At 48.1% G+C, this 144,179-nt stretch overlaps 1 protein-coding gene across 1 annotated transcript; it reads right to left on the bottom strand.

Moving 5' to 3' along the window:
• Positions 1-25,898: 25,898 nt before the first annotated feature.
• LOC149338298 (uncharacterized) lies at positions 25,899-104,528 on the bottom strand. Its single transcript, XM_089550728.1, is given in 3 exon segments — positions 25,899-26,065; positions 103,762-104,024; positions 104,026-104,528. Coding segments are annotated over 3 exon segments (933 nt in total).
• Positions 104,529-144,179: the final 39,651 nt, after the last annotated feature.

The following is a 144,179-nucleotide window of genomic DNA, read 5'->3' as shown; positions in this document are numbered from 1 at the left end:
CCCATGCCTACAAAAGACGTCCCTGCGAGAGGCTTCCGCACAGTTTGGCAACAGTGCGCAAACCGGTCGCACATTGCTTATTGCTCCTGCTTTCTTCGCAGGTAAGCGCTAATATACTATACTGCTGCTACCCTTTTAAGGCGGAAGCCTTTAATGTCTCATCGTTGTAAGCAGCAGTTGTCGACAGCAAATGTCACGCTTTTCAATTGGTGGAAACGGTTGTGACGTCACAGTGCGCAAATTTCAAACGAGGCCAATTGCACTTCGGCTAGTAACCATACAACCAATAGAAGGGATCGTATAGTGATGCTCCAAGTAAGTGGGACTGAGCTTAGTTAATTGCTTAATTACCCAATTAGCCTAATTAGTTTTACTAGTCAGGCCATATAAATAAATAAAAGCGATTAAGAAATCGGTCGAGCTCAGGAATCGAACCCCGGTCTTCGGCGTGAGAGACGAGCACGCTATCCACTCCGCCATGCCAGCTCGATGGTTTGGAATGAACAAAGGCGCGTCTAGTTAATACGGTGTCTTCACTCACTCTCATCCTCCTCCATTCCCTTCCGGCGAGGTTTAGGTGTCCACCGAGAAATGAGAGACAGATAATTTCCTTTCCTCAAAAACCAATTTACCGACGAGCGAGGCGTAGAACCGAATGGGCGATGGCGTTCTATGGACTCCTTGGCAGCGTTGCAAGACGCTGTCGCGTTCCACTCTTAGGGGCGAAGCTTAACATCTTAACCACACATCAGTGACCACGCTTTAGGTCAAAAAAGTGCACCCCCCCCCCCCCCCCTGAATTTTGACGGATGTCCACCGAGATATGTGAGACAGTTACTGCGTAATTTTCTTTCCTCAAATACAATTTTCATTTTCTTCATTACGGGCCATCTTCGTCTTTCTTCTTTCACTCCCACTTCCTCCATTCCTCTACGGTGCGGTTCAGGTGTCCACCGAGATGACAGAGATTTACTGCGCCATTTCCTTTCCTCAAAAACCGTTGCGTTGAAAGGGCAAGGCATCGCGCCGAACGGGTGGTGGCGTTCCGTGGACTCCCTGGCAGCGCTACAACACGCTGTCGCGTTCCACTCCTAAAGGCGAAGCTTAAGTTTAATTAGCAGTTAATTAGTATTCAGGCATTAATCAGTAATTAACCATTAATTAGTGATTAGTCATCACTTAGTAATTAGTACTCAATTACATGTGACGCCACCAGTGCCACAGAAGCACTGAAAGTGGTGCGGAAAACGCTTTCGCCTCTACGCACTTTAGACAGTCAAAGTGCCCCCTGAATTTTTTTATCCAGCCGTGCACTGCTTCCAAACTTTATTTGATTTGTAAATTTGCTGTATGTTGGTTGTTGAAGTTTCCTTACCATGACGAAGGATATTGCGAAGACCCTCGAAGATTTCAAGCGAGAAATGAGAGCGGAATTACGTTCCCTAAAAGATAGTACGCAGTTTTGCACTGACACATGTGACGAAGCAAAAAACATTAGCTCTGAGGTCAAAGCACTGAGGCAACAAATTAGTGAAGTGCTTAAGGTCAATGAAAGTCTGAGAGCAGAAAACAAACGCCTTACGCTCAAAGTGTAGGAGGTTGAGCAATACAGCCGCTCGAACAACTTAGAAATAAAAGGTGTGAATACCATTGATAATCCTGCTGCCATCGTTTAGAAAATCGACGATATAGTTGGTGAACCGATCACTGACTCAGCTATCGACATGTGCCACACTGTTAACACGCAAAAATCGGGTGACCAGAACATTGTAGTTCGTTTTGTCCGTCGTGATAAGCGGCATGCGCTACTGGCAAAAGCTAGGAAGAACAAGTTGACAAACAAAACGCTCGGATTTTCGGATGATGATGCAGTCTATGTGAATGAGCACTTGACTCCAGCAAACAAGAAGTCGCTCGGCGCGGCCGTTGCGCGAACAAAGCAAATGAAGTGGAAATTTGTGTGGACAAATGGTGCAAAAAGTTTTGCAAGATAGTCTGAAGGCATCGATATCCTCGGGACCCTCGAACCTGATGATTTAAACAAAATGACCTAAGTAAACTTTGCTTTGTACCGACTTTTATATCTGCTCCAATCTTATCATGCAGTCTCATTTAGGGTGCGATTACTACAGCTGTGACGATTTGAATTCTCGAATGAGATTAACTGAAACTGTTTTTTCGGCTATGCATGGAAATGTTCGGAGCATGCGAAACAAAGGCGACTCATCACCCTCCTACTCTCGTCACTGCACACTAAGTTTGATGCTGTTCTGTTCACTGAAACCTGGTTGTCCGCACAGGATGAACCTCTTTACCTTGATGGTTATCAGTACAATGGTTTGACAAGGCCTCATAGAAGAGGCGGTGGTCTTGCAATTTTTTTAAAAGACTGCTACACGCCTACTGTAATTGAAGAGTTTTCGATCATAACTCCCAATTATAAGTTCCTTTCTATATCTTTGTCACACACGTTATTATTGTTGCAATGTACCGACTACCCAAGGGTAACAAGCAGACTTTTTGTCATTTTTTGGAGTCCCTGCTCGACTATCTAGCTTCTGGTAAACTTCCTTTTATACTTATGGGCGATGTGAATATAAATCTAATGGCCACAGATCCCTATGCATGCGAATTTAAGAACATCTTTTCATCGTATGCTTGCTTCAACTACATACGGAAACAGCCACTCTGCTAGATGTATGCATAACCAATCAGATGTCCCCCGAGCCCCTATCGGGCGTACTAACTGCGGAAATTAGCGACCATCTGCCTGTATTCTGTTTTCTTCCCATTATTCTAAATAAGAGAACACTTAACAAAGCTGCATACAATTACAGAGACAAAAATGATTCTAGCCTTCTTAGATTTAAAACTGTAATTGATAGTACAACTTGGCATATCAACACAATTTATGATGTAAATAAGGCCTATGCCGCATTCCTCAAGCTCCTTCTGGTGTATTATAACGATGCCTTCCCTCTTCGTGCAAGAACGTTTAATCGGAAGAAGTATAAAAATCCCTGGATGACAAAATCACTGTACCAACGCATAGGGAAACGTAATAAAATGTACCATACGTTTATTCAGAGCCGTGACATAGCCTTACTAAAAGAATATAAGAAGTTTAGAAATGCACTATATACCGACCTTAAAGTCGCTAAGACTAACTACTACATCCAGCGGTTCTCGAAAGTCCAGAATGATCAGGGAAAAGTCTGGAAAGAAATAAACTATGTAATAAAAGCATAGTTCCCGAGTTGAATGAAATTATAACTTCATATGGTACATTCACTGGTTCCAGCTTGGCAAACGCAGTGAACGAGTTTTTCGTTACAGTAGGCACCCCAGCAAATGATAAATCCGAACTTAGCAGTGACTACTTGATTCCCATTACACTATTACCTAATTCTGTATTGTTTGCACCAACTCCCAATGAAGTGGAAGCGTTAATCAATAACATTAGGAATAACGTATCACCTGGGTATGACCAAGTAGCAGCTGTGCAGTTAAAGTATGTTTGTTCATCTATATCTGGCGCGTTGGCTCAAATTATCAATCTTATGTTTGAAACCGGAGTATTCCAGGCGACTTAAAGATTGCTCGCGTGTGTCCAATCTATAAAGGTGGTGACAGGAATGAAATCACCAACTATATGCCTATTTCAGTATTACCTGTATTATCTAAAGTATTCGAGGGTGCGATTAACTGCAGATTGCAAGACTTTTTTGACAAACATAGACTTATAGCTTCTACACGGTACGGATTCTTAAAAAACAGGTCCACCGAACAAGCACTGCTCAAGATCAAAGACAAAATTATCTACAATATGGAGGAGCAAAGGTACACCTTGGGTTTGTTTCTTGATTTTCGCAAGGCATTTGACTGCGTGCAGCATACAATGCTCCTCAGTAAGTTACGTGGCTACGGGGTGCACGGAATAACCCTGGATCTTCTGACTAGTTATTTAAAAAACTGCTTACAATATGTTCGAATAAATGAGAATTCTTCCGACAGGCTTGCCATAACCCGGGGTGTTCCGCAAGGTTCTATACTAGGACCTCTATTATTCTTAGTATACATTAATGATATATCACGAATATTAGACTCACCTGATCTTGTAATGTACGCAGATGACACGAACCTTTTATTCACTGCCCCTTCACTGCCTGCCCTGGAAAGTATGACTAATATTTACCTAACTCGATTACATATGTGGTTGCAGGCAAATAGTATGACCCTAAACTTGAAGAAAACTACCTACATTATATTTAGACCCATCAACATTGTCGGACGCTACGCAGTCAATATTCAGCACGAGAACACAGTAATAGATTGAGTCAGCAGTCTCAAATTCCTCGGTGTCTGATTTTCTGAAATTCTTTCTTGGAATATTCATGTTACTAATCTTACATCCGATCCGTCTAAAACAGTTGGTTGCCTTTATAGAATAACCCATCTGCTACCTAAATGGTGGAAGTTCTCTATGTACTATGCAATTTTCTATTCTAAATTGTCTTATTGCAACCTCGTCTGGGGCACTACGACTAAATGCAATTGCAACAAATTGATACTTGTCCAAAAGAAGGCGTTATGAGCAATCAAAGGGTATCACGGTCATCATCAATATTTGGCTACAGTAGTAAAATGGCAGTTTGGGCGAGTTGGTTAAGCATCTTGTAATAAAAACAGCGCAAGGACACAGGACGAGAACGGAGAGTAGACGCACACGGCGCTGAACACACGGCGCAAAGTGGGGGCAGCTGTTCAAAGGAAGAGGGATGGAATGGGAAAGAAAACAGGGTGTAAAATTAATCATGCAAACAGGTTCGTCTCGTGTAAGGTTGCTGTGGTCTACCAGATTCCTCTGTCCTGTGGCCGTACTTATATTGGCCAGACAGGTCGCTGCATTAATGTACGGCTTTTGGAGCACCAAACTTCTTTGGGTAAGAGTTCAACAAACTTGGCCAAGCATTGTCTCGAGTGTAAGTGCACCCCGTTTTTCGTTGACACCGAAATCTTGTTCATACATAACGATCGTAGCACGAGGGAAGTAGCAGAGGCATTTCATATCTTGAGGAAAGGAAACAGATGTGTCAGCCAGCCTTCAGTAGCATTGTCCTCTAAGGAAATGAAGTTGCTAAACAGTGGTTAGCACCGATAATCACACGTGCCTTTAGGAGACATTTTATTACCCGATAAGTGTATTTTTGACAAAGCGCATGCGCGCGCTTTCATGACGCCCTGCCTTGAAAAGCAGCGTGTTTTTCCAATAAACTTAGTTGCAAGTTCAGCGCCGTGTGTGTCTACTCTCCGTTCTCGTCCTGTGTCCTTGCGCTGTTTTTATTACAAGTTTGGCTACAGCACCTCTCTTTTTCAAACACAATTTGCTTAAAGCAGATCAGGTATATTTTTATCGTTTGTTCCAACATATCTACAAAACCAGGCTGTATAATACCATTCCAGACAATTCCTCATCACAGTATAGCCTCCCAGCACATAGGAAACTAGTCCCTAGGTCACGCACCAACTACGGGAAACAGACAAACTATCAAGCATCTACCGCCCTAAATAATTTCTCGGGTGACCTTGATTTTAGGGTTTCTCTCAAACAGTTTAATAAATTAATCAAATGCCACTTAATGCCAAATGATATGTCAAATCCTTCAGCAGCTAAGCACTGACCTTCTGACACAGTGTTAGTTTACCTAATAAATACAGCCCCTTTTTGTGTCCGAGCAGTAATATTGATGCGGGTAGACGACGACGACAAAGAGCGATGGCACGAGTGCGAAGAGTAGAAGACGACAACGAAGTTCGGACTGTGTTCTCGGTGCCGCTCGCAGCTGTTCTTGTCTATTTGTAAATATCTGTAAATATATTCTTTCCCGCAACATATTTGGTGGAGGTGCGGATTTCCCCTACGTCTACCGACGACGGAGCTCCGCAGCGGCCGCCAGTTGCCTGCACTCATCATGACCCAAGACGCCGCCCAGCAAACCTCAGCCCCGGCCATGACATCACTCGTTCTTTCTCCCCCTCGTGACCCTGGGACATTTTCTGGTACCGACAACACTGACGTCGACGACTGGATCAACATGTACGAGCGAGTGAGTACCTACAACCGCTGGGATCCGACCCTTATGCTCGCAAATGTAATATTCTATCTAAAACACACCGCCCGGGTCTGGTATGAGACGCACGAAGACAATCTGACCAGCTGGGACGTGTGCAAAGAGAAACTCCGCGAATTGTTTGGACGGCCGCTCGGCCGAACGCTTGCCGCTAAGAAGGACCTCGCCTCCCGAGCTCAAACATCTACGGAGTCCTATGTGTCGTACATTCAAGATGTGCTGGCCCTCTGTCACAAAGTTGACGCCAACATGCCCGAGTCTGACAAAGTCAGCCAGGTGTTGAAGGGAATCGCCGACGATGCCTTCAACTTGCTCATATACAAGAACTGCACTACAGTCGACGGAATTATTAAGGAATGTCGACGCTTCGAGGAAGCCAAAAGCAGGCGTGTTAGCCAGCCGTACACACGCCTCCCCAACACGGCTGCGACTTCTTCATGTGAAGACCTGCGACACCGGGAAACTCCAGCGCCCCCAGAAAATGTGACCCGCATCATCCGACGCGAGCTCGAAGCTATGTCCCCTGCCCCCCTGCATCTACATGATGGCGACAACCGCTTGCCTACCATCTTTCTGGTACAAGCTGTCGTCCGCCAAGAGCTTGCAAACCTTGGTTTCCAGCCCGTCAGCCCTGTACGGTCTTCACCACCACCCGAAATCACTGCGATTGCTCCTGTACGACCTTCGTACTTCTCTCCACGTCGCCGAAACCCTAACGATTGGCGGACAACCGACGACAGGCCCATTTGTTTCCATTGCCACCGCATTGGCCACATCTCTCGCCACTGTCGAAATTATTGGTCCCGTCGCAGCACATACCGTCCTCTCAGCTCCCACCGCGACGACGAACAGCCCAGCCACTACACGCCCCCTCCAGCCCAGCGCAGTGCTCCAGTCGACGGCCAGATTCCCCGCTCCAGCCGCTCCCCGTCCCCCCTGCGTCGACAGTCTCGTTCGCCCCAACGCCGTCGCTCCTCTCCTGGCCCCTACGGACGCTCGCAAGCGGAAAACTAGACGCTGCAGTGTCTGGAGGTGATGCTGCAGTACAGCCCCAGTCCCAAAATCCTCGATTAGCCCTTCGCGCACATCATAATTTGCTCGCCATTCATGTCGATGGAGTGCCTGTGCGAGCCCTGATCGATACAGGCGCGCACGTATCCGTCATGAGTTCAGCCCTACGACGCCGCCTCCGAAAAGTACTGACCCCTGCACCCAAAGCCGTTCTCCGCGTTGCCGACGGCGGAACGCCTCATGTTGTTGGACTATGCACAGCCCGTGTGACCATATCCGGCCGCCATACATCCGTTCTGTTCTCTGTTCTGGACCAGTGCCCTCATGAAGTCATTCTTGGCCTCGACTTCCTGTCTGAGCATTCAGCCCTCATTGACTGCGCCACTAATGTTGTTCAGCTTGACCTTCCTCTTTCTGCTGAGTCACCGTCCCCAGTTATACACCGTCTTTGTGCTGTCGACTTTGTCCGTCTACCGCCTCAAGCCGCAACTTACATTTCTTTCTCATCTGTTCCCCTGTACCTTATCGTCACTACGTAGTCACTCCGGAACTTGACGTCGCCCAGACGCGCAGCATTGCGCTTCCACACATTGTATTTACAATGTCGGCCAACCGAGCGTACCTTCCGGTCCTGAACTTTGGTTCATCCATCCAACCGCTCCCACAAGGCATCTCACTCGCCACGCTGTGCCCTGCTGCCGAATGTGTGATATCAGTGGTGGACAGCTGCTTACCTTCCACTCAACAATGCCGGCTGCCTGCGGCCCCATGAACAGTGAACCCAACGGACGACTACGCCGACTTGATTGCTTCTGGCCTACCGCAGATGCAAGCTCGCGATCTTAGGTGCCTCTTATCATCTTTCCGCGACATCTTCGACTTTGATAGCCGTGTTTTGGCTCGGACCTCTGTGGTGACCCATCACATAAACACCGGTGATTCCGCTCCTCTCCGCAGACGTCCGTACCGGGTGTCCAGCGCCGAACGCACCGTCATAAATCAAGAGGTGGACAAGATGCTCGCAAAAGACATCATCGAGCCCTCGTCAAATCCTTGGGCTTCACCAGTCGTTCTGGTGAAATAGAAGGACGGCAGCTGGCCCTTCTGCGTTGATTATCGGCACCTCAACCGCATCACAAAAAAAGACGTATATCCACTCCCAAGGATCGATGATGCATTAGATTGCCTCCACGGCGCCAAATATTTCTCTTCGATTGATCTTCGATCGGGGTACTGACAAATTGCTGTTGATGAAAAGGACCGCGAGAAGACCGCCTTCGTGACGCCTGATGGCTTATACCAGTTCAAAGTCATGCCGTTCGGCCTCTGTAACGCCCCGGCTACCTTCGAACGAATGATGGACTCCCTTCTTCGTGGCTTTAAATGGTCCACTTGCCTCTGTTACCTAGACGATGTCGTGGTTTTCTCGCCTACTTCTGCCACGCACCTCGAGCGCCTCTCCAATATTCTGACAGTGTTTCGTAACGCCGGACTTCAGCTGAACTCATCGAAATGCAAGTTCGGTCGTCGCCAACTCACTATTCTCGGACACCTCGTTGACGCTTCTGGTGTACGCCCAGATCCCATCAAAATTCAAGCTGTGAAGGACTTTCCTCTTCCAAGGTCGTCGAAAGATGTTCGCAGCTTTGTCGGCTTGTGCTCGTATCTTCGCCGTTTTATCAAAGATTTCGCCGGCATCGCTCGTCCCCTCACCGATCTTCTGAAGAACGACACCCCCTTTACCTGGGGCCCTGCTCAAGAGAACTCATTTTCATCCCTCGTCCATTTGCTGACCACTCCGCCCATCTTAGCACATTTTGACCCGTCGTCTCCTACAGAGGTTCGCACGGACGCCTCCGGATATGGCATCGGCGCCGTCCTAGCCCAACGTCAACAGGGTCAAGATCGAGTCATCGCTTATGCTAGCCGCCTACTTTCAGCCGCAGAGCAAAATTACACCATTACTGAGCGCGAGTGTCTTGCCCTTGTCTGGGCAGTAGCTAAATTCAGACCCTACCTGTTCGGCCGTTCATTCGCTGTTGTCACTGATCACCACGCTCTCTGTTGGCTGTCTTCACTAAAAGATCCCACCGGTCGCCTTGGTCGCTGGGCATTGTGCCTCCAATAATACTCATACTCCGTCGTGTACAAGTCAGGGTGCCATCACCAGGACGCTGACTGTTTATCCCGATACCCTGTGGAACCACCTGACCTAGAGGACGCTGAGACCCTGCCCTGCCTCTTAGCTATCTCCGATCTTGCCGATATTGCCAACGAACAGCGCCACGACTCATCTTTACGTCCTATCTTTGATGGCATCCGTTCTGCAAACCGATCTCCGTCTCTGAACCTTTATGTGCTCCAGAACGGCATTTTGTATCGCCGAAACCTACGCTCCGATGGCCCTCCGCTCCTGCTCGTGATACCCCAACGTCTACGCTCTTCTGGCCTTGAAGAACTGCACGATCTGCCGACAGCCGGTCACCTTGGCGTGTCCCGCACGTACGCTCGGGTGCGGCATCGCTTCTTTTGGCCTGGTCTCTATCGTTCCGTCAAGCGTTACATGGCCGCTTGCGACCTGTGTCAACGTCGGAAGAGGCCCTCCACTTTGCCTGCCGGTCTTCTGCAACCCATCGACAAACCTCCGGAACCTTTTCGCCGTGTTGGCCTCGACCTTCTTGGCCCTTTTCCGACGTCCCTCTCCGGCAACAAGTGGATCGCTGTCGCAACTGATTATACGACTCGGTACGCCATCACGCGTGCTTTGCCGTCCAGCTGCGCTACCGATGTTGCCGATTTTCTTCTGCAAGACGTCATCCTTCACCACGGCGCCCCTCGTCAACTGCTCACCGACCGCGGTCGTTATTTTCTATCCAGAGTAGTTCACGACATTCTTCGTTCGTGTGACACGCAGCACCAGCTCGCGACAGCTTACCACCCACAAACCAATGGGCTTACGGAAAGGTTCAACCGCACGCTCACCGACATGTTAGCCATGTACGTATCGCCAGACCACCGAGATTGGGACGCAGCCTTGCCTTATGTGACATTTGCATATAACTCTTCCCTTCATGAGAGAACAGGCTATTCTCCTTTCTACCTTTTGTTTGGTAGGCATCCCACCTTGCCTTTGGACACACTCTTGCCGCCTTCTTCAGCCCCCACCACTGCTTACGCTCGGGACGCCATCTCCCAGGTCACGCTGGCGCGCCAAATAGCACGTAGTAGGCTCCAAGCCTCTCAAGTTTCCCAGAAGTCAGCCTACGACCGCCGTCACCAGGCCGTCGAATTTACCCCAGGATCACTCGTCCTTCTCTGCACGCCCTCTCGCAGCGTCGGTCTCTCCGAGAAGCTCCTTTCGCACTACCGTGGCCCTTACCGTGTCGTGCGCCGTGTTACCGACGTGAACTATGAAATTGCTCACCTTGAAACCTCGCCATCGTCCTCTGGCGCCACCACCGACATCGTCCACGTCTGTCGCCTTAAACCTTATCACGACGCTCATACGTCGCCGCCCTAACGCCGAGACGGCGTTTCAGCAGCCGGGGGTCCTGATGCGGGTAGACGACGACGACAAAGAGCGATGACACGAGTGCGAAGAGTAGAAGACGACAACGAAGTTCGGACTGTGTTCTCGGTGCCGCTCGCAGCTGTTCTTGTCTATTTGTAAATATCTGTAAATATATTCTTTCCCGCAACAATATAAACGGTAAAAATTCTTGTATGTTTCATCTATATTTTCTGTGCGCAAGCGAAGTCAGCCTTTGCCATTTTTGTTGCTCGGCTAGGATCAGGTTTTATGGAACGTGTGAGCCCGCTTCTCTATTTTGCTCTGTAATGCATTGAATGTTTGTTTGATTTGTAACGTGTTCATTTTTTTGTCTCCCGTTGCACTGTACTGCAAACTGTGCATGGAAGCTGAGGCCTCGTCAGGCACTACAGCCTTTTGCCTCAGCTCCCTCTTTCTTGAAAAGGAAGAAATAAAGGAAATCTTGAATCTTGAAAAGAACTCAAGGTTCCTCTGTCTTCCGCTATCACTGGAAGCAGCGGTTTTTTTTGCGTTGTCCCCACTTCTTCTCGTCCATAAACCTGAAAGAGTTTTGTAGTAGACACCGCTTTCTTTTTGACCATCCATCGCAGCGTTCATTCAGTGAGTTAAGGTGCTTCACAAAAAGAAATTCAGTGCAATCCTTAAGCTTCATGATATTATCACCGTCAACCTGACTACTCCCACTGACTACTCCAGAATTGTGTCCAATTAACCTGGTTTCTTTTCATTAGCCTCCTCGTTTCTACTCCATAACGTAAGTCACGGCTGTTTTATGCTTTTCTCGTGAGGATAGCGGCAAATTGCTATCCATGATCTGAGAGAACCAGATAAAAGCGCTACATCTAATTCTTATTCTTCTACTTCACTCTCGTAGTCGCCTACATGGCTCAGTGGTTATGGTGCTCGGCTGCTGACCGAATGACATAGGTTAGATCCCAGCCACTTCGGTCGCATTTCGATGGAGGCGAAACGCTAGAGACCTGTGCCCTGTGCGACGCAAGTGCACATTGAATATCCTCAGGTGGTCAGAATTATCCGGAGCCCTCCACTGCTACGTCCCTCGTACCTTGAGTGGCTTTGACTTTAGTACTTTAAACCAGATCATAAACCAAACCATTTTCATTCAGTTTACTTTATTATATATTTTTGTGCCGTCCCTTTCAAAATTTCGTGGTTGTTTTGCCTTATTGTCTGTTATTTCTTTTATCACTTTCATGGCCTTTTGCACCATTTTACGTTGACTGCATCTGATTACCATTGCCATTGCTTTTTATATACTGTGTGCGTGCCGCGCAATAAAAAACCAGTTGTTAGTCAATGCGTATGCTTGCGTCTTTTTATCGTCTTCTCCGTGTTGCTGTAGTCTTAAAGGGCAACTGCTTAGGTTTTATAAACCGATCAGCTTAAAGGGATCTAATGTGAGAATCTTGCAGGGAAAGCATGCGTAGTCCTTTCGCGCTAACATTTGAAATGGTGACGTAATCTCCGATTGAAGTAGAGACGGTCAACACACGTCTCTGCAGCGCACCACTCCCAGTGGGGGTGCATCATGACGTCATCGAACGTACCAGTACATTTCCAACACTTACACGCTTGCTTTCAAGGAAGAAAACCAACGCCTCCGAAGGCAAAGGCCTCCGAGCGTTGTTTGGTAGCATCCAACAAGGCACAGCATGGTGTAGTTGGCGGCAGCGGAAGTTTGAAATCTTTAAGAACTCTAGTTTGGGCTAGTTGGTTCATGAATCAGGAGGAAAATGGCGCAAAAAAAAACGTGGACAAAAGAGACAAACACGACGGGACCAGGCGCTGATCCTGTCGTGTTTGTCTCTTTTGTCCACGTTTTTTTTTTGCGCCGTTTTCCTCCTGAATCTTGAAATCTTTTGTTCCGTGACATCACGCCAAGCTTCTGCGCACTCCTCTGGTGCTATGAGGACAATCTTCACATTTTATTCGTCGATCACGTCACTACTTTAAGTGCTAGCGGCAAGAAAATTGACATACTTTACCTGCGGCCTATATAGATTGTAATCCTTGAATAGTGGGGAATTCTGAAAAAGAGATGGAGTGCGTCCTTTAAATGGCCACTGAGGTGAAATTGAAGTTCGCTTATATTGACAGAAAACCAGTTACTGAACACGAAATGACCACTCTTTCTGAAAACAAAGCTCTAGTTAGGTAGAAAAGAACAAGAACTAAAGTACAGGTATAGGACCTCCAGGTGCCTAATTGCTCCTCGGACGAAGTTCCTGCAACGGCACGCAACAGCTACACGGAAAAAGAGCTGTGCATAGCTAATGTTCAACGCGCCTATATGTTAGCAAACGCACCGCCCAGCGCGTTCTCATCGTCAATGTACCAAGACGCTGTGCTGCGTGAACGGCCCTACGAGGACTGTTATTACAGCACTTAAATATGCCCGCACACAGCAGTCGCTACACATCATGCGTGAAGGTGGCTCGGCGGTGACAGCAACGCTGCCGACTCCTCTCCGCTAGAACTTTTTTGCCAGACCCGCTGCAGCTCTCAAAAGCATGGCTGCGTAGATTTGAGGTCGCTGAATGCAGGCCGCAGTTTGCGAGAACTTCTTTATCGGAATCAGGAACGGGAACCATCGTAAAGTTGGCGCAAACGTAAACGAAGCAACGACGGCTGATAGAGACCTTCAACGTCCGACCGGCAGTAGTTTTCATTGCGGCTGCTGCTTGGCGGCAGCGCAACGCTCGTCGCCAGCAATCACAGAGTCCTCGTTTCATTTTCCGCCGCTTTACGTCACTCTTGTCGCATTTTTTCATCAGCAGAGTTTGCATCATAGAGGCGGGAAAATGTTTTTCAAGTTTGTATCGAAGTCTCTTAGAAATACTTGCACCTTGCAGTGCCGGACAAGTGGCAACAAAGCCACAAAATGCCGAACTATCAGATTTTACTGAAAAAAAAAATTATAGCGTTGTCCTCAAAGTCCTTTTAAGTAAGCACAACCAAATAGCCAGCCAAAGGTATTAAAGACTGCAATGAAGACTCAACGCGATTTCCAGTGGGCAAGAGCTAGTTGGGTGCGCGAAAAGGAATTGCAAAACGTCGCTCATAGCCCTTGCATTTGTACTTTAGCTGTTTTGAGAGAGGTTTTACTCACTGTGAATGCAATAGTGATTTTTCTCAAGGATGACGAGCAAGCAGTACATACCACGGTAATTTTTCCGAATCCATGCAGGGTCAAATATGACATTTCAGCACCCAGGAAGGGGGACCCTCTTTTTTCTCCAAATAGTGAGAGATCGACCCTGCAGTAAGTAAGGCAATGTTTAAAAAATGTTCCCAAACATGATTGGCGCTTACAGTAAAATCCCAATGCCGAGCAAAAATAGCGACTTTGGCACGAGCAAATGTTTTCCATATTCCAGCACACAGCAGCGTTTCCGGCGGCCAAAAGTCCACACCCAAGAAACCAGTAAACCGGCTCACACTCGCCACGCACATGGTTCAGCACGCTGGCATATACGCGTGGACACGCAAGATTCCAAGATGACACACGAAACACACGACGCTTGATCACACTGAACAAGCCACAGCTGTTGCGCGGCAGAAAATCAGCAGTTACTACTCAATGAGTATTATTTCATTGTGATGTGTTGAACGAAAATTTTGGGGATTGGTTGTTGAGGAAACTGAAGGATTCCAAACATTTCATTAGAAAGTAATTGAGTCAAGTAAAGCGCAATAAAATACCAACGGACACTCAAGGTTTACCTATGTAAAGGTTAGCTATTTCGATCCGGTGTGCCCGGGACAGGTCGCTGGCAGCAGTTTAGCGACTGTATATGATAAAGCAAATTTGTAGTTTGATCTTCGAGCTTCTTCCAAGATTTTCCAGCACACTGGGAATGCAGAAAAATGTGAAGTTGTGCCTCCTCGACCCATCCTAAAGACCATTCAGTGTAACATTCAGCGGTTCGTTTTCTCTTTTTAGCGCATCGGTAGGGAATGTAAATGAGAATGTGTCATCCCGGCATGAGTGCAAGCTTGGTTGTATGCATGCAACTCAACCGAACCGAGTGGAAATGTTGGCAATTTTCATTCACCTCGTGCCTATTAGACTTAGCGCTATTAATGGAGTCAAGAATACGGGACTGGCCTTGCTCAGTTTTGGTTGAGCGGTCGTGTACATTGCGCTGCATAGTCAAAGTTGAAGCGCAGTCAACTTGATGCGACAGCCCGGTGTTGTGCGACAGGTCTCAGTTTCCATTATGATTATTAGGCCCAGGATGCAGTTCAATGCGCCCGAAAGCAACAAATTTATCACGCAGAAACACAGGTAAGGATAAGGACTTGTGGACAGGGGAGGTCAAGACAAACAACCACAGAACGTTTTGAGAGCCCATAACTAACCTGAAAAGATGCAAACAGAGCGTGTTTTTTGAAGGCATTGTTGCGTCACTCCCACGGTCTCCGATGAAGGGCAGCAGGCGTTTTTATGTAGCCAGGTGACCGTTGTCGATGTCGGTGTGACTGGTAGTTCGAGGTGTACCACAGGCCATCAGAGGGCATGAATTCGTGCCTCAGGACATCATAAAGCTTGAAAATGTTTCCCGCGCCCTCTAAAACTTACGTCCAAGAACCAGCATTACTTCCATCATTCGGCGAGTTAATCCGCTCAACCTGGAAAATAAAATATATATGCCATGCAAGCGAGAACCCAAGAGGGATATTTAGGGAGACTGCTCAGATATCTGCCGGCGGATATCCGCCAGTCATTCGATAACGAACGTCTCTCGGGTATGCACAGAACCTCCGATGCGGATATCCGAATATGGACATCCATAGGCATGCCCTAAGTACATCCCAGCTTGGCACCGGAGACTCAGACCTCACTCGGATCTACCATGGATATCTGTGGTTGACTGAGGAGGTACAGCAGTTAGTGGTGCCTAAAAGTTTGCGAGAAATCGTCTTCAGTTTCGGACACGACAGCGTCAAGGACGGACACCACAGTGCGCAAAAAAGAATGTCCAGAATCACAGAGGAGTTCTTCTGGCATGGCGTCCTGAGTAATCTAAAACGCTATGCAAGATCGTGCAACGTGTGCCATCGCACAATCACAAAGGGTAAATTTAGACCAATAAACTTTGTAAGATGCCAACCATCGAGCTCCCTCTTCTGAGTGGGTCAATGACATTGTGTGTCCAATCACTGAAGTGTCCACCAAAAGCAATAGGTACGTATTCACACTGGTCGACATGTACACCCGATACCCTGATGCAGTTCTCTTGAAAACTACTGACACCGTCCAAGCAGCCAAGAACTTGTGGAGGTATTTTCTCGCTATGGAATTCCGAAAGAAACCCTAAGTGACCGGGGTTCGAACCACAAGCCAGAATTAACGAGAGAGACAAATCGCCTCCGGTCGGTAAGATATCTCTTAGCAACGCCATACCATCCTAGTTCAACCTTGTTCAAGTGGAACGGTTCAACGGTACGCCAAGAATAATAATCAAGCAAATATGTGACGAAATACCGCCTGATTGGGACAGATATTTACCAGCCCTTTTGCTTGCTTACCGCGATGTACCACATGCAAGCTTAGGCTTCTCTTCGTTCTAGATGTATGACAGAGCCGTCAGGTGTCCGCTCACTATACGTGAGGACTTGTGGGCAAACAAGGAGATCGTGACGGATCTTAAGACGACGTACACAGCTGTCGTGTAGTTAAGAGACAAGCTGGAGTAAACGTGTAGGCTTCCACATCAAGTCTGGAATTTGAAAGGAAACGCTCTAATGCCGATTCCAGAAAGAAATCCATTCCTCGAAGTTTCAAGCCAGGAGACCGGGCTCTTATCCGACTACCGACAGACAACAAGCTGTTGATGCAATGAAAGGGGCCCTTTCTTTTGATCCAGAAGGAAAATTATATGGACAATTAATTAATTATGAGCAATGCAAGAAAGGCTTCCAGGCATGTATGATGAAAAAATATGAAAAAAGACTTCCAGGACAGTATGATCCCCAGATAGCATGCTCTGTGCTGACAGAAGAGACTGATGGCATTCCTAAATGCCCACATATAATGTGACGAAAAGGGTAAGTAGGAGACAGGTATTTAGAGACCCTGGTTTGAATGAGGAGAGAATTTAACAGATAAGGACTCCATTTCAAAGCGAGGCAGATGTGTTTTGGGATATATGAGTTTTGGGAAGGAATGATGTCATATGCCACAAACTAGAACTATCTACCGATAAACCAATCAGCGGGAAGCAATACTCACTACCGTTATTGGTACATCACTCAATTGAAAAGGGCCGTCGCGGTGGCTCAGTGGTTATGGCGCTCGGCTGCTGATCCGGAAGGCGTGGGTTCGATCATAGCCGCGGTGGTCGAATTTCGATGGAGACGAAATTCTTGAGGCCCGTGTACTGTGCGATGTCAGTACACGTTAAAGAACGCCTGGTGGTCGGAATTTCTGGAGCCTTTCCCTTCGGCGTCCCTCATAGCCTGAGTCGATTTGGGACGTTAAACCCCCATAAACCGTAAACCATCCATTGAAAAGAGCGTACAAGGGATGTTACAGCTTGGTATAATTGAGAGATCATGGTGGCCCTATAATTCCCCCTTCGTAGTCATCAATAAACCTGAAGGCACCACGAGATCATGCGTAGAGTTTGTTCGCCTCAACAAAATCTTTGTGCCAGGCGCTGAACCTGTTCTAAAAGCAGATGCGCTGTTTGCGAAGGCATCCCAGAAATTTTCTTAAACTTTATTTGGCCAAAGGATGTTGTCAAATACTGATGGAAGAATCACCGAAACAGAATGCAGTTTTATGTGCAATTAGTTATTTCATTTAAAGTTCATGGCTTTTAGATTGAAAATAGCGCTTGCAATATTCATGAAGCTGAACAGTAAAGTTTAGGATAAGCTTGAGAATGCTGAGCACTACACTGATGATTTCCTTGTAGCAACAGACACATGGGAAGTACATGCGCTGGAGAAGCTGTTTAACAAGATTCAGCAAGCCAAGTTCACCTTAAAACCCACGAAATGCAAGATAGGCTTTGACGCTATTTTATATCGCGGACCCAAGTTAAGGATGGGACGCATCGCTACGAAGGCACCAACGAAGCTCAAGCACCAACGAAAAAGAAAAGTTCAGTGGTATCTTGGATTGACTTACTGCCGCGAGTGTATTCCTGGTTACGCTCACTTAGCTGATCCGCTCGTCCGCCTCGCTTAAAAGGGCGCCAGCAATAAATTAAATTGGACGGCTCAACACGAGAACGCATTCGTGGCTCTGAAGCAACAGCTGGCAAAGCCACCCGTTCAGCTCGCTCTGGACCTGGAGAGAGAGTTAGTTCTCCGCACTTATCCCTTACAAATATTGCCCTGCACAGTCCATACATTGTCTATAGACTTTAGTCTATGACGTCTCTGTGCTATCTATAGATAACTCCTATACACTAGTAAATACACAGTCCATAGATTTATGACCATACACTTTTCGTAGAGTTTTGTCTATAGACAGCCTATAGACAAATGTCGACTGAACATCTAATGGACACAGGTCTATGGACAGTCCATAGACTTATGACCATAAACTTCCTAGAGATCTCTGTCTAGAGACAGTCTACAGAGAAATATCTACTTAAACTCTAATAATCCGTTCTATAGGCAGTATATAGACGATCTATGCACTTATGTCTATACATTTCCTGTTGATTTCGGTCCATAGACAGTCTATAGACAAAAGTCTCCTGGTCCAGTAAACAGGTCTATAGACTGTCTATAAACATTCCATATGTATATGGCCTGGCAACGCTATAGAACGCGGTCTACAGACAGTCTCTAAGTGATGATGATGACAACTTTTATTTCCGCATAGAATGGAGGCTCTGTACTGCTCCCCGCCCCGGCACGCAGGCCGAGAGGCCGGGGCCGGAGCCTCCGCCACTAAAGGCTTACAAAGAAATTTTGTCTCTTCGCAGACTCAGCCGCCAGGCGGATAGCTTGTTTCTGCCGAGCGAGAAAATCACTCCACAGCAGGACTTACCAGCTTTCTGGGCTATGAATATTTTCTTCGACTCCGAGGTAGCCGTCGCATTCCCATATTTTGTCTTCGAAGATGCCTCTCTCCCCGCATGCTGTAAAGAGATCGTTTTCGTGTTCCCCTGGTAGGACGAGAAAGGCCTATACTGAGTTAACGAAATAACCGGCTTGAAGGTGCCGCAATGAGGTCGCTTCTCTATTACTTTACTTATTGTCCAGTGGTGGCACCAGTTTTCTGTTTAGTCTTTAGTCTTTAGCACTAATCCGTTTGTCTTCCTTGTGCAGATGAGCAAAAAGTATGGAAAATGTTTCCGTTCTAATGACCTATTCCTGTTGGTGCTGCCGTGCCCTCGGCTTTGCTGCTTGCTACGGGTTTTCACATTTTGTCTGAGGAAATTATTATTGTTAGCAGGTGACATTGAATCGAACCCAGGCCCTGACATGACCCTAATTTTACAACGTCATGATATTGCAGTTGACATAAAAGATATGAAAGAGAACAGATTACTGAATATAGAGAACAAATTAGATGTCCTGTCCAGCCTTGAGAGCCGAGTAACGTCCTGCCAAGAACAGGTTAGTTGTATGATTACAACGATTGAAAGGCTTGAGGCAAGGCTTGAGCAGCTTGAAAATTATAGTAGGAGGTCAAATTTGATCACATATGGCATCCCAGAAACTGAAGAGGAAACTATTGAGCGGATACATAGGTTAGGTAAACCGGCAATTGACAAAACACGTCCTGTAATCCTAAAGCTTTTAGACAGTAGGCATAAAACTGTGATACTCGAGAACGGAAAGAAGCTAAAGGGAAAAGATTATTCAATAGGCGAGGACTTTTCAAAGAACGTTCGTGAACTAAGAAAGAAACTATGGGATAGCGCGAAGCCGAACCGAGATAAAAAAGAAAGGGTTTCCTTGGTGTTTGATAAGTTATATATCAATAATATTCCTTACGTTTGGGACTGCGAAAAAAATGATAAAGTGATTCTTCAAAAAAACGACGAGATCGCCGCAAATCGGCCCGTGACGCGAAGTTGTACGCAGTTGATTAGCGCGCGCTCGTCCACGTTTCGGCAGTCCGGCGGTTCCATGGTTACCCGGGAGTAGAGAGCTCAGGCTAACTGGCCACTTCGTTGCCGGGAACCGGCGCATGCGCTAAGGTCCATAATAAGCTGACTTTGCAGGTCAGCTCTCTGCCGACCGGAATCCTCGCCGCTTCCGCAGAGACTCTGCATTTCATGAAATTCCAGATGGCACTTTTACTATCGCTGACTACGAATTTGGCTTTCGTTCCAACGCAAGCAAGCGCTACGGCAACTTCTTCGGCCGTCTCTATGTTGTGGCTGCTAGTAATGGTTGCCTACGCGCAGGCGCCTAGTAAGTTGACTTCTGAGGCAACCGCCCCGCCTGACTTCCCTCCAGCCGCGTCCACGTAGACGACCTCTTCGGGCTTTATTTTTCCGAACCGTTTTGTAGGCGCCTGGGCTCTCTTATGCCTCCTTCTATTATGGTCCGGATGTATGTTCCTCGGGAGTGGGGTATTGCTATTTTCTACCTACATTTAAGATGGATGTCAGTTTTATAGTACAGCCGCGGTCGGTCTGCAAGCCCACCATCTGCAGGACAGCTCTGCCCGTGATGGTACTGCTAAGTCTCTCCAGCTGTGCCATGCGAACTGCCTATGTGTATTCTTCCTAGCTTTTGGGCACCCCCATGGCGAGGAGTTTCTCCTTAGAGGTGCACATCAGGAGTCCTAGAGCTCTTTTGATACATCTTTGGATGAGGGAGTCCATTTCCCTCTTTTCGTCCGTTCGTAGATAGGAAGGGTGTGACATAGCACAATCGACTAAAGACGTATGCCTGTATTAATTTTAGTAGGCTTTTCTCTTTAGGCCTCTACCCCTGACGAAGATTCTCCTAAAGATGCCTAGGACTTGCGAAGCATTGACGTCTAGCTTTTTTATTACGCCGTCGTTGTATCCATTTTCCTCTGTAAAGTATCCCAGAATTCTGATTTAGTCAAATTTAGGAACGGTTTTACCTTGAAATTTGATGTCAGATTTTGAGCCTTTGTTTCTGCTGAGGGACTTGCAATTATAGACGAAAAGTTCCGATTTTTGCGGTGAGCACGAGAGGCCCCTATTGGTGGCATAGGCCACTACCGTTTCTGCTGCCTCCTGCAAGCGCCGTTCAATGCTCGTGTCGCTTCCTTGGTTGATCCAGAGGTTGGCATCGTGGCGTACATGCTGAAATGCATGCCCTCGATTTTCTTGAGGGCCGTGGGGTGTCCTCTGATGGCCACGTTAAAGAGGAAAGGCGACAGGATTGAGCCTCGCGGCTCGCCCTTACTCCCTAGCTGCGCTGCGGGCGACTCGATATTTTGGAACTTTATGCAGGCGCTTCTGTCTGTCAGGAAGTATGTTATTCAATTGTAGGTTTTCTCTCCTACAGCTATGTCCATTAGGCACAGGAGTTTAGCCGCGTGTTTGACGTTGTGAAAGCTTTTGTCAAGTCTGGCCCTAAAATCACTTTAGGGTCTCTTGATTTTGCGTCCAAGATATTGTGTTTTAGTCGGAGCATCACGTCCTGTGTGCTCCGTCCAGGTCGGAAAGCGACCATTTCATGAGGCCACAAGTCATTTTGCTCCATGTGTTTTGTGAGCCTAGCCTGCACGACTCGCTCCACCAGTTTCCCTTCGCATGAGGTTAGGAAGATTAGCCCGAGATTTTCTCATTTTGGGGGCTTTCCCGGCTTTGGGATAAGGACCACGATGCCCTGCTCCCATTACTGGGGTAGTTTCCCGTTGCTCCAACCTTCCTTCATGCACTCTATGAGAGCGATGTTGGAGTCGTCATCTAAATTTCTACGGATCCTATTTCTGATCCCATCGGGTCCCGGGGCCGATTTAGTTTTAAGGCTGAATAGTTCTTTCTTTAGCTCTGTCTCCGTGATGGGGACGTCGAGTCTAGCGTTCACCGCTCCCGTGTACGCCGGGAGGGCGGAGGAGGTGGTGTCTCCTATATAAATTCATTTTAGTTTATCCATGAATTCGGTATCTCTGCCATCTGCGGTATTTGTGTCTAGCTTTGGCCAATCTGATGCTCGATTGCGTTTTGGAGTTTGTTGGGTCTAGAAGGTGGCGTAGCAGGCCCCATGTCTTGGAGAGGCTCGTGCTCCTTTCCATTTCGCCGCACCTGCCGCACCGATTTTGTTCACACATTTTGATCGCATAAGCTTCGATTTCTATGCTGTGTTTAGCTAGCCTTTTGCGAAGATTCCTGTTCCATCTTTACTTTTTGAGCTTACGTTCCATAATGTGCTCCGCCTCCCACTTGTGGAGCTGTTTGCTGTCTGCAATTTCTGGGGCGGGCGCCATTGCTTTCTAGCGTTTTCGTTGCCTCTCCAACGTGCCGCTTGAGGACTTCAGCCCTTTCTCCGATGACCGTATTTTTGCCTCTCGCCTTCTTTTTGTCTCTGATTGCTCGAAAGTCAGCCCATTCCGTAACTTTTGGTTCGCTTTTTCCGCGCGACTTCACGCCTTTTAGGGGGGTGGAGGCGAGGATAAAGTGATCGCTCCCGAAGTTCTGTTCCGGCTTTTGCCAATATAACCCTGCTGTGTTTTTGGTGAAGGTTAGGTCTGGGGAGGTGTCTACGCTGGCGCTATTCGCCGCCCTCGACGGACGTTCGGGGTCCGTGTGGAAGGTTAGTCCTAGCTCGTGCGCGTCTTAACTGCCTGCCTTTTGCGTCGTGATTAGCGTACCCCACCTCCGGGTGTGCCGCGTTGAAGACTCCTACTATTAGCAGCAGGTTCGTTCCGGCCGCTGTGATCACTTTGCGAAAGAGGGCTCTGCGACCTCTGTCCATTAAACCTTCAGTACACCATTGTCTACAGACTGCCTATACACCGTTTACAACTTTTGAAAAGGTCACCACACGGTCTTCACAAATGACATGACTGTATAAGTCGAGGGCTATCGAACAAATGCTCTTTATTGCTGAACGTACAGTGTTTTTATAGCCGAAGGGGTGTGGCAACCAAGGCGCATTTCTAATCTAGGCGAGCACGATGAATCGCCGCCCCAGGCATGGCACGTGCGTCATTCCCGATACATCTTCCCTCCTGTGGAGAATAGATGCGAAGTACTTGGTTGAAATTGTGGTCGTACCGCAGGCGCTGTGGTGATCTCCTATCTCTGGTCGATCGGCGCAATGTAAGAGCCTGCGGAGCCGTAGAGCTCACAGTCGGTCCAGTCCTAGTCACGGGTGGCGGCGCCAGCAGAATGTTCTCGGAGCTCACAGGCGACTCTCCAGTTGCAGCATGTGCCGTGGGTTGCAGTGCTTCACACGCTCGTGCGCTCTCCCGGGCTTCACATTCGGGGGCTTCTTGCTGAAACAGCTCACCAGTTGGAAGCAGATGCTGTATGTTGCGACGTAGCACTCTGTTGTCCTCGATAACTACTCGATAAGACCTCGGTGCAACTGCTCCAGTAACTTGAGCTTGGCGATTCCATGTCTTTTCCTGGGCTCTCACAACATCGCTGGTTTTGAGAGGTGGTAACGTTCTCCCCTGAGTGTCTGCCTGTGCTAGCATGAATACCGGTATGCTTTGCTGCTGCCTGAAGGCTGGAAGTAGAGTGCGAAGCCTCCTGCCCTGCAAGAGTTCACTAGAGGAGCGGCCAGCTTCGAGCGGAGTGGATCTGTATTTCAGCAACCCGAGCGAGAAGTCTGCTTTTGTTTCTTCCGTTTTCTTTAGGATTCTTTTCACAATATGATCCCCCTTCTCGGCGAGTCCATTCGATCGCGGGAACTCGGGGCTCGACGTGACGTGGCTGAAGTCGTACCTGGATGCAAAGACAGCAAATTCATAAGAAGAAAACTGCTGCGCATTGTCCGTGTAGACTTCCATTGGAATGCCGTAACTTCAAAAAATGGCGCTCAACTTCTCAATTACGGCACTGGATATTGTACAAGTCAGCTTCTCCACTTCCGGGAAGTTCGAATGGGCATCAAAAACCAACAGGTACGAGCTCCCTCCGTACTGAAAAATGTCGACGCCTACGCGGTAGCATGCATGGGCTGGTGTAGGTCTGATCATAAAAGGCTCACTTTGCTGTTTGTACGCATATTTGCGGCAAACAGCACAACTCTGCAACAGGTTTTTCATACCAGAGTTCAGCCCCGGCCAGAGCACTAGGCCCCTGGCTCTTGCTTGGCACTTATTCAAACTCATGTGTCCATCATGAATACGTACAAGAACTTCCTTTTGCATTGACTTCGGGACTACAACTTTGCTGCCTTTAAATACAATTCCTTTAATCAATATGACAGCTCGCACGCGAATGGCTTCGTTATTCCCACAATGTCACCTTGGCCATTAATGCAGCGTATCACTGACTGCAAGTCCTGATCATTCGCCGTTGCTTTGGCCAGACGGGCCAGTGTTCTAGCGCTTACCAAGGTTGACATGACTGCAACTGCGCGGACTACCACGTCTTCCGTGTCGTCGGAGTAGTCCTTAGTCGCTGTCCTTGGAGCCCTTGATAACATGTCTGCGAGAAAGAATTTCTTTCCTGGTACATACTGCAGTTCAAAATCATAAGCCATTAGCCTCAAGAAAAAACGTTGAAGCCTGGGTGGTATATCACTGATTCCTTTCGCTGCAACACCAATCAGTGGACGGTGGTCAGTCTCAATAACAGTTTCCGTCCATATACGAAGTAATGAAATTTTTCACAGCCGAACGTTATCCCCAGCGCTTCCTTTTCAGTCTGCGAGTACCTCTGCTCTGAGCTGCCATTACACGCCAGGCATAAGCGACTGGCCGCCAGTTTTCACCGTGGCGCTGTAAAAGTGCAGCCCCTAAACCATTCTGTGATGCATCTGTCACAATTTTAGTTTCTCTGGCTGGGTTGAAAATAGCTAGGAGAGGCGCACTTCAAAGCATATCGCAGATCATCCTCCAATCACTAGCGTGATTTTTGGTCCACTCGAAGACCGAGTCCTTTTTGACGAGGCTGCGAAGAAGCCTAGTACGTTCTGCTACATTGGGCAAGTACTTGCTGAAATAATTTGCTACTCCTAGCATTCTGTGGACCGCGGCTTTATCCGTTGGGCATGGAGTCTCCCTCAACAACTGCGTCAACGCTGGGTTAGGCTTTATTTCATCGTTGCTAATGACGTCGCCCAAGAATTTCATTTCAGTCACTCCAACCTTGCGCTTTTCGGCATTGAAAGTTAAGCCTGCTTTTTCTGTCACTTGCAGCAATTTCCGCAGGCGCGCATCGTGTTCCTCCTTAGACGAGACCCATATTAGAATGTCTCATCAATGCACACTCTCACACCTTGATAGCCGTCAAATATTTTGCTCAGGATTTTCTGGAAAACTTCCGAGGCTGATGAGATTCCGAACGGGAGCCTCAAAAACCGGTAACGCTCGAACGGAGTACCGAACGTGCATATATTTGCTGTGGAGTCATCCAAAGGTACCTGATGAAAACCCGCCCTTGCGTCGAGGAGCGTGAAGCACTTAGCGCCGGCCAGCTCAGCTTCTATGTCCTCGCGTCTCGGCATATGATAATGTTCTCGCTGTATGCACTCGTTGATACTTCTAGGGTCCATGCAAACCCGTATTTTTCCATCTTTTTTACGCGCGATAACCAAAGGGCTCACCCAGTCTGTCGGTTTCTGGACCCTTTCGATGATGCCACTTCGCTGCATGCGCTCCAGCTCCTCCCTCAGAGGTTCCCTCAGCGCCAAGGGCACCCGCCGAGCTGGCTGGACAACTGGCGTCGCATCCTTGCGTAGGACCATTTTATACTGGCGATTCACGGAGCCGGATCCCTGAAAAAGCTGGCGGAATTCGGTCAGAACGTCCTCACTGCCGCCGGCTGCGGTGCTTCCTTCTTTTACAGCATCCACTGCACGTGACACCAGACCAAGCGACTCGCATGCTAGTAGTCCCAGTATAGCTTGGTTGCCCTTTTTGACGATATATAAGTTGACGTCCTTCGACCGGCCGTTCACGGTCACTGGTAGCCTTGCCATACCGAAATGTCGAATGACACCACCGCTGTATGATCGAAGCACCGAAGAGCTCGGTTTCAAATCTGCTGCCGTCTTGCATCGTCGGTAGATAGAGTAGGGCAGCAAGTTAGCCTGAGATCCCGTGTCCACTTTCAAGTTAGCCGTCTGATGATGATGATGATGATGATCTGGTCAGCTACTTTCACATGCACTACCCAGTCCGCTCTCGCGTCGATGCTCGAGGCTGTTACATCGAGAATGTCGAAGCTGCCTTGCTCCTCGCCAACTTCTCGGATTTGCGGGCCCTTCTTGCAGCAGGCTGCGAAATGGTTAACACCTCGTCATATGAAACACGTTTTGCCGAACGTAGGGCATCATCTGCCGGGTATGGCGTGTAAACGATTGCATCTCGCGCATTTCCGAGATTGCTGCTTGTCTGGCATCACTTGCTTATCGGGCTTGGCCCACGGTTCTTTTTGCACCGCGTGCTCCGCTTTGCGAACCTGCTCAGATCGCTTCATCACTAGCGCCACGTGCTTATTGGGATGCACCCAGGCATCGTTTTGCAGCAATGCTGCTTCCTCCGCTTTGCAAATATATGCAAGGCTTATCCTTGCTATCCCAGTTTAGAAAGGTAATCTTGATCGTTTGGTTTACGTTTATGGGGCTCGAAGACCCATGGTGGCTCAGGCTAGGAGAGACGCTGTAGTGAGAGACTTCGGATAATTTCGACCATCCGTGGTTATTTACCGTGCTTTGACATCGCATAGTACACAGGCCCTAGAATTTCGTCTGTATCAAAATGAGACCGCCGAGGCCGAGATCGAACCTGCACCTTTCAGTCCACCAGACAAACACGATAACCACTGAGCAAACGCGCCTCGGCTTATTCATTTCGATCAGTAAATATGCATGACAAATTCTAAGTGGTTTTCATAAAACGTTGTACCTAAGACTCATAATCCATGGAGCACTCTACCTCCACACAAAATACCTATTTTGAATACTTATCTCGGTATGACATAATTTTTACATTACTTGCAACAGAAAACGTTTCCTTGAAGGTTTCCTAGAATGAGCAAATAAAGCTTCCTTTAATTCGATCTGAATAATTGTGCTACATATCAGCATTGACTTGTTAAGAGCTGTCGAGAATTGCACCCCCATAAAATAGACATTCGGTACTCCATACAAAGGGATAAGAACAGGGGAATATTGCAGCAGCTATTCTTATACCCGCAAATGAACGGGCGCCTCAAAGTAGCCCGCGTGAAGCCTGGTACGTAAGGCGATGCTCAAACGGGCACAAGCCAGGCCGACGCGAACCAGTTCACCACAGTTTTAGGCCCATAATATGAAACAGGAAAGCGGAGCAGCATACTCATACATCAGCGCGCACTCTTCGGAACACGCGGGATACACCGCTTCCATGCCACGCTTATTATGCAGAAAAACTGAAAACAGCACACAGTGGTTGCAACTGAGCCGTTCCAAAAAGCAGTCGCGAGAATGAGACAACATACGTATTACTCTCACGATAAAATACCGTCTGAAATTCACTTAGTTTTTCCTCCAAGTGCAGCTCGAATAGCGCAGTAAAGAGGTGGTCCTCTCATGCAGGTACCATAACCTAACGCTGCTAGAAAAACCACCGAAAGTAACGAACGCGCTCAAAGTAGGAACTATTTCAACGAAACAATTAACGTCCTCATCAACAGGCGCAGATATATAATAACACAGCGCGATCTGAATTGAATGTGGGGCGCAGATAAGCACCGAATTACATTGGCGTTTTCGTAATGTAGCAGTCTGAGATCACAAACGTATACTTTGCCTCGCGCACAAATGCTATTGGAGAAATATGTGCACGCGTGAGCGGCGTTCATGAAAGAGTCTCTTGGAACGAAATGTAAGCCATCTCTTATAGAGGCGACCCTTACCGAGCTTTCAAAATGAACTCCTCCCAGCTCGGATGATAGGGATGGACGAATCCATACGTGTGCAGCAAAAGGGAAGACGAGATGCAGCTCGTAAATACTTCGCGGTGTTTGTGCGCGCCGGCCATTCGGGCCGGCAACGACTTTTATTGAACCATCACACTATAAGCATTCCTCCAGCGCTGCTTCATTTCAACTTCTACTAGCGTCCCGTGCTGCAGCCTAGAGTGTTACAAAACACCTTTGCTGAAACGTCGCCGCCCACGACGCGCGCCCAGCGAGCGTCCACACATAACAAGCAATGCACACCTCTAAAAAAACAGCACTCCATGGTCCGGACAGGCGATAACACAAAGATTAAAAAGTAAATGTTAATCACGTCAGAACATGGGCGTGCGTTTTCGGCGGTGCCATGCATCGTTATCCAAGAAAGAATTCAGCTACCTAGACGATGAATCTAGATGCTAGCTATCTAGATGTAGACGCATGCCCATGTGCCTGTATAATGTGAAGTTTTGAGTTTGTTTTTTTCGGTATACCAACGTCACTTCGTATTCAAACGCCACACGGGTAATAAGGGATGTCGAAAACCGTGGGTGACAAAGTGCCTATTGAAGAAGATTGAAAAGAAAGAACGCCTGTTTAAAACATTTATGCGAACTCGTACAGCATCTGATCTCGCTACGTTCAAAAATTTCGTAATGACTTGACTAAGCAGCTAAGAAAAGCAAAAGAACTGTACCATCAGAACATGTTCGGTTCCAACGTAAAGCGGACTGACTTAATGTGGAATAACTTAAATGCACTGATGGGTCGGAGCTAGAAAAAACAGATAGTTGAAGAAATGTTTTACGAAGCACAGATATTAAAACGAGAAGAAATGGTAAATATTTTTAATGACTACTTTGTTAACAGAGATTTTACTAAAAACCCGGCAACATCATACAAAACTTCAGGGCAGAAAAACTCTAGCACAATATCTTTTGAACCAACAGATGCAAATGAAGTGTGTTCTCTCTTTTTGAGTTTAAATAATTCTCATAGTGTTGATGCCGATGGTATACAAATAAGACCCGTGAAGTATGTGATACGTATAATCAGCCCCATTCTAGCGCAAATTTTTAATCTCTGCATTTCTACCGCTGTTTTTCCAACAAAAATGCGAGTCGCCGGTGTGATAGCCTTATATAAGAAAGGTGATAAAAATGATGTATCTAACTACAGACCGGTGTCAATTCTTCCTGCCTTCTCGAAAGGTCTCGAGAAAATCATCCTAGATAGAATATCGCGCTTCTGCAGCAAGCATAATATAATAACTACTTCGCAATATGGTTTTAGAAGGGACAGGTCTACAGAGCTGGCGCTGTTGGACCATAAGGAATATATTCTAAAACAGTTTGAAGAGAAATGTATTGTTATAGGTATTTTTGTTGATTTTAGCCAAGCCTTCGATTATATTAGTCATACTATCCTTTTTGAAAAATTGCATCATTATGGTATACGGCGACATGTTTTGGCTCTGCTCACAAGTTACCTATCAAATAGAGTTCAATATGTCGACATAAACGGTTTCATTTCTCACAGCAAAAAAATAATTTCAGGAGTCCCACAGGGTAGCATTGTAGGCCCTGTCCTATTTAATTTGCACATTAATGATATTTTACACATCTCCTCAGATACCAAGTTCGTTTTATATGCCGACAATACGAGTGCTTTGGTGCCATCATGTTCTGAAGCTGAAGAAATTACTAAAGCAAATAATTTTCTGCGCAAATTGGACTCGTGGACTTCTAGCAATCATTTAAAACTTAACGCAAACAAAACAAAGGTGGTAATTTTTCGACCAAAAATAAACAAATTTTGTCACAAGGAACCGTAATGTTTAGATCCGCAGCCATTGATGTGGTAGATACTGTCAAGGTGTTAGGGGTATATTTTAATTCAACTTTACAATGGAATGATCATGTATATAGTATAATCAGCAAACTGAGCTGCATAACTGAAATTTTAAATCGCAACCGCTATACTCTTCCAATAAAAGTTAAACTAATGGTCTATAACGCTCTCTTTGTCTCCCACCTAAACTACTCTCATTTAGTCTGGGGAACAACAACAAAAACTAATCTGGTGAAGCTTGAAAGGCTACAGAAAAAAATTAGTACGAATAATTGAAAACGTTGAATACACAGCACCTTCTTCAAATATCTTTGCTTCGCTTAATTTATAAAAAGTAAGAAATATATACGAATACAAATTATGCAGGCAGTACCGTTTAAGCGTCCAACGAGAGAGTACAGTTTTTACTGAAATGGCAGACTTAAGACCCAATTATCCCACCTACAGCACCAGAACTCCAGAACGATGGAAAATTCCAAAATGTCGCACTGCCTATGGACAACAAGCACTCCGGTATAATCTTCCGCGATTATTGAATGCTGCAGAAAAAGAAGCCACTGATGTATCCAATATGTCTCTTCCAAATATGTACAAATATTTTGCTACTCATACTTTTTTTTTCTTGTGAATGAACGCACAGGTCTATCCTTATGTTCAATTTCATTGCATTGTTTACGTTTAAAAAACAAGGGAGAAAAGAAAATTTTTTTTCCCAGGCGTCCAAAAGCAGTGCTTTATTGAAACCCTTATTTAGGCTTATTTTATTTTGTAATGCGATATAGTGCTGTTTTGTTGTTTTTTTCTCTTTGAAACAAAAATGCGACTGTTTATTGCCCCACTCTGCTGCTGTATACACTGTAAGGGGGCGGAGGATTTTTCAAGCCGCAAATGTACGGCTTTTCCCTCCCCCTCCTTCCACTTGTTTGTGCAGAATAAAACTTGTATGTATGTATGTATGTATGTATGTATGTATGTATGTATGTATGTATGTATGTATGTATGTATGTATGTATGTATGTATGTATGTATGTATGTATGTATGTATGTATGTATGTATGTATGTATGTATGTATGTATGTATGTATGTATGTATGTATGTATGTATGTATGTATGTATGTATGTATGTATGTATGTATGTTGTCTGCTATCAGGTGGGATTACGAATCTTGTATAAATGTGGTTTTCCTTGTAGTAAACCTTAGTTGAAGTTCCGCGTCTTGTCCTGTGCTTTCTCTCTTCGTCCCTCGTCGTTTTGCGCGGTTGCAATATGCAGTCCATTGTCAACCACCAACTAGCCCGCCTTCACTGGTTACATGTGCACTAGATTATTTCATCTTCATCATTTATTGTACGCTTAATGATGCCATCCGGGGCATTACACAAGGGGGGGGGGAGGGTAGACAGTGGTGTAAAGTGGTCATACAAAAGCATGTGAACATAAAAAAAGCAGCCCAAGATTAACAAGAATAATAAGATTGACGTGAAATTAGCGTCAGGTAATCAAAATATTACAAAATATTATGTGACAAACAAAGTAGTAGCATATAAAATTAAGCATTAAAATGTGCGGTCAAAACAAGTTGCGGGATACATGCAAGGTGGCGTAACTTGGGAAAATAGTTGTAGGATATGACGCAATCACACAAGCAGATGAAATTGCAGGGAGAGCATCGCGTGGGAAGTAGCTTTAGTTGGTTCAAGTGGTCGGTTAATAGCAGCCTAAATCTGGGGGGATTAGATTCGATGACAAAGGATTCCGGAAGGTTGTTCCATTCTTCTATGGCAATGGGAAGGAACGATTTGTCGAAAGCGTTGGATCAGCCGTGCAACAGCTGAATGCTGAGGGAGTTGAATAATCGGCGAGATGAGCTTAAGGGAGTCTGCAGCCGACCAAACTTTCTTCAATTGCACAAGGCAGGCGTGATAAGTGAACTGATTTTTGAACACGAAATTGGCAGAATCTTTGCCGTACTTGAACAGAGCCATGCGGAGGAGAAGAATGAAATACGGCATTATACTCGAATAAAGAACACATACTGACAAAAATGCCAATTTAAATACGTAAAAAACCATCACAAGCCATTAAAACATTCTAGTTAGAAGGGCGGATGAGATTGAGAAATTTTCCGGAATACGGTGGCCACAACTGGCGAAGGACAGGGTTAATCGGAGAGACATGGGAGAGGCCTTTGCCCTGCAGTGGGCGTAGTCAGGCTGATGATGATGATCATGAGTTTGAGTCATGGCTGAGGTCATCGGTATCTCTGGGCTAAGCTCTTTCTTTATATCTAGTTCAAAATTATTTGATGGATTTTTTAGTCTGCATACCTGCGTCGCACACAAATTCCTCGGACTTTGTTTAATTGCAGTGGCTCTCCTGGAAGTTGATTCTTACTTTATCGAATGTAATCTTCGAGGTTTACAATGAAAAAAAAAGCCAATGTTTGCTGCTTATTTCATGAATGGAACTTGCCTATCAGTCGCAACAGGAGTTGCTTTCTTCGCTAACACTAATGGAATAGTAATGCACATTATTACACGTGGTACGATGAACGCTGCTGGAAAAGTACAGGGTTAACTGCAGGGACTTGGGAGAGGCCTTTGCCCTGAAGTGGGGGTAGTAAGGGTTATGATTATGATGAGGCGAAATATTAAACACGTACTGTTTACTATATCATCATCATCACCATCCTGACTGCGCCCACTGCAGGGCAAAGGCCTCTCCCATGTCTCTCCAATTAAACCTATCCTTCGTCAGTAGCGGCCACCGTATCCCCGCAAACTTCTCAATCTCATCCGCCCACCTAATTTTCTGCCTTTTCTTCTACGCTTGCCTTCTCTTGGGATCCACTCCATTACCCTCAAGGACCAGCGGTTATTTTACCGTCGCATAACATGCTCTACCCAAGCCCATTTCTTCCTCTTGATTTCGGCTAAGATGTCACTAACACGTGGTTGTTCCCTCACCCAATTTGACAGTTTCAGGTCTTCTATCGTTACACATATCATTTTTCCTTCCATATCTCGATGCGTTGTCCTTAACTTAAGCTGAACCCTTTCCGTTAGCCTCCACTTCTCTGCCCCATAGGTGAGTGCCGGTAAGATACAGCTGTTGTATACTTTTCTCTTGAACGAAATTGGTAAACTAGTATTCATGATCTGAAATAGCGTGCCATATGCGCTCTACCCCATTCTTATTATTCTAGTTGTTTCCCTCTGATGATCCGGATCAGCGGCCACTACTTGCTCTAAGTATACGTATTCCCGTACCACTTCCGGCACCTCGCTACTAGTTATGAGCTGCGGTTGCCTTGCGAGATATTACATTAGTTTGCTGCGTGTTAATTTTTAGAGCCACTGTTCTGCCCTACCTGTCTCGATCGTGCTCAGTTTATCTCCTGAATGACTTTTATCAGTCGAATGTACGTGTCATCCTTATGCACGCTTGCAGTGCTTGGGATACGTACACTCACTTAAACATAGCGAAGCGTGAACGCATAGAAGCATATGCTGCTCACCTTGTATCAGGTGGCCATGGGTTTTAAAAACGATTTCATCCTATTTCTAAACATTATGTCTGGCCGCTGTTTGTGATAAGAAGTAAATAACAACAATAATTGTTATTCGACAATCATGTCGTAAAGGATGGAAGGGGCCCTAGTTAAAGCTGCCCCTTCACCGGCTGACAAAGCCCTGGACCCAACACATTTTGGCTATAGCATACGAGGTCGAGATAAACAGCGTTAAAAAGGTCAAAAGGCAGCACAAGAAATCAGAGGTCACTGCGGCAACCTGCATTCTTGGTATGCGAATGCAATGACACCTCCTCGGCACTCGTCGCTTCTGTTTGCCTCTCTCGCCACCAAATCTTACTAGTTTGTTCAAACTTTCTCATTTGTTCCTTGATCCACTTAGACTGTTGAATAAGCATCGATGAGTTATCAATTATCACCTATCATTTCATTATCAATTATAAAATATATATATTTTTCAATTACTAATTCTTTATCAGTTATTGGTCAAATATCAGTCACTGATCACATAAATTATCGATCAATTATGCATTATCGGTCGCTTATCTGTTAGGGATCACGTATCAATTATTGATCAGTTATCTATTCTCAATCAATCATTTTAATTATCAATCGTCTATTTAATAGCTTGTGCGTTTTGTGATATCCACCTTTTAACTTGATTGGTTATCGATTGCATTGCTCTAATGATATTTATGCTCCCTTAATCACCCATTTTCAAATTTTCTGCCACGATTCGTTTTCAAATTTGGCGCCACGCTTCCGGTCCAATTATACATCGACGTAATGATTTCGCATTAATAACTATAAAATAGGTCTTCAAGGTGAACCTTACAATACCACAAGAAACTACAAAAAGGCATATAGACCAGCCAGTCACTGCCATCGTTTGGATGAGAGGACAGGTGAGAAAAGAGAAAACACAAAACCAATAGCACTCCTTTATAATTTTGCACTTGAGGTACAAATAGCGAAGCGAGCAAGAAAGGGTATGTGTGCGAGAGAAAGAGTTCCGCGAAGCTTTTGCGTGCAATATCCTCCACAATATTGATTTGTTCTTTAAGTCCCTTGAGATATGTGTCTAGGAAAACCAACATACCATACCCGAAAACTGTGTGAATAAGCCTGCTGGATTAGTACATCCAAGTGCTGCTTCTTTTCTAATAAAATGCACGAGTAGAATGATTTGGCAGAAGAAATTGTCTCCGACACTTACATCTTTTTACCTGAAATGTCGGAAACCTACTGTGAATAAGTTTGGCTTTTGTATTTCTCTTCTGCATGTTGTTCCAATTTCCTTGCTACAGTGTGATTGAACGGTGCAAACAGCATGCTAAGCAATTGTATATACGTATGCGTCTGTTTATATTTCTCCTCGTATTTCGCAACCACATTCACATTGTCATCTGTCCCTCCCTTCCGACACTAATGCCAGTAAGGGACCTCAAAGTACGTGCATAAATAAATAAACATATAAATACATAAGAAACACAAAACCATAAATAAAAACATAAAAAGAAACAACCTCTGGAAGACATACCAACGGAAACAGAACGCCTCTCGACAGCCGTAACGCAACTGAAAAAGTTTTATTTTGAAATCGAGATCACAGTACAAGGATGGCTGCGTTTGGGCGAGTTGGTTAGACATGTTAAACCTGGAAAGCGCATAAAAACAACGGACAACAGAAAGAGACAGACACACGAGCGCTTACTTCCAACTGAATTTTATTTTCATGCGAGAGCAGAATATATGTACACTTCAGATCACCTGCGCATGCGAAGAAAACTCAAACAAGATAAAATATTATCTGGCTGCACATGCAAAAGAAGAAAGATATGCAATCTCTTTCTCAGACAGCAAAATCGACGCACCACTTACACATTCATCGCCAGATCGTGCTATCTCACTTGCCTCAACAATTTCACGCGTTGTTTTACACTTACTTTTATACAGAACTTTACATTGATGAAAGAGAGGACGACAATTCCTGCTTTTGCACTTGAGGCGATGAATGCTCAAATGCCCACCTTTTCTGTTTTCGACAACGTAATTGTGTTCACCTAATCTCTCATTCAAGCATCTACCAGTTTGGCCTATGTAATATTTACCGCAAGTCAAAGGCAACTTGTACACAACCCCTTCTGTGCATTTTACAAATGGTTTTTGGTGCTTGATCATGCAACCTGACTTCAGCCTGTTTTTTGACGTGCTCTGTTTGCTTAGCGCACTCAGCTTACTTGGGGCAGAGAACAACACATTTACATTCACTCGGTTACCAATTTTTCTTAGGTTGTGTGACAACCTGTGCTTGTAGGGTATGACTGCAAACTTTCTTTTATCTTTTGTCTTATCCGGCTCTTGCTTTGAGTTAGCATTCCTTTTGTTTGTTTTTACAAGTCCTTCTGCAACAGACACCAGCATGTGCAATGGGTAGCCAGCATCTTGCAACTTTCTTGACTGTAAAAAGATGCTTTCTTCAACAGAATGTGGGCATGACTTTTTCAAACAGTTTATGAAACCTAAACGAGCTATGTTACGTTTAATGAGTTTAGAATGCGCGGAGCTAAAAGGTAAAGGCAATTTTCCATCTCTGGGATGATAAGTCCAGCAAGTATGATCTGCAAAAAATGTTAATATGATGTCAAGGAAGCGTATGCTATTGTTAACAGGGAGCTCATGTGTGACAACAAGTGGAGATAAACAATTCGAAAAACAATCTAAAACACTTCCAACGGCCTCATCGAGGGTGATTACAGTTGTGTCTAACAAAATTAAAAAGTCGTCAACGTAACGAAATACATTTACCACCCCTACGTCTTTCAGGCAGGCAAAGAGCCTTCTGTCACATTCGGATAAAAACATGTCGCTTAAAATGGGAGCCACACTGGACCCTATACAAATACCTTGCTTCTGTAAAAACAGGTCATCGCCCCACCTAACAAAAGTAGAATCAAGATATGTACCTAAAAGTTCTAGAAAAGCGCCAACACTCACACCCACTGAATTCTGAAAATCAATTACACCAGAATTCTCGATACATCTTTCAACGCACTGCAGCAAACCATTTTGGGGCAAAGAGTAGTAGAGGTCCTTTATATCTACCGAGAAAGCACTGAGACTTCTTCTTTCACTTTGCTTAAGAAAAGAAGTCACGCAATCGGAATTTTTTATTAAGAAGGGGTCGTCAACAACTAGCTTTTTTAGGCTCCTTTGCAGGAAGTCTGAGACTGATTTTTGCCACGTTCCCGCTTCTGAAACGATTATTCTTAAAGGACAATCCAATTTATGGGTTTTAGCAGAAAAAAACATGTCAAGACTTAGGCCTCTGGAATTTTCGATGGACTGAGCTAAACGGGTGAGATTGTGCGAAGTACACAACTTTTTTGCCTTCAGCCTAATTTTTGAAAGCTTAATGCCTTGCTGCTTGTGAAATACATTCTCAATCGCTTTGTCAACTTTTTCACCAAAAAGGCATCTTGGCATCACAGCAAAACCGCCTTCCTTATCAGATGGAAGAACACATAAGTTGTCTTCCTTGAGCACTTTCAAAACATTTGAAAGGGACACCATTGGCCTTGTCTTCGAACACTTCTTTAAAACGTCGATGCCCTGCGACACACAGCTCCCTTGCTCACTTGTTGGGGCATGCTTCGAAACCGAACGGACCATGGCCAAAAGTTCTGGTTTAGATTTCTTTTGTTCCACGGCGAACTTTGGTCCCAACTGAAGCGTACGGCGCACATCTTCGGGAAGCGTTACCTCCCCAAACGTATGGACATGGTTGTGCAACCTAGAATTCCGTTTTGGGACCAGTTGTCGAAGCCCAGGCAGGACAGTACTCCATAAGAACTCGGCGGACTGGTGAAGAACTCGTGCGAACTGCTGCCATTTTTTCTTTTCACTCGGCGGGCTCTCACCTGAGGAAAGCCTTGCTTGCAGACAGTCCTTGTACAGCCTTGCTTGTCTTCTCCATTCCGCGCGAAGTATCTTCAAAATCCTTTTTCCATGACTAGCCGATGGTTGAAGTGATCCAAACAAGGATAAGACAGCCGGGGGCACCACGTTGCATCGAATACAAAATGAAAGAGCACGAGCTTGGCAGATGGCGTTTGCGGTGAGGGAAACCAGAAAACACGGATCCACATTCACACATGAAAAAGAGCCCATTGTACAAGAAATATAGTTCAATAATGGCTGCGTTTGGGCGAGTTGGTTAGACATGTTAAACCTGGAAAGCGCATAAAAACAACGGACAACAGAAAGAGACAGACACACGAGCGCTTACTTCCAACTGAATTTTATTTTCATGCGAGAGCAGAATATATGTACACTTCAGATCACCTGCGCATGCGAAGAAAACTCAAACAAGATAAAATATTATCTGGCTGCACATGCAAAAGAAGAAAGATATGCAATCTCTTTCTCAGACAGCAAAATCGACGCACCACTTACACATTCATCGCCAGATCGTGCTATCTCACTTGCCTCAACAATTTCACGCGTTGTTTTACACTTACTTTTATACAGAACTTTACATTGATGAAAGAGAGGACGACAATTCCTGCTTTTGCACTTGAGGCAATGAATGCTCAAATGCCCACCTTTTCTGTTTTCGACAACGTAATTGTGTTCACCTAATCTCTCATTCAAGCATCTACCAGTTTGGCCTATGTAATATTTACCGCAAGTCAAAGGCAACTTGTACACAACCCCTTCTGTGCATTTTACAAATGGTTTTTGGTGCTTGATCATGCAACCTGACTTCAGCCTGTTTTTTGACGTGCTCTGTTTGCTTAGCGCACTCAGCTTACTTGGGGCAGAGAACAACACATTTACATTCACTCGGTTACCAATTTTTCTTAGGTTGTGTGACAACCTGTGCTTGTAGGGTATGACTGCAAACTTTCTTTTATCTTTTGTCTTATCCGGCTCTTGCTTTGAGTTAGCATTCCTTTTGTTTGTTTTTACAAGTCCTTCTGCAACAGACACCAGCATGTGCAATGGGTAGCCAGCATCTTGCAACTTTCTTGACTGTAAAAAGATGCTTTCTTCAACAGAATGTGGGCATGACTTTTTCAAACAGTTTATGAAACCTAAACGAGCTATGTTACGTTTAATGAGTTTAGAATGCGCGGAGCTAAAAGGTAAAGGCAATTTTCCATCTCTGGGATGATAAGTCCAGCAAGTATGATCTGCAAAAAATGTTAATATGATGTCAAGGAAGCGTATGCTATTGTTAACAGGGAGCTCATGTGTGACAACAAGTGGAGGAATTCTAGGTTGCACAACCATGTCCATACGTTTGGGGAGGTAACGCTTCCCGAAGATGTGCGCCGTACGCTTCAGTTGGGACCAAAGTTCGCCGTGGAACAAAAGAAATCTAAACCAGAACTTTTGGCCATGGTCCGTTCGGTTTCGAAGCATGCCCCAACAAGTGAGCAAGGGAGCTGTGTGTCGCAGGGCATCGACGTTTTAAAGAAGTGTTCGAAGACAAGGCCAATGGTGTCCCTTTCAAATGTTTTGAAAGTGCTCAAGGAAGACAACTTATGTGTTCTTCCATCTGATAAGGAAGGCGGTTTTGCTGTGATGCCAAGATGCCTTTTTGGTGAAAAAGTTGACAAAGCGATTGAGAATGTATTTCACAAGCAGCAAGGCATTAAGCTTTCAAAAATTAGGCTGAAGGCAAAAAAGTTGTGTACTTCGCACAATCTCACCCGTTTAGCTCAGTCCATCGAAAATTCCAGAGGCCTAAGTCTTGACATGTTTTTTTCTGCTAAAACCCATAAATTGGATTGTCCTTTAAGAATAATCGTTTCAGAAGCGGGAACGTGGCAAAAATCAGTCTCAGACTTCCTGCAAAGGAGCCTAAAAAAGCTAGTTGTTGACGACCCCTTCTTAATAAAAAATTCCGATTGCGTGACTTCTTTTCTTAAGCAAAGTGAAAGAAGAAGTCTCAGTGCTTTCTCGGTAGATATAAAGGACCTCTACTACTCTTTGCCCCAAAATGGTTTGCTGCAGTGCGTTGAAAGATGTATCGAGAATTCTGGTGTAATTGATTTTCAGAATTCAGTGGGTGTGAGTGTTGGCGCTTTTCTAGAACTTTTAGGTACATATCTTGATTCTACTTTTGTTAGGTGGGGCGATGACCTGTTTTTACAGAAGCAAGGTATTTGTATAGGGTCCAGTGTGGCTCCCATTTTAAGCGACATGTTTTTATCCGAATGTGACAGAAGGCTCTTTGCCTGCCTGAAAGACGTAGGGGTGGTAAATGTATTTCGTTACGTTGACGACTTTTTAATTTTGTTAGACACAACTGTAATCACCCTCGATGAGGCCGTTGGAAGTGTTTTAGATTGTTTTTCGAATTGTTTATCTCCACTTGTTGTCACACATGAGCTCCCTGTTAACAATAGCATACGCTTCCTTGACATCATATTAACATTTTTTGCAGATCATACTTGCTGGACTTATCATCCCAGAGATGGAAAATTGCCTTTACCTTTTAGCTCCGCGCATTCTAAACTCATTAAACGTAACATAGCTCGTTTAGGTTTCATAAACTGTTTGAAAAAGTCATGCCCACATTCTGTTGAAGAAAGCATCTTTTTACAGTCAAGAAAGTTGCAAGATGCTGGCTACCCATTGCACATGCTGGTGTCTGTTGCAGAAGGACTTGTAAAAACAAACAAAAGGAATGCTAACTCAAAGCAAGAGCCGGATAAGACAAAAGATAAAAGAAAGTTTGCAGTCATACCCTACAAGCACAGGTTGTCACACAACCTAAGAAAAATTGGTAACCGAGTGAATGTAAATGTGTTGTTCTCTGCCCCAAGTAAGCTGAGTGCGCTAAGCAAACAGAGCACGTCAAAAAACAGGCTGAAGTCAGGTTGCATGATCAAGCACCAAAAACCATTTGTAAAATGCACAGAAGGGGTTGTGTACAAGTTGCCTTTGACTTGCGGTAAATATTACATAGGCCAAACTGGTAGATGCTTGAATGAGAGATTAGGTGAACACAATTACGTTGTCGAAAACAGAAAAGGTGGGCATTTGAGCATTCATTGCCTCAAGTGCAAAAGCAGGAATTGTCGTCCTCTCTTTCATCAATGTAAAGTTCTGTATAAAAGTAAGTGTAAAACAACGCGTGAAATTGTTGAGGCAAGTGAGATAGCACGATCTGGCGATGAATGTGTAAGTGGTGCGTCGATTTTGCTGTCTGAGAAAGAGATTGCATATCTTTCTTCTTTTGCATGTGCAGCCAGATAATATTTTATCTTGTTTGAGTTTTCTTCGCATGCGCAGGTGATCTGAAGTGTACATATATTCTGCTCTCGCATGAAAATAAAATTCAGTTGGAAGTAAGCGCTCGTGTGTCTGTCTCTTTCTGTTGTCCGTTGTTTTTATGCGCTTTCCAGGTTTAACAGTACAAGGGATGACAGGTTTTCCTGCCCAGATGAGGATATAAACACGCACATCGAATCTGCTAACCAAAGTTAGACGCATATCCCTAGTCGCCGTGGCTCCTATCCTCCTTTGTTCTTTACGGTAGTTTGAAAAGCGCGCTGCCTCGGCGCGTAGTTGCGTTGTGCTTGCTCGATGGCAGATGGCGTTACCAGCGACAAAAATGTGCTAATTCGCGCCTCGACACACTGCGCTTGTGTACGGTCGTTGCTCTTACACTGCTTAGCTGACCACTCCTGAGTACTGATGCCCCTCCTCTATGCAGATGTAAAAATAACATGAAGTACCGCTCTGGAATTGGAGACCCGTAGAAGCATTTCATGTACATATGCAGGTAGGACAAGTTCTCGTCTACTTCCACCCTCTTACTATGATTGGCGTGTTACGTCTTACTAATTGACACACAACTATACCCTCCCAAGCATACGTTGCCAAGAAATGTTTTTTATTGGCAGCATGGCTGCCATGTTACAAGGGTACATGAACCGCTTTTTTGTCATATACCTATTATTAAACCCGTACGTAAAACACGTTCTTCAAAATTCTTTTTTGAAAACTTACATCCGAGTAATTTTTTCGGGAACAAATTTATGGGTGCCCAGTTTTTAGTCAATTGTAACAGTAAGAAACAGTGTTAATGCATAGCAGGTGGTTCAATAACATTGCTTCTCTTTATTTTTATTGACTAAAACTTTGAACCCATAGATTTGGTCCCGCAAAATTGCTTGGATGGTGCAGGCATGATTCAGCGCATGGTATCATTGAAGGCTCGTTCAGCTCTTGCTTAGAAAATACATCATCCATTTGGAAACAGAATTCTACGCATTATCTTCATGTGCATTCATGGCTTTTAGTCTCATTGGTAGAGATGAAACTAGGCAAGCTATGTCACGGTTACTTTACCGAGCGGTGCTCGCTTAGATTAATGATACGGGGCTCAAGTGGTGTGGTAGGTGCACACAGATTAGGCGTATACAGCTTAACACGTGAATGGCGAGAGAAGAATGCAGCGTGAACAAGGAACTGCGCTCGGAATGCGGTCCGCGCGCATGTGAATAAAATGTACCGCCGTGTACTAATACCTGGGGTTGAAATATCATAGTCCTGCTGAAGGTGTGCACTTTCTTCTCGTTGCCGGGTCTACCGACGACCGCTTCCTGAAGCGCTGCATTTTCCTGACAATAACAATGATTCCAAGCTCCACAAACATGAAATAACCTTCAAAGACGTGCCTGAAGAAAGATTGTAACTCAGTCAGCGCAGTATGTCTCCAAGCTTCTCAAGGTGAGGAAGGAACCACCTCGATCCGCAAAAATTCAGGGGGCACTTTGACTGTCTAAAGTGCGTAGAGGCGAAAGCGTTTTCCGCACCACTTTCAGTGCTCCTGGGGCACTGGTGGCGTCACATGTAATTGAGTACTCATCACTAAGTGATGACAAATTACTAATTAATGGTTAATTACTGATTAATGCCTGAATACTAATTAACTGCTAATTAAGTTTAAGCTTAAGCTTCGCCTTTAGGAGTGGAACGCGACAGCGTGTTGTAGCGCTGCCAGGGAGTCCACGGAACGCCACCACCCGTTCGGCGCGATGCCTTAGTCCGGTGCCCCATTTTCTGCTGCTGACTTCTTGGCGATGGTGAGCAGAGTGCCCGTCTCTGCCAGGGAGACACTGGCCAGCTTCACATCTCACTGCTACAAGGCCGAATCATGCGGCTGATGGTGGTTTTCTTTGTGCGGATATGTCCTTGTTATATGGGTGTAACTAAGGATGCCACCTAACCAAGGACATGGATCTACGTATAGTGCTGTGTAAAGGCTATGGAGGTGGAGCAGGTCAGGGTATGTGAAGGTCTGAACTTGCCGGAGGAACTAGAAGTATTGCTGAGTAAGTTGTTTCTGAGGTGGTCGGTATAGGCGCCTGTTGAGACGAAAGATTTCTAGTCACGTTACGCGCGTGTGATAGACAAGCATGGACAGAAGCCTGCAATCAGGTAAGCGTTGTTTTTTCTTGGCTATTGCACGCCTGACGTCCCTTGCTAATACGCAAGGCACAGCCCTGCTCTCTCAAAGGGGACTTTTCGGCGCCGGCTAAAAGATGCAGTTTCGGGCAGTATTGCCGCGACTATCGCGTTTCATCACCAATTCTTAGCATCATTTGAAGCAGACCGAACCTCGCTTTCTGAAACTGTCGCGGAGCAGTAAGATGATGAGGCGAGGCCATGTCACACACTTCCGGACAATTCTTCGCCTTCAGCTGGGCCTCGGTTGAGAACAATAACTATTGCCAGCCCGACATGCGAATATTGGTGCGTGGTAGCCAACAAAGGAGCGGAGCTGTGGCAGCAGTGAGCTGCGAAAGTTCCGAAGACCTTCACACCACCGATTTTAAAGAAAGATTGTGAGTGTGGGCAATTAAATATAATCTCTAGCATCGGTGCCTCACGGACCTCCTTAAGCACTTTCGGAAGTTAGTATAGTTAGTATGGGGGTTGGACCATGCTAACACTTTAGCCTTGTTGCTGGCCTGAGGCAGCTTTTCAGTGCGACACACGAAATTACTCAGGCGCTTGACTTAGTTGTGAATGTTGACGTTTTATGGCTCACAAAGTGCACCGAGCCACAGTCCTGGCCAAAAGTACGTCAGGCGAAATGCACTTAAAATAGCGTGCTCTTCCCCACAGGCAATCTACACTGGTTACTGGATACCTGCAGACAGTAGCCAGGTTCTAAAATTTATTAGTTGAGCTGAATTCAGAGCTTGAAGGCGGTGTGTACTTGCTAGGAAGCATTTTTGACGTACGAACCTTATCCTTGGTTTGCGTCAGTCCCGCGCGCGCATTTGTGCTGTCCGTAAAAGGACACAGCGGTCTCTAATCACTTACAGGCTCTATATAAGTCTGAGCTGGTATCTGTTGAAAGGACGTGCCGCTTATAATTCCCTGCAGAGCGTTAATAAAGAAAGAGTAAGCTATGCCACAAAAGCTAAATTAAATGAGTCTTAAAAAGGCATACAGACAGTGCGAGGGAGTCTGGGAACAGCATAACTATTTTGGCTCGCGGTGCGCTGTGGCCTGCGCTGGTTCAGCTCATGAGCAGCAATATGCTCACCTTTTCTTCCGAAATGAAATGTGAAGCATTGGGTGCCACTTATCCTAGCCTCAGTATTTAATGTGAACCAATAATTTTTGCGCTCTCAACATGGAGACGCTACATGGCGGTTCAAGCAAGCGGACGCGCGTCGCATCGGTTCCGCACATTTTGAGCAAATTCGACCGGACCAAATCATTCTCGCCACTGGATTTTATTCGGAACGGAAAGATATCAGGTGCTGGATCCCCAGGATAGAAACTTCAAGAGGTAGGACCAGTTTTCGGCTTTCTACCGGACTTGAAAGTTATAAAGCGGGCGCCGGCCCGCTAACCCTAACGGGCCACCCAGCTCGACATCGTGAGAGCATGGGCCGCTAACCTTGTCGACGACGCCGACGCCTAGCATCGACGCCGTTTCAAAGACGGACCATATGGCGGGGCCCAGCCAAGACAACGATGTGCCACCACAATCATAAGACGTCCTCTCAACGAATTCCAAGAGATGGGTGAACACGACTTCGGAGACGCCGACTTGGGAAGTGAGGACGAGATCCCGTCCGACTCCTCGTCGAAGCCAGCCGGGTACAACAACGATGCCAGCTGGGAGCTTGCACAATCCAAGCGCCAGAGAAAGCTTCAAAGGCGAAAGGAACGCAAAGGCACGGGAACCGGCCCGGCCGCCGATCCTCACGACGGAAAATTACCGGGTGATGCGACCGGCTGCAACAAGTATGGATCAATGGAGCAGAGCAGGCCTAGGCGAAGAATGCCGCCACTCCCCAGAAGCGAGTACAAGATCATTATTCGACCCAAGAAAGGACTCATGGTGAAGTCCCTCACCACCCACCAAGTAGCGCGCGCAATTGTCATGGCGTGCGGCCAGGACGAGGACCTACTTGTAAGGCTTCGCACCGGATCCAATATCATTATCGTTAGCACCCCTCACGAGCAAACGGCTCAGCTAGTGCGGCACATTACCCGTCTCAAAGTCAACGGAAAGACTTATGATGTAAACGCTTACGTGGCAGCACCGGAAGACGTCCTGCGCGGCGTGATCCACGGTGTAGAGCCAGGTACCCCTCCCGAAGAACTCAAAGCACACCTACGGGTCAGAACTCAAGGAGTGACCATACTTCAGGCAAGGATGCTCGGAAAATCCAAGACGGCAGTGCTCACGTTCGATGGCCCAGTCTTGCCGAAATTCGTCATTCATTACGGAGGTGAAGTACCATGCTACCAGTACCGCCCCACTAGGCAAGTGTGTTACGTCTGCTTCCAGCAAGGACACCGTTCCGACGTGTGCCCCACAACGAACATTATTGTGTGCGGACTGTGTGGAGTTTCAAACACGCCCGACGACCACGAGTGCACGCCCAAGTGCATAATCTGTGGCGAGGCACACCGGACCGGATCCAAGGAGTGCCGAGAGAGATTGAAAAAAGCCAGGCCAAAACCCACAGGAGAAAGAGGACGGAGCGACCAACGCGGGCGACCACCCAAGCGATGGCTATGCTCAGAGGGAGAGACATCGAGGAGCCGATCGAGGTCCAACTCCTTCCCGGCTCTACCACCAGCTGGCCCACAGGAGGGGGAGAAGCAAGAGAAAAAGAAAAAGAAGAAGGTTTCCCAGACAAGCGGCAGCAAGGTGAGCTGGGCTTATACCACTGCTTCGCACTCGGTAGGAAAGGGTAGTAACATCGACAACACAAACAACAAAGACAGTCGCGTCACAGAACCGAAGGACGCGAACAGCGATGTGCTCAGACGCGAGCTAGAACTCGCTCGAATCAAACAAAACGAGCTCGAACGCAAAGTTGAGGAACTCACAAAAACACTAAAGGAACAACAGCGGGAACTCGACACGACTAGAGCCCTTCCAAAACAACAACCACAGGCATCGAATGAAGGAGACCTTGAAACACGAATGCAACAGATGATGCAGCTGATGATGCAGGATATGATGCAGCAAATCCAATCGCGAATGCAACAGATGCAAGTGCAATTCCAAGGGCAGATCGCAGAGTTCAGAAGCGCTTTTCGAAAACAAAAACATACCGAAAACATTAGGAAAAGAGCGTACAACCGTCCAGCGCTAACAGCTTTCGCAAGCGAACAAGGCAACAGCAGTAACGCGTAAACATGATCAATACGTATCGGCAAGAACAAGAACACTTAGATATTTGGCAATGGAACTGCAGAGGCTACCGCAAAAAGCAGGCCCTTTTAAAACAATATATAAACACACAACTGACACCTCCTGATGTAATTGCGCTCCAAGAGACTGGAATCAAGCCGACCTTACAAGGGTGCGAGGTTTACGAGAGTCAAAACGAAGGTAAAGCGGCCATCCTAGTCAGAAAAACCATTACCGCCATCAGGCACGATACCATCGCCGACACCGACATCGAGCACGCACTTGTTGAAATTATCCCGCAAAAGCGAAAGGGAAGCAGCACGTTCTTACTTAACGTGTACAGCCCGCCGAGACAAAGAAAAGCCAAGCTCTTCGAACTGTTCTATGGAGCGCACAAGCTGGCCGAAAGAAATGCACTCATCATCGTAGGAGATTTCAACGCCATGGACAACAGTTGGGGATACCAGAAACAAGGCATCAAGGGAAGAGCATTAGTGGAAGTAGCGGAACACTTTGGCTGCGGTCTAATCACAGATCCTGCGACCCCCACGAGAATCGGAAATAGCGTGAGCACGGAGACATGCCCGGACCTCACCTTCGTAAGGAAGAGCAGGGAGTCACAGTGGGAAAATATGATGGAAAATCTAGGCAGCGATCACTTTATCCTCCGGACACGAATACCATCCGACACCATAAGACGCCAGATTGGACAGGCGAAAATCACTGACTGGAACGCGTTTCGCGGGGCTTGCAACAAATCTGAAGGCGGTATCCAATCACTGGAGGAATGGAGCGGCATGCTGAGAGAAACGCGACAACGATGCACAAAAAGTCTGAGGAGAACGACAGCAACGCCCGAAGTAGACGCGCACCTCCTTAGACTATGGGAAGCGAGACGCAGTCTCACCAAAAGATGGCGGAAGCAAAAACACAACAGGAAACTAAAACTAAAGATAGCAGAAATTACGGCAAAGGCGGAAGAATACGCGATGCCACTCGCGAAAGAAAATTGAGAACAACTCAGCTACTCGCTTAGAGAAACTCTAGGCACGGCCAGAACCTGGAATCTCTTAAGAGCACTAATCGATCCGACCAAAATAAAATCATAAAACAATAAAGCCATCCACAGGTTCATCCACTCCTTCGAAGGATCAGACATCGCCCTACTGGAGAAGGCAGGAGAAAAATGTTTCGGCGATTACAACCCCCCGCGATACCAAGGAACGTATCGAGGGGCCGAAAACGAGAAACTCGACCGCCCCATAATTGTGGAAGAGGTTTACGCGGCCATAAGAAACACCACCAGAAACACGGCAGCCGGAGCGGACAGAATCGTCAACGCCCTAATCCGCAACCTGAGCGACGGCCTCATACAAAAGCTCGTCAGCTTTCTTAACAAACATTAGGAGGCGGAGACGGTTCCCGAAGATTGGAAACACTCCAAAGTAATAATGATACCTAAACCTGATAAAAAGCTACAAATTGAAAACCTCAGGCCCATATCACTCACGTCGTGCCTTGGCAAGCTTTACGAACGGGTTGTAACTTTAAGACTTCAAAATTACATGGAAGATAACGACTGTGTACCACATACCATGTTCAGCTTCAGAGCGAAGCTCTCGACGCAGGACGTTCTCCTCCAAATACAAGAAGATATCCTGCGAAACGTACCTCGTACGGGAGAAAATGTCATAATGGCCCTGGACATCAAGGGGGCATTCGATAACGTCAGCCACGAAGCGATCCTTACGGGCCTAGACAACCTGGATTGCGGACGCAGAATCCACGGCTTCGTCAAAGCCTTCCTGTCCGATAGAACTGCCACCATCGGCATAGGAGACCTTCGATCGGACAAAATTCACACTCCAAACAAGGAAACACCCCAAGGGTCAGTTATCTCCCCCCTACTTTTCAACATAGCTATGATAGGCCTAGCTCGAAAACTAGAGAACATCGAAGGCATCAGGCATGCAATGTATGCTGACGATATAGCAGTCTGGACAAACACGGGCTGTCTCGGAGAGATGGAAGAAAGGCTACAGCAAGCCGCCTCTTGTGTAGAGCAATAAATACCTCGCAGAAAGAGGACTCGCATGCTCGACCGAGAAATCGGAACTGCTGAGAGTCTGGAGAGGCAAGCAAAACCGGACCGTCCCAACAAACGAGGACCTAAAACTCAACGTCTACCTAGACGGGACACCCATACCCGAAAAGACAATAAGAATTTTAGGCATGTGGCTTCAAGCCAACCAGCGCAGTACTCACACTTTTACCCTGCTCAAAGCAACAACACTACAAGTCGCACGCATGATCACCCGCATCAACAACAGGTGACATGGCATGCGTGATGATGATGAAAACTTTATTTATAACAAGGGAGTTTTGGACACGTCGGTCCTTGGGCCCCCGCACGGCCCCACTGCACTCAAACGTTCATGTCCCGGAGGGTCATGACGCTGGCAGCCCGGCCGGTGGCGATGGCTTGCTTGGCCGGGTCCTCGGAGCGCAGTAGGGTCTCCCAAGCCTCCCATGAGGTAAGGTGCTCCAGGCCCCGTGGGGGAGGATCCGCCGGGCAGAGGAAAAGAATATGGTCGAGGGTGGCTTTGGGGTGGTGGCAGAGGGTACAGGAAGGGTTCGTGTGGACTGGGTGATATCGCGAGCGTATATAAGGGGAGGGCAAAGTGCGTGTTTGGAGCCGCCTCCAAAGTGTCTGATGGTAATTGTCGAGGGAAGGATGAGGTGGGGGGTAGAGCCGACGCTCGGCTTTGTAGGCCTGCGTCATTTCACTGAATGAGTGCATGCGCTCCCGCGAGAACCCCAGGTCGGAGGCCGCCGGTGCCCGGTTGAGAGAAGCTCGGGCTAAAGCGTTGGCGGCCTCGTTTCCGGGATGCCCGGAGTGGGCAGGCACCCATATCAGCTCCACATGGCGGGGCGGGTGCGCGGCGAGGGAGTCCAGTATGCGAAATGCAGGGACGTGAACTCTCCCGCGAGCAAAATTTAGTATGGCAGTTTTGGAATCTGACAGTATATATCGCGCCTCCGTGCGGGTGATGGCCAGGGCAATGGCGGCCTCTTCGGCCTCCTCCGAAGTGGCAGTAGGGGTTATGTGAAGTGTGGCAATGGGTTGGAGGGAGGGGTTCGTGATGGCGACAACCGCGTCCTCGCCCGTGCATGCGGCATCCACCCAAACGGCATACGGTTCCGTGCCATAGTATTTGTGGAGTGCCCGTGCGCGAGCTCTGCGGCGGGGTTCGTGGTAGGTGGGATGCATGTTTTTGGGGGGAGGTTTAATAAATAAATGGCGGTGAATGAGGCGGGGTACCTGGAGCTGTGTGGGATCGGTAACTGGTAGGCGTATACCGAGGGTGTGTAGGATGTGTCTCCCGGTGGTGGGTCTCGCGAGACGTATGTATTGTGTCTGTCGGTGGGCCTCAATAAGCTCCCCTATCGTATTGTGCAGGCCTAGTTGAAAGAGTTTTTCGGTTGAGGTATTTTGGGGTAGGTGTAATGCTGTCTTAAATGCTGTTCGAATCATGGCATCCAGGGTGGAGATTTCCCTAGCCTGGAGTTTCAGGTAGGGGAGCGTGAAGATAAAGCGGCTGAGGACGAAGGCATGAATGAGACGACATAGGTCATGCTCCTTCATGCCCCGGTGGTGTGCAGAAACGCGGCGGATTAGGTGTGATATCGACACAGTTGTCTGCTTGAGTTTCCGTATGGTGAGTGTGTTTTTCCCGTTGTTCTGGATGTGGAGGCCAAGTACCCGGAGAGTGTTTACCTCCGGGATGGGCCGGTTTTCCAGTGTCACGGTGATGGGGGCTGTGGGACAGTTTCGTGTTGTGGGGCGGATTATGAGGAGCTCCGACTTCTCCGGTGAGCAGGAGAGTCCGATACTCCGCGCATGCGTTTGGGTGAGGATAGCCGCGGACTGTAGGGTGTTCTCTATGTCTCCATCACTGCCATGGGTGGTCCATAGCGTGATATCATCGGCATAGAGTGTATGCCGAAGGTGAGGGATGGTTTGTAGCTTGTGGGCAAGGGGAATGAGAGTGACATTGAAGAGGAAAGGGGAGAGGACGGACCCCTGGGGGGTTCCGACCCCACTAAGGGTGTATGGGGGGGAGATGTGGGGACCGAAGTGAATTTCGGCCGTGCGGTTAGTAAGGAATGTTTGAATATAGGTGTACATACGTTCACCTATGTTCAAGGGGGAGAGAGCCGCCATGATCGCTTGATGGTCCAGGCGATCAAAGGCCTTGGAGAGGTCCAAGGCTAAGACAGCTTTTGTGTGACCCGGAATGAGGGGGTCGAAAATGTCCTGCGTGAGTTGGAGCATGGCGTCCTGTGCTGACAGATGGGGACGGAAGCCCAACATGCTGTGCGGGTAGAGGTCTTGCTCCGCCATGTGTTGGGTGAGTCGAGCGATTGCGACGTGTTCGAAAAGCTTGCCTAGGCATGAGGTTAGTGAAATTGGACGGAGATTTGAGGGTGTAAGTGGTTTGTGGGGCTTTGGTATGAATATGATTTTGGCGTGACGCCATGATTGGGGAAGAGTGCCCTCCTGCCAGCATTTGTTGAAGTACTCCGTGAGCTGGGCGATCGATTGATCGTCCAAATTGCGGAGCATGGCATTAGAGATCCGGTCAACTCCTGGGGTGGAGTTAGAACGGAGAGTCAGGAGGGCCGCTCTGACTTCTGTCTCCGTGATCTCTGCGTCGAGGTTGGCATTCGGGGCGCCTGTATAGGGGGGCAGGGGGTTTGAGGTACCGGGAGTTGTATGTGTGTTTCTAAGTATATTAATGAGTGCGTCAGGAGAAAGGCCGGTCTTGTGTATAAGGCGTGTGACGTGGTGTTGTGTGGCTGTTTTGGATTGCGTGGTGTCAATTAGGTGACGGAGGAGTTGCCAGCTACGTTTGGAGGACAGATTGCCAGCCAAACTGTCGCAAATCTGACCCCAGTTTGATCGGCAGAGCTCCTCAGCGTGCTCAGTAATTTGTGTTTGCAGCGCGGCCAGCCGCTTTTTAAGGGTCCGATTGAGCTTTTGCCCCTTCCAGCGCTCTAGGATGCTATGGTGGGCCTCCCAAAGGTGGGCCAGGCGAGTGTCGAGGGTGGGCGTATCTGTTGTTGTGACAAGGGTTCGCGTGTGTGTGGAGACATCGTTCATGAGTGATGCCACCCACTGGTCGATGTCTATAATGGAAGCGTCAGGGAGGGCCGCCCGTGCGGAGCGTACAGCATCCCAGTTGGTGATTTTGTGTGTTAGGTGACGGGCCTGTCTTTGCTTGTACGGTACTGTAACGGAGAGGATGTAATGATCGCTTCCTAATGTATGACGCGTTGTGGCCCACGTAATACCAACAAGGTTGCGGCTCAGTGTCAAATCCGGGCTGGTGTCCGCGCTGACACTGTTACCAATCCTCGTGGGGGTGTTAAAGTTGTTGTGTATTGTGAGGCGGAGCTCTTGTACCAAGGACCAGAGACGCCGGCCTCGTCCAGTGGTGGTGCGGTAGCCCCAGTCAGTATGCTGACTGTTGAAGTCTCCTCCGATAATCAATGGATGCTTGCCTGCAAGACGGTGGAGATCTCGCAGTAGCGTTTCCAATGAAGCCATCGGGTGAGATGGTGGGTGGTATATATTGGCGACAAACATCGATGGTAGTGAGTGTGTATTTTGCATGATTTCTGTAATTACGCAGGGCGTCTCGGAGGTGATGTAATGGGTTTGGTGTGTAATGGAGCGATGTATGAGTGTGGACGCCCTGGGTGTATTCGTGGCGTCCGAGTGAACAGATGTGTAGCTAGGAATTGTGGCAGGGCTATGTGTGTCCTGAAGGAGAAGGATGTGGGGCGTGGGAAGTGTGGGGAGGAGGAGTTGGAGGGGTGCGCGCTTGCCCCGGAAGCGGCGGCAGTTCCACTGAAGAATTGATAAGGAATTAGGAGGGAGCCCCGCCATACTGGAGCTTTGGTGGGGTGAGGGCAAGTGGGTTGGTTGGGGAGTTCTGTGGGGTAGGTGGGCTGGATTGATGCGGCGGATTGAGGTGTAGCGAGGGAAGGGCCTGCTCTATTGTTTGGAGGCGGGCGTCGTACTGTGCAAGGCTCATCTCTAGGGTGTGCACCATGCGCGTAAATGCCGCTTCAATTTGTTGCTCGAACCGCTGGGAGAGGTGGTCGATGAGGTGATTGAATTTTGCCTCTAGACGCGCGTCCATCTCAGCGAGTTTAGCATCCAGGCGAGCCTCGAGGGATGTCAGGTCGGTCTGGGTAACCGGTGTGGGCTCTGTTGTTCGTTTTTTCTTGGGTGGGGGTGAGGGTGGGGATTGGGAGACGGACTCTTCCACGTTTTCTGTTGTTGTTTGAGGTAGTGGAGTGTGCTGGGCGGGAGGGACGGTTGGTGTAAGCTGTGGAAGGACGGAGGTGGGGGTCTGGATAAGAGAGGTAAGACGACTCACCTCGTCTCGCAGGGCCTGGAGCTCCCGGTCACGGGGATCCACCTGTGTGGGCGGAGGGGCCGGGGGCTTGCTGGCATTGTTGACTCTGCCGGCCACTCTGTCCGCCCAGGAAAGTTGACGAGCCTGTTGGTCTTGGCGGCGGCGAGATGATGAACGCGACTTGCTGGACCGACGCACGTCGGTGCGGTCCGCGTCTCGGTCCGGTGTGCGGGAGATGTGCTGTTGCAGTGAGGCAGGTGGTGAGCGGCGTCCCCTGCCTTTGCATCCTCTAGTGCCGGTCATGTGGGCGCCTCCACATAGTATGCAGGCTGGGGTGCATGTCGGAGTGTCCTCTCGTGGGTGGGGGACGCCACACCTTGGACAGTTGTGTGTGCGCTGAAGGGTGCACACGTCCGAACGGTGTCCAGGTTGACGGCAGTTTGTACATGCGTCGAGGTGTCCTCTGTAGGGGGTGCAGTTGTGGAGGCCGCCTCCGTAGGAGATGGTTCTGGGCACCGGGCCCCCCCCCCCCGGAAAGTAATGAGGATTGAACGGGTCTGTCCCATGCGGCGTGCATCAATGATGGGGGCCGTAGGGTTGCCCACGATGAGGTCTTCTAGAACCTGTGTCGGGGTTTCCTCCCAGTAGGCGTTGGTAATAACTCCCCTTACTGCACCATCCGGGGGGGCGATGTAGGCACTAACAGCGTAGGGTTGGTTTCGAATTTTGAGCTGTTGAATGGCGACCAGGCGAAGCGCGTCAGCTTGGTGAGGGGTGCTCATGGTGCATGTGTTGTTTATGGGGTGAATGCGCAACTGGGTGGCGTCTGGATCTTGGATGTCCTTGGCCGCAGCTATCAGGGCGAGGCGAAGCTGGCGCGGTTGAAGGTCGGTTAAAGAAAGGCCTCCGTTCGAGCGGAAGACAATCTTGTAATCGCCCGCAGGTAACGGTGGCTGGCGTTGCGACCTTTGCGCCGCGAGACACGCCGCTCGCAGCTGGGACGCTTGGTGTATGGAATGTGTCGGTCGTGAGCCGGCGCTGGCGTTCGCCTTGTCCTGGATCTTCGGGTCATCTTTTTGGCGGGTGGGTAGGTTCAGGATATGAGTCCAGTCCCTGGGATTGTAGTCCTTGGGGTTGATGGTCTCCCCGAGCACCTGGACCTCCATGCTCTCGCTGTGGGTGAGGTGGTAGGTGAACGCACGGTGGCGCGAGGCCTAGTACGGCAGCTGGTCGGTTAGGGGTGGTTTGCGGCCCGTGGGCCCACGTAGGAGAGACCGTCGGCCACCAAAGTAGAGCTGATCGTAGTGCTCACCGTTATGAACGGTGTAGTGAAGAGGTGGGCACTGCGGTGCTCGTACTTCGAAGAAATCACCGTGTTTGTACGGAGCCGATGCGTAGCGCGTTCGCACTCACCGGCCCCCTAGCGGTCAGTCGCATGCGTGAAGAGGACACACTTAAACTAGTCAGAAGCTTTGTAGTTAGTCGAATCACGTACAGCCTACCCTACAAGTGCCTCAACAAAAACGAAATACAACAAGAGGATGCCCTGCTACGCAAAGCGTATAAGACAGCGCTCCGACTTCTGCGCAACACGTCAACAGAAAAACTCATGGCCCTGGGATTACATAACACCTTTGAGGAGCTACGAGAGGCGCAGCTTGAGTGGCAAAAACTCAGGCTGTTCCAGACAACGACTGGAAGAGCGCTCCTGCAGAGGCTCATATACCGCGAGCAGATGCGAGAAATGACGAGGACGGCAACGATCCCCGACGAGCTTCGCAAGACCCTCAAGGTAGCGCCAATACCAAAAAACATGGATCCCAACCTCCATCGAGGCAGAAGAGAAGCGAGGGCCGAATTCATCGAAAAAACATACGCTCCTCAAGCCACCACCGTGTATGCAGACGCGTCTTGGAGAGGAGGAGACACCAAAATCGCTGTGGCGGCGGTGGTCGGTTCGTCTTTACGCGAAATGACCAGCGCGTCTCTCCGAGGCTGCACAGCTGCAGAGTCCGAGGAAGTAGCCGTTGCTCCAGTGGTGGCGGAGGGCTATAGAACCGGGCGGTCGCTAACAATACTCACGGACTCTCAAACAGCCTGCCGAAATTACATGAATGGCAGGATAGGTCGTCACGCGCTCCGTATACTCCTCGCAGCGAGCGACAGAATTAAAAACCAAGAAGAACAAAGCGACAAGATCCCACACAAAATTGTTTGGGTACCGGGGCACACGGGGGTGGCAGGGAACAAAGAGGCCGACAGGATAGCTCGAGGATACATTACTTTCCGAGCATCCGACGAGCCCGCGGAACTCGCGCCAGCACCCAGGGATTACTCGGCCATACTACAAAACTACAGAGGCAGAAGAATGCGATATCCCCCACCGCACAAATCTCAGCAGAGAGGAAGCTGTCACTTGGAGGCAATTACAAACAGGCTCTTTCCCAAACCTACATATACTAAACAAAATGTACCCTACCATATACGCGTACAAATGTCCCTGGTGCGACGAAAAACCTACTCTCTATCACATCACATGGGCCTGCCAAAACATAGACGTGGTCCACAAAATACAAAACCCGAGCGCGGAGCAGTGGGAGACTCTGCTGTCCAGCGACCGCTGTGAAGACCAAGGTCTGGTACAGCGAGCTGAACGGGCGGCAGTGGCCAGCGGAGCCCTGGACTGAGGGCAACCGACCACTGATCAGAGGCGGAGGACTTCGAGAGAGAAAACACCTGGGGATAGAATCAAGGAGAAAACGTCTCTGAAGATGCCCCCAAACCGCAGGAAAAAGGACTAGAGTAAAATAAAGTTTTTCCTTCCTTCCTTCCTTCCTTCCTTCCTTCCTTCCTTCCTTCCTTCCTTCCTTCCTTCCTTCCTTCCTTCCTTCCTTCCTCTCAACATAATAGCACAAGCAAGGTACAGAAGAGGAGTCCGGTTATCGTATTTAGCATGAAATACTTTTAGCTCCCGTTGTCGGCAGTGCGGGGACGTCACGCCGAGACAGCGAGCCAACATCCGGGCCCTTTACGAGATTTAACGGGACTCTCTATGCCCTCCTACAGGACTGGCATACAAGCGCCTGTAGCTTCGTGCCGAACGGGTGGTGGCGTTACTCCCTTCCTGTACGGTGCGGTTCGGGTGTCCACCGAGATGACAGAGAATTACTGCGTAATTTCCTTTCCTCAAAGAGCATCACGTTCAAAGGGCAAGGCATCGCGCCGAACGGGTGGTGGCGTTTCTCCCCTCCTGTACGGTACGGTTCGGGTGTCCACTTGCGAGAAAACGGTTTATGGTTTATGGGGATTAACGTCCCAAAGCGACTAAGGCTATGAGAGACGCCGTAGTGGAGGGCTCCGGAAATTTCGACCACCTGGGGTTCTTTAACGTTCACTGACATCGCACAGAACACGGGCCTCTAGAATTTCTCCTCCAAAGAAATTCAACCGCCGCGCTTGCGAGCAAATAGACAAGCTACCCATAATTGAAAACCCGAGTGCGGAAAAGTGGGAGAGGATGCTATCCAGCGACATCCTGAAAGTCCAACAAGGACTAGTAAGGCGTGCACGCAGGGCAGCTACCGTCAGCTGAGCTCTAGACTAGAGGAACCGACACTGATGATAAGATGGAAGACTCCATCTGAAGCCGCAAAAAAATATTGTAAAAATTGAGGGGGCACTTTGACTGTCTAAAGTGCGTAGAGGCGAAAGCGTTCTCTGCACCACTTTGCCTGCTTCTGTGGCACTGGTGGCGTCACATGTAATTCAGTACTAATTACTAAGTGATTACAAATCAATAATTAATGGTTAATTACTGATTAGTGCCTGCATACTAATTAAGTGCTAATTAATGATGCTTAAGCTTCGCCTTTAGGAGTGGAATGCGACAGCGTGTTGTAGCGCTGCCAGGGAGTCCACGGAACGCCACCAACCGTTCGGCGCGATGCCTTGCCGTTTGAACGCAGCGCTTTTGGAGGAAAGGAAATGGCGCAGTAATTCTCTGTCACCTCGGTGGACACCTGAACCGCACCGTAGAGGGAGGGAGGAAGTGGGAGTGAAAGAAGAAAGACAAAGATGGCCCGTAATGAAGAAAATGAAAATTATGTTTGAGGAAAGGAAATTACGCAGTAACTGTCTCACATATCTCGGTGGAAACCCGTCAAAATTCAGGGGGGGGGGGGTGAACTTCTTTTACCTAAAGTGCGGTTACTGATGTGTGGTGAAGATGTTAAGCTTCACCTCTAAGAGCGGAACGCGACAGCGTCTTCCAACGCTGCCAGGGAGTCCATAGAACGACATCGCCCATTCGGTTCTACGCCTCGCTCGTCGGTAAATTGGTTTTCGAGGTGGTGCTGGTGGAAAACATTTATGGGCAATTAAATTTTTTACCGAAAGGTGATTGGGGTAGAACCCTATTGGCCCTTTCCCCTCACAGTACTAGGTGGAGCCCCTATTCCGGGGCCCCATTGGCAAGCAACGCCGCCCGCGTCCGTTGAACCAAGGCCTTTTGGCTCTTTAGGTCTTGAGCCGCCTCTTGAGCAGGGCCGCCTCCCAGTCCTCTCTGGTGGGGTTGGGGTTGGGGGGGATAGATGGGTTAGATTGACACGCCCAAACCATGTGGAAGGTGTCAGACACCTCCCCACAGAACTGGCACGTGCCATCAAATGATGTATTGAAATGTTTAAGCACCGCCGGGCACAGTACAGTGTTAGTGAGGATTTTGATGAGGAGGCGCTCGTCAGCGCGATCCAGACCCTTACAAGGGGCCGGGTAGCGCCGATGCTCCTCCTTGTAGTAATCGGTGATTTGTTTGAATGTAATGGCCAGATTCTCTGATTGGGAGTACCCTTCCAAGGACAGGGAGATAGCCCGGGGAGAGAGTGCGCGGGCGGCCTGATCGGCCTGTTCGTTTCCCTGGAGTCCCTGGTGACCGGGGACCCAAATCAGGTTGGGTGGAGTTGGATCTTCAGATCGACAGCTATATTCCAATATGCGCCAGGCAAGCGGGGGAGCCCAGCCCAATTCGTAGTTCCGACAGGCCCCTCGCGAGTCAGTTATGATGTGTTTTGACTTGGGATTCGTGAGGGTGGTGGTGGTGAAAACATTTATTACGAATGAGCAGGAGGTATGTTTGGATCAGCCCGTAAGGGACCGATCCTTACAAACACTAGGTGGAGGTCCCTAGTATGGGACCCCAGTGGCGGTTGCCGCCGCCCGGGCGCGCCCGACTAAGGCTTGTTGGGCCTGTAAGTCGTGGCAGCCGAGCAGGATCGCCTCCCAGTCCTCCCGGGTTGGGTTGGGGATGGGGGGAATAGCGGGGTTGGAGGGGCAGGCCCACGGCATGTGATAAGTGTCAGAAGACACCGCACTACAGTGTGGGCAGCTGCCGCTAATGGAGGGGTCAAAATGTTTTAGCGCTGCCGGGCACAGCAATGTATTGGTGAGAAGGCGGAGAAGGAGCCGCTCATCCGCCTTCTTCAGGCCTTTACATGGGCTAGGGTAAAGGCGATGATAATTTTGATAATATGTTGTAATATCTTTGAATGTATAGACCGGATTAAAATCGGGTTCCTGATCGGATGGGGAGGAGAAAACAGCCCGGTGAGAGAGCGCGCGGGCGGCTGCGTCTGCTGCCTCGTTTCCTGCCAACCCCTGATGAGCAGGGGCCCATATGAGGTAACGGTGTGCGGGGTCCGTATCCCGTATGCAATTTTGGTATATTCGATAGGCTGGGAAGGGAGTGCAGCCTTGTTCGACGTTCCGACAGGCCCCTCGCGAGTCGGTGATTATGTATTTTGAATTGGAATGTGAGGCCGCGAGAGCAATCGCGACCTCCGCCCGCGTCGAGCGACGAGGCAGAAAACATAACAGACAGGGAGATCCCTCCTCATGTGGAGAGTCGCGCCGCTGCCATGGAGAACCGGGTGACCGCAATTGAAACACAATTGGCTGACCTCCCCAAAATTATCCATGATACCATCGCGCGTCAGGTGGAGAGTGTCATCGCACAGGTGACACAAGCCGTAACGCACATTATCCAAAAATGGATAAAAGACAATCCGCGCGTCCTTAAACGCGTAGGCCCCATCAGGGACGCTAACCGCCCCTCAAAATTGAATAGAGCTATTCCCGATGAGTTCGACTTTTCGGAAGACTCCTGCACGTCTGCGCCGGGCACTAGCGGACTGGGGAGTCTTAACAACGTGACCCCACCCTCCGCCTCCGACCATGGCCCCCAACCCTAAGTCGCGAGCAAGAACAACTCAGCCGCTTACACTAACGCAGTGGAACTGCCGGGTTCTCAAGAACCACAAGAAGCGGACTCATCTCCGCCTCTTTCTTGAGAACCTTGAGTTCCTCGTCGCCGTGGTTGCCCTTCAGGAACCCGGCGCCGGTACCAAACTCACAGACTACACTACATTTCAACACAACCCGCAGACATGTATACTTGTTCACAAGCGATACACTGCGCAGGAGGTTACACTTCCCACAACACCGTCTTTCCCATACACGATGGTTTCAGTGCTGCCCCTAAAGCGGTCTGACCCACCTGTACACATTCTAAATACTTACTGCCCACCGAAAATTAAGAACGTCACGTTCAATGAAATTTTCACTCAAGCTATGCAGGTGGCGGGTAGGGATCCCCTCCTAATCGTCGGCGATTTCAACGCCCCGAGCAGGCTATGGGGATACCCCCGGGAGGACAGGCGTGGGAGGAAGCTTGCGGAACTTCTTTCCACACTTGGACTCACCCTGCGCACTGACCCCGCCAACCCAACACGTGTCGGCAATTCCATTCAACGAGATACTTGCCCGGACCTCACATTTACACGCAACATACGCCATGCCGACTGGCTGAATACAGAGGACACTCTAGGTAGTGATCACTGTATAATCAACACAACCATTTACATGCGTCCCCTGAAACGCCCACTAAAACAAGCTCGTATCCCTGGCTGGACGACTTTCCGCACCTCTCTACCTATCGTAGACCCCCTCCAGTCGGGATACGACGCCTGGTCCAGATCGCTCACGTCTACACTCACACAACACGAAAAGCAGATACAGCTCACAGAAACACAAACAGACGTGGACAACCACCTTCTCCACCTTTGGGAGGCCCGTCGCAGCCTCACGAAGCGATGGAAGAAACAGAAACATAACAGACGCCTAAAGAACCGCATCCTCGAACTCACACAACAGGCAGCGGAATATGCTACTCAGCTAGCCGACACTAACTGGGTGGACCGGTGCAACGCGGCTGCTCGCCAGATGTCTGGCTGCAACACGTGGCGCCTGTTCCGCGCTCTCATCGATCCAATACAAACACGCACGGAAACCCAACGCCAATTACATAGGGCCTTGCACAACTTTACAGGAACGACAAAACAACTAGCGCACACGCTCAGGGATCGATACCTGTGCACTACTAAGGACCCCCGGTAGGCGGCGTTCTCGTATGCAGGCGAAGAGAACACGGAGCTGGACAAGCCTTTCCAACTCCACGACCTCCGGGCAGCCTTAAGCAAAATGAAGCGAGGCACTGCACCCGGGCGCGACAAGGTTACGGTCAAGCTCTTGGCCAACCTTCCCGACGCAGCCTACGCCGCGCTCCTGAAATACATCAATAGCATTTGGGACGGAGAGACTCCTCTCCCTCTCGATTGGAAATCGGCTCTCGTGACCTTTATTCCGAAGGCCGGAAAACCTATTGATGTGGAGAACCTTCGCCCCATCTCCCTCACGTCTTGTGTCGGCAAGCTGATGGAGACGATAGTGCGCGACAGACTCTCCGATTTTCTCGAAACACAGCGTACTTTCGCGGACACCATGTTCGGTTTTCGTCCTCACAAGTCAGCACAGGATATACTTCTGCAACTTCACCACGACATCTTAGATCCTGTCGAATGTCCCCACAACGACAAGGTGGTCCTGGCCTTGGACCTTAAAGGCGCATTCGACAACGTCAAACACGAAGTAATCCTGGACCACCTCAGTAACACCAACTGTGGCCACAAAACATTCAACTACATAAAACAATTTCTTACAGACCGTGAAGCCTACATACGCATACAAGATGCGGAACACGGGCCATACACAATCGGCTCGAGGGGAACACCTCAAGGCGCGGTCCTGTCTCCCCTACTCTTCAATTTGGCAATGCTTCATCTTCCCTCCAAATTGTCTTCTCTGCCCGGGATACATCACGCTCTTTATGCGGATGACATTACAATCTGGGCCACGCAAGGTAACCTGGGCCACATGGAGTCCTGCCTGCAAGCAGCGGCGACCCTAGTCGACGACTACGCGGCCTACTGCGGACTCCAGTGCGCCCCAGCTAAATCAGAATTTGTGCACTTACGTCCCTCCCCTCGGGACACAACACCGCTTCACATCAGTCTCCCCTCGGGACCGATTCGGGAGGCCAAGGAGATCCGCGTCCTTGGCCTCTTCATACACCACCAAAGCAGAGTCGACACCACCCTAGCCAAACTTCGCACGGTGGGAGACCAGGTGGGCCGAATGGTCCGCCGGGTCTCCAACAAGCGGGGCGGATTACGAAGCAAGGATGCACTGTGGCTCGCCCATTCTTTTGTAACGAGTAGAATCCGCTACTCAACTCCCTACTTGTACCTGCGCAAACACGATGATGACCAACTGGAGGTCATCCTGCGGAAAGTCATCAAGCGGGCTCTCGATCTCCCGGTCACCATGTCCAACCAGAGACTTCTGGCCTTGGGCGTGGTGAACACATTCCGGGAGCTTCGAGAAGCCCACTTAGTCAGCCAATACACGCGTCTTGCACAGACCACGTCCGGTCGCCGCGTCTTGGACCGGCTACACATTAAACACGACTGCCACATTCAGGAAAGGGAGAGAGTGCCAGAACCCTGGAGACGCGCCCTCCGGGTACGACCCCTTCCCCGCAACATGTCCAAAGAAGACCATAGCGGTCGTCGCCAGGCGCGCGCGGAAGCGTTGGCGCGATACTATGGTAACCAAGAACATGTGTATTACGTAGACGTTGCCGGCCCACACCACGGGGGGTGGTACACGGCCGCAGTCGTACACAACACAAACACAGTTAACGGGCTCACTTTCAAAGCCTACAGCGCAACACACGCGGAGGAGATTGCCATTTCTCTGGCTCTCACGAATCCCAATTCAAAACACATCATCACCGACTCGCGAGGGGCCTGTCGGAACTACGAGTTGGGCTGGGCTCCCCGCTTGCCTGGCGCATACTGGAATATAGCTGTCGATCTGAAGATCCAACTCCACGCAACCTGATTTGGTCCCCCGGTCACCAGGGACTCCAGGGAAACGAACAGGCCGATCAGGCCGCCCGCGCACTTTCCCCGGGCTATCTCCCTGTCCTTGGAAGGGTACTCCCAATCAGACAATCTGGCCCTTACATTCAAACAAATCACCGATTACTACAAGGAGGAGCACCGGCGCTACCCGGCCCCTTGTAAGGGTCTGGATCGCGCTGACGAGCGCCTCCTGATCAAAATTATCACTAACACTGCACTGTGCCCGGCGGTGCTTAAACATTTCAATACATCCTTTGATGGCACGTGCCAGTTCTGTGGGGAGGTGTCTGACACCTTCCACATGGTTTGGGCGTGTCAATCTAACCCATCTATCCCCCCCAACCCCAACCCCACCAGAGAGGACTGGGAGGCGGCCCTGCTCGGCTGTCAAGATCTAAAGAGCCAAAAGGCCTTGGTTCAACGGACGCGGGCGGCGTTGCTTGCCAATGGGGCCCCGGAATAGGGGCTCCACCTAGTACTGTGAGGGGAAAGGGCCAATAGGGCCTACCCCAATCACCTCTCTGTAAAATATTTAATTGCCCATAAATGTTTTTCACCACCACCTGATTGTGTTGCACTGCGGGCTGTGAAAGTTAGGCCGTTAACTGTGTTGCTGTTGTGAACTACCGCGGCCGTGTTCCATCCCCCGTGGTGAGGGCCGGAGGCGTCCACGTAGTATACACCTGTTTTGTTGCCATAATATCGGGCTAGCGCTTCCGCTCGTGCCAGGCGCCGACCATTATGGTCTTCATGTGACATGTTTGCTGGAAGAGGCCGCACGTGGAGTGCACGTCTCCACAGTTCCGGGATGCGAAACCGGGCTTCCATTGGAGGGGTGTGTTGGATATGGAGTCGAGCAAGAAGGCGGCGACCCGACTCCGTTAGCGACAAGCGCGTGTACTGGTTTGTAAGGTGCGGCTCCCAGAGCTCCCGGAAAGTATTCACCACCCCAAGAGCCATAAGCCGGCTGTTTGAAGTAGTGGTGGGGAGGTCAAGGGCACGTTTAACAATTTTGCGAAGGGTGACCTCAAGGGCGTCCTCCTCTTGTTGCCGTAGGTGGAGATAGGGAATCGAATAGAGAATTGGACGAGTTAGGAAGGCGTTTGCCAGTCGCAAGGCATCCTTACTTCGTAACCCTCCGCGTTTGTTGGAAACCCGGCGGACCATGCTGTCCACCTGGTCCCCCAGCTTACGGAATTTGGCCAATGTAGTGTCTGGCCGCCTGTGTTTGTGGATGCAGAGTCCGAGTAGGCTTTGAAAGTGAGCTCGTTAACTGTGTTTGTGTTGTGTACGACTGCGGCCGTGTACCTCCCCCCGTGGTGTGGGCCGGCAACGTCTACGTAATACACATGTTCTTGGTTACCATAGTATCACGCCAACGCTTCCGCGCGCGCCTCGCGACGACCGCTATGGTCTTCTGTGGACATGTTGCGGGGAAGGGGTCGGACCCGGGAGGGCGCGTCTCCAGGGTTCTGGCACTCTCTCCCTTTCCTCAATGTGGTAGTCGTGTTTGATGTGTAGCCGGTCCAAGAGGCGGCGACCGGACGTGGTCTGTGCAAGACGCGTGTATTGGTTGACTAAGTGGGTTTCTCGAAGCTCCCGGAATGTGTTCACCACGCCCAAGGCCAGAAGTCTCTGGTTGGACGTGGTGACCGGGAGATCGAGAGCCCGCTTGATGACTTTCCGCAGGATGACCTCCAGTTGGTCATTATCATGTTTGCGCAGGTGCAAGTAGGGAGTTGAGTAGAGGATTCTACTCGTTACGAAAGCATGGGCAAGCCGCAGTGCACCCTTGCTTCGTAATCCGCCCCGCTTGTTGGAGACCCGGCGGACCATTCGGCCCACCTGGTCTCCCACCGTGCGAAGCTTGGCTAGGGTGGTGTCGCCTCTGCGTTGGTGGTGTATGAAGAGGCCAAGGACGCGGATCTCCTTGGCCTCCCGGATCCGTCCCGAGGGGAGACTGATGCGAAGCGGTGTTGTGTGCCGAGGGGAGGGACGTAAGTGCACAAATTCTGATTTTGCTGGGGCGCACTGGAGTCCGCAGTAGGCCGCGTAGTCGTCGACTAGGGTCGCCGCTGCTTGCAGGCAGGACTCCATGTGGCCCAGGTTACCTTGCGTGGCCCAGATTGTAATGTCATCCGCATAAAGAGCGTGATGTAACCCGGGCAGAGAAGACAATTTGGAGGGAAGGCGAAGCATTGCCAAATTGAAGAGCAGGGGAGACAGGACCGCGCCTTGAGGTGTTCCCCTCGAGCCGATAGTGTACGGCCCGTGTTCCGCATCTTGTATGCGTATATAGGCTTGACGTTCTGTGAGAAATTGACTTATGTAATGGAATGTTTTGTGGCCACAGTTGGTGTTACTGAGGTGGTCCAGGATTACTTCATGTTTGACGTTGTCGAATGCGCCTTTAAGATCCAAGGCCAGGACCACCTTGTCTTTGTGGGGACATTCGACAGGATCTAAAATGTCGTGGTGAAGCTGAAGAAGTATATCCTGTGCTGACTTGTGAGGACGAAAACCGAATATGGTGTCCGCGAAAATGTGCTGTGTTTCGAGATAATCGGAGACTCTGTCGCGCACCATCGTCTCCATCAGCTTGCCGACACAAGACGTCAGAGAGATGGGGCGAAGGTTCTCCACATCGATAGGTTTTCCGGCCTTCGGAATAAAGGTCACGAGAGCCGATTTCCAATCGAGAGGGAGACGAGTCTCTCCGTCCCAAATGCTATTGGTGTATTTGAGGAGCGCGGCGTAGGCTGCGTCGGGAAGGTTGGCCAAAAGCTTGACCGTAACCTTGTCGCGCCCAGGGGGAGTGCCCCGCTTCATCTTGCTTAAGGCCGCCTGGAGGTCGTGGAGCTGGAACGGCTTGTCCAGATCCGTGTTCTCTTCGCGTGCATACGAGTACGCCGCCAGCCGGGGGTTCTTATTGGTGCAAAGGTATCGATCCCTGAGCGTGTGCGCTAGCTGTGTTGTCGTTCCTGTAAAGTTGTGCAATGCCCTATGTAAGTGGCGTTGGGTTTCCGTGCGTGTTTGTATTGGATCGATGAGAGCGCGGAATAGGCGCCACGTGTTGCGGCCAGACATCTGGCGCGCAGCCGTGTTGCACCGGTCCACCCAGTTAGTGTCGGCTATCTGAGTAGCATATTCCGCTGCCTGTTGTTTGAGTTGGAGGATGCGTTTCTTTAGGCGTCTCTTATGTTTCTGTTTCTTCCATCGTTTGGTGAGGCTGCGGCGGGCCTCCCAAAGGTGGAGCAAGTGGTTGTCCACGTCCGTTTGTGTTTCCGTGAGCTGTATCTGCTTTTCGTGTTGCGTGAGTGTAGACGTGAACGATTTGGACCATGCGTCGTATCCCGACTGGAGGGGATCTACGATAGGTAGAGATGTGCGGAAAGTCGTCCAGTCCGGGACACGAGCTTGTGTTAGTGGGCGTTTCAGGGGACGCATGTAAATGGTTGTGTTGATTATACAGTGATATCTACCCAGAATGTCCTCTGTATTCAGCCAGTCGGCATGGCCTATGTTGCGTGTAAATGTGAGGTCTGGGCAAGTATCTCGTTGAATCGAATTGCCGACACGTGTTGGGTTGGCGGGGTCAGTGTGTAAAGTAAGTCCAAGTGTGGAAAGAAGTTCCGCAAGCTTCCTCCCACGTCTGTCCTCCCGGGGGTACCCCCATAGCCTGCTCGGGGCGTTGAAGTCGCCGACGATCAGAAGGGGATCCCTTCCCGCCACCTGCATTGCTTGGGTGAAAATTTCATTGAACGTGACGTTCTTAAGTTTAGGTGGGCAGTAAATGTTTAGAATGTGTACAGGTGGGTCAGACCGTTTTAGGGGCAGCACTGACACCATCGTGTATGGGAAAGGCGGTGTTGTGGGGAGCGTGACCTCCTGCGCAGTATACTGCTTGTGAACAAGTATACATGTCTGCGGGTTGTGTTGAAATGTAGTGTAGTTTGTCAGTTTGGCACCGGCTCCGGGTTCCTGAAGGGCAACTATGGCGACGAGAAACTCAAAGGTCTCAAGACAGAGGCGGAGATGAGTCCGCTTCGAGCGGTGCTTGAGACCTCGGCAGTTCCACTGCGTTAGTGTAAGCGGCTGAGTTGTTCTTGCTCGCGACTTAGGGTTGGGGGCCATGGTCGGAGGCAGAGGGTGGGGTTACGTTGTTAAGACTCCCCAGTCCGCTAGTGCCCGGCGCAGACGTGGAGGAGTCTTCCGAGAAGTCAAACTCATCGGGAATAACTCTGTTGAATTTGGAGGGGCGGTTAGCGTCCCTGATAGGCCCTACGCGTTTAAGGACGCGCGGATTGTCTTTTATCCATTTTTGGATAATGTGAGTTACGGCTTGTGTCACCTGTGCGATGACACTCTCCACCTGACGCGCAGTGGTATCGTGGATAATTTTGGGGAGGTCAGCCAATTGTGTTTTAATTGCGGTCACCCGGCTCTCCAGGGCCGCGGCGCGACTCTCCACAGGAGAAGGAATCTCCGTGTCTGTGATGTTTTCTTCCTCGTCGCTCGACGCGGGCGGAGTAGGGAATTAGGCTTTGAGCGAGTTAAGCTCGCTGGCTAGTTTTTCGTCTTGAGCTCGCAAGAGGGCGAGCTCGCGCTTGAGTTCCTGCGTCTCGGCGGTGCTGGTGGGGGAGGAGGGGGGAGGGGAAGGAGAGGAGGCGACCCTCGCCCAGCTGCCTACCTTGGGTTGGTTGCAGGCGGCGCCGCCAGGTGAAGCGCTGAGAGGTGGAGGTGAAAACTTTTAATTTCTGAAATAGAGTTTGGGAGCCACAGAGTGGCCATGCTACATGGTCGGCGTCCCTAGTCCGGGACACCGCATGACAATGCCCCGTCTCTAGCCCGTTTCACCAGAGCCCTTTGGGACTCAAGCGAGGAGCAGTTGAGAAGGGCAGTCTCCCATGCCTCTCTGGAAGGGGTAGGGGAAGGGGGGAGGTGTTGATTTTGAGTACATGCCCACACCATGTGGAAGATATCACAGGTCTCCCCACAGTGTGGGCATCGCCCATCCGTGTTAGGATCGTAATGCTTTAAGATTGCAGGACAGAGTAGAGTACCTGTCTGCAGGCGCCTTAAAGTTCGCTCCTCCGTCTTACTAAGCGCTGAGAGCTGGGAACTCGGCTGCTCCGGGTGGTGGCGTTACCGTTGCTGTCTTGCCAGGGGGAGGCATCACGCCACGTCGTGGCGTCTTCTGGCTGTTTTGCTGCCGCCCTCCCCGTGTAGCGCCGGAATTGGCTCCCTTGGATGGCGTCCTGGGCCCTGGCTGCGGCAGCTTGATGAATTTGGCGGTGCATTCGCGGGAGCTGGTGAGGTGCGGGCCCCCGCAGATTAAGCACATAGGATTGCAGACGTGGGGGGCCATCCTCTCAGTACCAAGCCCCACGTTTTGACCACAAAGGCCGCATCTTTCTTTGACCGGGGTGGGACAGTTGTCCACCCGGTGCCCCAGTGTGCCGCAACGGTAGCCCGCTGGCACCGTTTTTTTATACTCCTTGAAGAGGAAAGGAAATGTATCTGTCTCTCATATCTCGGTGGACACCTGAACCTCGCTGGAAGGGAAGGGAGGAGGATGGCAGTGAGCGAAGACACCGTATTCACTAGACGCGCCTTTGTTCAATCCAAACCATCGAGCTGGCATGGCGGAGTTTTGATTCCGAAAAGCAAAGAGGAAGTCAAACTTCGCACGGTCACTGGATACAGACCAATCACACTAACAAACGTAGACTACAAGGTGCTGATGAAGGTGTTGGCGAGACGACTCCAGGCTGTAATCCAGGATTTAATCGGCCCCCATCAAACATTTGGTATTAAAAACAGGACGATACACATGAACATCCATGTGGCCAGGAGTGTTTTAGAACTTTGTGATAGCGAATTACTGCAGGTAGCCATGCTGCAGATCGATCTCGCTAAGGCATTTGACAGGGTGCCACATGACATCCTCTTTGATTTGTTGGACTATGTTGGTGTTGGTAAAGTTATACGCGATGGTGTAAAAATGGCTTACAGAAACTGCACCACAAATCTTGTCATAAATGGTGAACTGTCGCGCCGTATAGATGTACGCTCATCTGTACGCCAAGGTTGTCCATTGTCGCCGCTGTTGTTCTCACTGTTCCTTGAACCACTCTGCCAGAAAATTTTGCAGAATGAAGAAATACGCGGTTTTGGCTTCCACACGTGTGAAGTTCGTGTGCTTGCTTACGCGGATGACGTTGCCTTTTTTGCATCGGACAAGGAAAGCATTACGGCTGTACTGAAAACAACACAAGATTTTTGTGCCCAGAGTGGGAGCATGTTAAACATGGATAAGTGCATTGGTTTGTGGCATGGCGCATGGGACATGACTCCAGATGCATTTGAAAATGTTCACTGGTCCACTACACCGAGCAAATATCTTGGTGTGCCTCTTGATTGCTATCGTGAAAGCGATTCGGTCTGGAGCAAGAAGGCCGGTGAAATGAGAGGGATGACATCTAAATGGCGTGGGCGCGACCTTTCAGTGTTCGCGCGTGCCACGGTATGCAATGTTTTTCTAGCAGCAAAGGTAATGTATATCTTGCAGGTGTTGTACTGTACACGGGTGAATATACAGAAGTTCCATCGCATCTTTGCGACATTTATATGGCAGTCCAGTTGGGAGAGAACCTCCCGAACGAATCTTTTTCGGCGAGTCGCCGAGGGGGTCTCTCCCTCTCTCACTTGTTTTTAAGCCAATTGGTCATGCGCTTCATGTTTCTCCGCGAAAGAAGAAACCCTTTCCTCCAGTGTTTTGTTCAGTTTATGTTGCCAAATGCACTCCCAGACTTTGTAATCTCCTCTGCCGGAGGTGGTCGCTACAGTGTGTCCCGTTACCTCCGTGAGGTTGTCGCATCTTATCGATTCCTTGTCACCCGTTTTTCCAGAGAATATTTGACAACTGTGAAGAAAAGGCAACTTAAGAAAGACTTATTACACGTCCTTTTTCCCGCTCCCTTGTATCGGTCGGCCTTTGGGGCCTCACCGGTACAAAATGTGTTAAAGAGGGTAAGAAGAATGTGGGTAACGCCTTCAGCAAAAACTTTCTTCTTTCAGCTGCACACAGGTACCTTACCTGTTAAAAGCTGGTTACATGAAAGAGACATGTACATCCCGTGGGGCACCCATTGCCTTCTGTGTAGGAAGGAGGAAACAATGGACCATGTTTTTGTCGACTGTAATAATGCAATCTTCTTTTGGGACGTGTTGCAGCGAACCATAAAGAAAGATTTGCCGCTCACTCCTCACGGCATTAGGTTTCTGCCTGTCGAAGACAATGGAGCTCCATATGACACCATTTTTCTACTTGGCTTGCATGCTGTGTGGCGTAGTGCCATGGCATATCGCCATTGCGATCCTGGAGCCAGATCTGTGTATCAATATTTTGTTGAGAGTGTCCTGAAAATTTACGATGTGTTAAAAGACCGAGGTTTTGACGAAGAAATTGTATCCCTTTTCCAGAATCTATCCTAACTGAAGAAGTTGGAATGGTCGCTGGAAGCGAGGAGTGCTGTAGCCATGTAAATAGCCATGTAAATAGTCCCATATGTTGTAATGCACCGTATTCCCACGCCTTCGAAGGCAATAAAGAAAAAAAAAAGCTGGCATGGCGGAGTGGATAGCATGCTCGTCTCGCACTCCGAAGACCGGGGTTCGATTCCCGAGCTCGACCAATTTCCTGCTCGGTTTTATTTATTTATAGGGCCTGACTAGAAAATTTAATTAGGCTAATTGGGTAATTAAGCAATTAACTAAACTCAGTCCCACTTACTTGGAGCATCAGTATATGATCCCTTCAATTGGTGGCATGGTTAGTAGCCAAAGTATAATTGGCCCCGTTTGAAATTGGCGCACTGTGGAGTCATGATCGTTTCGACCAACTGAAAAGCGTGACATTTCTGTCGACAACTGCTGCTTACAACGATGAGACATTAAAGGCTTTCGCCTTAAAATAGAGCAAATAAACCTTTTCTAACACCACCACCACCGAGATGACAGAGAATTACTGCGTAATTTCCTTTCTTCAAAGAGCGTCGCGTTCAAAGGGCACGGCATAGCGCCGAACGGGTGGTGGCGTTCCGTGGATTGCGTGGCAGCGCTACAACACGCTGTCGCGTTCCACTCCTAAAGGCGAAGCTTAGGCGTCATTAATTAGCAGTTAATTAGTATTTAGTCATTAATCAGGAATAAGTCACTAATTAGCAATGTGTCATTACTTCGTCATCAATTATGTGTGACGTAATCCAGTGGTGACTTCACCAGTGTCACATAGGCAACGTGGTGCGGAAAACGCTTTGGCCTCTACGCACTTTTGACAGTTTCGAACGCGCTGCATATACATTCTTCTCAGGCCTGCGTCTTGTCGTGTCCGTGTAGGCTTCTGCATCGTCATGCATTTCAATGCAGCCACCGTCACAGCTGCTTAAGCCGAGCAATGGAGCCTGATGAGAGATAGGAAGCGTCTTGCGGAAACCGATCGCTTTGCGAGTAATACGCCACAGCAGAAGACTCCTCGCCCCTGCCGACCACGTCATGATTATCAATGTGTTATGCCAGTAAACATTTCATGCTTACTCTACTCTCGGTTACGGCAGAGGCAGAGATTTTAAGCATGAAATGCTTTTAGCTCCCATTGTCGGCAGTGTGGTGACGTCACGCCGAGGCCAAGAGCCAACATCCGGGAACTGAATTCCACTCATCCGGGCACCTTACGAGTGGTGCTAATATGTGTGCACGTGTTGTGCAGGTCCATCTTCCTGAATGATGGAGTGATGCTGCTTTATGAAACGTTGGTCCATCTGCTTGAATATCCCCAGCAGTGAAACCTGAAGCAGTGAGCAGCATAAAAATCCTCTGCAACAAAAGCTTCCTTCACCAAAATTGGAGCCTTACAGCATTTGAGAAAGGTGCACTGCCATTGATAAACCCGAAAGCACTAGCAGTATGTTGTTTCTTTTTGTGTAATGTGGTTACCTTCCCTTCGCCATATGCAAAATGCAGCCTTTCTGGGCAGGTGTCATATGCCACATGTTTCAGGGAAGCACGCCACTTAATTTTGAAGGCAGACTATTTAAGATAATAAAATTGCTACTGAAACATAGTAATACCAGTGTTGGCGGACATTATAAAATAGATAAATCATGTTAACTAGTAAGGTGCAAGATTCTAGCAGTTAACCAGTTAACTTATTGCCTATCTATTAAAGATAGGCATCTGATTGCAAGTAGTGATATGTAGCTTGCTGCAATAGCGATATGAGCGATATCGTGAGCGCTATGGCTAAACAGATTAAAACAATGTCACATGTGGTTCGAAAATTGCGCACCCGCATTCGCAAATAGCAACACGTACCTGTGCGCATCACTGCCTGGTACGTGTGCCACATTACCTTCTCAGCCCTGGCTCAGCCGGAGCAGCGAGAGGCGGTGAGCATTGTGGTGCAGGCTGCTTGCCGCTTCGGAAATGCTCAAGCAGGACGTACTTGCGATGGCTATTGAAATTCGCTCCGCACGGTCGTTTTACAGAGAATTTCACGAACAGACAGATCCTGTATGGTTACTTGAATCTTAGCTGTTTGGTAGATAGCTTGCTTTGTGTCAGCTCGGGAAAATAAAGAAACACCAAGTGACGGGACAGAGGACAACGCGTACACCAAAAACAGCTTTACCGACGATAACGAAAACACGTATAGGGGCTAAAAATCATTTTTTTCTTTTAACATCAATATGGTGGTATTTTGTTGTTTGATTAAATGAAGGCGTGTTGACACATGCCTGTCCACCATCATCGATTCCCATTGCTTTCTTAATCTCTCACACCGATTTTTGCCGTTTCAATTGCCGTGACCTGCCTGACTTACTTTGCCTTTGTGGTTTCGGTGATAAAGAGCATGGTTACTACTTGGGGCCCTTTGAATTATTTCACATGTTATCTGGTTCTGAATTAATATATCGGCCAGTTAGCGACGTTGTTGTGCCCAGACGAGAACGGTATATTGGTGTTTACGCCCTTTTGACATGCAAACAATAATTTCTGTTGTTTTTTCGTGCGAGTGCGACGAACGCTGCTCTCGTGAACATGGTGGCACACCTGCGGTCCATTATCTTGCCTTCGCGTTAAGTCACCTTCACAAGACCTCAACATGCATTAAATGCAATGAAATGGCGTTTCAACGCGATGCGTTGTCGTTACAAATTGGTCGGCAGCTAAAACGAGGACGTACTCTCATGACGCGGCAGCGTATAACAGTTTACTACACTGTTATACATATTCATCAACCGGTTCGAAAAAGAGGAAAGGATGGGAGGAGAGGAGAGCATATATAAGAAAGGAATCAACCTAAGGTAAGTGAAGTGTCCAGGACCACAGGCTTCTCCTAATATTAAAATACAATAAATTCGACCTCGTTATCTGTGGGGAGAAGGACAAAGATTTTTTTCTTCCGGCCCTCAGCTGACGGTTCTTTCACTGTTTGTCGGATATAGCTGGTGGAGGCAGAAGAAGATCAGCCCTTAGGGCTGCTTGTCGTTTCAAGTGATTGTTCAGTGCTTGTAAGATGGCGGTCCTGCACGGAGGCGCCAGCAGAGAGAGCCGATCCTGCCAAGAAGTGGCTTCAGACAGAGGGAATAAAAGATAGGGAATCAAAACCGTGCTAACGCACAATTCAAGACCCGAACTGTGCATTTCATGCGCCTAGAAGACCACTCTTTGTGTTCTTCCCTGCGCACTTCACACTATATGTGGACTTTCAAATTCAAGAGTTTAAACTCACTGTCTGGACCAGTGGCGTCCCGAGGGGTGTGCGGTCCGCACCGAGTGCATAGCTTAAGGGGTGCATCTGCAAAATCGAAGGTGGGCGGGGGGCGCGCATTGCCTTTCTTAACTATCATCATCATCAGCCTGACTGCGCCCACTGCAGGGCAAAGGCCTTTCCCATGTCTCTTCAATTAACCCTGTCCTTCGCCTGTTGCGGCCACTGTATCCCCGCAAACTTCTTAATCTCATTCGTCCATCTAACTTCCGCCGCCCCCTGCTACGTCTGCCTTCTCTTGGGATCCACTGCGCTTCCCTTAAAGGGACCCTGAAAAGCTCCTTGCCAAGGTTAGCAAAAGCCCCACGAGAGATCGGTATTCCATCACTTGTCGCCGCACCGCAAAAATTGTTAAGCGAACTCCATCAACACCGAAGATATCGCCGATTAAAAATGATGTTCCTCCTCTCCCCCACATACCACCCTCAACTCATACACGCGGGGCTCGCTCCGAAAAAAAAAGAAAAGACGGGCCGATGCTCCGCCCATGCATACGTCAAGCAAAGGCGCTCTGCTTGTTTACTTCCGGTGGTCGCAGACACATGTGCGAAAGTGAGTGCGATTCACTGCGGTGCGCTGTTGCGAACGACGTCGCAACGTCCGATCGCAGCTCGTCGCCTGCGTGCAACTTGCTAGATGTCAACGACGAGCCGCGCGCGGCAGACGCAACGACGGGAAGCGGCAGCCAAAGCGAGCACTGAGAGCGGCAGCGTCGTGATGACGTGCAGCGCGCTCCTCAGGGCGCTCGGGGCCGAGCCACGCCGGGCCGGCCTGCCAGCCTTGATGCCGGCCGCCGGCGAGTGAAAAACGCGCTAGTATTGTTTGTTCACGTTTATAGCAAGCCCTGGGATAGATGCATGTCAAAAATGCTTCACTTCTGACGGTCGTTGGCCAATACCGAGCTGATCGTACAAGTGATGAATGAGATACTAGCAAATTTCATCCCATAGCCGCTTTGGCGCTGCTGCGGCGCTTCGCCTGCCGCCTGCTAGCTCCGTTGCTGAAGGCGTCGTGGAAATCGAATATATATTCTATTATGGGACGAGTTCGCAGTAAAGCGATGTGAAGAGTAGGCCTTTTGATATAGCGCAAGCGACTTCCGAAGCGCCGTCAGCGATGCGAAACCATTAGGCCTAGCGACGACTAGGGCAGCCTGGGACCAGCGCGCAGTTCGTAGCCCGGCGTTGCCGCAGTCGGTGTGGTTGCCGAAAGATCCACTTTTTAACAGACATGTTGTCGTTGCTCGAATCTAGAAAGCATCATCTCTGGTAGAATGGCTGTTTTGCATTTCCTTGTGCGAATGTCAAGTACGCCGAGCATGCCGGCCGGCCGACCGGCCTGGATCAGGTCTGCCGGCGTCATAAAAAATGAGCTAAAGAGTGTTCTTGACGTAAATAATAAACCCTAGGCCAAGAAATGTGAAAAATGTGTCATTTTTGAGGATCGCTGACCAATACTGATCTGCTGGTAAAGGTAACAACTGTGATACGAGCAAATTTCTGGCCACAACCGCCTTGCAGCTGCCGCTGGCCTGACGTTGGGGTCCGGCTCGCCTGGCGCCCGCTCGCTTCGCGGCTGAAGGCGTCGCGGAAACTGACCATACTATTACTTTATTGTGAGATGATGCTGTTGACTGTAAAACGATGTGTAGAGTAAGCCTTTTATTACAGCTCAGGCGACTTCCGAAGCGCCGGCCGCTGCCTCTTCGACGCGAAACGAGCTATAGGCCTAGCGACGACCACGACAGCCAGGTAGCAGCAGAGCTCGTCGCTCGGAGAGCCCGCGAGCGGTGCCGTTGCCGAAAGCTCCCAACATAAGCAGGCATGCTTTGTCGCTGCTCGAGTATAGCTGGCAGTCTTTCTGATGACGATCGGTGCCGCGCCGTCCAAGTTTTCGCACATCTGTCTCCTGATTGCTGCTCGAACAGCATGGATCCGGAGCTCGAAGCGCGGCTGCGTGCAGCCACCGCTGAGATGGGCTTCGAGCCTTTCAGTACACGCCATACCGAGACCCACAGGGCGACGACAGCAGCGATATATATAATTCTAGTACACTATAGCAGCGACTTGTCGGCGCAGCTAGGAAACTCGCAAAGGCGGGCGCAAAGATTTGACGAAAACACATGCTTTTGTGAGCAGACGGATTTCCTTCTTTACCGGAAGTACCACATTAATTTCAAGAAATGCGCTGGATTCTTACCTCTGTATACGTATGTTTAAAAAAATAATAAGCAATCAATAAAAAAATATTTCAAGGAGCATCAGTGCTCAGTTTCAAATGAAATGTTTCAAAAATTGCGCGTGACGTCAATTGGCAGAGCCACTGATCTCCACTAGGTGGCTGGATGCCGCATTCCCGCTTTCCGATACGAGCGCGAGTGAAGCCACCGGAAGTTGGACCGCTTGTCCCGGAAGTCGGGTGTCTGCTGTGTATTTCAATGCAAAAAGTCGTGTCTTTCGCCCTTTCGTTCTCAGTTTTTTGCGTTGTTTTCGTGTGATATCTGCTGTTATATGAAACGAACAAGCAAGCTGAACGCGAGAAATGTGAGCATTGTGTGCAGAACCCTGTAATTTCTGCGAAAGTGAAGAAAACAGGCATGCAGGTCTCACCCTGCCTCGGCAAAGGGGTACGTGCATTAAACACCATGTTCTTGCCTGGTTCTTGTATTCCGAGCGTAAAGGAGAAGTAGTGGAATGACGATGAGGCTAGGTCACCTTAAAACCGAATTTTCGTGCAGCAAAGAAAAGGCACAGCGCGAGAGGAACGACTGACAAGAAAGGCGAATGGTGCAGTGCTCGTGAGAAGCGCTGTTAGAAGTCAACTGCACCAAGCACCACGAATTAAAGACCATTCAGGCTTAACTTGCTACAACACGAAACAGTACATGACACGCTCCGTCGAAAAAGCAGTACCATACCTTTTGGAGGCGCTAATGCGAACCAACCGAACACCGTCGACAACTCACAAGATAGTAGCCTAGCCCTCGCTCCGGTTCGGTCTAAATATAATTCGGTAAAATGGTCGTTGCAAAGTAAGCTGCCTGGTGAATGTTTCAACCTATTCTTTCTTATATTTATCCCCCATTGATAGCATAACTTGGGCTTGAGCGTGGGAACAAGCATCGCAGTAAAGAGCACAGTTGGCGAAGCTAGGCAAACGAGACGACACCGAGCCGAGTAGACGAGGCTCCATACTTGCTGTGCGTAGCGGCGTCCTGTCGTCTGCTAGTGTCGCCCCATTGAAATGCAATGGGCCCTTATTTTTGAAACGTCCTTCCCGAAGACTTCACTGGTCTCCTCGCTCAGTTGGCGGCGCAAAAGGTAGGCATTGTCATGGAAAAAGACGAGAACGGCGAAAAGACGAAATGCTAAGTGGGAAAACAAAACTGGAACTGAAAAACCGTGCTGAGCTCCGATTTCATGCACTGCCAAAGGCTGACTTCTGGGACAAGGCCTCTTACTTCCGGTGGCTTCACTTTCGGACGCCCGATGCGGCATCTAGCTCCCCTAGTGGAGATCAGTGGGCAGAGCCAATGAGAAGGGTCGCCCAGTCCATGGCCAAGGCTGCCCAGTTTACGTCATGTGGTAGGGGCGGGTAAAAACGCGCGGTGAGGTGTCGCCCTAATCGGCTGTGAGCGGCAAGTTTGAAAAATTGTTTGTAAATTATTGGTCACACGCGCAGCTTTCTGAATCAGACTAGAATACTCGCAGAGACCACCTCTACGGAGTTTTTGCAATAAAATATGATTGAAGAAACCATTTCAGGGTCCCTTTAAGGACCAGCGTTTTTCTTGCCTTCGCATTACATGCCCTGCACAAGCCCATTACTTCCTGTTGATTTCGACCGGGATGTCATTAACCAGCGTGTTATTCTCAACAGTGAATGAGTTAATTGTTTCAACTCCGAGGCTCACAGCCTTGTCTGATTATTTGCCTGAGAGCGCACTTGTGAACGGAGTGAGAGCGAAGTGAGAGTCAGAGTTGGAAACGTCCTGAGCTCACCAAGACCACTCAGCAATAGAGTACCCGAAGGCTCTGTCTTAAAGGTCAACTGAAGCCGTTTTAGAATTCGATGAGTTTAAGGTTGCCGAATGTGCGAAATGTGCTGGTGAAGCCTGCGAAATCGCATAGCTCTACCATTTGAAACGGATGGCATAATCACCGAATAAAGTCGTCGGCGGCGTTCAGCTTCTCTGAAGTGCACAGCGACGAACAGAGGCCTCGATAATGACGTCACGTATGACGGCACTACGTTTCCAGCGAAGAAACGGTTATTTCATGGAAGAAAACCGACGCCATCGAAGGTAAAGCTCACAATGCATTGTTCGGCGCCATCTGACGACGCACAGCAGCATGCAGGCGTAAGCAGGGGACATTGAAATTTTGGCAACAATGACGTCACTGCTGAATCTCCTCTCACTCCTCCAACGTAGTGAGGAGAAGCCTAAACATCGTCGTGGTTTTAATCGACGATTATGTCACCATTTTAAATGCTAGTGTAAAATACTTTACATGGTTTTATAGAAGCTTGATAGATTCGAATTCTAGGATAACCTCGAATAACCTCGAATTCTCAAAAAACTGTTTCAGCTTCGCTTTAAGTCGCTCTTTTTTGTAACCTCGCCCTGGCGGGACTCATAAGAATAATCCCAACTGATGCTCCTTTTCCAGTCCACTGCACAACCTATACAGACGACCTTGCCTTGTGGATTCATGCCCCTCCTAGACGCCTTGTCTACATCCGCAAAGCCCTCCAGAGGGTCGTCACCGCCATCGAGAACTACATTAACTCCTTGGACTCGACTTGTCTCCCCCCTCAAAATCAGAAGCTTTCCTGATACATCCAAGAGGCCTACTGACCAAGGTCAACACACTAATCCTTTCAGGAACTCCTCTGTCATGGAAGAAGGAGGTTAAATACCTTGGTTTAATCACTGACTATAAACTCAGCTGGACTCCTGCTGAACAAGCGCTCCTACCAAACGTAGCACGCGTAGGTGACACTGTCTACAAACTTCTCGCGCAAGGAAATGGCTGCAGCCCAAACCTTGTTGGGAAACTCTTCGAGGCAGCTGCGACCTCAGTTCTACTTTATGCCCTGCCATTGGTAAATTTTCGCCCCGTCAGACTACAAAGTCTTGAAACCACACGAAGGAATTTTATGAGAGAATACCTAGGACTGCCAAAGATCTCACAAATCCCCACCACAGTTGCAGAGGCTAGAGTATGGCCACACTCCCTCCTTTTCTTTCGACATGGCCTCCATATCATTGATCGCCTGCATCGTGCCTCTGACAGAATGTCTCTCCTCTCAAGGCTCAGATATAATTAGTCTTCAAGAGCAGGAAAGCTCTGCGAAGTATACAGTGATATCATCACTCATTTCACCTGCCCTACATCACTTCCCTCTTCGCCACCTACCCGGCCTACCTCGACCATCTACAAACACATCAAAGGGGTCACAAAATACTTTCTCCTATTGCACAAGCAGGCAACTCGTGTTGTGCTTGAAGAACTTGAGGATAAACTCCTTATCTTCACAGATGGTTCTGTCTTCCAACTAGTCGGGAAGCCACTGCAGCCTGCCTCCTCCCATCACTCGCCCTTTCGCGCACTTCTCGCCTGGACTTTCAAGCCTGCTCTACTGCAGCAGAAAGGCCAGGCCGTTCTCCTTGCAGCATACATACTTGAATCCTTACCCTCTACGACTCCCACTGCTATCCTCTGCGATTCCAAAGCAGCACTACAAAGCCTAACCAGTCCTAAGCCCCCCCCCCCCCCCCCCCAGTCACAGCTGCAGTTTTTGAACACAGGCTCCTATCTTTAGAGAATCAGGGCCTTTAACTCACTCTTCATTGGATCCCATCACCGTGGGCATCCCTGGTAATGAAGAAGTTGACGCTTTAGCAAAGACCGCTCACAACGAAGGCCCTCCCATATCACAACACGTGTTTCCCTGCGACTACTCTCGCCACATTATACAGGAAACCATCATCACACATCATCCAGATACCAGTATCTGCGCTGGCTCCTCACTTAAGCCACTTCCCACACATGGCCTCACCACGCGCAAACTATCGCTACTTCTAAGGCTAAGGGTCGGTAGCTGCTGGATGGCGTCTAGAAGATACTGCTGAGGTCTACCCCCGCCCCCCTAACTACTCATCCTGCGGTGACATAGAAACCATCGGACACCTTCTCATGGCCTGCCCTGCCTATCCCACAGACAGATGTCCTCTCCTGCACACATACCACAAATTAGCTCTCCCTACTGACACAGACACTGCAGTACTACACCCAAACAAGCAGCGACTTCAGGCCCTGCAGGGTCTTGTTGAATTCCCAAATACCACGGGCCTGTCCACACTGCTCTAGGCCGTATACAGTCTTCACTCTTTGCCCAGTGCAATAGCCACCAATTCCCATCCTTCCTCTCCACCCCTTCTCCAATCCCTCCCCCGGGTGCTGTGCAGTGTTCCCCTAGAGGGTAGCCAAATACCGCACCTGTAACCACAACTATCCAACCAAGTCACCAGACACTTGCAAACCGAATTACCTTGGCTACGGTTCGAAGAGGAGGGCACTGACCTTGATGAGGCCACTCATTGGCCAGCATTGCCCTTCACATTCTTCCCTCAGTTGGATTTTCTTGACCTTGCGAAAACCTTTTCACTAGATGTTAAAATATTCCCCAGGATACCCTTGCCTGGGGCTTCATGAGAAGGTCGGTGGCTGTGATTCGCAGCCTATCTAAAATTACTTGAGATCTACAATGGAAAAGTCTAGGTTCTCAAGCCTTGCAGTGTTATATGTTGGCATCAAGCTGGAGAAAACAACTAAGTTGAAGAAACAATCAGCACCTGTGCAACCCTCACGGTGAAAAAAAAATAATTATTGCCTTTTTTTTGTTCCATACAAGCCCTGAGTGAGAGAACTCGTTTAACAAGTGTCTGTGAGTTCTCTACCTGTATATGTAAAAAAGAAATTTCTGGATGAAATTGAAATACGACTTACCAGTGAACAACCCTTGCCATCAACACACTAATTCCATTTCATTGCCCTCACAACAGACTAGTTTTCTAGCAAAAACGCCCCTTGTACTCTAAAAGACGGTTGCCGCAATCTTTCCAGCTGAAATTTGCTCATTAAATTTAGATATAGTTGGGAACCATAATTCTTCTATTGCACGAAGTTCGAAAGTATTTGAGCTTTGTCTCGCCCACTCTTAACTAACCCCGTCCCTTCCAGTGCTTTAATCGGACTGAAGTGCTAGTGTGTAGCATGTGTCCTCAAGTGTTGCAACATACTGGCTTAAACTACTTATAGACGCTGTGAAGGTGTTTGTTTTTCAGCAATAAATAACGTTGCCTTGTCATTCCTGCGTCTTAATTTAGCTGTTTCCCAGTATCTGTGTAATCTCTCTTGAATGATTGCTGTTTTGTTCTTGCTTATTCCAACGGCAGCAAATTCTGTTGTTTTTGTGTGTCCGACTATGCCTTGTGCCATTCAACACTGCAGTTGTCCTTGATCATTCCTGCGTAATGAGTAGGCGCGTTTTCACATGCTTAAAAGGTGTTTGCACCTGCTGATTATTTGTTTCTTTCAAGTTATCCCTGAAGATTCAATTCAGTGGTTATGTACATCTTGAAATAGTGCTTGGCCGATTGGTGTTTTGACTTTTCCTAGCTTTTCCTACTCATATCCTTATAATCATTTCAAACACTCAGAACAAATTTGCACTTCTTTTCGCACTGTCAATCGCCACATTCCTCCATGTCTTGAAGAAAACGTTGTTCATATCTTCATTAGTCCGGCCTAGCTCAAGAAGCAAATTTCAAAGGTTTTGATTTTCTGGCCCTTCTAACATGAACATGCAAATATATTCATCGAGGGAGTTTTTCATGCAAATTAATTACAGAATTGTTTTGTTTAGTATGGAGCGAGCTGAACAGTGAAGCGGAGGGTGGCGGTAACGCCGTGCACAGGGGAAGGGGACGGGGGGGGGGGGGGGGGGGGTGACACAGTGGCCACTGCACCATGTGCAGCTGACCCTGGTGACACCACTGGTCTGGGGTATACAAGATGCGGCCAAATTAACCATTCATTTAGTTCGAACTAATTGCGCAAGTTTCTTTCAAGGGCAGCTTAAAAAAACGGGAAAAGAATCCCGCAAGCAGTCCTCACATCTACTGAAAGTATGAACAGCACACTCCGTAACCAAAATTCCCACAACGAAGAACCACGCGCTGACGACCAGAGCGACACCACCACCCTGTGCTCTGTTTAAAGTAATTGCATCGAGATGGCGCCAGCGTGCTCTCTGGTACTCACTATCGCAGTGGCCCAGCGAGGGCGCGACGGCGCGCAGCAACTGCCCTTCTCTTTGCAGGCAATCCCCTTCTCCTCCGGGGAAGCGATTCCTGCGAACGGAGCCGACGTCCCTGGTGAGTCCCCCGCGGCTTGCTTCGCTCCTTTTTGTTTCCTGGTTCCCTTTACTCTTTCGAAGGAAAGCCGCGGTGGAGAGGAGGCGCTTTCCGTTTTTGCTGCGCGCACCGAAGCTCTTCCTCGCGTTCCCTGCTCGCTGGCAGACCGCCTCCCCGAGCGACTGACGATGGGCTTCGGCTCAGCTTAAGCGCAACTCTTAATCATGACCTTCTCGTCAAGATGGCGCGCTTTCGCTTGCCGCTGGTCGAGTAAAGAGCGGAAGGCTCCCTTGCAGTCGCGCGCACGTCCTGCGTTCGCATGTATCTTTGCAAGCTTCGGTCGAGCCTTGGGTGAGGCGATGTTGACATTAGAAGAGGAGGAATAACCGCGAACTTTGACGAGACTTAAGAACGAGAAGAACGCTCGTCCTGCCTTCTTCTCGTTTTTAAGTATCGTCCAAGTTCGTGGTTATTCCTCCTCTTCAACATGTCGGAACAACTGGCCCAAAGCTTCCCCTTGTTGACATTAGCTTCCCCTTGTTCGTGGTTATTCCTTCTCTTCAACATGTCGGAACAACTGGCCCAAAGCTTCCCCTTGTTGACATTCCCCTTGTCGTCATGGAAGCATTTGCATTTTGATCTGTCCATACCCAATACGAATTTACACAGTAGCAGGAAGTATAACTCCAAAAGAAATAAATAAGAATACTGCGTAACGTGTTTTTAGTGATGAAGCTTCCAGCTCATATTGTGGCATGTTTTTTATGTTCACAATTTAAGCGATTTCTCGCCCTGTCGGATGCAAAGGGGCATGCACTTAGGCCTTTCGCCAGCGAATTGGACTGCCGCAACCATTGGTCATTCTCAAGACTAAATATAGATGGTGTTAGCCGGTACATCTGATCAAGTAGACCATGCTAGCTTTTTTTTTCTTCGTTGTCTACACCACGGTACTCTTTCATGCTGGAATGAATTTACTCATTTCTATTTCTTTTTGTCTAACACTATAAGCCCTTTCGGGTGCCGTCCGTCTGTCTAAATCACAAGAAAACTGGAGAGAAAGGAACACACATGGAATCCGCGCCTACGCGAGCAGACGGCGGTGAAGCTTTCACCTGGCATGCAGGCCATAAAAGACTACGCCGAGGGCACTTGCTCATGCAATACTTAGCTAGAAGTTTGTGCAACGCGGCCAACAACAACTCTGGAAGGAACTGGTGCTAATGTGGTCCGCAGCACCAGGAATAAATCAAATATTTACGTCAAATATTCCTTACGAAAGTTAGATTTCATCGGTTGATGATTGCACAGTATCATCACGAGGTGACGTAAGGCAGTTGTTGCACACTTTTCAGCTTTTCATTCTTTTGGAGCGTGTAGAAAGAGTGTCTTTGCTGCATTGGATCAAGCGTTCGTAGCCGTGCTTGCGCTTGCTTGTCTCCGCTCGCCTGTTGTTCTAGCATCAGCAGTTGTACTCCTCGTGCGTAGCATATTTTATGTGTATGGTTGGGTCGTCGCGTACATAACATGTCTCTAAATATGTTTGTCCTAACGTTAGTGTCCCAATTTTATGCATCCGGCAGGCCGACTTCACCTGGAACGCGTGACACTATTGAAAGGTAAATGGTATTAAAAAGAAATCCTTCCGCCGACACGCGGATAACTGGCGACAATTCTAATGAGACATTTATATATATATTTATTCATGTTGCCTCACAGGCTCCAAGCGTTGGATTATTGTGTGAGGGGGACTTCATAAATAGGGGTAATAACAAGAGCATGTATGAAATGATTATACAATGCTGACTGACTGTTCATCATCATCATCATCAGCAGCAGCAGCTTGACTACACCCACTGCAGGGCTGAGGCCTCCCCCATCTCTCACCAATTAACCCTGTCCTTTGCTAGTTGCGGCCACCGTATCCCCGCAAATTTCTTAATCTCATCCACCCACCTAACCTTCTGCCGCCCCCTGCTACGCTTGCCTTCTCTTGGAATCCACTCCGTTACCCTTAAGGACCAGCGGTTATCTTGCCTTCGCATTACATGCCCTGCCCAAGCCCATGTTAGCACTCGTTAAACATAAGAACATCATTACACAATGCTAACTGACTGCAGTACTCATCATAAAACAATAAAAACATTATTATACAGTAGTTATTGACGCGTCAGTAATTGGAAAAAAATTGCGCTTATTTCGGTCGTAAAAGAAGCTGCATCACGAATATGGACGATGTGTTCCATGAAGCGGATGAATTGAATGCAACTGAATACAATTGAATGCATATTGTACAGTCTGTGTAATTGCTGCTGCCACGTGGGAGTTTACAAGTGACGTAACGAAAAGAAGGCGTAATACTTTCTTTAGTGCAACCTTCCTTGTGTTCCGTGCGTATATATAAGATGAGAACGTTTAACAGCTTCCAAGCTTTCCTGCACCATGGATTAGACCGCAAATAAAGCTCGTTCCTCAGTTTCGAGCCATCGGCGCCCACAGCTTCACCTGCAACTGGCTCGGCTGGCAGTTGCAAAGCGAAGAGAGAGCGAGATACTCTCTGTGCTTACAGGTGGGAGGAATGAGAGAGGAAGGGCAGCGGCGGTGGCTCAGTGGCTTGGGCCTCCGCTTCGGCTGCGGTAGCTTGTTCCAAACCAATTGCAGACTATCCCTGCAGCCTTGGGCAAGTACGGATTCACCTCCGGCTGTGTTCGCGAGAAAAAAAAAGACACAGACAATGTATTAAGTATCCTTTCATCACATCACATCACTTTATTTTCCTTAAAGACCCCTTGCGGGGTGTTGCATAAGGGGTGGGTTTTTATGAAGTGCAGGTGTCCACTGCAGTCATGAATGTTCCTTTGGTGCCAAACTACAGCTTAGCCTTCGGGACGAACACTCTTAACGGTCCTGGTAGTTTTTTTTTTATTCCGTGTGTTTAAACGTCACGAATGAAGTGAGCGCAACCAATAAAATGCAAAAAACACCGCTACTAACCGCTAGACATTTCGCGTACATATTTCATATATATGAAGCATGGCGGAGCAAGTGCAGCCCTGAACCGATTTATCGAACTTGTCGCTCTTAGTGGGGAAGCACGAATCCAGATGTTGAGATCCCAGCAAAATGGTTTATTGCGGATGTATGTTCGCATAGAAAAAAGAGCCACGAAAAAGAAATCGTAGAAATATTCATGACTGGAAGTCGAACCCGCGGTGGCGCGAACAGATCAGCTTCAGAGGCCACTGCGCGTTACCACTAGGCTAACTTTTTATTCATTGCATTGAAATCAATTCCACTCAGCAACCAAATTATCTACATGTACTCATGCTATTTCGCAATGCACACACACGTTTTCATGTCTTCGTGCACTGCACTCCACCTGCACATTAGAATCGCGGGAGACATAACATGCGCCAAGAACCGGCAACCATTCAGGCGCCGGTCCTGCGCAGCACAAACCCCTGGCACCAAGGATTACTGTTCACTGAGCAGAGGCTTAGATGAACGAGGAGGTTCTGTGTTTCGATCCATCATGCTACTCTTCCACAGGCTAAAAAGCCCAATCAGCATTATCAGGTCGCACGCAATCCCGCAGTCTCTCAGGACAGGCAATAGCCTTATAGTGTAAGGGGATATCTCAATGTCCTTTCTTATTGTCCGCTGACGTATGTCGCCGGCAAACATTGCATAATTGCACAACAAAACGTAATGATCGATCGTCTCTGGTTGGCCACACAGGTGACAGTTCACCGAACATGGCACAAAAGTTTCCTTGGAGGGAAGCCAGGCCTTGACGGGTAGAGGCGAAGTGCGGAGTTTAAAAAAGAAGGTTTTCGCTGCTAACTGAATATACATTTGCTGAATTCACTCCAGTACACTAGCATCTATAAAATGAAGGTAAGGCTGCATTCTTGAGAGGTAATATAAATATTGCTACGAGAAGCGGAAGAGGAAATCAAAGGTATCAGCAACCTCCTTCAGGAGAGACCCCATGTGCTCCCTCTCGGCTATGACCAGTCGAAGAAAAGAGATAAGGCAGACGACAAATCAGTCGCCTTCTAACATAGAATTTCTTACTATTACCTAGAGGGAAAGCTGGCAACCCGTCTATGGGAGTTTGCATGGAGGCCCCTCGAGGCTACTTCAGCCACCATGGGCGCTCAAAGCATCATGGGCCGGTGAGCTACCGACTGCAGGACTACAACTTTTGGCCAAAAAATAATAAAAAATAAAGCTGTTCGATAACTACGAATGTTCTAACATTCAATATTCTGTCTGTAGATATGAACAAACGAGCAGAAATGCATGTAAACGCAAAGTTTCCCAAAAATAAGAGATGGCTAGCTTCCCTATTGGCCAAGTAACGAACACTACAAAAACTGATATTTCGTGCTTAACAGGCGCACTTTTAAAAGGAAATACGTTTTCAGAAAGATGTTGTTGCTTAGATATTTTAAGAATTTTTTAAAAGGCATTTCGGAAAAGTGAAACCTTTTATTGGAGTCGTGTGTCGTTGCGTTTTCACTACTATGGCTTTTGCACACTGCGTTCGCGCGAAAGTCGTCTGCGCACACACAAACAGCGTTTTCGGAATGACACATCTTAGTAGTACCACCTCGTGTTCCCGAAAAAATACGTCTGTCTCGCAACAAGTACCTCATCGTCCCATCATGCATCGGGCGTCCATGGTGTCTGAAGTGCAGCGCCGCCAGCTTTCCCTCTAAGAAGAGTAAGAAACTCTATGCCTTCTAGGCACCGCTAGCCTAAAGGGGTGGGCTGCAGTTTCGAAGAAAAACTGTGAAACAAGCTGGTGGGCAAACAAGTGAACGAGGCCAATTCCTCCACACTCGAGAGAAAGAAACAAATTGTCTCGACGCATAGGCTCCCATTAAGAGTGCCAAACAAAGTTCGCGAATAGCCTGTGCAGCCCTTGTACTTTTTTCGCACCACTTGCAACGGATAGACAAGACTTGCTAACTAAGAACTTGTTGGAAACTTGTGCGCTTTGAGTAGAAATCGGGAGCTGCCGACCCGTCTACTCCTGCAGTTGGCGCCTCACGGAGAAAATTTGTGACTCCGAATAAGAACCATTAATCCGGGCCGGATGAAAGGGAACCCCTAGATCCTGCATGGAATCAGAGTCCCAGCTTATGCCACCAAAACGATTAGGTTTCGTACCGCAGTAACCCAACCAGAATCCTTTATTTTTTTTCCAGATTTAGAGCGGCGCTCGAGACGTCGCAGACCTGCGCTGATAAATGCAATGCTTCAAGCAAACGCTTTTAATCAGAACAGAAAAGGGCGACGACATCACTATAGGCTAAAATCCTAATTTCTGACTGGTGAGTGATACCCTTTGATTACCTTGTGATCTCATGGTACTAAGGCACAAGGGTTCGAGATATAAAGCAAATAATAGACGTGATAGTGACCAACACTGCCGAACAGACGATATTAGTGGAATCTATTTGGCAAGTTCATTATTTACGATGAACCTTGTATGGGACTCTTTGTAGCATAGTCTAATGCCCGTAATCAATACCTCTCCAAGGTTTGCGCGTTTCAAGACTGCAGACAAAAAATCGTGATCCACATTATCAAAGGCCATCGCAAGATCAATCTCAATTAAAGCAACCTTGCAGGCCTCATGTGTTACTGACCCCAACACCAAACGTGCATATGCTATTATTTTGGATACTACGGCCTCGGATGGCACATGCTTGATGCCAGCCAATTAAATCCAGCGCCACAAGCTGCAAGTGGGAAGGAAAGAATTTTGCAAATATTTTGTGGTCTACAATACACAGTGACATAGGATGGTACCCTTCGATAGTCCACAACCGGCTCTCCTCTGTGCTTTGCGGAATGAGTAAGGTATCAAAGACATAAAAACATAAAAGTAGGAGGTAAAAAACCAACATCATTCATGCTGACTTCAGGGCGCGAAACAGGCAACGATGATAGATATAAAAAGAAAACTGCAGGGACGGGCATCTGCTATCATGTGATTTTATTGAAAGGTACGGACGGTGTTTTGCAGGCGGACTTCACCACGTGGCGACCAAGCAGCCATGAAATGGCAAGAGGCTAAACAACTTTTTTTTTTTTGTGAACGAGCTGAATTGTAACAACACATGAGATTCTATCCACTATCCGCACTACGTGTTGATAGCCAAGCCTGATAATAAACGGCGGGACAAAAGACCGGGTCAGAATCATCAGAAGGGCCCCCGTACAACTTCCCACGAGAAGGCCAGCATTAAAAACATTCGCGCTGAGCTGGGTTTTGTAAAAAATCTTGTGCGCTGCGAACGCCGGGCACAAAAACAGATCCTTGACCGAAAGAGATTTAGTTGGATAAAAGAAGGCAAAATGAGTTAAAAACTACGTTCAGGAAAACGAATAATCAGAGGACAAGAACGCTACGAAGCAGATCGGAGGCGTTGTAAGATGGAACCATCACAGGGATGGGGTGGAAAAATTCCCCAGGTAATAGTAATACTGTGGAGACATGAAATAAAAATGGTTAAAAGGCGTAACCCAAGATGGAGATGAATCCATCAGAAGGCTTAAGCTACAGGAGGAAACATAACAAATATACGCGGGTCGTTAAGAGCCCTCGGCTAAAAACTACACAGCGGAGTCTCTAAGCAAAATCAGGTGAGACCGAAAGAGCAGCATGAACATGAGCCAATAAAACATTAAAATGTATTTGAGTTTAAGCTACAAGTGGGCTTCTAGGTAAAGGTCGTTATCAATAACAAGAAGGGAAACGCGCCTGCTTTCTTTATGAAGAAAGCTTCAGTGATTACCCTTTCTATGCTGTCATAAGTGCGCGCCAAGAATCTAGTTCTCTGCAAAAACGGCTTGAATTTCTTCTTGTGGTAACACCGTTTGCGGTTCTCCGACGGACTGACACCTGCGTTGTTCCGGATTGTAAATGCGCGTTCTTTTATCCTTTCGTTGAAGCATCGGCGCGGTTGTCCGACGTAAACTCGGCCACAAGTCACAGTAATCCCGTAGACAGTCAGTTTCTTGCACTCGGTGTATCTGATGGCGTGTTTCTTCATGCATGTCGGCCTTTTCCTCTGATGCATTATCGGACACAATTTAGCATGCTTGGAGGGAGCAGAAAATATCTACCTAAGCATCGTATCTTCCAGCCCTCTTCTTAATATTGCGCGAAAACTTATGGATGTGTGGAATGGCCTGGACGGGTGACTTTCTCTATTTCAGTGTCCTGGAGCAGTTGCTTTTTTTCTGGTGTTCTTCAACTTTTGCAGTAGGCTTTCGGAAAGACCGTTCATGTGAACTCAGCCTGAACGGTCACTAGCTTGCACAAATGAGAGTTCTGTTCGAACGTCGTTAGCAATCCTGAAAACTTTCAACAACAGAAGCGGGATTCAAGGCGAAAGCTATAATTGGCTACTCAAGCCATCGGGTCAAGGAGATTTCTGCCCCTGCAGAGCGAAGATGGTGAATTTGACTTCGTCTTTTTTTTCCTCCTCCCTCGATTATACGTCGTTGCTCTTCGTCAAGTAGAGGAAACGCATCATAGCAGCGGCCGAAGTCTGACCACATGTCTCGCTACAACCGCCTCAAAACACACGCGTTTAACTGCCATAAAAAGCCGTGAGAATTCCCGGGGTGTCACTACAAGCGTTTGCATCATACTGAATCGGTGATACCTCATTTGCAAGAGGAGCCTGCCATTCATCACTTAATACCGGTCGAGATGGCTGTTGGTCAAGAACATACGCGTCCGAGAGAGTACGAGACGGCGGCGAACGGGCGTCCAAACTCAGATTCGGTCTCCTGGCATGTATTCCGCGTTTCGTCTTCGTAGGTAGTAGCGTCTGACGTCAGTCCGCTATTGGTCTTTGTTCCGTTATCGGGCAAGCCTTCGGACATCTTCTGCGCGCTTAAGGCAGGCGGCGACGTTCACGTTATCTTTTTTCGGTAGTGTTGGGCAGCATGACGCTTAGTGGGACGGTGGTCTCCCAGCCATGCACGAACCTGAAAGGCGTCTTCTGGGTTGTCTCCTGCACTGCGTGGTTGTAGGCGAATACTATGTAAGCCAGGCTAACGTCCCAGGTGTGTGTTCGGCATCGACATAAATTCAATGTCAATTCAATTCTTTTATTTCCTGTTTCACAGGAGAAGACAGGACGAAAGCCGCGGCAACGGCTTGACGCGGGTCCTGTCCCCTTACAAATTTGCATTCGTTGGCAAAGAAACTGGCAAATTGGCAAACTACTGCAAGGAATCATTAACATACACATTCCACTCTTTGGTAAATTGATTGGAGCATGAGTGGTTTGATCCGTTTTGTAATCCGAGTTTTAAGATTAAGTTAATTTTATCATCTTTACCTATGGGAAGTGTGGATGTTTTAGTCTTTCCCACACAATTTGTTTTCGGTGTCAACTGTTTATTCGTGTTCAATGACATTCATTTTCGATACATGATGTGTCTTCTGTAACTGCTTAAAATGTTGGCAATACTTCTGTCTTCTCTCTCTCTCTTCTTTGGACCTTTGAAATACTTGTGCCCCAGACGTGTCTGTACGAATGGAAAAGTGTTTCAAAGGTGAAAAAAAGAAAAAGAGCACAGAAGTATTACCAACATTTTAAGCAGTTACTGAAGACACAGCATGCATCGAAAATGAATGTCATTGAAAACGAATAAACAGTTTTCACGGAAAAGAAATTATGTGGGAGCGACTAAAACATACTACACACTTCACCTAGGTAAAGTCGACAAATCTTGGAATTCAAATTACAAAAGGGATGAAAGGGCCCTTGCTCCAACCGATTTAACAAATAGCGGCCGCCGTGGTGAGTGTTATGACACTCGGCTGCTGATCCGATAGACGCGGGTTCGATCCCGGCCGCGGCGGTCGAAATTCGATGAAGGCGAAATTCTAGAGGATCGTGTACTGTGCGATATCAATGCACGCTAAAGAACCCCTGATAGTCAAATTTCCGGAGCCCTTCACTACGGCGTCCTTCATAGCCTGAGTCGCTTCGGGATGGTAAACTCACATAAACAATAAACAAACAATTTGACAAAGAGGGGAGTCAGTATGATAATGATTCCTTGCAGTAGTTCGCTCGTGGCGTGGGCACATTCAACCTGTCACCATGATGTGTATGGTTACAAGGTTCGTTCTTTTCCAGCTACGCGATTTTCGCTAAGGCGTAACATGACGGTAATGTCCGTGATGGGGCTATTCCTGCGCTCCGTGATCCCGAATGCCTGCGGATGGATTTGCAGTAGTCCTCTGGTGGCTTGTTCCGCTATTGCGGGGAATGGCTGGCGTCAGTTTCGCCGTGAAAGCTGTTCCTATGTCCGTTATGGGCACACAGGGGGCGGCGTGTCACATAGGAATAGATTCAACGAAAAATTAGGCGACTTCTGCTGCCACTTCGTTAGGTAGGGCTTTTGCCTCAGCGTAGCGGGTCAGGTAATCTGTCGCTAAGGTGATCGATCTACTTATGTCCAGACATTGACTTCGGGAAAGGGCAAAGCAGGTCCATGCCGATCTGCTGGAAGAGCTTTTCGTCAAGAGGGTTAAGAAATCCTGCTTGTTGGTTAGGAGGGGTAATTTATTCATTTGTACAGAAATATACTGTAGGCCATTTTTTAGCCATAGCGGGATGGACAATAAAAAACGACTTTAACAACATCGGGGCAAATGTTTCATGAACAGAAAAAAACAAAAAACAGGCAACAAACTAATGTGCACAAAACACTGTATAAAAGAGCATCAAATACTAAGCAACCAAGAACAGATGCTCTAGTTCTGTCACAAAATTTCTTGACTCGAAAACAATAGGTGGTAGTGAATTCTACTCAGCCGCTGTGCTGGGAAAGAAACTGGTTGTCTGCACAAGCAAAAATAGGTGTTCAGGAGAATTTAGGACTGTGTTTTGTAGTCCTGCAACTGAGGGGCTTCACATGCTAAGGAAGAACAACTTTCAATTTACCAGTCAGAGTCAGAAAGTCTGCTAATCTTCCTGAGTCTAAACTCTATGGGGATATTAAGTTTCATCAGAGAGGTCGAAGAACCTTGACCGTTATATTTTGAAAACTAAATCTGACGGCATTCTTCTGAATATTTTCTTGTTGCTGCATATCTTTTTTCAGGTCAGGATACCGCACATGCGCCGCGTATTCCAGTTTCGACGTATACTTGGCTTCTACACCAGAAGCTGAGTAGTTACTGGGCATTTTTCTTTAATTTTCCCATTTAGAAAGGACAGCTTGCGTATGGAAGAACTTGATATATCAACTATGTGATCAGACCAAGTGAACTTGTTTCTATTGTGACACCTAAATATTTGTGATTGGCTGCTTGAGAAACATGTACACCATGTAGAAATTTGTAATCGTACTAGGACACTTCTTGCTAGTTACTCGTAGCACTGTTTCGTCAGGATTTAGAAACACGCACCAACGCGCTGCACTCTTTAAAATAACAAGATTTTTTTGGAAAGCAGCATGAGTATCCTCTGACAATATTTGTTTTAAAACAACAGAATCTTGTGCAAACAATCTAATAGGGACATTTTCGTGCACATCATCCACTAAATCAGTTACATAAATTACAGTTACAGTTACAGTGCCCTGGGGCATTCCAGAGGTCATTGGAAGCACACCTGGTGCGCATTTTTTTATTTCAACGAAATGTTTCCTGTTGCAGATTAGATCTTATCCATCGGACGGTGGCTGAGGGCTCCTTCTTTCTGACAAACTCTGAGGTTTTCAAATAACGTGCGACATCAGCAGACAGTCGGGGCGAGGAATGTTTGCCTTAACTGTGGCGGAGGGTGCGAGAAAACCCGAGATGCCCTTCTGTCGGATCATCGTGTGAAGCCTGCAGAACTTCTTCGCCGAGACTGGCAGGCATAATAAGGTGGTAGGCTGTTCTTTTCGCTGCTAAGCTTTCTTGATGATGATGGTGACCTTGAATATGGTGGCGCAAAGGCATATGTGGTCAAGAGAGCGCCATGGCAAAAGGTTTTTTCGTTTTTCTCAAGGTGAGGTCAAGAACCCATTTCCCAAGCATTTTAAGAAGACGAGCGCCAGGCAAGGGAAATCTTGTACTCGTGCATCAGCGGTTGCTGCCCAGTGGCAGTGAGGATCGAACTCCACACCTCCCACATGCGAGGTAGATGCTCTAACGACTAGGCCATCGCTGCGGTCGGTTCTTCTTCACGAGGACAACATTCTGAACACAGAACGAAAACAATACTCGCTTGAACTAGCCAGGGGGTGAACAAACTATTCTCTTTGTACTAAATGAGCTGTTTTAGGTAGGGGACTCAACTTAGCTGCTGTGCAAAAAAGCCGGAACTAATGGGTCTCTTACGGTGCGCCTATAGTGGTTCGTGACAGACAGTCGGCGTCAGAGTGCTTGCGTCCGGACTTGTAAACGACGGTGACGTCGAACTCCATCGAGCGAGGCGGCCGGACGGGTATTACAAGCTGGCAAGCCAGCATAGCTCGCGGTGATCGCTGACAACTTTGAACGGTCGTCCGCACAGGTAGGGGCGGAATTTTGACGTGGTCCAGATGATGACAAGACACTCCTTCTCAGTTGTCGAATAGTTAGCCTCGGCCTTGCACAGCGAACGGCTAGCGTTTGTGATTACCTTCTCCAGTCGTCGATTCGACGGTGCTTGCGTCGGCATGAATTTCAGTCTCAGTGTTTTCATCAAAATGCGCGAGGATAGGTGGGGACTGTAAACGACGCTGAAGTTCCTTGAAGGCTTCCACTTGCGGCGCTTCGCATTTTAAATGCATGTCTGCCTTTGTCAGTTTGGTGAGAGGCTCTGCGATGCTTGAAAAGTCGTTGACAAATCGTCGGTAATACGCGCACAGTCCCAGGAATCTCCGCACAGCTTCCTTATCGGCCGGCGGTGGAAACAGTGCGGTAGCAGCTGTTTTCTGTAGGTCTAGACGTACTCTCTTCTTTACGTACGTCTGTAGGTCTGTAGGTAAGTACGTCTGTAGGTCTAGACGTACTTTTTTGTAGCGATACTGCCAAAAAACAGTAGTCGCTCATAAGCGAAGTAGCACTTCTCTGCTTTCAAGGTTAGGAAGGAAGACTTGATTGCGTCTGGTACTGTTTGAAACCTTTTTAGTTGCTCTTCGAAGTTCAAGGCGAAGACAACGACGTCATCAAATATACCACAGACATCTGTAACTTAAGGCCTACCAGTAGTATATGAATCACTCACTCAAATGCCGCTGGTACGGAACATAAACCCTGTGGAATCGCCTTGAACTCAAAGAGGCCATCCGGGAGTCATAAATGCGTTCTTATGGCGATCCTTTCATCGATCTCAGTTTGCCAATAGCCATTACTGAGGGTCATCGATGAACTGAATTAAACTGAATAGAATTTATTCCACAGAAAAGGGATGTTGCGAGGAGGGCAAGTAAAAAGCTGTAAAAACAGCTTGAAGAGTCCGGACTTAGCGTACAAAGCGGCGCAGCGGCGCTTGGTAAATGCGATACAAATATTTGTACAAGCGTTGGCTCGGTTTCTATCACAAAACGCAAGCAAGAAGAGGCAGGGAGGAAAAAGAAAACCAACAGAGAACATTATTATAGAAACATGACACACTATTTCTTCAGTGAAATTGAGGATATTTCAGTATTAGTTTCGATAAAAAGATGATTTAAAACCGTCGGCAATGAATATTTTCACATCTGTTTCTCGCTGTTCGGCGTTTAGTGACGTTCTAGGGTTCCAAATACCGTACGTTGTAGATGGTGGACTTAATCTGCAAACATGCTAGTTTATTTAATGCATCGTTATTTTTTGATATTCCAAGTTTATAAAGGGGGCACAGTTTGTAATTGTTGAAAGTCGTAATAGCAACGATATTATGCTTTTTAAATAGGTGTGCAATATGGGACCGATTCGGAACGTTGCACAATATAGGCGTAAGAACAGTTTCTGCAATGTTAACAGTTTGCTGTTTATTGCTGTTTTTTAGGCCATACTAAAGAGCCATAGTTTAATGTAGAGGAAAATAAATGGTTACATAAATGTACTTACATTAACTGAAGTAGGAAAATAATAACAGTGACGGCGCATGATGCCAGTAGGTCTAGGCAATTTATTAACGATATACCTTACCTGTTCATCCTGTGTCATATTTTCTGGAGAGTATACACCTAGCGATTTAAAATTTGTGCTAAGTTAATATTGGTATTGTTTGAGACAGTTCGTGGAAAGTGGATCTGCATGTGTCGGGGGTGAAATAGAACATCTTTTGTTTTGTGATGGTTGAGCGCTGAGCAATTGCTTTGAGCCCAAGTATTTATTTTACACAGCGTGCTATTGGTTTTATTAGACATATTCTCACATGAGTTATCTGAAAAAAAATAACTGGTGTCATCTGCGTAGATTATATAGTGAGCAGTTTCTTCCAGGCGTACTATTTCATTTATATACAAGATAAACAGAAACGGACCCAGAATACTATCCTGCGGGACACTCATTTTTACTGACTGCACTGCCGACTTTTTTCCTCCGATTACTACAAACTGTGCTCTACGTTGGAGATAGGATGTGATCAATTTTTGTGCTTTCCCCCTAGCGCCATAGTGATCGTGTTTTTTAAGGAGAAGCCTGTTATTAATAAGATCAATAACTTTTAAAAAGTCAAGAACCAGTCCAAGCACCATGTTTTTGCGTTCGACATTTTCTATAACGAATTCTTTTTTAGCGAAAAGTGCCAACTCTGTCGACTTGTTCTTTCGAAACTTATAGTGGGCTAAACATATAAGGCTATGATGGTCAGTAAATGAGGATAGGCGCTTCAAAATTATTATCTCCTGGCGTTTCAAGAAAACAGGTTAAACCGATACAGGACGACAATTTGACATACCGTTTCTTTCGCCATGCTTGAATATAACTGTTACCTATGCTGTTTGCATGGCGCGCGGGAAATTTCCATTTAACAGCACATGTTGAAAATGTGGGTAAGGCAAGGGACTATTACATTTATTATGTATTTATAGGCTATATCTCAATGTCCCCGGCGTCAGTTGCTTTGCATTAATTAACTGCCAAAAATTTGGGTCATTCATAAGAGTTAAATTTGGGGCTTGTTCGCTAACGTTGTCTTGTGACAGAAAAAAGCTGTCAAAGGCGCTGGCTAGCCCAGCATTTCGGAACTCCATTTTATCTTTTGTGATTTTACTTACTGAATTTGTTGCAGTTCTAATTGTAACGTTAAGTTCTTTCCAAACATTCAATCTGCGCCGTTCTGTCGAGTTAAACAGGTTAGTATAATACTGACTTTTTCAGCATGAAGGTGAAATACACTTGGTGTTGCAGAGCCAGTCCACTGCGTCGTCGACATTGGGGAGGGACTAGACATCCTTCTTCCTTATGTTGTCCAAGAGGTGGGGCCCAAAGCAGGATCGAAGTGGCCCTTCTTTCTTCCTAACTAGAGCAACCAGTGCAGCCGAGCGGCTCTTTATTGACTGGATGGTGTCTTCGCGAAGAATTTCTTTCTACTGGCCCTGAATGGATTGTCGTTCTCGCGGCGACACACGGTAGGGGCTTTGGCGGAGGGGTCAGCTGTGCTGGTCGGTTAGAATGCGATGCTTGGCAGTCGGCGTTGGTTGGACCTTCAGCGATGACGAGAAGCAGTCGCTGCAGCTTCGAATCAGACTGGGTATCTGGTCTTGTTTCTTCTGAGTTAGAGCTGGACTTATGTCGAAGGTGTTCTGATGATCTTCATGGGGTGAATCTTGTGGGGCTCATTCGGAGACGGCGAAGATGTCGCGAACTTCAGATAGTTCATCGAAGAAAGCAAACGTGGTTCCTTTGTGACCGTGTCGGTACTCGTCGCTGAAGTTCTTCAGCATCACTTCAGCTTGGTCATTGTGGAAATGTGCAATGCCTTTTGTGATGCCGCTTCCACGCTCTAGAAGCAACTCCGTGTTCCCCTCGATAAGTGCTTTCATGTTCTTTGTATCCGTGGCACATACGGTGACCATTACGCCTGATCGTGGTGGAACGCTGACTTGTTCAACCAGGGCCAAAAGGAAAGCGTGCTGCTTCATGGTTGCCATGGAACGGATGATCTCGTGCGTCGAGAGTGTCATCAGCTTCCATCCCAGGTCTATGATCGCCTGATGCTCATTAAGAAAATCCATGCCCAAGATAACTACGCGGCAACATCGCTGTAGCACAAAGAAGGACGCAGGAAGGACGGTCATGCACGCTGCGCATCCTCTCGATGGTGTAATTGCGATGGCCTCCGGTAATGCGAGTTTGTGGGTGGTCTCAAGCGGTTGTGACCTTCTTCAGCTGCGCGGCAAATGTTCTCTTCATTGCCGAATAATCGGCACCTGTGTCCAATAGGGCAGTAACTGTGGCCCTCGAGAGCCACTTCCAAGTCACATGTGCTGCCTCTCGCGTTGTACGTCATCCTCGGGCGTCGGATCCTGGCTTCGTTGGTCACGCGAATTGTGAGTAGGACGCGTCGTCGGGGCTTTCCTTTGAGTTTCCTTTGAGGCGACGTCATTCCGAAGTCGGATCGTGTATGGCCGAGCTGGTGTATGTGTGCGGCGTAGCTGTTTCGAATCCTGCGTATTCGTACGGCGCGGGCGGTGAAGGGCCTTCGTAGTTTCAGTGGTGAGCAACCTCGGCGGCAAAGTTTGCTTTCTTTAGTTTACCCTGACGGGGCTGGGCAGCTTCCACGAAAATCTGCTGCGTACTACGGCGAGGCGACGCAAAACGCGAGGCTGACGTCGGTGGTGAGCGGGAATGGTGCTTAGGCACATGCTCCTCTCGACGTATCATCATCATCATCCTGCGCCTGACTACTCTCACTGAAGGGCAAAGGCCTCTCTCATGTTTTATCTAATAAACCCTGTACTCTACCAGCTGCGGCCATTCTATCCCCGCAAGCTTCTTAATGTCATCCGCCCACCTAACTTTCCGCCGTCCCTGCTATGCTTGCATTCTCTTGGAATCCACTCCGTTACCCTCAGGGAGCAACGTTTATCTTGTCTTCGCATTACATGTCCTGCCCAAGCACATTTATTCTTCTTGATTTTGGCAAGGATGTCCTTAACCCGCGTTTGTTCCCTCACCCACTCCGCCGGTTTCCGGCGGAGTGTTTCGAAAGCTCGCTGCGTTGTCCTGCGTTGTTTCATAGCTCGGTACGTTTCCATTTTTGTTTGCATAGCTAGCTGCGTTGTCCTTTAGGTGAACCTTTTCGTTAGCCTCCAAGTTTATGCTTCATAGGTGAGTACCGGTAAGATATTGCTATTGGATACTTTTCTGTTGAGGGATATTGGTAAACTGCCTTATAGCTTTTGAATACTTTTCTATTGAGGGATATTGTTAAACTGCCTTTCATGATCTAGGAAAACCTGCTATAAGCACTCCACCCCATTCTTATTCTGCTCTAAGTAGAGGTACTCCCTTACCACTTCCAGCCCCTCGCTACCGGTTTTGAACTGCTTTTCCCTTGGTAAACTGTTGAACGTTACTTTGGTTTTCTGCGTGTTAATTTTAAGGCCTACTCTTCTCCTCTGCCGGTCTAACTCATTGATTATGCTTTGCAGTTCATATCTTGAGTGACTTAGAAAGGCAATTTCATCAGCGAATTGCAAAGTACTTAGGTGTTCTTCATTAACTCTTATCCCCAACTGTCCCTAAATCAGGCCTCCGAATAGTCCTTGTAGACAGGCGGAATAGCATTGACGAGATCGCGTCTCCCTGCCTGAAACCCTTCTTTATTGGAATTTTATTGCTGACTTTATAGATGATTATGGTGCATGCGTAGTCGCTATAGATATCTTGTAGTATTTTGACGTAAGACTCTTCTACACCATGCACCCCTCTCGACGAAGGTAGTCGTAAATTTACTATTGGCGCTGGACGGAGCATAGGCGGAGTGCATTAGTGGCAAATGCACGAAGACCGATACGCCGGTACAGTAAGTGAAAAAGAATGTGTCCGGCTTCACCGCAATGAAAGCACAGCGGGCGGTTGTCGGAAGTCCCCCAGCAGCCGCATTTCCTGGGGCTTCAGCGTCGTTTGTAGTTAAAGAAGGGAATTGCGATAAAAAGACACGGACGAGAAAGGACATGGACGGGCGCAAACAAATGGTGGGCAGGGGAAGGGGGCGGCGTTCAAGAGCTGGTTCACGTCGTAGAGGAGGACTTAGGGTTTGCGATTGGGGCTGAATACTGCGTACTGTAGCGGCGCGGGTCATGGCTGGACCTTCAGCGGGAGGCGTCGATGACGGTATTCTAAGCGTATCCTGAACTTCTCCGCGGACAAGTTTACCGAGGGTAACTTCTTGAGGCTGCTTGGATGATGGTAACAGGCGTTGCAGCTCTTCCCGTGCAATTTCGTGGATCAGAGCCCTACGGTTGCCTCCGAAAGCTATGTCAACCGACTAGGTTGTCGCACTTGGAACTGTCCAAGGATGTGGCGCTCTATTGCTTCCAGCGTTTTTTCAATGGTGGTAGCTTCACTCGCCAATTCAGTGCGATCTTCAATAAATTGCGAACCAGGGTACCCAGAAGTGCCTCTTTAGCACCACGCATCAAAAGCTTCAACTTTTTCTCTTCTGTCGTGTCGATGGCGGCATGTCGAAAAAGCCGCTTCATGTCTTCTTTCTATGTTTCCGCTGTCTTATTCGACTGCTTGATGCATGGCTGTAGAAACAGCTGAGCTCTTCCTTTCCTGACGATAATTACGAATGCCTTGAGGCACTCACGCTTGAATAATTCCCACTTCTACAGGGAAGCTTCGTGGTTTTTGAACCAAATCATCTCTGGGCCTTCCAGGGCGAAGAAAATGTGGCTAACTTTAGTCTTGTCATCGCCACTGTTGAATACGGCCGCACGCTCACAATGTTCCAGCCATTCTTCAGGATCCTCGCCCAGTGAACTGTTGAACGTGGGCGGAAGTCGGGTTGGTGCAAACTAATCGGAGCTGGTGTCGTAGTCATGGTTGACGTCGGCGCTGAGGAATCCCTCCTTGCTCGCGTGCCGTCCGGTAGTAGTCCGTATTCAGGAGAACGCCTCTGGAGACCACAGCTGCTTCGCACTTCGTACTCGTTTGGGACCGCTTCTCTGGCTTTCTCGTGATCCACTTCTTCGGGGAGGTTCGGGATGATTTGGCGGCTCCCAGCGGTTGAAGGTGGCAAGGACATCAGTTAGCACCTCCACCAGATGTCGCGTAGTGGTGACGACAGTCCAGGCAATGAGCAAGACTGCCGAAATGGCTTCTAAACAAAACTCTTTATTTGGGCTTACTCGTGGCTGCATAGAACTGAATGAGTCGGCGCCGGCGTTGCCGCAAGCGTGCTCGATCGGCGGTCGTCGAATGAAATGCCCGCCGCTCTCGGCCATGCTAAATTAAAGTTGGTAGCGAACTTTCTAGGGAAAGTGTGAAAAGTTACTGGCATATTCTGGAACAACGTACAAATTTCTCCGCTTGGATACGATTGATCGAGATAAAACTAGTCGCGTCTTGTACCACAAACAAAGCGATAAAGCCACATTCCGACAGCTTTGAAGAGTAAACAAATAGTAAAAAGATTCACGGCCATATCTTGGCCACAGCGGCCGAATTTATACGGAGGCGAAATTCTAGCGGCCCGTGTGCTGTGCGATGTCAGTGCACGTTAAAAAAAACCCTGGTGGTCGAAATTTCCCGAGCCCTTCACTACGCCGTCCCTCATAGCCTTAATCACTTTAGGACATCAAACCCGCATAAACCCATCAAACGTTTTAAACAGGCACAGACGCGTTCAAGCCTTGTCTGCGCTCGTGACCTCTGTAATGATCTCGAATAAAATGAATCAATAATTCCAAGCGGCCTTTTGGCATTTTAATTCTCATTTAGTGCAGGTCACAATGCACTGTTGGGATAAGTGGTTACAGTGTTGCCGCAAAGTTTTGTAATGTTTGTTTCTGCTCAAGATCGCCGGCACATAGCTCTCTTTGGCACACGAGATGAGTCGAGATTTATCTGAACTGTTTGTAGCCATGCGCAACTGGTTCTATGTTGCTCGTGATTATCGCATGTGCTGTACGCGGAGTATCACGAAAGTTCTTCGCCAGCTTGTGACACAACTTGATTAATGCTCCTTTAATGCATGAAGAATGGCATGGCTAAGTCATGCATTAGAGCAGCATTTTTCAAGGGGTGACACTATTTAGTGCAGAAAAGTGTCGAAGCACAGGTCTTAATGCTGTCAACCGCTAGCTATCCACAGTATGTCATTTCCTGGGCGTCTGAGAAGATGGCAAAATTGTTAAAAAATGCCTGTGAACAATTCGAGCATTCCCCAGAGGATAGGCAACGGAGGAAATTTGCAGTCGTACCTTTTCCTCATCGCAAGGGTCATGGGCTTAAAAAGGTGGCCGCCCGTTACAACATTGATGTTCGGTTTTCTGCTGCTGCTGCTGCAAAAAAAAAAAGAAACTCAGGCGAATTGGCCTTGCAGTAGAACAAAAGTGGGCCGAAAAGGAGAGAACGCGACATAAAACATGTAAAGATGATAGTGACCTCCAAAAAAATTTTGTCTACACGATTCTTGTGTTATGCTGTGCGGTGCACTTGTTGATCGGCGCCCCGCCGCGGTGGCTCAGTGGTTACGGTGCTCGGATGCTGACCCGAACGACGCGGGTTCGGTTCCGGCCGCGGTGGCCGAATTTCAATGAAGGCGAAATTTTTGTATGCTGTGTACTGTCAGTGCACGTTAAAGAACCTCAGATGGTCGAAATTTCCGGAGCCCTTCACTACGGCGTCCCTCACAGCCTGAGTTGCTTCGGGAAGTTAAACACCAATAAACCAAACCGTTGAATGGTACGACAAAAAAGCGCTGACGGACGGGACCGAAGAAGAAGAGACAGACTCAGTGCATGTGTCCTACTCTTCTTCCGTCTCGTCCGTCAGCACTGTTTTGTCGTACCATGCTACATGAACCAACCAGTTCGACTAAGCCCTGTCCTTGGCGTACTCGTATATCGGCCAAACCGGCCGTTGCATGAATACGCGCCTTACTAAACACCGTAGAGATATAAAGAGTGGCACAGGCACTCACCTCGTATGTGCTAGAACACCGGGAAACTGATAAAACTTGTGAAGCCCTCTTGGACCAAACATCAGTAATCTTTACTAATTGGAATAATGAGACTCGGGATATTGCTGAAGCATACCACATTGCCAAGACAGATCACTGTATCAGTGAGCCATCCCTTGCGCTGACGGAGAAAGAAATTTCCTTTCTATAGTGTCATAGCTAATCTTTGGTCTGGTTTTGTTATTTTGTTTCTTTGCCTTGTTTTTATCCCCGTGTTTGTTCCGTGCGGTTTGAATAAACGGAGTTGTTGTTAGTAAGCGCTCGTCGTATGTTCCTTCAAGTGTCTCGTCGTTTTCTGCGCTGTCCTTCAATCAAGACAAAAAACACTAATCGGGTCCACGATCCAAACCCAAGGCGGCACTACCCCCCCCCCCCCCCCCCCCCGGCAATGCTCCTTCTTTCCCCGGAGATGGCCGCGAATAACCGCCGCACGCACTCTCTCGCCGCTTTGGTGACATCATCCTCCACTTCGGCCCCAACTGCGCGCCTTCCAATTCTTGGAAAAACTCCTCGTGTCGTCGCAGCTCTCATCAGCGCCGTGGGCCCGTCTGACGTCTCCACTAAGGTTGGCTACGCATCTTTGTGTATTGCACCCTCGAAGGACATCGGTGTTGTTGACTTCGCTGAACTCGCTGCCCGGTGCCATCCGGGAGAGGCACATCCGCCAAGGCACATCCGCCGCCTTCGCGAGTGAAGTTCTGATCCACGTCCCCGTCCGGCACACGGGGGGAGGGGTGACGAGGAGAGGTTTACGGAACTGCAGGGCTCAGGAACTAACCCCGTTTGTCCCCGTCGACGACCCGCCACTGTACACTTGTTGCCAACAGGTGCGGGTGGCTCTCCTCGTGCAATGCCGTCCGGGCAATGGCCGTTCTCGCCGCCACGTCCCTTGATGAACAAAGGGGGGAACGGTCTTCCACGTACCAAGCCCGCCTGGAGGATGCCGCCGATTTCCGCTCCTCAGTCTACCATGCGGTAGGCTTCAAGCATAACACCTCCACACGGACTGTGTTGCATGGCGTTCCTAGCATGCAAGACAATACACAAGTACTGCTCAACATCCAAAGCTCAGAAAGCCGAGAGCACCCGATGGTCTCCCACGCCGCGTGCAAAGTCAAAGCCCCCCTCCTCAGCTAAGATCTAAGTAAGACAAGAAAAAGGGAAAGGAAATAAAAATAAAACCGGCACATACGTCTCAACCCAGTTATCTCGCTGAGTGTTAGCTGGCACACACAAGCCTCGGCCTCGACATGGCGTGGACGTTCGCGTTTTGGACCTCCTTTTTGTGTTCAGTTGTGAGATCGTACTTTTGCAGAGCCGTCGTTCATCGAGTGAGCTTTTGTTTATGCGGACTGCTCAGGGTGAGATAGCGGAGAGGATTATGATCGGTGATAATTCGCACCTTGGTGGCGAACAACAACGCCTCGAGCTTTCCCAACTCCCAAATAATTGCATAAGCCTCGTTTTCAGTGGTGGCCCAACGGGCCTAAGCCGGCTCAGTTTCCCGTTCAAGAAAGCCACGCGGCACTCGCTACCCTCGTCGCCGAGCTGCGTTGACACGCGCCGCTGGCGAAGTCGGAAGCATCGGAGGCAAGAACGCATTCTAGGTTCGGGTCTGGTACGCAATGTCGTCGCAGATTTTAAGCTAGCGCTGGATAACAACCATGTCGCCCAGCTTTCTATTCTTCTAGCCTTGACTTCGTCGAATGTCTTCTGGGCCTCTCTTCCCAAGAGGAGATGCTGCGGCGTCCACCTCGCAGTGAGGTTTGTCAAGGGAGCAACCCCTGCGCGTAACCCGGTACGACGATAGTAGTTGGCTAGCCTTAAAAAGCTCCTCAGCTCTCTTTTCGTCTTGGGTACGGGAATTTCTTTGATCGCTTTGACCTTCTGTGGATCCACGCGGTGGTTACCCGAACCCACAATGGGCCCCAAAAACCGTACCTTCTTCGTTGCGAAGCGGCACTCACTCGCATTCGCGGTCAACCTCGCTGCTTCGATCGCAGCCAGAACCTTCTCTGACTACATGAGATGATCTTCCCGTGTCTAATAAAGTATCGCAAGTTCATCAATGTATGCACAAGTATACTCGCAGTGGACAGCCTGATTATGGGCTGAAAGATGGAGCCAGCGTTCTGAGGCCGAATGGCATGACCCGCCACGCGTACTTACCGTTGGGCGTACGAATGCTGTGAGAGCTTGTGCCTCCTTGTCTAGCCGTATCTGCCTGTAACCATTTAGCATATCTATCAGGGCGATGTGCTCCGCCTTTGCTACGCTCAGCAGGAGCTCGTCGGGTACGCTTGTAGAGGTCGATGTGGAGGTCGCCCAGGAGGCGACCGCGGCCACGTTTATTTGAAGGCTGCCTGAGAAGAGGTAGCGGCAGAGCAGCGGCGGCCTCGTCCGGCCGAGGCCGAGGTCCGACGCGGGTTCGATCCCGGCCGCGGCGGTTGAATTTCTTTGGAGAAGAAATTCTAGAGGCCCGTGTACTGTGCGATGTCAGTGCACGTTAAAGAACCCCAGGTGGTCGAAATTTCCGGCGCCCTCCACTGCGGCCTCCCTCATAGCCTTGGTCGGTTTGGGACGTTAAACCCCATAAACCAAACCAAACCAAACCGAACCGTTCTCTGTTTTGCGCGAGCCAGCGTTTTCCAGCGCGTGCTGGCCGCTTTTCGTCCTCTGCGGCATTTTTTCACTTCACTGTCGGAAGTGCGGGTCACTACAGGGCTTCCACCCCCCCCCCCCCCCCCAGACGATTAGTCGGTATGGAAATCAGGTAGTGGCGTCAATGATGCACAAAGGGTTTGCCACAAACCCCTGCTCAATGCGTGAAAAGAACCGTGCAGAGCGTCCGGTGTCGGAAGGAGTGGCTCAGGCGGGCGACCCTGGCTGTGGTGTTGCGACCGAGCTTTCGGAGGGCGGCGAGGGACGCGTAGTGGCAGGTTAGGTGCGTGGGAAGGCCTGCCGTGTGGACCCAGTTTCGGCGGTCGTGGGACAGCAATAAACGGCTGGCGCATTATGGACGGCGCAGCAGTGGGAACAAGGCGTCCTTGGGGTCGTGAGAACTATTCCCGGGCGGATCTGCCCGGTACCAAGGTGGACGGCCACGGGAGGCGCAGCGAGGTGCGAGGCGGAGGAATGGTTGCGGTGGACTGCAAGTGGCTGCAGGGACACGCTCACAGCCAGCCGTTCACGGACTGGCCTGAACGTGATGGGCGGCCGCACGAGTGGCGCCCTTGCCACAGGCGCCGATCCGTTGACGAAGGGAAACGCCGGCGAGGTAACGGCAATCGAAGGCGCCCTCGTCACCGTGGCAGCAACCGGGGGCACATCAGCTGGCCTGGTCAGCCTGGGAATCCCTCGAGATGGCGGCTGATGAAGCTGCAGCGTGGGCGGAAACTGATGTTGCTGCGGGCGAGAGGGTGTGGGCGGTGGACTCGCGGCGCACTTGCGGTGGGTGGGGGCCGGGCCAGTGTTGTCAAGCTTCGATGAAGGTGCTAACGCCAGCGGGGAGCAAGAAGGGCCCACAGCAGTATCCGGGATGGGCTTGAGGACAGGTGCTGGCGCCGGTTCAGGGTCCATTTTAGGAAACGTAGGGCCGGCGACAATCGTCGGGCTTGGGGCTGCTGTTACCGGTTTGGCCGTCGTATTGTGCTTAGTGGGACGTGCAGTGTGGTGCGCTCCTTTGGAGGGGCTGGAGTGGTGGCTATGAGGATTGGCGTTTGCCGAGAGCTCTTTAGAATCAGGTGGCCGCGGCGTCGACGCTCCTGAAGAGGCCTGTGGAGCTGTTGGCAGCAGTGACGAGGGCGATGGCGATGCAGGAAGCCCCGATACGGCTGCTGCCGCATTCTTCCTTGGCTTCAGGTGTATCTGGCGACAGCGACAACGTCAATGAAGGGTGATGAGGTGGATACTGGGCAGAATGTGTGGGTAGGTTGGAACTCTTGCAATGAGCCGCAGCAACGACATCGTTCGACGGGCTCGCGGGCGGCAAGGAACAATTGCAAGGAGGCAGGGCCAAAGAGGCGGGTAGGATAGTAGTGGGAGCCAGACGCGAGGCAAAACTCGTCCTGATTCCACCTGATGTGGCGTCGCGAGGGACGGCCGGGCCGAAGACGCTGGGCAGGAGCGGCGGCGAGGGGCTGCTGAGGCGGGACGGGTTCTGACGAAGGCTGCGTGGGCGCGAGCAAGGGCGGTGCAGGGTCAGAGGCTGGCGGCGGCGAAAGCGGATCCACTGCGTAGTAGGGCGGCAGCGGAACATAGTGGGCGCCGAAGTCCGCCAGGACGGCCGCACGCAGCTGACTGTATGGCCGGCAGCCCAAGACAGAGCAGGTGAGTCGACGCAGAAGGGCGGGCGGGAAGATATAGCAGAGGACAGCGTGTTTGAACAACTGGATAGTCACACTGTTTATGTGCAGCGCAGCCTCGAATTGAGCGAACCACCTGCCAACGCGGTGGGGCCGGAACGCTGGAAGCGGCTGTTCGAAACCTAGGTCCTGCCAGTACGCCATCCTGGGGCACCGCTGGTGAAGGGGCGGTTCGGCGGGCCACCACGTTGTAGAGGTCGATGTGGAGGTCGCCCAGGAGGCGACCATGGCCACGTTTATTTGAAGGCTGCCTGAGAAGAGCTAGAGGCAGAGCAGCGGCGGCAGTGTCCGGCCGAGGCCGAGGTCCAGAGCGTTCTCTGTTTTGCGCTCGCCAGCGTTCTCCAGCGCGTCTGCGGTAATCGGCACTTAGTCGGAGTCCACTGTCCCGCTCTGCCACGCCGACCACTCGATGCGTAGACGGGCCGTCCACCGGATGCACGAGACCCCACTCCCTATGCCTCTGAACTTCCTGTTATACTCCTATTCTGAAAGCCACCGGCACCTTATACGGATAGACTAGTAATCTTTCCGCGCCTGCCTTTAGCTTGATCTTGTGCAAACTCGTGCTGCATTCGCTTGGCCGGTCTGCGAAGACGCGTCTGTTCCTGGCCACCAGCGCGACAATTTCCATACGCTGGGGCGCACTCAGATGATCAGTGCGTCAGGCGGCAAGTCGTTGCTTCTGCCCACGTGAGCAGGAAAGGTTGGCACATGACAGAATTCCTCATGCGTTTCAAATATTAGCCCAATTGCACTCACGCGCGCGTTGTAAGGTCGCAGCTTATTTGCGTGCACCTAACAGCACGACCCGTCTTCTAACTCGACGGCGTAGGTATAAGGGCGCAGCTGCCTAACAACCCTGACAGGCCCCGTCAGCCTCTCCGTCAACTTGCTCCCGCCTCGCTTCTCGAGCCACAACACCTGTTCGCCCTAAGCGAAACTCTTGTCGGTTGCTCTCAGATTGTCGCGACTGGGATAGGCGCGCTGAGCCATTTCTGCAATCTCGTCAGCCGCCACGCTGGTCTCGGCCATCCTCTCACTTAAACTCTGCATGTACAGCGCCGCGGGGACTCTAAATGAGTCAGCCCATTCACCCGTCAAATATTTTTGCTGGATGATGAGTGGCCCGATCGGCAGCCTTCAATAACCATCTTGAATTTCGACGTACCCGTAGTAGCGTTGGGCACCTCGTGGTAGGCCCACAAGAGGAGCGTAACGAATTTGCTCCGTTCCCTCCTGTGTTCGTTTTTCGACATGGTGCAGCATGGACATGGTGAACAGGTCACACAAGTGACCTGTTCCCCTTACTTGGTGTTGTTCCTGTGACACATATGTACGAGCTGAATGCCCTATTAAAATACAAATATTCTCTGAAATTTAATCGGATGCCTTTTCTACGATTATGCAATTTAACAAAACCACCCGAGGTGCCGTACAATATAAGAACAAGAGAAGTATGGTTGGTGCCGTTTTCCCGCACGAATCATGGTCACAACAGACTACAATACATTATGCCTACTTTACTTAACAACTATCATAATTCAAACACGGACATCCACAAACTATCGAAACAACACCTTAAGTGTTTGTTCACTCACAATTTAGGGAGGTAACGTCAATGTTTTGAAATCTTGTTTTATTATTGCAGCCTTTTGTGCACGTATTTTTAATGGTGGCTGCATTACACTGTGGTAAAACTGTGGTCTGTGCTTCAATGCCTGCAAATGTAGCAGGAAATGTTTTTAGTCCTGTATAGCCATATATCAATTTCGCCGTTAGATGTTCTTCAGTGTGCAAAATATTGGTGATTAAGTATTAGTATTCATCTTATTGAATCCATGTCTATCAGTTACATTGAACCGGTATTATTACTTTTTTACTAATATGCAGCATTTTTGTTTGGAATTACTATGTATATTATGTATTTTGTGTTTACTATGTATTTTGTGTTTACAGTTTCTATGTATACTGCATGCTCTTATCTTCGTACAATTTTAATCGCAGCTTTGTATTATTTCTGCTGTTATCCGTTGCCAAGAGAAAACAAGGGGTAAGAACCGTTGTCAAGCTGCTCGAGAAGCAGCTTTTTGTTCTTATCCTTGCATTTATTTCTGTATTGAAATAAATGCTAAATAAATTGAAATTGAAAATTGAAATTGAAATTGAAATTGACTTTAATGTCGCGCTCCAACTTTCGACTAACCCGTCGTTCTATGAGTGATCAGGTGTAGAAAATGGGGGAGATACGCCTAGTTTTTCAAGGAGCTCTTGAGTCAGCATAGCGGTGAAGTTTGTGCCTTAGTCGCAGCAAATTGTCTCTGGGACGTCAACCACACATAAAGCATATGAACGTCAACCACACATAAAGCATAGCAGTGTACTCTGGCGGAAGGTGGCTCGAGCGGGCCTACAGTTTCCATATTTATTACTTGGAACGCGACGCCCGGTCGAGGTAAGGGTGCGATCGGCACGCGCTCTAGCGTTTTGATCGGGAGTCTCGTCTGACAGGCATGGCACGTGTGGCAATACTCCTTTACATCGTGGTCTACTACCGGCCAGTAGAACGAAGCCTTGATGTGCAGTAGTGTTTTTCGCTTGCCAAGGTGCCCTGCAGTAGGGTATTTGCCTAGGCTAGTCGGTACATGGTTCAAACTGAAGGCACAGCGCACGAAGGACGCGACAAGGCAGAGACAAACACAGCGCTAACTTTCGACTAAAAGGCTTTATTGCTCGCACACAATAAATAGTCGAAAAGTAGCACAATTAGCAGATACAACAGCATCAGTGATGATTGTCAAAAAACACACAACAAACAAAAGCAAACAATCGCACCCTACACTTAGCTAACTCAACTGTTAAGATGGTCAATTTCTTTTTGTGCTAGCGCGACGGAAGGTTTGCTGACGCAGTTGTCAAGTTCCCGGTGAATTAAAAGAGCCAGTATTGTAGTACGGCTGAAAAAAGGCGTGCATTTACAAGAAAGCCAATGTAGAGCCGAATTGCTTTTCGGTGGTGTTTGTAGGGAGCGTTTATGCTCACTTAGGCGATCATTGAGACAACGCCCTGTTTGACCAATATAACACCGCCCCAGAATAGCTCTACATCATAGACAACGTTTTTACGGCACTGCACAAAGGGTAAATCGTGATTTTTTTCACATTCGGCAGGTGGAGGTCCTTCACGATTCACGGCTTTGCACAAGCGTAGCAGTTTGTTACGGGCAGAAAAGAGGACTCTGACACCAGCTTTTCCCTCAATTCTTTTCAGGCTGTGTGATACCTTGTGCATATAAGGTATCACCGTGAAGTTTCGGGTTTCTTCAACAAGAGAACTCGTTGTTTTCGTCCTGAATTCGGCAAGAATCTTCTCCGCTACAGCGCGTAGGATGTGGTCTGGAAAGCCGGCCTTTTCCAGCCTCATGATCTGGCATCTGAAGCTCTCCATTCGATGAGAACATGACCAGGAAGTGACATTTTTTAGGGCGTCTGTCACGACGCCTCGTTTCACTATTTTTGACTGAGAGGATGAGCATGATAAAAGCCCTTTTGCGTAGCGCCAGCATATCCCTTCGTCGCACATCATTATCTGTAGGTCCAGAAAGCGAATGCCGTCACGACCCGGAGCTTCCATCGTTAGTTGAAATGGTTTTATATTAGACCTGAACAAAGGTGCCCTGCCCACACGGAATTATGCGCCATCTCGAGGACTTCCCTGCGGCGTTTCGACGGCAGGAAGAGCTCGCAACACTCATGGCCGGCGACGTGCTCTCGATGATAGAGTAGCTCCTCACGTACGAGCATGCGACTACAAGCATGCCACTAATGGCAATACTTGTTGGGCTAGTTGGTTAGGATCCATGCTAGCAGTGCAGTAAGGACGAGACACTAGAGCAAGAAATAGGACGGGACGAAGCGCTGAGTCTTTTCTTGAGCCCCTTGAGCCTCATCCTTATTGCGCTGCTAGCATGGACCCCCTCATGGGCCCGTCGAAGAAGCAGCTCCTTACATAGCCAGCTCTTGAGCGTAATGGTCGTTCCTACAGACAGCGTTGCACTCTTCGGGCGGAAGTAGCCGTTGATTACACCTGGTGCTTGAAGAAAATGAAACTTATGACCCGGGTTCACAGGCAGCCGGAACAACTTCGTCGCAGAATTACTTGCTTAAGAAGTCGGCGAAGAAGGTCCGGAAGAAGCCAGCAGTGAACCAGGTGAAACCTGGATTGCAAACAAAAATGGGTTTGAAGGCTACATCTTAGCATTGCTGCCGGACTCACTGAAGAGTCCGCCGAAGAAGCAGTTCCTTAAGCAGTTCCTCTTTAACGTCATAGTCGTTCCCACACATAGCGTTCCACTCTTCGTGGAGTAGCCGTTGGCTCCGTCTGGTGCTTGATGAAAATGCCAATCATGACCCAGGATCACAGGCAGCCGGAGCCATTCCGTCTTAGGAGTGCTCGCTGAAGAAGTCGACGAAGAAGGTCCGGAAGAGGCCAGCAGCGAATCAAGCGAAACCTGCATTGCAAACAAGAACGGGATTGAACGATGCATCTTTGCATTGTGTTGCACCGACTGTCGGCTACCTCGCGCTTATTAACTTTGATAGCTCTTCCATTTTTTTCTGTCTATAGGCTTAGACGCTTTCATGTTTTGGCGTTTCTTGATCAGTTCTTTCGTGCCGTGAGAGAGCTTTCCGGTAACCTGTCGGACCATTTTACCGATATTGCACACTCCGTAATGATAGCTTTGAGGTTTTCGTTCATTGCTTACAGTTTAAGGTCGTCTTCCTCTGTTAAAGTCGCGTATCTGTCCTGCAGCGAGACATGAATTCCTCTACCTTCCCCCGTGGCTAGCTCCTTCATGGTCTTTCGGTTCACTCAATTCTCAGCCAATATTTAGATGAGTCAAAGATTTTCATTACACGATTTGCTCCACTGCAACAAACGTAACGAAAACGTTTTGTCAAAATGAATTTTTCTTGTCAAGATTATGTTTCAGTGCCCCATACAAGCATGCAGTAGTTAAAATCAAATTAAAATAGTGCGATGTAATGTAGTATACTGTAAGGAAGAATTTATCTTATGCAGCCAATCGTGCAGTTACAGTGGCTAATTGTGACGCAACTGGGTTCATCGTTATCTTCGCATCTTATATTTGTATGAAAATTATGCACCAAGGTACCTAAAATGGCGGCATTTCTATTGAGTCAAATATGTGAGAATCGTAAGTGGAAAGCCTTTCGTATTTCAGCTTAAATATTCCTCTTTTCTCTTTTTTGTTCACACACAGTTAACTAGAATAGTAGACAATCGCATGTGAAGGTGAGATGCAGACAAGGAACGCTAAGGAAAAGCGCCATTAAATCCTTTTTTAAAATAGGACCCTTTTACCTTAGCTCAAAAGCCTAGAAAAATAAAGTAGCTCTTGTCCCTGTCAATTGTCCCATCTTCCGGTTCTTATAAGATGATAGGATATTGACGTACTTTTTCCTCCTGATCGCATTTGTATTGCATGATTATATTATGTCACGAATGTCTATTCGGCGGCGGCGATCGCGTTTCGATACAAGCGTAGTGCTAAAGGCCCATGTACTTTGCCATGTCAGTGCACTTTAAAGAAATCCAGGTGGTCGAAATTATTCGGAACCCTCAACTACGGCGTCCATCTTAGCCTGAGTCCCTTTGGGACGTTAAACCCCATGAATGAAAAATGAAAATGGTTTTATTGGCACCATATACACAAAAGTGGTCATTGCGGTTAATGTATGCATTATTATAAAGGTGAATATTAAATACAGCGACGCATTTATGCAGCCTAGTGAGGTGGCAGAAAAAGATCCCCTATTTCGAAATGCGTTGGTTTATGTTGGCTGTTTGCCTCCTTTTAAACAAATCAAATTTTATTAGTTGTGTTCCTGGCCCCTTTTTTCGTCGTGCCATATCTTCTCTAGAAATATTTCCTCTTTACCGAGTGAAACTCATGTGCGAACTTTACAAATATTTCCATTACAGGAGCTCTGTTTCAAAGTTTGATAACAAAATATTTTTTTTGTCTGGTGTGCTTGTTCAGTGGACTTGTTTTTTCGGAATCTCTTTTCGTATGATGTCAGCAAATGCTGCTAGCTAGAAATGCAGTGAATCTTCATTCGAAACTTTTGTCCAATGCTTTGGAGAACACAGGGATAACGGACCGGGTCCCAAATAAATTAGGGCTCGATTTTTCGGCGACAGTGCACTGTGAACACGCACTAAACCTTTTCCCTCTTGTTCTGCAGTCCCTGTCACGGGTCAGTTCCTGAAAAGGGCCGATCGTACAGCGAAGGCAGCTGCCACTTCAGCAGCCTCAGTCATCGTTCCCACGCTTATCTGGAGCATGCGTGTTCTTTAAGGAAGTCCGCCACGACGGCCACGCCCCACTAGCCTACTTAAGCGGGACGACTGCCAGCTGCGACCTCAGTTCGGCGGCAGTGCACTGTGAACACGGATCTAAACTTTTTTCTGTTGTACTGCAGGTGCGGCTATTTTCATTTTTTCCAAAGAATTGTATTCGTGCGTGCACTGCTGCCCAGAACGACGTGCGCCATGAGTGTCGCCTTTATTCCTTGTTGAACACGAGAGTGTAAAACGAACAATTTTCTTTATATCCACACACTGTAAAAAAAATTTGAACCCTTGAGGGTGCATTTCCGTGTCTATAAATCACGCCCTTGCACCCTCCCAAAAGGGTGCAAAGTATGCTCGTCGCACCCATAGTAGGGTTGGGATGGTTACGGTTGCACCCTTTTTTCTCACTACCTAAAAGGCTGCAAAGTACACTTGTCGCACCCTTTTTCCGACCGCTTTAAAGTTTCGTACATTTTGATTGCTTTAAAAGACGCTGATCATTTTTTGGGGGGGGCGGGGGCAGGGGGTGCACACTTTTAACCTTGGTGACGCTGGCGACCTGTACAACTATGAACTACCGTTACAGTATCTACAATTATAATTATAATACGCAGATGTGTCTCTCACGGTGTTTCTGAACCTCCTTGCTGTGGAGTAGATTTGTAATGTCTGTGTGATGTACACAGCGTTATTTTGCTGAATGTATTTAAAAAACAGAGAGAAAAAGAGCTTGCTAAAAGAAGGCCAACTTGCAGCAAACCCGCTCGCACAGAAACACGATACTATAATGTGCCCCATATTTTTGCCAAAGAAACATCAACAGGTATGAGCTTAACTCGAATGAGTTATGAAAAGCTACTGAGGTGCCCGAGTACAACACTGAAGGCACCACTGCTGCGCGCAACACTTATTTGCGATAACGCTCATACTTTGTTGTTGTTGTTGCGAATGAGAGAAGGATGAAAAGGAAAGTTCTCGGGCCTGCCGACTGGTTCGAGCGGAGCCACCACCGCTGGCACGTGCAGTTAGAGGAAAGTTAAACGATAAGGGGAAAGAAGAGACGCGCGTCGCAACAACCGCGTCCGTCGAAGCGAATACGCTGGCTGAAACAACAGATACCCCTCGCTCATGCTTTCTCTAAGTTTATATATGCCATTTTGAGCGAGCCCCTACTTGGAGTCAGTGACGCTAGCACTTCAGCTAAAATAATTCAGTTAATTATCCCATTATAGGGATGCAGATCCCAGTCATAGCTGCTCGCATCAAGGTTGCAGCTGTCTTTTAATGGGAAGCTCGAATAGCTCACATCATTTTAAAAGCACGCTTGATTGAACTACTGGAATGTTGGTCGACAAGTCAACGAATACCCATACACCCTCACGCACCTTTGCACACGAAGGAGCTACAACACCCTTGCACGCGTGCAGCTTTGAAGGGTGCATGGGTGCATTAAAGGTGCTAATGTGTGCTCAGCGCACCCATTTCCAAAAAAACACAAGAAAAAACAAGGGTGTGGAAAGAGTGCAGCCATGAACGTTACACCTTTGAGGGTGCAAGTATTTTTACTGTGCACCTTGTCCACTCTCCGTCGCAGCAAGAGTAAAGAGGCCATAGAATTTTATAAGGCCCTTGATGACTTCAAGGGCAAACTTTGAGCGGACCTGAGGACTTTGAAAGAGAGTGTGAAGTTGCGGAGTGGCGCATGTGACGGTGTAAATGATATTAATAAAGAGCTGAAGCCCATGTTTATAACATAATATTATCAACAGGTACCTTTCCTAAGAGGATGCAAATCACCCGCGTTGTTCCCGTCTTCAAGCGTGGTGATAAAACTGCACTGAATAATTATCGGCCTATATCAATAGTTCCAGTATTTTCTAAGGGCATTGAGAAGATAATGCATAAGCGATTACTCTCATTCTTCAACCGCCACCATTTGATTGCAGACTTTCAACATGGTTTTAGAAAGCATCGCTCTACGGAAACAGCCCTCCTAAGCCAAAAAGAAATAATTTTAGACGCGTTCAGGTGTAAGCATATGGCATTAGGCATATATATAGACTTCTCTAAGGCTTTTGATTTAATTAATCATTCCATCCTTCTTAACAAATTAGAAATGTATGGTGTGCGTGGAATCGCCCACTCGCTTTTGTCATCTTATCTGTCCCACAGGTCACAGTTTGTAGATGCCAATAACGCAATATCTTCACGGAAGGCAGTTACCACTGGTGTGCCGCAAGGAAGCATTTTGGGCCCACTTTTATTCTTAATTTACATTAATGACATTGCAAGCTGTACAGATAATGCTACATTCGTTTCGTATGCCGATGACACAACCATTTTTATTACAGGCAACGTGGAAACAGATTTAGAAATAAAGGCTAATAAGACGCTGTCTGACTTAGAGCGCTGGTCCGCGATAAACTGCTTAAAAATCAACCTGAAGAAAACAAAAGTAATCTTGTACACGCCTAGAGGTAAGATGTTGACAACTAATATGAATTTGTGTCTGAGCAGTGAGCAGTTAGAGATAGTGGACTCCGTTAACATCCTCGGGGTGCATTTTTCAAAGCACCTTACCTGGAATGAGCATGTTGATCACCTACAATCAAAATTGTCATCTGCCATTGGTGTCATTGCTCGTCTACGTCGCATTCTCCCGACCAAGGTAAAATTAATGTTGTACAATACATTGGTGGTATCTGTCATGCACTATTGCATCGTGGTGTGGGGCACAACTGGCGTGACAAACTTGCAGAAATTACATTTGCTACAAAAATGAGCTGTACGTTACATAGCCGATGTCCATTATACATACTCCACAAAACCACTTTTTCCAAAATATGAAATTCTTCCTGTGTTTTGTTTTTATAATTACAGGTTGATGTCGTGCTACAAAGGTTTTGTAAAGTTTGGCATTGATTACATAATTCATCTGGCAAAACTCCAAGAAAACACAAATATTCGTCAGACCCGACATGAAATGTGGTTTGTACACACCCCGAGAACCTCCTATGATGAACAATCTCTATCTTATACATTACCTTCGCTGTTAAACTTACTAGACCGACAAAATTTTGATCCCTCCAGAAACCGAAACTGTCGCATTAAACGTTTTTGTCAACTTCTTCATTTGAGCCATGCCTTCCTATTCGCCTAATTTTGTTCACCACTGTTGCCTATGTGTGTTGATTTATCTGTATTACCTTTTGTTGCTTGTCCGATTGATTGCCGTCTTGTTTCATTCGGTATTACCCGTTGCTTTGTGATATTTTTTTCATTTTTGTGTAAGACTGGCCGTCATCCTGCTGCCATACCAACTAACAAGGGGTCGGGACCTCGTCAAGCTGTTCGAGCTTTTAGTCCCGCACTCCTCCTTTTCTAAGGAAATAAAATGAATGATTGATGGATTGAAATAACTGCGAAAAGAATTGCAAGAGTTAGTGAAAAGAAACGAGGATCTTACAGCCGAAAACTACAGGTTGAGTGGAGGAGTCGAAGAGATGGAACAATATGAGATATCCGAAAACGTAGAAATCAAGGGTGTTCCATGAAAGGGAGATGCAACTGATATCGTTAGGAAATGTGGCTCCTTCTTGGGCGAGCTAAACACTTACACTGATATCGCTGTCTGTCATCATGTCCCTTTGCACAAGTCAGAAGAGAAAAAAAAAAACATTGTGATTCGTTTCGGCCAGCGTACCTAGCTAAATGCAGTCCTGCCAAAAAGCAAAAAACAAAGGATCACTACCGAGGACCTTGACTATCGGGGACAAACTTGTCTGGTATATGTGAACGAACATTTGACCACTCTCAACAAAAGGATTTTGGGAGCTGCAATTTATACGAAAAAATCTGCAGGATGGAAGTTCGTGTGGTGCGCGGGAGGAAAAAATTCTTGCTCGTAAAGACGACGGCTCCGACGCTATCAGGATTGCTGAAAGATCTGAGCTCGAAAAATAAAGTGATTATTGCCGCATCTGCAGGAGGCACTTGAAAACAATGATGGCGGGAAAGGATATTTGCCAGCATTACGACTGTCAGTCTTTTATCCAAAACTACAGATTCAAGAAAATAGAATTTTCGGCTATGCATATAAACACACGAAGCGCGAAAAACAAAGTGGACAATATTGATCTAGTTTTGCAGTCACTAAGCATTGAATTTTCTTGAATAGTGCTTACAGAAACGTGGCTAACACAGGCAGGCACGGTACCGCGCCTTCCCGGTTACAAGTGCGTAAACCTTTGTAGGGATATAAAAAGGGGCAGCGCCATAGCAATTTTTATAAAAGAAGACAGACAGACAGTGTGAAGTGCCGAGCAACGCGACCATTTGCGATTGAGATATTGAAAGACTGTTTGTAAAACTCTCGAACATCACCGTTGGCACGAACGCCCGCCGGCCAAAAAGCAGAATTTACTGAACTCATCAACAACGCTCTGTACTGTTAAGAGTGTTGCGAAATATTTTATTGTTCTTGGCGACGTCAATATCAAAACTATATCAGTCAGTTCATGCGCAACAGATTTCCGTGATATTCTAAATTCCCACGCCTGTTCTAGGTTGGTATAGCCGCCAAGCAAGGTTACTGCAGATACTGCCACTTGTCTTGATGTATGCGTCACGAACTTGAATGGTGCGGATGTTGTGGCCGGTGTTGTGGGATATGACATCAGTGATGACTTTAAGTTCTTTCGCTCGGGTTTTCCTTTTCAGTAAAAAGTGCTCCTCCAGACAAAATTTTTGTCTAGCAATAACTAACGAAGCTTTGATGTGGTTTCACAACCTTATAGAAGAAAACTGGGATCTGTTCAAGCAAGGTTACGCAACACTGGCCCACCAGGTGTTTTCTCAGATGTTTAAGCACTGGTATGGTTCGATTTATGGGATTTAACGTCCCAAAGTGACTCAGGCTGAGGGACGCCGTAGTGAAGGGCTCCGGAAATTTCGACCGCCTGGGCACTGGCATCGTTAAGCACTGGCATTATGTGACATTTCCGCTCATTGAAAGTGGTAACAAACATAAATGTATTAGGAAGCCATGAGTTACTATTAAGGTGTATGCCAGAATAAAAAAGCAGGAAATTTCAAGAGCTCATTAAGAACCGGGACCCACGTCTAGTGAGTGAATAAAAAAAAATAAGGAACAAACTGAACTCAGATTTCTTCAATAGCAAAGTCTAATTATTTCCAAAATAAATTCCAGGAGGTTCGAAATGACAGCAGAAAGACATGGTATATGATGAATTACATATTAGCAAGATACCAAGCTGGTTGTAGTGCGAAGGAACTCAGCATTGATAATGTGGTGCTCAGCGCGAATGATCTAGCAGACGCAGTGAATCCGCATTTTATCAGAACACGCATTTACTCTGCACAATATGACAGTGCCGACTACACACCTGTAAACAGTTTGCTAGACTCCAGTATGCTAACTCCTACAATACCTCATGAAAGGGAAAAAACAACAGGAAATGTAAAACATCATGTCGCATGCGTTGATGACGGGTTAAAGGCCTTGCCTATCAAGAATGCGCCGCGTTTGATAAGCCCTGTATTATAGGGCATAATAAACGAGATGCTTCCTAGAGGAGATATTCCATACGAATTAAAGATCACAAAAGTTACTCCAATCTATAAAGGCGGAATTGACGCCAACTTAGGTAATTACAGACCGATATCAGTTTTTACAGCATTTTCTAAGCTATTTGAAAACGTCATCAATCAAAGGTTAAGCTATTTTTTATAAGAAACATCGAGTGATAACAGAATCTCAATACGGGTTTCAAGCAAACAAATCAAGAGCAAGCTCTCATTGACATCAAGGATAAGATAATAGAAAATGTATAAAAAAATACTTATGGCCTATTTCTTGCATTAAGCAAAGCCTTTGATACTGCTCTACATAGTATTCTATTCAGAAAAGAGAAAATATTTGGCATTAGAGGGATGGCGCTAGAACTGATTCGCAGAATTAGAAAATATGTCACTAAGTCTAATTAATGATTTGTCCTCAAGTAAACTTGAAGTGCAACATCCTTCTATTCTTTATATATATAAATGATATCACAACAATACAAGGATGACCCCAAATAAGAATGTATGCAGACGATACCAGTGTTTTTTTTTCATCGGAGAAAATGCGCAGGATCTACAGAACTCTGCTAATGATTATTTTATGCAATTATCTAAATGACTTCAAAGCAACCGCTTGAGCCTGAATATAAACAAACCGAACTGTTAAATATTTAAACGAATAAATAAACATGACTGCAACTCGGTAAGCATTACATTCGAAGGACGCTAGCTGGAACCGGCTACAGAAAAATAATTTTCGGGTGTCTGGTTCAGCACTCACCTTGCATGGAATGTCCATGTTAATGAAATTAAATCTGTCTTGTCTCGCACTATTGCTGTATCTATAAATTACAACATCTGATACCCAGACACTTAAAACAACCCCTATACTATTCGCTGGTTTACTCCAAAATGAGCTATGGCATTTTGATTGATAACAAACCTCAGGAAATTGTGGTCAGCCTCTGGCACCACACGTGGCCTCTCGTATTCTCTCCTCTGGCTGTTTGTGGCCGTCTTTCTTCTGTAGCACCGGCCACATTCCACAGCAGTGCCTTCGAAGATATGTCCGCGTCAATAATTCTGGAGACAGGCACAATGTCTCTGGCACTCGCCGACGGAGCAAGCTCTTTCGAGCACTGTATAGCCCTCACGTGTGCAGTCCTTCACGTCGTCATGGGGGACCAACCGAAGACGAAGGGCTTGGTGACAGTTGGAGGACGAATTCCATGAAATGTTTGGGGTATCCTCACTCGCTGAGTTCTCGGAACACTTGGCGTAGGTCAGAACCTCGATCTTCAGGCTTTAAGAAAATATTTTTGACACGTCTAGCGAGGGAGTTCACAACATAACGTTTGTGACACGCCGGATGAGTTTAATGAAAGTGTAGATAACGGCCTGTGTGTTTCTTTTCTGTAAATATTGAGCGAAAGGCGGTCGCGGCGTCGCTCAGCTAACGTGTCCAGGTAAGGAAGACGGCCAGCAACCTCCTGTTCCACAGTGAATTAGATGGCTTCTTCATCGCTATTTATGTGTTCCGTGAAAGCACCTAAGGCGAATTAAGCAGAAACAATCGTCGATGTAGCGTAGAAAGCAGAACCGCAACAGCTTCAGAAGATCTGCTTAGGGAACACTTTATCTTCCAAACCAAAATTTTTAAAAAGATTCGTGGCACTGCCAAGGGCGCATCTATCTCTGTGACAACAATGAAGCTAACCAGAGAGGAACGCGGTGGTAGGCAGCGGGAGCGGTCGCACGCTACGTTGGCTCTGCCAATGATCGCTGCTATTTGCGGTCCCCAACACTTTCCCTTAGCAAGCTTGACACCATCGTCTCCGGCAACCTAAGCGGCATCCGTGGACACCACTTTTGCTAAAGATCGTTGAATTTTGTTCCATTTTTAGAGCCTTGAAGATTTCGTTACGCCTGTGCGGCAAAGCCTGCGCTGGCCGCATTTGGGGATTCCCCGGCTATGGCGGTCCCAGGCCAAGTCACGGGTTACGATCCAGCCTCCCTACAGATCGTCAACATGGAAACAGTACAATTTGAGGAGCCTCTTCCCAGCGAGGAAGAACACCTTCAAGGCATGGTTTGCGTATGGCGCGGACGAAAGACGACGAATGACTCCATGGACGCCAACGCGGACTCCGCCCAGCAATGGGCGTCGGCATGCTCTTCGCATGCCCAGGGCGATAACGCACCCTGCGCAGCTGTGCAACAAACCAAACAACCCCGGTGGCGGCCGCAGCACACGCTCCGCATCGGGAAAGAAGAATTTATTGTGGTGCTCAAGCCACGAGAGACCGCCGACCTGAAGGCTACCTTAGATCCTGGTCAATCTGGTGCTGCCGTTCATAGCATCCTCGGGGACGCAGCAAGTGTGGGACTTGCAGTGTGGCCTGTGCAGAACCAAAACGTTCTGGTGTGCACACTGAAATCTGTTAAAGCCGCGGAAAAGCTGCTCGGGGACATGATGCAGCAGGTTGGAGGCCGGAAGCTACTGTTCTGGGGCCACCCTACTGCAAGGGTGTCATTACCGTCTCTCTGGACGAGACATCCGAAAGCCTGAGGACGAAACTCAGTGAGGACCCCAATGTGGTATCCGTGTGCAAACTGGGAAACATCCAGATTGCTGTGGTCACCTTAATTGGGACACGTGTGCCACGGACCGTGCTGTATAGTTGGGAGTGTCCCCCCCCGTCCGCTTCTACAAGAAGATGATCCCTGCCTGCCCCCGCTGTGGCACGGTGGGGCATCAGACCAACGCCTGCCCGCGGCCGCAGCCTGGGCGGTGCGGCGCTCAGGTTGCTGCTGCTCCTGGCGGTGGCTCAGCCGAACATCAGTGCTCCCCGTGCTGCCTCATCTGCGCAGGCAGCCATATCCCATCGAGGCGGCTGGATGCGCGGGCAAGTACCGCAAGATCAGCAAGCCGAGACCTACATCCACCCCAAAGCAGAAGCAGACGCCGGGACCCAAAAGGGCCCCGACGCCCAAGGCGGGATCCAAGCAGGGCCCTGCACCCAAGCCCGAACCCAAGAAGGGGCAGTCCGGGGAGCCCAAATCTGTAAAGTCAGGAACACGACGAGGCTGCCGATCTTCAAAGCCGGGGATTTCCTGCCCCCTGTACAAGGTCAAACTCAGGTGAGCAGTTGGAGTGGGTTAGTCTCTAGGTCCACCCCCTCCCTCCCTCACCCAATCCGCCCTACAGCGGCAGGTAGAGGACCTCAGGCGCCAAAACCAAATTCTCGCCCATAAAATTCAAGAATTAGAAGCCAAGCAAGCCGGGCCGTCTGAGCCCATGCAGCACACTGAGCCAGAGGATAGCGATGACGGATCCTCAGCAACATGTTGCCTCACTAACGTCTCGCGGAGGACCACAGACACGATGGTCGATTCGGCCCCCATTGTCGCTGGCCGCTTTGAGGCCCTGGAGCGTAGAGCCGAGTAGTTGGAGGAGCGGGTGGCAGCCCTCCCGAACCTAGTCATGATCGCCGTCCGCGAGTCTTTTCTGGACAGACTCAGGTCCGCATTTGCTGAAGTGCTTTCCGACATTGCGGCTCTAGGTGACTGACTTTGTCCTTAAGGCGGTGCGACCCTGGATCAGCTCCAAAATCAAAAATACGGTCTGCTGCGGTACCCCGCAGCTAAAACATAAAACAGCTGCCCGACAGGCAGCGGAAGAAAGTGGTTCTCGCCCGATGGCCGCGGCGTTGATGCAGCCCATGGCTGGGTCTGCGCCGACCCCCGGAAAGAGTGGCTACCCAGCACCGTAATAATAAAAACATCAATGTGGCTATCAAATCTTCACAGAAAGCTAACATTTTAGAACAATTCAAAATCATCCAATGGAACTGCAGGGATTTTAGAGCCTGGAAAAAACGGTCACACCTCCAGCCCTACCTGCAGTGCCTCGGTGACATGCCGGCGCTTCTTGCTCTGCAAAATCCGGGTAATAATGCTGATTCTCTGGGTATAGCTCGTTTCAAGGAGGTCCTTCGACCTGTATGCTGGTGCATAAAGCATAGAACGCGATTCAGGTCGATCTTGACCTGGAGACTGAGAAGGAACAGGGTTCTTCCTCTCAGGCGCCGCGACCGGTCAATACATATACTCAACGTATAGTGTCCCCTGCATAAGCCGCGCTTTACTTTCACCGAAATTTCATATCGTGCGCTCAGATTGGCTGACGAGGAACCGCTAGTGATTATTGAGGATTTCAATGCCCCCAGCCCTCACTGCGGCTATCACTTCGAGAAAGCCAGGGGACGCAAGCTGGTGGAGCCCATCGCTCCACCCTTCGTCTTACGTTGTTCACGGATCTGGCTTGCCCCACACGTGTGGACAACTCGGTGACCCATGACACGTGTCCTGACTTACCTCTGGTTAGGAACACTAGAAACACCACATGGTAAAATCTGGGGGACTCCCTGGGCAGCGACCACTGCCTTCTCTGCATCACGCTTTTGGCGAAGATAGCCCGCAAAAACTGGAGACAGGCCAAAATAACCAATTGCCAGAAATTTTGAAGTGATGACATCCCTCCCGTACTATTCTGCGACGGCTATGCGGAGTGGGCCACACAGGTCACCAACATACAGAAACAACACACGGAAGCATTTCACACCACCAACGAGATCCCCGCATTAGACAATGGCCTCCTGCATATGTGGAAGGCGCGCCGGAGCTTAACAAGACGCTAGACGAGCCAAAAGACGAATCGCAAGCTTAGAGCTCGCTTTGCACAGCTTAAAGAGAAGGCTGGGGCATATGTCGCACAGCTCACAGACTCCAATTGGATAGATCGCTGCAACTCAGCAGCGCGTCAGATGAGCTCGAAGGGGATTGGCGTCTGTTACGCAGCTTCATCGACCCCTCTCAAGCGAAAGGGGAGGCGCAAAAACAGCTCCGGCGGGCTCTGCACGGAAACCAAGGTACGAAGACGCAACTTGCGGACACTGTGCGACAGGTATCTCTGCCGCACAAATGACCCCGTTGGGCCCAAGTACACGTACTACCGCAAGCAAAATCAGGATTTAGACACCCCTTTTGCGTTGCATGACCTTAAGGCGGCCCTAGCTCAAATGCACCGAGGTGGGGAACCGGGTCGGGATCGCATAGCAGTGAAACTTTAGGCGAACCTTTCGGACTCGGCCTACCTCCATTTGCTACAATACATAATCAGGTCTGGGAGGGGAGTCCACTCCCTCCCGAATGGAAAATATCGCTCGTAAATTTCATCCGTAAAGGAGATAAAGCCGTGACTACGGACAACTTCAGAAGCATCTCACTGACCTCTTGTGTGGGAAAGCTCATGGAGACGGTGGTACGGTATCGCCCCTCTCCATACATTGAGGGTAAGGGCCTCTTTGCAGACATTGTTCCGGTTCCGCCCGTGCATGCCTGCACAGGATGTCCTACTCCAACTATACAGGGACATAATACGACCCAGAGCCATACAACAAAACGACAAGGCCATTGTCGCCCTCGATCTTAAGGGAGCGTTTGACAATGTTAAACATGGCACCATACTGTCTAACTTGAACACCACTAACTGCGAGGCGAAGGTCCTCGCAAATGTCAGAGACTTCCTCTCTGCGCGTCAGGCACTCCTCCGGATCGAGGACGAGGAATACGACCCGTACTCTATGGGTACACGGGGTACACCACAGGGGGCGGTGTTATCGCCTCTCCTTTTCAATATCGCCATGATCACCTGCCCGGCCAACTGGCTCAGGTGGAGGGCATAAAGTACCGCCTTCAGCAGGCCGCCTCCATAGTCGATGCATATGCTGCACATCCTGCCAGTAACGAAGGAGGAAGTAAAGAAAGCCTTAGGAGCAATGCAAAGAGGGAAAGCAGCTGGTGAGGATCAGGTAACAGCAGATTTGTTGAAGGACGGAGGAGAGATTGTGCTACAAAAGAGATTGTGCTACAGGGTGGTATAGCCACCCTGTAACGCAATGCCTTGTGACCTCGAGAGTACCAAAAGCTTGGAAGAACTCTAACATTATCTTAATTCATAAGAAAGGAGACGTCAAGGACTTGAAGAATTACAGACAAATCAGCTTATTGTCCGTTGCCTACAAGGTATTTACTAAGGTAATCGCTAATAGAGTCAGGACAACTTTGGATTTTAGTCATCCAAATGATCAGGCAGGCTTTCGTAAAGGATACTCGACAATATACCACATTCACACTATCAATCAGTTGATAGAGAAATGCGCAGAATATACCCAACGCCTATATATAGCCTTCATTGATTACGAGGAACCATTTTACTCAGTGGAAACCTCAGCTACCATGCAGGCATTGCGGAATCAGGGTGTAGAAGAGTGTTATGTGAAAATATTGGAAGTAGTAGTAGTAATAGGCTTCTATTCGACCATAATTTATAGGCCGAGCATGTCGACCACCTGGGCGACCAGAAGGCGCTGTTCTTCCTCCCCTTCAGCGCCAAGCCAGTTGAGCCAGGTGGTGATGGGTAGAGAGGGTGGGGGGAAGGAACCCGAATGCTGAGCAGCCGGGCAATAGAAGAGGCAATGGGCCAGGTCCGCATAGATACAGGGGCAGTTGGGACAGGAAGGGTCCGATCGATAGCGATAGAGGAAGAGGGGGGACGGGGTAATAACTGCATTCATCTGAACGTGCCGAAGAAGGCGAGACTCCGGCACCGTGAGTGATGGATGAGTGGGAGGGTAAAGACGTTTGTCGAGGCGAAGCTCAAGGTAGACCTCTTTTATGGTGCGGCGAAGGGTGAGTCTCCCACCGTCCTCGCCCGCGACACACTTTTCCGGGCACCGTTGATCCCCTGGCCCAATATTGGAAGATATTTATAACGACTACACAGCTACTATAATTCTCCCTAAAGTCAGCAATAAAATTCCAATACGGAAAGGTGTCACATCGTCGGAAAGGTGTCGCACCGTCGCATCGACCTTTCCAAAGGGAAAGGTCGATGCGACGGTGAGTGAACTGACGTTTATACACAGTATTTATAAGGCTTTTTATAAGATATGTACAAGGGCCGAGAGCACAACGGGCTAGGACGAGGCCCTGCGGAGAGCGTATCTCTGGCGCGATGGCGCTTCTGATGCCCGTCTGCTGCTGCGTCTCAGCGCGGCTCTCTTCTTTAGCCGCCGGTGACCGTTGTGGCAGCCCGGCGTTCCTCTGCTCCAATAAGGTCACGCCACAGGCCACGTTCGGGTTGGCTCGAGCCGACGCTAATGAGGAGGAGGAGAAAGGGTCTGCGCCGGCGAGCCCAGATGACTCGTTGCAAGCCGTGCCATGGCGGCGAGTCCGGGCTTGCTTTGCGCGACGGCGGGCGTACGCCTCAGGTTTCCAGAGAGGCCAGCGCAATGAGAGTTCAGGCACAACATCAGTCAAAAAGAATGAACCGGTCTGCATCATGAAACACGAATGTAAGTTTGTCCCTTGCGGTGTTGGCGTCGTATGCCGCATTCCCCTCTCTTGCGGTAGATGCTACGTGGGGCTGTCTGGACGCTGCCTAAATGACGGCTACGAGAGCACCGCACGCTGGTGGATTCAATGGCGGGGGCGGCCTTTTGGCCAAGCATTGTAAGCTGTGCGGGTGCGTGCCGGCGTTTGATGCCACATGTGCGCTTGGTAGGGGAGGCACAAGGTTACGCCGTGAGATTTGTGGGGCCTATCACATTAACGGGGAAGATGATAACTGTGTCAGCACGACATCACTTGCCTTTTCAAAGAGAAGAAATTTACTTCAGGAGCAGTTTGCCACACTTTGATTAGTTTGTGCTTGAACTGTTCTAACACAGCGTGCGCATGCGACACCGAAGTGCTTTATGTACCTCTCTCTCGCAGAAAAACCTCAGTTGATGTCTAACGCTTCTCCCGTCTTCTTCTATGTCTGTGTCCTAGGTGCATGCGCCAATTAGTGATGTGACTTCAATAATTCATCATTGCATAAGACTTGAGAATGTAAGTATTCCGGCGTTACATTCACCACTAACGTGCCCTGGGCGAAACATTTATTTAATTTTTACAAAAACACTAAAAACACTTGGGCATTTGAGGAGAAAGTTAACTAATGCACCAAAAAAACTAAGCTATCAATCCACAAATCCTTAATTTGTCCTGTAATTGAATACGCTTCTCCCGTCTGGAATCCTCATAAACAATGTGAAATTGATAAAATCTACAGCATTCAAAGGAAAACCACCAGGTTCATATATCGTCGATATGATGGCTATTTTTCACCTTCTTGTGCCTTGTATCCTTTGAATCTCACCTCTTTGTCAGGTGGATTCACTGAAATTCTTGCACTGCATCGTCAATTAACTTTATCATGTCACGCCTAATGTCTATCTTACCCCTGATATTCCCCGATCAACCAGGACTCATCACAGCCTTAATGCTATGTCATACTTCGCCCGTTCTAAAAATTTCAAACACAGCTTTTTTTCTCGTACTATTGAACATTGGAACTTGATTCCTGGCATAACGAGGTCTCTTCCATTAAACCTATTTTTAACAGCTATCGGTGACACATGATGTTTTCTTTCTATTGTGCTCATTGTGCATTGTTTCAATTTATGAGTTACAGCCTATCAAATTGTTCGCGCTATGCATTGAAACATGTTAGATGTAATCTTTGTGTGTGTGCGTTGTACACTGCCGTGTTTGCAAAAATTGTTAACCCCACTCCGCAATAGCCCCAATAGGGGCTGCAGTATGTAAAAATAAATAAATAAATAATGAAAAGGAATCAATAAATAAATAGTCAAAATAAATAAATTAATAACTGTCAGCAAGCGCTTTCGTCGATAGCCTTCCATCCTTATGGTTCATTTTCTCGACTGAAGCGTTCCTCCGATCGTGGCCCATTACGCCGTTTATCAGTTTCCAAACTGCGTTGGCCTTTTTTTTGTAAGTGCAGGAAACAATTGCTGACAATATTACTACGGGCGAGCGAAGAGGAAGGAGTAGAAGTGCGAACGTGGTGGATATGGGGTCACTTGGATGCCATCGAGAACTTACTTGGTACGCCTGTTACTCCTGGCGTGAACGGACCTTGAGCAAAGCTTTTGCGCCTGTAACAACTTGGTGGACTCTTGCTGGGTACGCCATAACCAGCTACGGTAAATCTTCGTGAGCCTCGCCGAAGTCAACGTCTTGCCGGCGGCATGCCACCTCCCGTACCCGAAATGTCCCTAGATTAAGCAGCCACTCCCAGGCCTACACTTAGCAGCTCCTGGCCGCATTACCGTGAAGCCCGATCCTTCGCGGGCGCAGCCGGTGATGACGTGGAGGAGTAGCTCACGCATCACCAACGAGTGAGTCGCTATAACAAGTGGAATACAAACGACCATCTAACGATCGTCGTTTTCTCGCTCACGGACACGACCCTTACATGGCACGAAAATCACGAAGACAACCTTGACATCCTGGCCACGCTTTCCGGAAGAACCACTAAGTTTTTTGGAGGCTCTTCCGCGAAGAAAGAGAGGGCCGAGCAGACACCACCTCGTCGGGTTCAGCTTCCCAGTGCGACTTCCACACAGTGTATCGAGTCAGCACTCAAACTCTGCAAATAACCTCGCCTCGTATGTCCGACGAGGACCAAGTGGGCCATTGGCTTAAGTGCTTCGCTGAAGACATATATACATTTCTTATCAGCAAGGACTACCTGAACTCCGCCGCCGATGTGGTACAGCACTTCCGAGCTTTTGAGAGCTTTAAGCTGCGGTGAATAACACAGAAGTTCGGGCGCTTGGACACAGTCACAGCAGTGGCTGCAATTGATACTGCTTCTGCTAGCGATCTTGCCTCCACTATCCGCCACATAGTTCGGGAGGAATTGTCCCGCGGCCAGACACCGCCTAGTCACCGCACGTTCACTTCTACGCACCGAATGGCAGAGCCGTTTCCAATCAATGCAATAGACTTTGCTGAACACCGAGCGCCTCAGTATTCTCGACCGCGCAGCTTTCAGAGGTCCCAGCAGAACCAACGCTACCACGAGCGGCCACCAACCGTCCCCAGTGAGAACGCACGCCTTCTCAATGGGTCCTGGCACTGATTAATGCTACCAGGCGCGAACCTTCGAACTCCGCCTCTGGTTTATTTTCTCTGCGGGAATGCCGCAAACATTGCAAGATTTTGCCACCGCCATCACAGCCATCCAATACGGGCCAATACGGGTCATCAACCTTCACAGCCCAACAGGCCTACCAGAATGCATCTACCACGACCCACTACGTACCCCCTTCAACAGAACCTCGGTACACCACCCTTCGGAATTCTTCTTCGGCGTCGGATCGGAGTGCGACTCTGTCTCCTGCGCTTCGCACGCGGCGGTCTCTGTCACCTCGTTGCCATTCCTTCTCGCCTCGTCCAGGAAACTAACCAGCGCGACTGGTGGAGGTGAGGACGCTGGACTTCCGCTCTGTTCTTATATCCCTCCTCTTGTTGCAGTGCTTAAGAACAAACTTTGTGTCGCCGTTAATGGTACATCTGCGGTAGGGCTCGTTGATACAAGTGCATCCGTTTCTGTGATCAATAGGATATTGCCGCCTGGTGTTCTCAGGTGGCGCATGAAAGACTACGTTTAAGGGTATCGCGCTAGCTAGCTCCCGTATTTTGCATGTCATTGACCTGTCGCGCTATCTTCCGTGCCATATTTTGGTCGAGGTGCTGGGTTCTTGCCTCCCAGCAAGCACATAAGAGCTTGCTGGGACGCAAGTTATGTTGAAATGCGATGAAACTTCAACGTTTTGTGGCGTGCGTGGCGAGCCGTTGCGTCCTCTAGGAAGAAGTAAAAAAGAGCGCAGCCACGACGGACACGACAGAAAACAGAAGGACAAGCGCTGACTAACAACTGAGGTTTATTGGAAGAAACACATGTATTATTACGCTGCAAAAAAAAAACAAAAACACGACGCATGCTACTCCGTAAACACTTCTAATAATAGGGATCAAGTTACTTAATCTCACAGTCATTTAGAAGCATCGAGGCAGTGTTTACACACGTGTCACCATTGCCATAGACAACTACTGTCACATTGAAAAGAGCAGTGCCCATTTTCTTGTCGGGGGAACCCGGGATATTATTCAGGGGGCATTCTCTGTTATTTAGCGCAAGGTTGGACGGTGGGGAATCTTTTAACGAGGTACTATGCTGACGTAGACGGGTGATCACACAATTTCCGGTTTGGCCGATGTTTTTCTTGCCACACGAAAACTCATTGTCATAGACAACCGTTTCAGTACATGGCACGAACTTATTTTGGTGTTGTGTCTTGCAGGATCTACTACCGGTTGTTTTTTGTTTTTTAGCCTTTGCTTTCCTATCTACTATGGCACATATTTTTCCAAGTTTTTTCGGGGCTGAGAACAGCACTTCAATGCCATATCTGGCGCCTACACTCTTTAAGATATGTGAAAAAAGATTAACATAAGTTTTAACCGCATGCCTCTTCATGCTGGTCGGCTCAGATGGATGGCAATTCTTAAAAGACTTTAGTTTCCCCAGAATTTTTTTTATTGCAAGAAAGATTATCTCTTCCGGAAAGGCTGCCGATTGCAATCTCCTAACCTGCTGACAAAACTATTTGCCATTCCATGCACACAAGATTTTGAAAGTGCTGATCCTAAACATGCAACGGCTATTCCACATTAAGCTAACTTAGAATGGGCTGAGCGATAACTTAGTAACGGCTTCTCTGAGCGCTGCTGGAACGACCAGCAGACGTGATCACGGCTCAGGACCAATCTTAAGTCCAAACACACGGGAGGGGGGGCGGGTGTGGTTCAGCGCTTTTTGCTCGCCGATTCGACCTCCACGGCCCCGGCAACGCACTTTGCAGTTTTCTTATCGCGGCAGCCAGGAACTGCCCGCTAAGCTGCCGCGGTTCGCACCTTCTATCGTCAGACACCGCAAACATTCTGAGAGCAATATCTCGAACCCGATGACTATCGCTTCATGGCGCTGACGGCAGTCCAGGCCACGCATTCCGTCATTCGCGTTAAGTCTGTGGGCGGCTGTACATTCGATCTGCTGAAAGCGCAGTGTTATAGTGCCGCACTGTCTGATATCCGTGGTTGACGGGAGCGCTTGGGTATGTACCATTACTTCGTCTTCTCAGCCCGCCGTTTTGCCGAGCGCCTTAAAACTCGCGGTGTGTGAACCCATTGCGCCTCCATCTGTGGCCTCAGTCGCAGCTGTCCCGGCTAAACCTGCCCAATAGTCCAGCGCGGAACGCAAATCCTTGGCATAACGAACCGCTAGCGCCAGTCAATGACGCTTGCTATTCGACATTCTACTGCACATTATGAAGTCCGCAGCGCTCAGAAACATGGACAACTTGAAGGAGACACCACACGCGCTCCTACGTGTTGTCCGTCTTTCCGAGAGCTGCAGGCTTCATAATGAACAGCCAACTTGCCCAATCAGCTATCCTCATGCTACTGCAGTACATGGCAGTCTTCGACTACTCCCAGCCCAGTGGACCACCCTCTGTTCCCACGTCTCGCACTCGCCACACTATCGACATTGGTTCGTCTGTCCAATCCGTCAAAAACCTTATCGTGTACTGTGCGATGTCAGTGCGCGTTAAAGAACCCCAGGTGGTCGAAATTTCCGGAGCCCTTCACTACGGCGTCCCTCAGAGCCTGAGTCGCTTTGGGACGTTAAATCCCATCAACCAAGCCAAACCTTATCGTGTGTCGCCACTGGAGCTCAAAGTAATTCTCGAGCAAGTCCAAGAGATGCTTGAGAAGGAGGTCATTCAGGAGTCGTCGAGCCCTTGGGCTGCTCCCGTCATTTTGTCCACTAGAATGATGGTACGTCGCAATTTTGTGTGGACTACCATAGACTGCCTCTATGGCGCTTCTTGCTTTTCCTGCGTAGATCGACAATCAGGATACTGGCAGCTTCCGGTGCATCCGGCAGACTAAGAAAAATGGCTTTTGTAACGCCAGATGGACACCTTGAATTTATTGTGGTGCGTTTGGAGTTTGCAATGCGCCTGCGACTTTTCAGAGAATGACGAACACAATATTTCGTGCAGGAAACGGGACCTTTGTCTATGCTATATTGATGACGCCGTCATTTGTGGTAATATGTTCGACGAGCATAACGATCACTTAGCTCGTGTGCTAGACAGCTTGCATAACGCCGGCCTAGTCCTCAATTCGCTGAAGTGCCGCTTTAGCGAGCGTCAAGCGTTGATGCTCGGCCGTCTCGCCGATCAGCAGGGCGTGAGGCCAGATCCTCAGAAAACAGCAGCTGTGAAGTCTTTTCAAGCACCCCCGACAGTAAAAGGGGTTCTCAGTTTCTTGGGGTTATGTTCCTATTTCCGGCATTTATTCGCCGCTTTGCCGACATTGCTTATCCGCGGACGTGTCTTCTCCACAAAGTAGCTTTATTTGAATATACTCCCGAGTGCCATGCCTGCTTCCGCCAGCTGAAGTCTCTTTTGACCTCACATCCGGTCCTCCGGCATTCTGAGCCCTCCGCATCAACAGAAGTTCACTGATGCTGGTGATCTTGGCATCGGCGTTGTTCTGGTTAAACGCCATGGTGATCGGGAGCATGCTATAGCATACGCGAGCCGCTCCCTCAGCAAGCCAGAGCGCAACTACACTGTTGCGAAACAAGAATGCCTTGCTGTGATCGGCACCGTGCAGAGGTTCCGATCATAGCTGCATGGTCGCCCATTCGCCATTGTGACTGATCATCACTCAATCTGCTGTCTCGTCAATCTCCGAGATCTATGCAAACGCCTCGCGCTCTGGGTCATACGTGTGCAGGAGTATGACTTCAATGTCGTATACAAGAGCGGGCGTCGACACGCCGATGCGGTCTGTCTTTCACGAATGCCGCTTCCCTCAACCGATTGTGACAGTGACAATTTCAACGATTACATTTCAGGCATCGTTTGAGAGTTTCCAGACGTCCAGGTGTTTAAAACTGAGCAGCGTGAAGATCCGGCTCTACAGCCCTTCTTTGCCTGCGAGCGCAACCAGGGAGCTACAGTCCGTTTTTGTATCCGCGGCGGTCTGTTATGGAAAAAGAATTACTTTCTCGTGAGCCCACGATACCTGCTCGTTGTTCCAATAGCCGTGGGCTTCTCCATTCTGCGTGTCATGTACGACGACCCTGCCTCCGGACATCTGGGATCGACTAGTACGCTCCATGGAGCTCAACAGCGGTTTTACTGGCCGAAAGTGCGTTCCACGACAGAACAATATGTGGCCAGTTGCACGCAGTGTCAGTGCCACAAACGCCCGACCTCCGCTCCACCTGGCCTACATCACCCTGTGACGCCTCACAGCAGTCCGTTCGAGCAGGTTGGAATTGATCTGCTTCGACCTTTTTCCAAATCTACACAAGGAAATCACTATATCGTGGCCTCTGCGGACTACCTGACACGTTATTGTGTAACAGCGGCTCTACCATTGGCTACCGCGCATCAAGGGTCGCTATTCTGAACTCTGTTCTCTTACGGCATGGATCACCGCGAAAGGTAATCAGTGACCGCGGCCGCCATTTCACGGCATATATCGTTGGAGAGCTGCTACGTTTGTGCACTGTTTTCTACCGGCACTCAACGTCATATTACATACAGACAAACGGTTTGACGGAAAGCATAAACAGAACACTCTGCATACTTGCCACGTGTGTGGACTCTAATCCAAAGAACTGGGACAACGTGCTACCCTTCATCACATACGCCTACAATACCTCCGCCCATGAAACAACCAGGTACAGTGCATTCTACCTCTTCTACACTCACCCGTACGCCTCGCTACACTCTGGGCGCCATCCTACCATTTTCCTTCAGTGACAAGCTGTGTATCGCTGAGATCATCTCTTTAGCTGAAGCTCGTGAGATTGCCTGCCTGCGATCCATTGCTTCGCAAGAGCGCTTCAAGGATCGCTATGGTAGCTGCTGCCGGCATGTTCTCTACGCTCCGGGCGATATTGTCTGATTTTGGCGCCCAGTCAGGCGCCACGGCTTGAGCCAAAAGCTACTCGCCCACTATGATAGCCCATACATGGTTCCGACCAGAATACATACATATTTCGCGCCTCACCGCAACAGGTTGCCGTTCCGCCAAAGCTGAACACTCACATGTCGCAAAGTCTGAAGCCATGCCACTCTAGGGACAGAACGTAATGGCCCTGCGGGCTTCGTCTGCGCAGGGGGCAAATGCAATGGACGAGCGAAGATGAAGGAGCAGGAGTGCGAACCTGGTGGATGTGGGGACGATTGGACGCCATCGGGAACTGACTTGGTACGCCTGCTACTCCTGCAAAGCTTTTACCTCTGTTACGCTATGCTCTATTGGTTTGTCTAAGCTCAGCGTTAGGTTGTTTCTTAAGCTTTTAAATGCAGTCAGTTCCTGACGACGAAGTACGTTGAAAAACATGGTAAAACAAATTCTTGCTGTTCATCATTCTGATATGTGCGGGTGTGACCCACGACTTTCTGATTTTGTTTGAGTGTTCAACTTGTTTGAAAGGAAATTGTCAAGCTTATATGGTTATGAATTCGGAAATAAAATTTAAGTACGCAACATCTGGGTCCTTTATCCTGTACAGGGGAGACCTATAGTGAATGCTAATGTCATACCTGAGGGATTCCAAAGCGCCATTGCATATATACAGAAGAAAACCTGGCGTTTCAGGACACCTGCGACTTTTCGGGTCAGTGTAAAAGAAAATAAACACATTACAGTGATCACTGACATCTCATGTAATGGCACAAGCTTGATGACGACAGCATCAATAAAGTATCAACTTTTTTTGCGAGCTCTTCCAAGTCAGAGATTTATATATTTCTTTCACTGCATTTTCCTAACGTCCTCACGATGCCGTTAGGCTTTCTCCCAGAAGTGAGACAGTTATTTCACTTTCCATTGAAAAGAGAGCTTTTCAATGACCAAGGGATGAAGCTTGTGGCATGGAATTCCAAGCGAGAAGGTAGCTATACGGATGTGGAAAGAAAAAGAAAACGATGCGAGTCGCGATGAGAGAGGAGTCGGATTATGGTGTTTAACGCGCCAAAGTGGCTCAGGCATTGAGAGACGCAGTAGTGGAGGAATGGTTATTTGCGATCACCTGGGGTTCTTTAACGTCCATTCTTATCGCACAGTACAGGGGCCTCTGGGATTTCGCCTCCATTGAAATGCCAACATCACGGCGGGATCGAACCCGCATCTTTCGGGTCAGCAGCCGAGCACAATAACCAACGCGGTGGCCAGAAAGACAAGCTACCTAAAGATTTGAGTGAAGTAGGGAAAGGAAACGGACGAACGACTGGGCGTCTCGCAACATCGAGCAGCGGCGCAAAGCAGTGACAGCGCCGCGCGGGGGCTGACGCCTGTGTTGGAGTACCAAGAGGCTTTACTTCACTAGATTGTGGCGCGCGCCTCAGAAGCATTGCCTCCAAAATGACGTATGCATATGAATTGCTCCAACATTTTAGTGCGCGTCGGCGTTTTTTCTCGCTACCCGCGGCTGGTGCTGGCTTTAAGAAACGCAACAACGCAAGTTGGTACGACATTCTGCTGTGAAGAGGGTTGCCGGTATTGGCGTATCGGAGGCTTTACTACGCTCGACTGTGACGCGCGTGTTACGACAAGAACAATCGCGGATTCATTGTCGTCATTGTTTTTGTCATCCACTGGTTGAAAATATCCAGGTTATAGAATTCCACTGATATATTATTACTAAGGAGATAACAGAGGTGTCAGAGATCATGAAATTAGGCACAAGGTCTGCTAGCAGTCCAACGATCGCTATCTCAAAAAAGTATGTGATTATATCGTGTCGGCCTAGAACCTGTGAATAAGAACATGTTTGGCCTGTTTTAACTGCTTTTATTATCCACGTTTTGTAGTTCAACGGTGGCGCTCCCAATAAACTGTTCACTTGAAAGTCAGCGCAGTGTCTTGCCTCATCTTATCTCGTCCTCGTACAAGTGCGCTGTTTTAACCTTATTAAGAATTATCTCTTATTATGCAGAATTAACTTCAATGGTTTCCATTTTATGATGTGGAAGAGGTCGAGGAAAAAGGTGCATTGGGGAGCTTGAAGAGGCCTCAACGCCCTTTACAATAATGAAATAAAACAGCGCAAGGGACGGGACCAAACACGAAGGAGCAAAACACAGACACCAGCGCCCGTGTCTGTGTTTTGCTCCTTCGTGTTTCGTCCCGTCCCTTGCGCTGTTTTATTTCATTATGCAATACCAACTAGCCCGGCATCTTGCACTTCTGACTCTTTAAAAGCAACAGCAGAGGCGTAAATACGGAGACGACCTCTGCGACGATAACAACAGTTCTTTCTCAAAACTTTTGAAAAAAAATTGGTAGAGGCTGAGCGTAGTTAAAATTGGTACACGTGTAATTGCTAGTGTTCATTATTCATTTGGAGCTGACACCTAAGCACCGCCTGAAGAGTATGACGCGATATCTTTACCGGTTGAATGCCCATGTATGCAGAATTGGTTATTCTATACTTAACGTTCATAGGCGGCGGCGAGTGCTCTTAACACTGCCATCGCAGTGCAGCAGTGGTTAAGCGATGGGCCACTGCATTGGCAGTTGGCTTTTTCTATCACAGCCACCAGTAGGGGTTGCGCGACTGATATGTTGCTCTCCCCGAGCAACCTCTCGCACAGTTGTCGCGACGCTTCTCGGAAATTAGCCTTGGTTATTCGAGTTACTATCCGAGCTTATCCAAGTAAGAAGGGTATGCTGGAGTAGTAACTCCGGTTGCTAGGCAACGGCACAAGATCGAAAGAACGTGTGTACGTAAGGTGAAAAGATTCTTGGTCGGTGTTACTGGGAGTATGTTTTTGCACTAACATACACACACTTAAGTGAAATTAGTACAGAATGAAAAATCATGGGACTACCTTGTTTCCAACGAAAACAAACTAATGCGTGTCAGTTGTTTTCACATGACAAATTAGACATTTGATGTTGAAAGCTTTTTAAATGTATTGGTATTAAGCCAAGAATACGCATGCCCACAGTTTTGGAACAGTTCGAGTGCAGGTTAGCTATAGCGGAGCATTTTAAGCCATAGTTCTTTCTGGTTAGAGTTCTTTGCCAGAATTCCGTGTGCCGATTGTAATGTGAAGGTAATTTGCTGTTCGTTTGATATTCGTGCTAGTTTTGAGTTAGTTTTTCTATTCCCATAATAAGACTTGTAAATCAAGTTATATTCAAGGTTTTCTGGATATTGTTTCCCTGGATTGAACTTCGTGTTGCGTTCTTTGTATGATGAACGTTTAAAATACGCGCATGTCCTTTTTGGCCATAGCAATATCTTATTGAGGTTAGATATTGTTACGGCGAAGTGGAAGTCTTGGAGGAGTAAGTACTGTGCGCTGCAGTGATATTTTCTGTCTTGAACTCTGTCACCTCACTAGGATTGTATGATTCATTCCTTTAACGCTTATACGTGTTTGTGGTACTCTTGGCGCGAAGACATGGCGCATGCCAGCTTTGTGTCACTGGCGAACGGGTTTCTTGAAGGTTGGTCCCCGTTTTAGCAGTCTCGTTTTTTTCTTTTTCGAATATATGAAGGAAAGACCATGCCGTGAACATCATGCAGACACTACTAACAAGTGCAGACATATCCTTAAATTCAGGTATGAGAATTATAGTTCGGAATGCCGTCATTCTACTGAAAAGTTAGACAAGTCACAGTAGCTCTTGATAGGCACTGCTCAGCATTCCTCTATAAAATCACGCTTACAAAAATACACCAGCGCCTCTTAAATCTATCAAGATTTATGAAACTGTAAAACAGATAGGAAAAGGTTGGAACTGTGCCTGTCACAACCCTTCTGTGAGGGTGTAAAAATCATACTTTTTACCCTGTTGAGAAAGTGCAATGGTGCGAGTTATGTAGTTTATGTCCTCTCAGGTGCGGAAATGCAGTCTTAAGGGTGGAAATTTTTTTCAATGTATGCCTGAAAGTCTTCTTCACGGCAAACACCTACTAACTTGAATTTCGGCTCAGGATTATTACGGGGAAGCTACATAAGAAGCCCAAGTTTTTCCAGCTTCATTTCGTTAATATACCGAGGGACCAAACTTTTTGGGTCATCACTTCATTGTCACAGCATTAGAAACAAAGTTATCCCAGAAATAAGTCGGTGGCCTAAGCCTTCTTTATCCACAATGAATACCTACTCTGCTCACTTCCGCCTGGAGGAGTTTGCATGGCCGTCCAATGTAAGGTGGAAACAACAAGTGTGATCTATTTCCGAAATGCCACCGGCGTAGGTTGCGACATCTTTCTCCTGCTCCTCGACTGCTATCTACAGTCGATGTTTGGGGCTAGTATAGTTTGATTTGATTTTGATTTGATTTATTTGTTTCCTTTCTGATACAGAAAGAGGAGCAAGAGCAAAAGGCGGAACGCCTGACGATGGCTCTTGCCCCGCATACAGTTTGGCACAAACAGTCATTTAACATAGTTTTACACGAAAAGTTCCACACCAAGGTCTTCGGGGGGAAATAAGAAAAAAGTCACAGCACTGAAGGAAAAAAAGGGTAAATAAATTATGCGAAAAAAAAACGCGTATGTAGCAAATAATAGACCGCACATGCCAACACAGAATACTTAGTACAAAGAAGCACAAGCAAGTACACAATTCTGAAACATGGTTGTTGCAAGTTTAGCAACATGATAGCAAAATCATAATAGCAACACACAACAGCCAGCAAGGTTCAAAACGATAATGCACTCCCAGAAAATAAAACTATGGACAGAAACATCGTAGATTAATTGAATTCTAAGTTATTTTAGAGCAGCAGAGCTTTAAGCGTGTTCTTAGAGACATTAGCACTCAGATCTGTTAATTCTTGTATTTTGTTCAGAAGGTTAGCTGTTTGATATTCAATACGTTATCGCCCATAATTCGTCCTTACTTTGGGTGGCCGTAATGTTTCCCTACGAAGTGAGTATGCAGGAGCTGCACTAGAGTTTGGTACACTGTAAAGCTTCGCTTTTTTATGTACTGAAATAATTTGAAATAATAATCTTGATTGGCCTTTAACATTTTATATTTCAGAAAAAGCGGTCTTGTACGCAGTAATTCCGGTGGGCCGTGATATTGCTCAAACATTCTTAACACTTTTTTTTGCAGGCTAATTAATCTTGTGTAGTTATGACTTGTAGTGGTACCCCAGACTAAAGCACAGTAGGAAAGCTTGGAATAAAAGAGTGAGTAATAAAGAACAGTCCGTAACCATTGAGGGATGAGTGGGAAAATCGTAAAGAAGCAGCCAATTGTTTTACTAAGGTCAGCTATGAGGCTGCTGACGTGAGAATTCCATGATAAGCTTTCCTCAAACCACACACCTAAAAATTTCTGGGCTTTGACTTGAGCTATTCCTTTACCATCAAACAGAATATCTATGGCAGAATTCCTAGGCTTGTTTAGTGGTGCAAACAATATGTATTTGGTTTTCTCAATGTTCAAGCATAATTTATTTGTGCTTAACCAAGTAGACAAGTGGAGCAAATAGTTATTGACAGCATGTTCAATTTCCGGGAGTGAATGGCTAGAGAAAAAGACGTTGGTATCATCTGCATACATGATTAGTTTTGGGGTATAAGGGATAGAGCATAAATCACTTATGTATGTTATGAACAGCAAGGGCCCGAGAATAGATCCCTGTGGAACGCCTCTTTTAACTCGCAGAACTGGAGATGTATATTTATTAAAACTGACATATTGATACCGGTTTGACAGATAGCTTTTTATTAATTCTAGTGGTATTCCGCGGATCCCATACCTGTTCAGTTTAAGCCGCCGCGGTGGCTCAGTGGCTATGGTACTCGGCTGCTGACCCAAAAGACGCGGGTTCGATCCCGGCCGCGGCGGCTAGAATTTCTATGGAGGAGAAATTCTAGAGGCCCGTGTACTGTGCGATGTCAGTGCACGTTAAAGAACCCCAGGTGGTCGAAATTTCCGGAGCCCTTCACTACGGCGTCTCTCATAGCCTTAGTCGCTTTGGGACGTTAAACCCCACAAATCCAAATCCACCTGTTCAGTTTAACTAGGAGGACATCGTGACACACAGAATCAAATGCTTTGCGTAGATCTAGAAATACTCCAAGCGTATATTGTCTTTGTTCAAAATTTGTTATTATCTCATTCTTTATGTTAAGCAGGGCTGATTCTGTAGATTTGTTTTTTTGAAATCCATACTGCATATGACTGATTACATGATATTTATCGAAAAAGTTTTGTATCCTGACGTTGATTATATTTTCAAAAAGTTTAGATAGGATCGGCAGGACTGAAATTGGTCGGTAGTTATTCAAAGCATAGCTGTTCCCACCCTTAAAAATCGGAGTTACGCGCGCTATCTTTAATCGATCTGGAAACACGCCGATCTCGAACATACAATTAATGATATGAGCCAGAGGAATAGATATTAAATCAGCTACATATTTTATTGGTCCACATGAAATGCCGTTATAGCCAGCAGCTGTATTGTTTTTTAGAGTATTAATTATTCCTTTCACTTCAGCCGGTGTCACAGGAGTTAACATGATCGAATTTGCAAGGTCAGCGCAACAAGTAGCGGGGTTATTTTTCTGTATTGTGTTAGGATCGGCTCTTTCAGAGCAAGAAACAAAGTAGTTATTCATGGCGATTGCTGCTGCACAGCCAGACAAAATGCCATTAGGAGTTGTAATATGAAAGTCTACACACGGCTTCTGTTGATTGGTTAGATTTCTAACTTCATTCCATATTTTTCGGGGATTGCTTCTTATTTCAGAAAGTAGCTGTTCATAATACTGAGTTCTTGCTTGTTTTACCAGCGAGTTAACCATATTTCTATATTTCTTGTAGTCAGTGAATTCTGTCGGGTCACGACTTTTAACGAAGGCGTGGTACATCTTATTCTTTCTATTTATCATTTTCAATATAGCTTTGCTGATCCATGGTTTCCTTACTTTTTTACTGTGCCGTTTCTGTGTCTTTACTGGAAAAGACTGATCGTAGCACCATATAAGTTTATCGAAAAACACGTCATACGCCGTGTTCGGGTCTTTTTCACTTAGAACAGGTTGCCAGTCGGTGGTACTGATAAGACAGCGAAAGATTTCCAGAGCACGTTCATTTATAATGCGCAACTCTTTAATTTCTCTTTCTTTATTCTTAAAGTGCGCAAGTGGAATGGAACAAAACGTTGCTAGGTGGTCACTTATATCTACTGATAATAACCCAGAAAGACTGCCGGGGGGATGCATATTACTTATACAGATATCTAGTAGCGTGGCCGAGTCTGCCGTGAGTCGGGTCGCTTTTGTAATAAGGTTCACACATGCAGAAGAATTTATCAGTTCGTTTAGTTGCCTTGACGGTGGGTTGTCAGAAAGCATGTCAATATTCACATCACCCATGATTGCAAAGGGAAGCCCTGCACTACTGAGGTAATGAAGAACAGCTTCAATGTGCTCAAAAAAGTGTAATTTGTTTCCTGCTGGTGGCCTATAGACTACTACAATCACAGCTCCATCTAAGCGCACCGTGAGACATTCAACATCATTTGTAACCATTGAAAACTGCGATATGACCTCATGTTTTTGTGACTGCAGCACGTACACGGCCACACCACCTCCCTTATTTTTCGAACGAACTAAGCCGTTATACCTGTATTGTTCAAACTGCGGTGGAGACTCGCCCAATGAAAGCCAGGTTTCAGAGAAAAGTAGAACATCTAGTGGAAATGAGAAGGATGATAACAGGTCATGCAGTTTATCTTGCTTATTGCGAATACTGCGAGCATTTATATGTAATACTGTCAGGCGATTTTGCGGGCTGTCTAGGAATGTATTAAAAGAGTCAAGAGTATGGTATTCACAGTTTATGTCTGTGTCCATCTTGGATGCGTGCCAGGCAGAAATGTAGGACAGTCTGTCTACTCTTCGTCTGCTGTCATCTTCTCGAGATCATTCATGCAACTGATCCTAACGACCGAAGAGCCCTCATCCTTTCGCGCGAAAACCTTGCACCCTGCGGTGCAGACAAACTTCCATCGCACCTCCTTCTTCCTCTTAATCGCCGCACCAAGCAACTGTTTACCAAGCCTTGTCAGGTGCTCGTTTACGTAGACAGGAGAGGAGGTTTCAAAACCAAGTTCTTTTGCATCCATCTTGACTTTCTTGGCCTTACTAAGTATTGCATTCCTCTTAGTTCTGCGGACAAGCCGAACAACAATGTTTGATTCATCATGGCGTGCAGTGGGTACACGATGGCATATGTCAATGTCATGTTCAGTAATTTCCTCTCCAACAATGACACCTATTTTTTTCACAATAGATAGTGGTTCACCATCCAGTGGAACGCCCTTGATCTCAAGGTTGTTGGAGTGCTGATACTGCTCGAGCTCATCAAGCCTGCGTACGAGTTTGTCATTTTCTGCTTTCAGTTCACAGTTCTCTTTCAGTACTTGCTGAATTTCATTTCTGAGCTCTGTCATTCCTTGTAGGCTATCCTTTATAGCTCTCAATTCAGCTCTTAGCTCACGCCGCAGGTCTTCGATTGCTTTTGCAGTATCGCGGTCGTCTTTTCCCATTTTACAGCTTTTTTTTTAGCTACACCACATTCAACACATCAGTCAGGATTGTTTGGCAGCAGCGCACAATTTCCACATAAATACACGGGCACTAAAGTTAACAAAAATGCCTCACCTGCAAAAGGCAGATAAGATTCGTGATGTGGTCTCGACGGTGCGCTGCTGCCAAACTGCGGAGGGGCGTTGGTTACGCCGTCCTTGATTCGGTGTTTCGTCGTTGTTTTCTTTTTTTCGCGCGGCCTTAAATTTTTTATAGTTAGCTGAGCTTCATCTCTGGTGACGGATTCCCGTACGATAAATCTAGGTTCCCAGGTTGGCGTAAAAGGATGGAAATGATTCCGATGTATAGGTTATGAAGCGAAACGCCAGCAGTATCTGTAGGGCTGCATTTTTTTTTGGAGATACGGACGTAGGTCCGCTACTGAGGTGCACTTTCGCACCAGTAACGGGGGCATAGCCTTGCAATTACCATGCTCGAGTTGGAGGCTATATGAGCCGGGTTGAGGGGCTTGTGCGAGTATGCGTACAGAATCTTGGATGTGAGAACAGCTAGTGCGGCTAGGCTGAAGGCAATTCCCGCTGCGGGCAGGGTGCCGGGGCATATAAAGTGTCAGGGTGTCGCAGTGTGTTACGTTCCAAACTTTTGCTCATGTCGTCTAAACGAAAAAAGGAAAAAAAAAACTTTTGCTCACCTAGGTTTTTTAACGTCCGCTGGCATCGCACAGTGCATGGCCCTCTGCATTCGCCTTCATGAAATGTGACCGCCGCAGTCTGGAACGAACTCACGTATTTCAGGTCAGAAGCCGAGCGCTATAACCACCGGCCCACCGTGGCGGCGCAGCGTCATTTCTCGTAACAGGGAAATTTAATCTCCCATATCTTGACTGGCGTTGTCAACCTAACGGTAAACCTGTGGTTGGCCGTTCTAAAAATGGGATGCTAAATATTCTAAACTTATTTTCGTTTAAACAAATGGTACTAGAACAGACACGCGGAAGCAATGTTTCAGATTTTTTGTTAATAATCCAGCCAGATTGAGTGAACTGACCTCTTGTTATTTTATGGCGTTATTCTAAGGAATAAGGTGTTCTCTAACGCACTCTCTTTTATCAAAGAGAGTGAGCTAGAGGACTCCTTACTCTCTTTTTACATCTCCCTGTTTACAGCGTAGGAGACCACCCCGGTGGCCTTTGCTTTTCACAATAAAGTTGCTTGCATTCATCCTCTGAATGTCATTCCTATCCGTTGAGAGAATACTCCAAAAACCTAGGCCTGAACGGAGGGTTTTTTCTTTTTTTAAAGCAGCCAGGCTGGAAATGTAGGCCGACTCACATCACCAAGAAAGCGCTAAAGCACGGGTCTCCTACACAATGTCCGCACACCGCATCAGCCGCCTGTCCCTTTTTGTTGGGCCCACTGGCGCTGAAGATTCGAACCTTGTTTGCGAACCACCATACGAATGACATCTTGACTTCTGTTCCATGCGTACTACACCACTCAATCCTTGGTCACAGTTGGAGATGTTGCTTTCTCAGTTTCGAGGGGTAGCAGTGTTTACTTTCCCTCTGATTCCAGTCACCGTTTAATGTTTGGCAGAGAGGGGACAGAAAAATTATGCATAAGAGTCATTAGGGGTGCGTATCTCTTTCGCACTCTTTCTTTCCTAATTTCCCCTCGCAGGTACTGTCTCCAGGGAGTTTGATATCCCCGTCTCTAAAGAACGACGCGCTCTGTTTGAGGAAACCCTACTAAACCCACCGTATGACTACAGTCATAATTGTGTTTTCCACTTGGGTCATACTGAACACACCATAAACATCAGATACTGATTATTGGAAAGCGCATAAGGAAACATCAAAATTCACCCGGACTCCGTATCGTAAAACGCAAGTCATTTAGAAACCGCAGGGTCGTGATATGAAAACCACACAGAAAACATGTGGATTTGGGTATATTATCCATAACGTACGAGCGCCGCATTCCATACTGCTTATCCGCGGCTAGTATTGAAGGTTTTTCTTGGGAGACCAGCGGCGCTTCCTTCGAAGAGCCGCGGGCCCACTCTGATGCCGCGCGATTTCACGGAGCACGGCACACTCGCACCGCCTCGCATTCAAAGGAGGCGCCGCATTCTTCTTTCAGGCACGCTCTGTGCACGCCGCTCCCTCGCCTCCATTGTGGCTGCCTAATCGATTGATTTGGCCCAGAGAGAAGAGCGAGTCGCAACACGCACCGCTCTCGTGGCCGTCTTGTTGTCGAGGGCGCAAATGACGCTGTTTGATACACGGCGTCAAGGACCTCAACTGAATGGGCCTGGTGGGCATGGAAAAGTGGGGAGAGCGGTGGGGCGTGCTGAAGGGGGGTCTTTATAATAACTCGCTCGAAGGGGTCCTTCAATTCATCTTATAAGTCCTCGCCCCATCGGCATTGTTGAAGCGTACTTCGAGCGCTCCCAGTTGCGACATCAGGAATGTACACCCCACTGGTGAGCCCAAGTATGTGACTTCGATGATTTGGGGCCACTGTAGTAACATAAGTCGAGGCATGTTCGATTGACGAATTGGTCCTGTCATCACACTACCTTATTCGCGACTGTCTGCATCTACGTTTCTGCTTCCGTATACGCACATGTAAATAAACGCATGCTTTTATTATTGTTCGCTGTTTTTTTGGCTGCGTTCCCTTCTTGCTACAATCGCACAAAGCAACTGCACTTGCTAGCTGACATCTTCGCCGCGTTAAAAAGGCACGCTGAAGGCATGGTAGGAAAACCCGACTTTGCTCACTCGTCGTCACCCACGTCGGCAGTTTTACGGGGTTTCCAGAAATTTCAACGTGGTTTCCTGCGCCTTTCCACTCGAACCACAACCATGATTCCTCTTCTTATTACTCGAGCTTTACGCTGCTGCAGGACCTTGTATGGAAAGCCTGTTTAACTATAATCTTGCATGCGGCTGTGATAGCCGATATCTGCACCTACGCTACAGATAGTAAGGAAAAGATTGATTAATTGCCTGTTAGCAAATTGTTTATTTATTCTTTTTTTATGAAGACAGCTCACAAGTCCCGAAAGGGCTCGAAGAAAATAAGAAATCTGGGCTTCGCGAGGAAGCGCTGACGAACTGAGCTAATGATGTTATTCTGCCTCTGCGAGACGCCGTAGTTCTTTTCGCAATGTTCTGTAACCTATACCAACTCGCCCAGCTTGCCGTTCACGGGAGAAAAAGATCAATATCACCACAAAAGAAATCCATACAAAACTACAACTCTAAATGGAAAGCAAAAACAAAACTGCGAAAATCCTGGGCAAAAC

Source organism: Amblyomma mixtum, chromosome 6 (assembly GCF_055824585.1).
Source record: "Amblyomma mixtum isolate Tamu chromosome 6, ASM5582458v1, whole genome shotgun sequence".
Taxonomy (NCBI): domain Eukaryota; kingdom Metazoa; phylum Arthropoda; class Arachnida; order Ixodida; family Ixodidae; genus Amblyomma; species Amblyomma mixtum.
Note: the sequence above shows the minus strand (reverse complement) of the source record. Positions and strands in the feature narration are given on the sequence as shown.